At 43.2% G+C, this 144179-nt stretch overlaps 4 protein-coding genes across 14 annotated transcripts in view; 3 read left to right on the forward strand and 1 right to left on the reverse strand.

The window, feature by feature from the left end:
• Window positions 1-322: 322 nt before the first annotated feature.
• On the forward strand, window positions 323-73160 carry LOC123769484 (RNA-binding protein 25). 9 transcript variants are annotated; one of them, XM_045760617.2, is made up of 19 exons: window positions 323-418; window positions 2573-2671; window positions 10380-10421; window positions 10719-10756; window positions 25283-25607; window positions 25919-26056; window positions 27165-27439; window positions 27977-28060; window positions 37632-37948; window positions 47214-47264; window positions 50329-50449; window positions 55270-55436; window positions 56407-56557; window positions 56987-57221; window positions 57398-57526; window positions 58538-58600; window positions 58753-58886; window positions 65673-65819; window positions 71292-73160. In XM_045760617.2, exons 2-19 carry the CDS (start codon window positions 2593-2595, stop codon window positions 71385-71387), a joined length of 2592 nt encoding a protein of 863 aa, XP_045616573.1. In that variant the 5' UTR covers window positions 323-418; window positions 2573-2592; the 3' UTR covers window positions 71388-73160. The 9 variants fall into 9 exon arrangements, with proteins under 9 accessions (XP_045616573.1, XP_045616572.1, XP_069164886.1 ...); XM_045760616.2 differs by having other exon boundaries at window positions 329-418; window positions 25904-26056; XM_069308785.1 differs by having other exon boundaries at window positions 329-418; window positions 25328-25607; window positions 25904-26056.
• A 37763-nt stretch (window positions 73161-110923) lies between these two features.
• The window catches only part of LOC123769482 (tetraspanin-2A), an 80728-nt gene continuing 47472 nt past the window's right edge, over window positions 110924-144179 (forward strand). Inside the window, exons 1-3 of one of the 3 annotated variants that reach the window (XM_069308790.1) lie at window positions 110924-111077; window positions 135219-135326; window positions 135359-135480. In XM_069308790.1, the coding sequence (XP_069164891.1) occupies window positions 135379-135480 (102 nt within the window). In that variant the 5' untranslated portion in view covers window positions 110924-111077; window positions 135219-135326; window positions 135359-135378. Of the gene's footprint in view, window positions 111128-135218; window positions 135481-144179 lie in introns of all 3 variants that reach the window. The other 2 variants (XM_069308791.1, XM_069308789.1) reach the window with 2 other exon arrangements.
• On the forward strand, window positions 117464-118264 carry LOC138354516 (mucin-22-like). Its single transcript, XM_069308877.1, has one exon. It carries the CDS (start codon window positions 117464-117466, stop codon window positions 118262-118264), a length of 801 nt encoding a protein of 266 aa, XP_069164978.1.
• Window positions 118720-129277, reverse strand: LOC138354517 (probable serine/threonine-protein kinase clkA). The gene is made up of 3 exons (XM_069308878.1): window positions 129249-129277; window positions 120076-120990; window positions 118720-119149 (listed from the first exon to the last, which is right to left on the reverse strand). The coding sequence occupies exons 1-3, from the start codon at window positions 129275-129277 to the stop codon at window positions 118720-118722; spliced, it is 1374 nt and encodes a 457-aa protein (XP_069164979.1).

Consider the following 144179-nt stretch of genomic DNA (forward strand, 5'->3'; position numbering starts at 1 on the left):
GTATACCCATCAATTACACCCTCCTTGCCAAGGTATGGCAACAACAAAATATCCTTCAACAAATATATAAATGAATGATTAAATTGAGTAGTAATGTGATAAGTCAGCAAGAGGCGGGAATATTGAAGGTTTATGGTCAATATACAAGTTCATGCTGGGATGGGTCGAGGGAGGAATTTACGATTGCGTAATATTTATTAACTTTAAATTTAAAACCATTCAGAAAACAGCCTTAAATTAAATTTCTATTAGTTTTAACAAGAGTGATACACTTTTATTGAGATCTGTATAAATAAATAATGCTTTCGTGAGTTTCCTTGAAATGAATCGCACAGTAGCTGTACGCCATTTTCTCCGTGTGTTATTGAGTGGGTCGTCTCTCCTAGTTTCCAACCGGTTTTCTCACATATTTAATAGTGTGAGTATTGGTTATTGGTTACTGGGGTGTTGTTGGGAGGTTACAGGTGGAGGTGAGGCCGGTTAGGTAGTGTATAGCACATTATTACACGTGCAGAAGGCTGGCAAATGTTGGGTTGACGCGGTGGGAAGGTGGTGGGCCCTGTTGTGAAGGTATTGACGTGGAGGCTCCCTCACCAGGCTCCCCTCACCAGGCTCCCTCACCAGGCTCCCTCACCAGGCTCCTGATCACTCACTCACACCTACCCATAGTGGTGGCCACATTTTCCCGGTGGACGTCCAAAGCCCAAGGGAACTAAGTTGTTGGACACCCACCCTTCGCTCCGCCCTCATCCCAGTTGTGAGGGTCGTCATATCCCATCCAAGTGCTGTATACCTACACTGGCATTGCTCTCACTTAGGTAGTGTCTCATAGTTAGTCAAAATGGCCTTTTGCCTGGCCTGGGAGCAGGTGTTGAGGCCATGATGTGTAATATAGCGGGTCAAGGAGTGGGCCCACACCTCTGCTCTCCACATGAACACTAATTGTGACGATTGGAACCCTGGAGAGGGAGGGACGGTTGGAGCCCTGGAGAGGGAGCTACGGTTGGAGCCCTGGAGAGGGAGGGACGGTTGGAGCCCTGGAGAGGGAGGGACGGTTGGAACCCTGGAGAGGGAGGGACGGTTGGAGCCCTGGAGAGGGAGGGACGGTTGGAGCCCTGGAGAGGGAGGGACGGTTGGAACCCTGGAGAGGGAGGGACGGTTGGAGCCCTGGAGAGGGAGGGACGGTTGGAACCCTGGAGAGGGAGGGACGGTTGGAGCTCTGGAGAGGGAGGGACGGTTGGAGCCCTGGAGAGGGAGGGACGGTTGGAGCCCTGGAGAGGGAGGGACGGTTGGAGCCCTGGAGAGGGAGGGACGGTTGGAGCCCTGGAGAGGGAGGGACGGTTGGAGCCCTGGAGAGGGAGGGACGGTTGGAGCCCTGGAGAGGGAGGGACGGTTGGAGCCCTGGAGAGGGAGGGACGGTTGGAGCCCTGGAGAGGGAGGGACGGTTGGAGCCCTGGAGAGGGAGGGACGGTTGGAGCCCTGGAGAGGGAGGGACGGTTGGAGCCCTGGAGAGGGAGGGACGGTTGGAGCCCTGGAGAGGGAGGGACGGTTGGAGCCCTGGAGAGGGAGGGACGGTTGGAGCCCTGGAGAGGGAGGGACGGTTGGAGCCTGGAGAGGGAGGGATGGTTGGACACCAAACAGCTGTTCACATTGTTTACCCAGCAGCATGTTCGAAGCTGGTTGTAATGTTGATGCCAGCAGGTTGATGGAACATGTCCCCGTTACCTTGTAGAGTAAGGCTTAACACGGGCCGTGGGAAGTGAATGCTCTTAAGTCTTCACAAAGTCGGTGGTCATTTGCCTTACACTCTGTAAAAGTAGAATAAACTACTATACTAGCAAATTCTGCTTTTGGGCAGTTTTAGGCAGATGTGTCCCAAATCTGTGCCGGTGTTAAAATGGTTGTGTATGAAACTAAATGTTGTCTTGCTTTTGTTAGGCTAGGATAAGTTAGGCTGAGTTTGTGTGAAGAGCAGCAATGATGTGGCTCATGTACACTTCTCAGGTCTTAGAACCTTCTTATTTTAGTTTAGGGCTGAATGTTGTTAAATTTTATGCAAGGAACACGGTGCCCCTCGCATCTGCATCTAAGTAGCATGTCACCTTGTCTACATAAATTAGTTTCCCATTAACAGTATGCTTTAAATTTAATTAAGAAATAAAATATCCCTTACTATAATTGAAACTCATTTACTTTGCATATTTGTCATGTGGTTGTCTTGAGATGATTTCGGGGCTTAGCATCCCCGTGGCCCGGTCCTCGACCAGGCCTCCTTTTTGTTACACCCCCCTACCCCCCAGGAAGCAGCCCGTAGCAGCTCTCTACTGCCCAGGTACCTATTTACTGCTAGATAATGGGCATCAGGGTGAAAGAAACTGCCCATTTGTTTCCGCCTCCATCGGGGATCGAACCCGGAACCTCCGGACTACAAGTTCTTAGCGCTGTCCACTCGGCTGTCAGGACCCTTGTGGGCTATATGTGGTTTTAATAGTAACTGTGTTTAGCAATAATTAACATATGATTGTATAATTGCAGTACTGTATGATTAAATTTATTATTTAATTTTCTTTAGGTACTGGCAGGCTTGTTGAGATGGCGTTTCCACCTCGGCCTCCGCTAATGCCAGGTGTGCCCTTATCGACGATGATGGGGGCACCGTTCACTCTAGCAAGTATGTGGTCTCATGATCTGCTTGGTTTTCTCCGTGCACTAGTACAGTACATTGTTTGGCCTGTTAATGTTAGAGCTGTGACAGAATTTAATGCCTGCTCCTTAGTTAATATTTACAGTAATTCTTCTTTTTACCTCCTGAATTACCGTAGTACTTGCTTCAGTAATTTTCTTTTCCATTTTGTTTTTCTTGTAGTGTGTTTTGGATCATGCCATAATCTAGTCCTTGCTTTCAGATTAATATTGACAATTAGTTTAGGGATGTTTGTCATTATATATTTTACAATCGGTTGTAATTACAGTACTGTAATTTTGATTGATTTTATCATCATTCAAGATAGATACTGTATTGAGATGTTCCTTCAACCACTTTATTACTTTGTGCCACTAACTATAATTTTCACCAACTTAACATAACATTAATAACTTCATATTCTTTCTCCTGCCACTATCATTACGACTTTTGTATTAGGTTTTACTTTGTAAAGTCTTATACTATATGCAGTAGCTATACTATATGCAGTAGCTACTGTGAATAGTTGTCAGAGATCAGCTAGTTCTGTTGGACCCAGTAGTACTGTAGATGTTTTCTAGCCGCATGTCTCATAATTTTGACAAAGAAAGGAAAACTCAGTTTTGTGTGAAGGAGAGATTTTTCCATCTGGAAGTACAGTATACAGTATTTACTTACTGCAGCACAGAGTTCTTCCAAAATTAAGACACTTACTAATCCTGAGTTAGAGATGCATCATGTCTTTTTACAAAGATAATTTTCAAAATAATGCTTTTTGACTGATTTCCATGATATATTTTATGACTGGATTAATGTAAGCTACAGTATTTTAGTAAATCCATAATACCACACTTGACCAAAAATAACAAAAAAATGTAACTCCTAACCTCAAGTGTGCTGCTGTGTTTTCCTTTACACTTCATTTTTGCTAATATTGCTTGTTTAATTAGTGTTATTCTGAGCTTTGATTTATATCCAATAATGGTCAGCATATGTGAAGCATGCTCGAAAAAAGGTTTTGTTTACATTTTTGTGTTACCTTGGTTATTTAATATGAAAAAATTGACATGCCATAATCAAAATAGTTGCTTCAAGTGTGTTATTTAAATGGATACAGTACAGTACCGGGGTATCTGTTAGAATGAGTAATAAATATTAAGTACTATATGTAGTTTAGTGATATATTAGGTTCTATTTTGTCTTCAGTAAAATTCAAAGTCTACTTATTGTATTACAAAGTTCAAGGTTCTTGAAATCAGTTGGAAGCTGCTTCTAAATTTATCATTATACTTTTTGCTATTTAAATTTTATCAAAATAGTTGACATTGTTGTTTTAAAATAGTTCAGATATGCACTCACAAATCAAGTAGAATAATTAACCACTGTGCTGTGCCGGTCGAGAAAACTCATTCCCCAGAAACTGCGCCAGCCGACACATGATGTTAGTACATATATCATAATACTTAAAAAATCACATGCATACAAAGGGGCACACATTTGCTTCCTCAGACCTCCAGTAACCATCTCCCATCTTGAAAAAGCATCCTCAGTCTTTCTTTTCATGGGCTTAGTAACGTGTTCTAGGTTACTTAGGCCTATAAAATGATCTTTATGGCCATGGCTTTAAGAACGTGTAGGGCAGCAATACTATGAACCACTGAAAGTTTAACAGCAGCGAGTGAGTAAGCAATGTACTCGGTTTACTCACAGTATACTCGAAAGTTTAACAGCATTAATATATATAAAATAGGGGTACCACCTCTGGTGCAATTGTAGGGACCCACAGCCTTGAAGAAGAAAATAAAGTATTCAGAAGAGACCTTGTGGATTCTCCCTGAACACTTTGATATTTTCCTCTCCCACCACCCCTATTTTTTTTCTTAAATTTTTTTATTTTTTATTTTATTACATTGCTACAGTTTACAGAAAACACACACACAACAATCAATGTTCGAAAACCTCATCCAGCTCTGAAGGTTGGGTGCGTGCCCAAGATACAGCACACAATTCCTCTCTGGACCGCGACACTGAGGTGCTGGAACAGAAAACTGTCCGCTCTTGAGTTGTTTTCCCAATGAGTTCCTCATCCACCTCCTTTAGGAACTTAAGTGCACATTTACCCCAGACGCCCAGGGTTTCAGAGCCTATCAGCACGACCCTGTTATTCATATGCGGCAAATTTCCTAATTTTTACCAAAAATTGCAATTTCTCCAGGCAACTATGGCTAAACTACAAGATATAGTTATCTACAAGAGATACTTCTCTTGAGGTTATCTTGAGATGATTTCGGGGCTTAGCGTACCCTCTGCCCAGTCCTCAAGCAGGCGTCTGTTTTGTTACACACCCCGAGGAAGTGGCCTGTAGCAGCTGTCTAACTCCCAGCTAGGTGAACAGGGGCATCAGGATGAAGGAAACTCCGCCTCCACTGGGGGTTGAACCCGGAACCTCAGGACTATGAATCTTGAGCGCTGTCTTCCCAGCTGTCAAGCTCCAGGTCATACTTTGTACTTGGATGTAGACCAAACCACACACTAGAAAGTGAAGGGACGACGACATTTCGGTCCGTCCTGGACCATTCTCAAGTCGATTGTGCCAACCATTCACAATCAACTTGAGAATGGTCCAGGATGAACTGTAACGTCGTCGTGTTTTCACTTTCTGGTGTATGGTTTGGTCTACATATTTTAGTTACGTTATTCTGACTCCTCGTCTGCATTCGTACAGTTGTAACACAAGACATTAGTATCCCCGTGTTTATTGTAATACGGGATGTGTATCGGCTCTCTTTTCGTCCTTTACCCCGCCCGTAATTAACTTACTTAAACCGAATTCCAAAGGACCCCAGAGCTAACTCGGCTGAGTCCCACGCCACGTGGTCTTAGCCGCTCAATCGGCTAAGATTCTACAGCCACGTGACGTCGTACAGTACTAGGTTTGCTAGCCAACTCAAGGGATCTCTTTATGCTGCCACCACCAGACCAGTAACCAAAGCTGTCAGTTAATCAGGGTCTGGACCAATTAATCAATTATTTAACCCTTGGGGCTTAATCCCAAATTACTTGGAAAAGGGGGATGAATTTACGTTAAGTGTGGGAGTTACTCAAACAAAATAAAGGGGGATATTTGGGAGTTAAGATAGCAAGCTTGCCTGCAATATTAATACTGATGCATTCCAATAACCCAGACTCGTGGAACACCGATGGGCAGGACAATAAGTATATAAAATTATTCATGGAAATACTCAAAAATACGAAACGAGAAAATCTTAAGCGTTTATTATCAAAAGCTAAGAAATATAAAATAATAAGCACTCCCTAACTATCACTCCCTAAATGAACTTAGTTTCCTATAGAGGCAGACATGAGATTACTAAACCCCACTGCAACTTTTACCTTAACTATGAAACCAGCCGATGGAGTGCTGATCTCTGGACCTGGTTGACCTCTTCAGTTGCTTCCCAAAACCACACTGTCTAGTCTGTCCCCAGCTAAGGGCTGACCTAGGCTAGTAAGTATTACTCTGCCAGGTTTATCAATTTACTAAGCAGGGTTTAAATTGAACAACTAATCTCTATTGTACTGAACAACCCAGATGGTTGAATTCTTACAAAACTGATGGTACAGGTATCTTAGGGAAAGGCTATTTCCAATTACAATATTGGCTAGTGATCTGAATTTGAACTTTGTGAATTACTAATGTGGTCACTCTCTGGGCCGCGTGACCTTGACATGGTGAGTCATCCGGAACCCAAACTAGTTCCTCCACATGCTGTCATTTCTCTGCCTGTGTACAACCCTCATCTCAACCTTCATTCTACGTACATGGTACAAGCCAAATTAGTTATTACTGTGTTTTGTTGAAATATTCATTATATGTTGCTTTAAAACAAAGGAGACTGCCATCTTGTATTCTAAAGGTGTTAGTCCCTAAACCCCAGGAGAGATGACCCATGCTACCAAAGTCAGGTCGACTACCCTGTCATTACAAATTTTGTACAAGGGCGTATGCTACTACCTTTCATACAATCACCTATTTAAAACAGCTTCAGCTGTTACACAGTACTTGGATTTTCGTGCTTCCTGGGTGCTAATTAACTCTTGTGTTGCTAAGGGCTATTTGGCCATTGTCACCCACAGGTGCATAACAAAATTTTTTTTTTTCTTCTAAACCTGTTAATTTGTGTTTGATGATCACGAAAAAATAATAACAAAATTGTAAGTGGCATGTTTTGCCCGCTATATATGGCAGGGAAGTTTGGCAAAAAAGAGGAGCTGACTCAGCGTGCGTCCGAGGAGGTCTGCTCAGCCCCAGCTGTCAGGCAGGAGTGGCCACAGAGATAATTACCTAATTATTTCAATGACTGACTGATTTTTCTTTGTTTTTTGCTGTAATATTATTCAATAGTGTGTAGTGTGATATATTTATATAATAAAATGTGTGAATCATCGCTGTACTCAAAATTATGGTGTGCATATTATTGATTCAAATATTGTGTTCATAAAACAAAAAATAAATTTTTAGTCAGTAATTACATTATATACACAGGTTATATATACGTATCAGCATGTTTTGTTCACCATAACAAACCACTAAGTTGATATTGCAAGTCAAAAAGCAGCGAGGTGTGGCCACCACATCTGCCAGTCAGCCTCTCACTGCCAGTCCCTCCCTCAATGACTCCTCACTCGCTCACATCCTTCGCCCATCATACTGTTCTTGCTTTTATTCACTATATACAGACGTTATATATAAGTATCTACATGTTCTGTTCACCAAAACTGTTCATCTAAGCTGGTATAGTGCTCAAAGAGCATAGTGGCCACCCCTACCCAGCATGATATATGGGGAGCCGGTGGCTGAGCGATCAGAACACTGGACGTGTGATCCTGTAGTCCCGGGTTCGATCCCGGGGGCCGGCGAGAAACAATGGGCAGAGTTTTTCACCCTGATGCTCCTGTTACCTAGCAGTAAATAGGTACCTGGGCGTTAGTCAGCTGTCACGTGCTGCTTCCTGGGGGTGGAGGCCTGGTCGAGGACCGGGCCGCGGGGACACTAAGCCCCGAAATTATCTCAAGATAACCTCAAGATATGATAAATCATGCAGATGTCGCCACCTCCCTCACCAAAATGGCTTCTCCCCAAGAGGAGCCGGTCGGCCGAGCGGGCAGCACGCTGGACTGATCCTGTGGTCCCGGGTTCGATCCCGGGCGCCGGCGAGAAACAATGGGCAGAGTTTCTTTCACCCTGGGTGTGAGCTGACTAACACCTGGGTGTTAGTCAGCTGTCACGGGCTGCTTCCTGGGTGTGGAGGCCTGGTCGAGGACTGGGCCGCGGGGACACTAAGCCCCGAAATTATCTCAAGATAACCTCAAGATAACCTCCCAACACTCCTTTTGCTGTTATTACACTATACATACACGTTATATATAAGTATCTACATTTGTGTTCACCATAACGAACCACTAAGTTGGTATGCTGAGTGGCAGTGACAGCCCGCCACTGGCTGTCACTCCCTCCCGCCCTCACCTCACCTGACTCGCCACCATTCTCCTCCCATCATACTGTTTTTGTTTTTATTCACTATATACAGACGTTATATATAAGTATCTGCATGTTTTGTTCATCATAGCGAACAACTAAGCTGGTATAGTGAGTCCAGACAATAAAAGGTGGTTAGAGTCAGCAGACAATGCTACCCTCCTTCCCATCAAGATTACTCCTCCCACTACAGCACTAATTATCACAACAATCCTGCTATTATCAGAATCCTGGTCATTTTTATCACAGTCAGGGGTCTTCTGTAATACTATCATTGCTAAATAATAGCATGTACATACATATTATGGCATTTTTAGGCAATGCTTTGGTCACAAGCTGAATAGCAGTGCTATTCACTTGTGACACAAGTGTCACAAGTGACATTACAAGAGGCTCACAACAGTCACTATACAAGGCACTTTACATCTATAGTGAGTCACACAGTTACTAGTCTTGCTGCACACTCACCCAACTGGGCGGCAGCTTTACAGTCATGTGCATGCATTACCTACAGTAAGCAAATTTTGGATACTTCGCTAAGATTTCGGGCAGCACATCATTATGAATGAAGTACTTGCACATTTCTTGTACACTATTGATGGTGTTATCTCTAAATTCCGCAATTTTTTCACATTCCATTATATAATGACGCAAAGTATGCGAATAGTTCTGCTGACAGAGTTTACATTTAGTCAAATCTACATCAGCATACAGTATATAGTAGCAAAAGAGGTGATATGATCACTACATGCAAAATAGTAATTGGAATTGACAACATAGACAAGGAGGAATTTTTAAAATTTGCAAATTAGATTCAAAGTGTGTCAAAGATTCAAAGAAACAGTGTGTCAAAAATATACAAAAGTTCTCTTTTGCAAAGAGAGTTTTGAACAGTTGGAACAATGTGAGAAGGTGATGGATGTCATTATTAGTTGTTTTAAAGCATCATATGACATATAAGATTATATGGAAGTTTGAGCACCATGAGCATAGCTCTCATCCAGTAACTACACTTGGGTACAGTAATTAAATACATGTGTACACATGCACAAAAAATTACATGAAATTCAACATTGTCTAGGTTTTCACAAATATAAGAATTCATTTCCACTAATTTTTTTTCAGGATGGAAATTAATTTCTTGCATTCACTTAAACTGATGTTTTCTATATTTTTTAGGGAAGGTTGGGGGGGGGGTAGTTATTACACTTGTCCTCATTTTTTGTTTTATATAATTTGCCATTGGTATTGCTGGCTTTAGAGAAACTGTACTTGACTTTCTCGTTAATAAAAAAATATTTGAAAGTTAAATTGACAGTTCACTATTTTAATAGTTTTCACCATTAAAATGGAATTAAAGTTCAAAACTATTTTCAGCTAAACTTTTGCCATATAGTTATGGTGCACTTGTTTTGTATGTAGTATATCAATGGACGCTGGAAGAACCAGTAGAGTGCTGTGCTGTACTCTTAAATTAATGATTAAACTTAAGTATCCAACTTTAGCACGGGTCCGCATGTTATTCTTTCGACCGTATTCCTCATTACATAAGAAGTTTGTGATAGGGTAGTTAGTATATTTAGGAAGGGCTTTTTGTTGTAATGATCGAATAAGGATCACTATTTTTTACCGTTTTTAATAGTACTATTTTTTTCAGTTTGTCACGTGCGTGTACATTAGTTGTTAGTCACTATTATATGTGTAGTTGTTGGTCACTGTTGTGTATGTACAGTAGTTGGTGCTTGATGATCTTTTAGGTGTTCTGTGAAATTTGGGTGTCAATTCTATCATTTATTTTTTGTTATGCAGTATTTAAGTTCATGCTAAATGTTTATTTCTTTGATACAGTATAGTTAATTCAGACCTTGAAAAACGTTGAAATTTTTGTTTGCCTTTGTTTTCAAGTTTTTTCAGTTTCAAATTATTCATGGGTTTCTTGAACCATTTATCATTAACTTAAAAACAAGTATTCACCATCTTCATTGGATAATGAATTTCATTTTTAAGATATAATGTTTTGTATCAGATTGTTGGTGACAATTTCTTTTGCCGCTTACAGTCTCGCTTTTAAAATTTTGTCATAATACCTCTCTTAAGTTATGAAGAATTGATTCCAAGAAGGACCCTCGTGGCATGCCACTTTTCACTCTCTTTCAGGAGGACCAGTTACCATTGATGTGCACCATTTATCGTCTCTTGGTAAGCCAAAAGCCAAGCCAGTTTAGTGAAATATACACCTCCATCTGACTGGCTTCCATCAAACAATTTTTCTAAAAGAAGGTTTCACTTTGGTCATGACCTGGTGCAGGTAATCTTTGTGTATTTGTAGCCATATATATTAGAACAAAAAAAAAAAAGCAAAAAAAAATTAAGGGCCGTGTTTCAGGGACCCATTGGGAAAGCCGGCAGATGTAAGCTCTTTCAACGGTATTAAAGCTTGGACTAGGGCTTCTCAAAATATTTTTGATTGACTAAAGTACTTTAATTATTTTCCAGCCAATATTGTGCCAGCAGTTGGCATCCCTATATCACAGGTATGTACACAGTTGTTAATTAGTGTATTCTTAGTGTAATTAGTGTATTCTTTAGTTACTGTCCTACCATTAGTGGCCTCCCCAAATTCCTCGTTAAAATCTTCATGTGCCTTTTACTTTACCGTGGTTCCTTTCTGGCTTTCTATATTGAATACTGTTTTTAGATTATCCTTTCTCTTCTTCTATCTTCAGTTTACTTGTGTTTAGCAAAGCATTATTGTGCATATACTAGTAATAATAATTTTTCAGTTAAGGCCATTAGATTTTTCTTCCAAAGGTTACACATTTTATTTGCCAATTCAGCATGTTCACTAATTCATATTTTAATACTAAATTCTGTAAATAATATGTGCTTTTGTCTAATTGTTGACATATTTGTGTTGCACGTTTGTGCATGTTATCCTCTGTGACCATCTCTGGGATTACCTCATATTATTTAGGCTTTCTCATTTATGTTCTTGCATGAAATGTACAATGTCAATTTACCTTGTAGTGAACTGCTATAAGTGTTTGTGCATGCTTAATTTGACTCTCCTTAATATTACTGTATAGGAAAATGTTTTTTTAACCTTTCAAGTTTCAACGTTGCTTCATCGGTTGTGTGCTGGGAACGTGTGGCTCTGTTGTGCTTGGATTTCATTACAACATTCACCAGTCCTGCTTAGTGGTTCGTTATGGTGCATAATATAAACAGTTATATTTATGTGGTAAATAGTGGTCCAGGATGGACTGAAATATGGTAATTTCTTCACTTTCTGATATGTGTGGTTTGGTCATCTTATATATAACTATTTACATTATTATGCACCATAACGAACCATTAAGCACAACTGGTGGGTGTGGTATTTAACAGCCATATTTAACCCTTAGCCCGTGTAATACATACATACAGTATACGATTTGACAAAGTAATTTAACACAAGTTTTTAAAACTTACACAAACACTTTCCAATTTTTTTTTGCATAATCAACTAAGCAAATGCTCCAATTTTGTGTAAATGATCACAGGGTAACTTGAAAAACAAGAGAATCAAAATTAATTTTAAAATTGAATATTGAAAACTTCAGAATTTCAATTCAGAATAAAAAATCTGAACTATCACCAATTGTTCCATTAATGTTATTATTTTCTCAGAATAACATATTATCTTCATTTTCATCAAATTAGAATATAGGTTTTCAATATAGTTTACTGTAAAAAAAATCGTCAATAGGGCATTTGAAATATGCGGCAAATTTAGACAAAAAAAATTATAATTACAAATGTATAAAGTTTATGAAATCCATTCTGAAGGGATTGTAGAACAGACAGCTGAGCACACAATGTCAAAATAGTGAGAATCGGTCAAAAACTTGAATTTTAGACGCCACTCTTTAAGTTGAAACTCTAGTTTCAGAGATAATTGAAGTTGAAGTTATCGACAATGAATAAAGGTAGTTTTAATTCGTTAATTTAATTGGATGTTTTAACAAACATTGTTTGGCATTCGTACTCGAATATGTGAAAGTTGTAGGTCAATGTGTGATGAAATGAAGTCAAGAAAAAATAACCCCAAAAACAAAATATAGGGATAATTATAATAAATATAATGATTTAGGGGACATATTTAGGGTATACTTTATACAGTACAAGTGAAAAAATAAAACATAATAAACAAAGGAGAAAAAACTTAAATCTTAAAAAAAAAAAATTCCCCCCAAAATATATTTTAGGGACATTGATGAAAGTAACATATATAAACATTGGACAATGTATTTATATGATATATAACGAAATAGAGCATATTAAGTTAGTTATTATTATTTGTGTTATTATGTATTACTCAGCAATGATATAAAGGCACCAGCTGCATATCCACTTTGTGGACACTTCTTACTACTATTCTTCTTCTTTGAGCGTCGGACAGGTGCTTGCATCTCTTTATTACTGCATAATCCATCAGTTCCAGTTATTGGGAGCTGTTCTCCTTGTCAACAAAACATTCTTATTTTTTTAAAATTCGTCTAAAATCAATTTCTGAAAGTATTTTGATGAAAGTTCACGACACTGAAGCCAACAAGTTTGAGATTTGTTTAACATTAAGTTATTTTTACATAATTCAAATATTTTTCGCTACCAGGTCCCCAATATGCGCTGTAATGTGCGCGGTCTAAGGGTTAACCATTCAAAATAACAGTTCAACCACAATGTTTACTTACAAGCACACAACCTTCTGCAACCTTACTCTACAGTCAGCTCATTAAGGGTGCAGTCCAGAAATATGCAATAAATGAAAACTAGTTTGATTTCAATCTAACTTTTTTGACGAGTTGTATATGAAAAGGGTTTCATCTGGTCCAAGTCTCGGTATCGTAGCATAAATAGGAAGGGAGAAAAAAATATTGAATTGTCAAAATTTTTCCAAAATGGTAAAAAAATTTACATCAAACACAAGTGTTAACTGAAATCATGTCTATGACTCAGCTATCACCATAGCGTATAATAAAAATATTTAATAATTAGTTTTATCCCCCAAAAATTAGTTAAAAAAAATAGATTTTTTCTGGGGCTTATCCAGGCTGATATGCTAATGTCTGACTTTAGCATCAGTCATGCCGCTCCAAGCAACAGCCTGGTGGACCAAACTCTCACAAGTCGAGTCTGGCCTCGGGCCGGGCTTGGGGAGTAGAAGAACTCCCAGAACCCCATCAAACAGGTATGTGTATGGAGTTCTATGGGCCTACCGGGGACCATGAGCCAGAACCTGGCCCCCTCAGAGAGGCAAGGGGAGCAATGGCCTATAGAAACCCTCGTGTGGTTGAAAGCATTCTATGTCTGCCATCAACCGGGTCAGGCACCCAGAAAGGTAAGCTTCCCAAAACAAACCCCTATTCTGGTGTAAATTGCTACCACAAGCTGAACAAGTGAATAGAACTCCCCTAAAAGAAACGAGCAAACGATCATGACGTCACACGTTGCCGCGCCGCTGTCTGTGCAGCTCCCTCCTCCCCGGGAAGGGGGAGCCCCAGACCTACAGTGCGGGCTATCCACCATCAGTTCTTCGGCTGATGCTAAAGGCTGAGATCATGTGCTCTGACTCCGGTGGTTGTTTCAGCACTGTACCTAGCGTGTGGTGACTGTCTTCTAGGTGGTGCATGAGCCGGGAGTGATTCTCCAGTACTCAGGCTGCATGCGCCTAAAGTTTCCTTCCCTAGGTGCCCTGTAAGTACTGCCCTTGAGGCTTGGGGTTCCCTTCCACAAGTCCTCTGGGTTCTGACCCTGTTATGCCGTTTACTGCTTGGTTTTCAGCAGCCCTTTGTGTGCTAGGGTGTTCTGTCTCCCGTGTTCGCCTTGGGGTAAGGGGCAGTTTGCACTTGTGGGGCGCAGCATGGTGCGCAGCTTGTTTTCACCAATCATAGAGGCCAGCTCTGTTCCGCCTGGGTACGCTGTTCTCTTGCGGGGTCTTCTTTTTTTCTTTTTGTTTGTCTATCTGGTGGGGGGATTTGCCTTGGTTCTTTCCCCCTTTGTACTGCGTATACTCTTCCTTTTCCGGTGGTTCACCTTGCTAGGTCCCTGTTAGTGTACATGTCCCAGGGGTTCAGTTCTTAGAAGGTTGTTTGGTAGACTTGGGCGCCGGTTAATTGTACCCTGCCTGGGATTACTTGAGCACGAGTCCTCTTATAGTAAATGCTCAGGACCCTGGGAATCCTCTAGGGGATGCCCGGGTCTGATGGATGTGATCCCGGAGACCCCCCTCGCTTCCAACAAGTTTGCAGGTTGCTGTGTCCCCTTTTCTCAGGGGACAGAGCAACCACAGTCACGGTCTTTGCCTCCGTCTGTTGCCTGTGGGGTCGGTGGTACCTTTGGCCCGGAGTCCTGCGAGTTTTGTTGCTTGTTTGTGACTCGGTTACCCAGTCTTATGCTGACGATGCGGATGCAGGCAGCACGGGCGTTGCACGTTGAGCTTCGATGGTGGCAGTGTTCTCGGTTGTTTGCTCCTCGGGAGACCTGAGGCTGCCCCGTTTTGGTTGGTGTTGGGGCTTACCTTGTGAGTGTGTGTGACTCGGGGTAGCGACGGAGGCATTTGAGCCTGTTCCTCCAGCCGTATTGTAGGAGTCTGCCAGTGGGCTCCCTTCCTTAGTACTTTCGCGGCTGCCCCCGCTTTTTTCTTGTGAGGCCGGGGCTTTGGGGGGACGACTCTGCCCCTGGGCCTGCCGTGTGGGTTCCCGGGGCTCAAGGCAACCCCTCCCCTGGGCTAGGGAAGGGTTGCCTTGAGTTGGCCTCGGGCCCCATTGGACCCCACCTGGTTTGTTCTACCCTCTTGAGTGGGACTTGCGGTTATGCGGAGTGGGGTTCTTCCTGTCCCCCTCTCCGTACGAGTTGTTGGGCGTCAGCTCCTCACTGGGCTAGCTTCCTTGTCCCTCGAGTCTGTTGGTTCCGTCTTGTTGGATGGTGTCCTTTTCCGTTTATTTCCCCCTCTTCTTGGGACGGGACTTCCTCGTCATGTTCCCCTCTTCATGGGGTTCTATATGACTTTTGGTCTTGGGTGTGACTGTGCTTTTGTGTGCCTTCGTGATTTGTGCTTGCTTCTGTGGTTCTCGAAGGTTCGGGAAGGTTTTTCACTACTTCCTGTATTATTGGAACGTCTGTTGTCTTTCGATATGGCTACCCCTCCGGTCCTTTCTAGGGCTTGTTGGTTCTCTTCCAGGCTTATTCTTGGTTTTCAGCCCTTTCTCGATCTTTTGTTCCTGTATCTTTTTTCCATGCTCGGTCTCTGCACTGTTCGTTTTCTTTCCATACTCCTAGTCCAGAATATTGGCAATAACCTGCAATCCAATTGTAGCCCAATTGGATTGCCGGTTAGGTTAGGTTCCTTGTCTTCATTAAGTATACCGGCTATGTATGTCGTTGCTTCCTGTTTTTTTTGGCTCCTGTTCCCATGCGCTGGGCTGTTTCTGCTCCTGTGCGAATTCCTTGGGTCACAAACTATTTGGGCTACTTTACTTGTAAAGTAGTCCTAGTTGGCGCCTTCCCGCCGAGCGGGTTGTGCTTGTGCGCCATGGGAGTTTGTTTTGGTCTGGGCGGTGTCCACAAGTGCTGGTGTTTTCCGTCCTTTTCTCTCGGGTGCTTCGCCTCTAGCTTTTCTCCATTCTCCAGTTTGTGCCCTGTGACTACTGGGGTGTTCTGGCTTGCAGCTATGGGGAGGGCGCTGGAGTTTTCCCCGTGTTATGGGTGTGGGGTGCCTCCTTCACCTCTCCCCTCCCCTTCTGCATGTGGGACTCTGGCCTTCCTCCTCTGGTGGTTCTCCCGGAATCTTCTCGGCTATGTTGTGTTATGTCACGTTCATGCCTACGTTCTGCAGGTGAGTTTATGCAGTCTGGCATCTTTTTCGGCCAGGCGTTGGTTCTTGGTCTTGGGGTGCGCATGTGAGAACAGCGGAACACAAGTGCCTGCAGGGGGGCCTCTTGGCCCATGCGGGGCAGCTTCTCATTGTACCCTTCCAGTCCCACACGTATGCATGTCCAACCCATGCTTGAGTCAGTCCCGAGGCTCCACCTCCACCAGGTTACGAGGTACAATGGTGGTGGTGACTTATGAGGTACATGTTACTGTGTCAGGATATTGAGGTGACATTTTGATGCGTTTTGTTATTGAGGATGCATGTTGGGGTTGGTTGTGGCGTTTTGTTTGACCCTAGTGTGTTTTCCTCCTACGAGCCTTTCCAATATTTTTTTTTTCGCTTTTGCCCCGGGGGCGAGTTTATTGGGCAAAAATATTGTATTTTCTTACGTACTCACCTATTTGTGCTTGCGGGGGTTGAGCTCTGGCTCTTTGGTCCCACCTCTCAACTGTCAATCAACTGGTGTACAGGTTCCTGAGCTTATTGGGCTCTATCATATCTACACTTGAAACTGTGTATGGAGTCAGCCTCCACTACATCACTACCTAATGCATTCCATTTGTCAACTACTCTGACACTAAAAAAATTCTTTCTAATATCTCTGTGGCTCATTTGGGCACTCAGTTTCCACCTGTGTCCCCTAGTGCGTGTGCCCCTAGTGTTAAATAGCCCGTCTTTATCTACCCTGTCAGTTCCTCCGAGAATCTTGTACGTGGTGATCATATCCCCCCAACTCTTCTGTCTTCTACGCGTGCTGCTGCTGGTGTGTTCACTCATCCTGTGAGTGGGCATACCGCCATAGTGGCGTGTTCAACACTTCCCAATAGGAGGGGGAACCCGCTGGGTTGTTCATCCTGTCACTTGTTCCCAGATGCAGCTGGGACTTGCTTAACTGTCTCCAGTGACCAGCTCTTCAAACAAGGAGATTGACGTCTGTCACCTTGTTTGTCTGCTAATTGTTAGTGATCTTCTCTGGGTCACTCATGCCTTGCCCGGCTTAGCCCTTCTAGATGCGTTGGGCTCTCTATACTCCCCTAGTTGCCTTCAACTAGTTGTGCTTGCTGGGGTTGAGTTTTGGCTCTTTAGTCCTGCCCCCTCTGTCACTCACCTGCCATTTACAGGGCCTCTGTGCTTGTTGTGCTTGTCTCGTTGTGTTTGCGGGGGTTGCGCTCTGGGTTTTTGGTGTCTTCTGTTGTTCGGCTTGCGTCCTGCTTCCTGAGCCTACTGGGCTCTGTTGTATCTACACTTGACTGTGTGTGTGTGTGGGGTCTGCCTCCACCACATCCCTTCCTCATGCTTTCCATTTGTCTCCTACTCTGACGCTGGAAACCTTCTGTCATTTCTTTTGCTCATTGGGCATCCGTTCCGCCTGTGTCCCCTGGTACGTGTGCCCCTTGTGTTTCTTGATCTGTCTTTGTCTACCCTCTCATTTCATCTGTGGGTCTTGCTTGTGGTGTTGGGTTCCTTCTTTCGTGTCTCAGTCGGGGCCGTGGTCTTGGACCTCCTGGCGTGCTCGCTGGCATTGGGATGTTTTTTCTGTATGGCAGACGTTCCATCTCCTCCTTTGCTGGTTCGGGTTCCGGCTCTGCCTGTTCAGTGGTCGCATCCAAGATCTTCCCGCGGTTCCGCCTCTTCTAAGGCTCGTTTGGTCCGTGGCGGGGCTGGTTCAGTTTCGCCTGGAGTCCTGCCTTCTGTTGGTGGTCAGGTGGCTTTGTTGATGGTGTCCCAACTGCATGCTTCTTGGCGGCAGTGTCGGGTATTTTGGCGGTCCTTCCTTTTTCCTTCTGTCCCCCCTTAGGTAGCTGTGTTTTGTTGGTGTGGTCTTGTCCTTCTCTTATGAGGGTTTGGGGCCGTCATTTTGCTGCATACTGTCGCCTCGTTTCATGCGGCACTGGTGGAGCCACTTCTGCTTGCGTTCGGTGTTGATGTTACTTCTGCGCTGTTCTGCAAGTTGTCTAGTGCGTTGGTTCACCTCCGTCCTGCTCATGCACCGTCTGAGTCATCCTGGTAGTTGGACTGGGTGCTCTCTCTTCTTCTCGGCTTATTGTGGCCCCTTCGGTTCCGGTTTGTTTTTTGGGGCTCTTTTCCTGTTGGCTTTAGTCTCTGGGGGTCGGGTTGGTGAGTTTCATGCTCTCATCTGGCTCTGGGGTTTCTGCTCCTTTGGTTGGGGCGATCGTTTTGTTCTTCTGCGGCCTTTTCCTTCTTTTCTGGCAAAGAATGAGACTGCTGCTTTCCAGAGGAGTCCCTGGGTTGTTGATGCTTTGTTGGTTAGGCCAGGGGTGCATCTTCTTTTGTGTCGTGAATGTTTAGTGCCCGGTTGTGGCTCTCCGCCGTTATTGGCGCGCCATGGCTTGTGTGTCCATGGATGCGCTTTGGGTTGATCTGGTTTCCCTTCTTCCCAGTTTGCAGGTGCGGGTCTCCCAGGTTGTCCGCAGGCTTATTAAGGCTGGCCAGCCTGCAGTCTATCCCTGTGCCTGTGACGTTCACAAGTTCACAACTCTTGCTGCTGTTCTTTGGGACTGTGTCTTGGGCGCACATTCGGGCTTGGGGCTTTTGGCAGTCGAACAGGGTCCTGGCTGCTAGTTGACTTGTTTACGTCCCTGGGGCCCGGTCGGGCCTGTGTTGCTTGGGTCGGTGGATGCAGCCAGTTGTCTCGGCTTCGGGTTGAGGAGTGAGCAGTGACTGCCTCCCAGGTTAGTCCTTACTCTTCCTCTGTGGTGAGTTAGCTCCGGGGAGCCAAAGGGGCTCCCCCCAGAAAACCAGCGTTGAATGTAATGGAATGCCATTTTCTGGGTGAGACCCGGAGACTTCCAGGCATCCCTCCCTCCCTCCCTCCGGTCGGTGATTTTTTGCATTTTTTGACATCCAGCCTCAGAACTGATGGTGGATAGCCGGCGCGGTAGGTCTGGGGCTTCCCCTTGCTCCAGGGAGAGGGGGAGCTGCTCAGACAATGGTGCGGCGATGTGTGACGTCATGATTGTTTGCTCGTTTCTTTTAGGGGAGTTCTAATCACTTGTTCAGCTTGTGGTAGCAATTTTCACCAGAATAGGTTTTTTTTTTGGGGGGGACGCTTACCTTTCTGGGTGCCTGACCCGATCGATGGCAGACAGAATGCTTCCAACCACACGGGGGTTTCTATAGGCCATTGCTCCCCTTGCCTCTCTGAGGGGGGCCAGGTTCTGGCTCGTGGTCCCTGGTAGGCCCATAGAACTCTATACACATGACTGATGCCAAAGTCTGACATTAGCATATCAGCCTGGATAAGCTCCGGGGAGCCTCCGAGTCTCGCCCAGAAAATGACGTTTCATTACGTTCAACACTGGGCTTTTAGATCTTACATGCATATACTCCTATAGAGAATTCTTTTGTGAACACAATGATACCAAAACGAACGATGTAGCACGAGAAATAAGGTGAGAAAACTGAAACGAGTATATACAGTACTGTACATTTTACTCATTTTGTGCGCTTGCGGGTAACTTGGCCGAATTTAGGCTTTGCTGTGGGGAGTCACTCCGGGCTTTTAGACGTTAGATACATATACCCCTATAGAGAATTCTATTGCGAACACAATGATACCAAAACGAATGATGTAGCACGAGAAATAAGGTGAGAAAACTGAAACGAGTAGTGTGGCCTCGATTTACGATGGTAATCTGTTCCAGAGACGGATCGTAAGCAGAAATATCATAAGTCGAAGCGACTTTTCTCATAAGAAATAAAGGGAATTGAATTAATCCGTTCCTCCACCCCTCCAGAATATTAACTTACAAATACATTTTATACTAAATACAATTTTTCTGGGGGGAGCCCCTACGGCTTCCCGGAGCTATCCATGGCTGATATGGATACCCTAACTATTTTGCATCAGTCGATGTGGGTGGAGTTCTAGGCCTACCGGGGACCACGAGCCAGAACCTGGCCCCCTCAGAGAGGCACGGGGAGCAATGGCCCATAGAAATTCACATGTGATTTGGAGCATTCTATATCTGCCATCGACCGGGACAGGCACCCAGAAAGGTAAGCACCACAAAACAAACCCCTATTCTGGTTAACAACAAAAATTGACAAACGAGTGGACAGAACTCCCCCAGGAAAACAAACTAACCAGCATGACGTCACACGAGCCGCGCCGCATGTCTGCGCAGCATCCCCCTCCCCGGGAGGGGGAAAGGGGAGCCCCAGACCCCCGCACCGGCGATCCCCGCCCCAGTTCCTCAGCTGATGGGATAATGCACGGTCGTGTGGCTCCAGCTCCGGTCTTGTCTCAGTGCTGTGACATGTTTGCAGCTTTTACGGTGGTCGTGTGAGCTGGGAGTAGTATTCTCAGGTACTCGGGCTGCATGTGCTTAGGGTCACCTTCCCTGAGTGCCCTGTAAGTACTGCCCTTGGGGCTTGGGGTTGCCTTCCACAAGTCACCTTGGGTCTATCTCTGTTGGCTTTTCGCTGCTTGGCGTTTGGCTGCCCCGAGTGTTTGGGGGTTTTACTCCCTTGTTTACCTTGGGGTAAGTGGTAGTTATAGCACTGGTGAGGCGCACGGTTCTGAGTAGCTATTTTCACCTATGACAGTGGCCGGCTCTGTTCCCTCTGGGTACGTTGTCCACTTGTGTGGTTTTTCTTTTATATTTGTTTTTGCCTGGTAGGGGGGTCTGCCTTGTGTTCTCCCCCCCCCCCCTTATATTAGGTTCGTTTGTGTGGTGGCACCCCCTGCTTCGCCCTCACGGGTGGACACGTCCCGTGGGTTCAGCTTTAGCAGTTTGCTTGGTAGTTTGGGGTGCCGGTTAGCAGTGCCCTGCCTGGGATAACCCTTAGCAGACCCAGTCTAGGGGCCCTGGGAAACCCCCCGGGGGCTCTCGGGTGGGGGGGGGGGGGTGTTTCTCCGATAGTGGAGACCCTTGCGTTCCCTCTCGCTTTGTGCGAGTTGAGGGTTGCTCTGTCCCTTTGTCTCAGGGTGACTCTCCTTGTTTTTGCCTCCGTCATGCTGCCTGTTGGGTCGGTGACACATTCGACCCCGAGTCCTGTGAGCTTGGTTGCTTGTTGGCGACTCCATTCACCCAGTCTGTTGATGAATTCCCGTGGGTGCAGGCAGCTCGCGCGTTGCAGGGTAGGATGTTGCAATGCGCTCAGGTTTGTCGCTTTTCCGGACGCCCCGATGCTGCCCCGCTTGTGTAGGGACCCAGACTTGGGGGTTTTGGTCGCTTCGACCTTGGTTCTTCCACACCCTCCTTGTTTTTTTCCCCTCCTGCTTCCGGCCCCTACGCATCTGCAGGCTTCGGGGTTGGGGCGGGGTTAAAGGTTCTGAGACTGAGACTGAGGCAGTTTCAGGGGTTGCCCCGTCCGGGGTAGCTGCGGAGGCATTCGAGTCTGTTTCTCTGGCCGATGCTCCGGGGTCTGACTAGTGGGCCCCTTCTCTTCCAGCTCTTTCGGCTGCCCCGGCTTTTTCTTGTGGGGCCGGGGCTTTGGAGGTCGACTCGGCCCCAGGGCCTGGTGTAGAGGTTCTCAGGGTTGGGGAGGAGCGGCCTTGGGGGCCTTGGGCTCCATTGCGCCCCGCTTTGATTTCCGTTTTTCTGAGCGGGGCTTACTGTTGCGAGGAGTGGGGTTTTCTTTTCCCCCCTCTGCGTACGATTTGGGCTTGGGTTCTACTCCTCCCCGGGTTCGGTTCCGTGTCCCTGTGATTTCTTCGGTAACGTCTTCCGGAGGTTTTCGGCTTACCGCATCTCTTCGCCTGCGGTGCGGTTGGCCTTTGCGGCTTACCTGCTGCGTGTCCCGGAGTTTGCCTCCATACTGGCTCCTTCTGTTCTGGCCAGGTTGGGTTCCTTGTAGCCGTTTGGGCTCCTTTGTAGCCGTTTTGGGCTCCTTGTAGCCGTTTTGGGCTCCTTGTAGCTGTTTTGGGATCCTTCTAGCCGTTTTGGGCTCCTTGTAGGCGTTTTGGGCTCCTTGTAGGCGTTTTGGGCTCCTTGTAGGCGTTTTGGGCTCCTTGTAGGCGTTTTGGGCTCCTTGTAGCCGTTTTGGGCTCCTTGTCGCCGTTTTGGGCTCCTTGTCGCCGTTTTGGGCTCCTTGTCGCCGTTTTGGGCTCCTTGTCGCTGGTACACTGCACACGCTATTTCTACCGTCACTGTGGCTCAGTTGGGTGCTCGGGTTCCGCCTGTGTCCCCTTGTGTGCCACTCGCGTGTGATTTATCTGTCTTCTCTGTCGCTTCCTCGGGGAGTGTGGTGACGTTTTGCTGCGGTTTTGGTACTGCGGCTGCGTGTAGGGGTTGGTTGTGGCATTATGTTCGGCCCTTCCGTGCTCCCTCTGGGGCCCTCCTTCCTTGCCGGTCTTGCTGTGCTGGGCCTGGTTTTTCCATGTTCCTTGGATTCTCTGTCTTGTCCTCACCTCGTTGTGCTGGCTGGGGATGAGCTTGGGGTCTTCGTCTCGCCCCTCGCCTATCCTCCGATTTTGGTTCAAGTTCCAGAGCCTAGTGGGCTCCCTTCCTTAGTGTTTTTCACGGCTGCCCCGGGGTTTTTCTTGACGCTGGGGCTTTGAGGGGACAGCTTGGCCCCGGGGCCTGCAGGGTGGGTTCCCGGGGCTGGGGTGGGGCTAACGTGAGGGGCCTCAGGCCCCGTTGGTCCCCGCCGGGGTATTTCTACCCCTCTAGGCGGGGCTTGCGGTTTGGTGGTGTGGGGTTTTTCCGTTCCCCCTCTCCGCACGTGCCTTGTGGGCGTCGGCCCCTCCCTGGGCTTGGTTCCTTGTCCATTGTGCCCGTTGTTTTCCGTCCTGTCGGTGGGTGCTTTTCTATGGTCTTCGCCCCTTTTTTCCGGGACGGGCCTTCTCCGTCATGTCCCCCTCTTCTTGGGGTTTCTGCACGACTTTTGGTCTCAGGTGCGACGGGGTTTTTGTGCCTTCGTCCTTTGTGTTTGCTTCTTGTTCTTTTATGCATATCTCTTCTCTTCGCGCTGTCTCGGCGCTACTCGTTTTTCTGGGGGAGATTTTGCTCCTCTTAATGAGTCTTTTTGCTCCTGCCCTTCTGCGGGTTCTTGGTGCGGGGTGGCTCCTTATGCAGGTTCCTTCCCTGTCGGCTGCAGTTGTGGCGGTGGACCTGCACGCTTGTGGCATTTTGGTTTTGGTCCTGCGTTTTCTTTTCCCTCTTGGGGCTGTCATGGGATTGGCTTGCGGAGGATGTAGAGGCGCTTATGGCCGTTCCTGGGTCTGGCACCTTGGTTTCTGCTGCTAGCTTTCGTTATCGATGTTCCTTCTGTGCCGTTTCGCAGGCTGTCTCGTGCGTTGCTTCACCTCCGGCCTGCTTATGCACTGCCTGTGCCGTCCTGGTCTTTGGACAGGGTGCTCTCCTGTTTTTCTTCTCCTTGGTGGTTGTGGCTCCTTGGGGTCAGGTTTGCTTTGCCTTGGCTCTCTTTTTATGTTGGCATTGGCCTCTGGGGGTCGTGTGGCAGAGTTCATGCTCTTCTCAGGCGCAGTGGTTTTTGGCTCTTATGGTCGTGGTCATAGGTTTCTTCATCTGCGGCCGTTCTCCCTTTTTCTGGCGTATGATGTGCCTGCTGTTTTCCGGATGGGTCCTTGGGTTGTTGTCTCGACTTCGTGTTGAGGAGTGGTTCACCGACCGCCTCCCGGGTATGTCCCCTTCTTTTCTTAGGTAGTCTTTGGTGAAGTAGCTCCGGGGAGCTGTAGGGGTTTTCCCCCAGAAAACCAGCGTTGAATGTAATGAAACGCCATTTTCTAGGCGAGTCCCGGAGGCTCCCCGGCACCCTCCCGCCCTCCGGTCGGCTTTGTTTTTTCGTGGTTTTGATATCCAGCCTCAGAACTGGGGCGGGGATCGCCGGCGCGGGGGTTTGGGGCTCCCCCTTCCCCCTCCCGGGGAGGGGGGAGCTGCGCAGACATGCGGCGCTGCTCGTTTGACGTCATGCTTGTTAGTTCGTTTTCCTGGGGAGTTCTGTCCACTCGTTTGTCGATTTTTGTTGTTAACCAGAATAGGGGTTTGTTTTGTGGCACTTACCTTTCTGGGTGCCTGTCCCGGTCGATGGCAGATATAGAATGCTCAAAATCAGCAATTTCTATGGGCCATTGCTCTCCGTGCCTCTCTGAGGGGACCAGGTTCTGGCTCGTGGTCCCCGGTAGGCCTAGAACTCCACCCACATCGACTGATGCAAAATAGTTAGGGTATCCATATCAGCCATGGATAGCTCCGGGGAGCCGTAGGGGCTCACCCAGAAAATGGCGTTTCATTACATTCAACGCTGGTTTTTTTCTTATTTGTTTATCGGATGACTTGCATGAAACTTGTACACCTGACTGCACGTAAGCCTATCTGTAAGGGTGCCAAGGGGGCCAGGAAATTGGTTGATGTCAACCTCAGCCACAGATGGCAGCACCTTAGATTTATTTTTTACCTATTTATATTCAAGTAACATAAACGTTCCTGAAACTCTTTAATTTTTTCTTCAATTTACATGAAACTTACACCTTATATATAGAGTTTGTGTCTTTACAAATCTGTAAAAATATTTCTCCTAAGTTCATTTATTGATTTTATAATACTGTAGTAATAAACCATGATAAATTTGCATAATTTGTTCATGGAACTTTGACTATTTGTATTAGTAAAACTAAATAAATTTAAAAAAATCCGCTAGACAGATCCTTTTATTATATGCTATTGTGATAGAAAAGCGTCATAGAAATGATTTCATTTGTAACGTGTGGTTGTAATTTCGATTTGAAAATGTGTAAAATTCGTTAAAAAAAAATCTCCCTTTCTATTTAGGCTGCAGTACTGAAACTTGGAACAATTGCAGCCCTTTTCATATACAACTAGTGAAAAAAGATTTGTTGACATTGAACAAGTTTTATAAAACTGACTGATGCCCCCTTAAACCAGCTTATACTAATCGCATTAGCCCTATATAATCAAAGATGGCATGGGGAGGGGGGGGGGACATAAATGTCAAAGGTCACCTCTTATAGTAGTGAAGATGTAAAAATTAGGTGTTTTAACATTTTAAGAGATGGTGTTGGGAATAAGGTACTGTATTGACATTGCTGTAGCAGTTCATTTATATCTGATACTTTAACTGGTTGCTTATGTATCTAGTATTTGAAGCATACGGTGGTATGTCTTACATATAGTAACGCTGTGTGTAAAAATAATAGATATGCCGTTGGACTTCCGGACTGAAGAAGAAAATGCACTTGCAGGCAATCTCCCAAATTCCAACTCCAGTGTCAAGTCGGCCTTCCATTCGTACTTCCAACTCTGATAACTCCAGCAACAAAAATACACAAGGCCCTTCCAATAACCATGGTATGAAACCCCCAAGCTATTCCAAACGGATTGAATCTTCGGGGCCAGCAGTGACTGTGTTTGTAGGCAATATCACAGAGAAGGCGCCAGACGTGATGGTTCGGCATATTCTGAACACTTGTGGTAATGTGCACAGCTGGAAGAGGGTTCAGGGAGCCTCTGGCAAATTACAGGGTAAGGAAATATACAGTAGTTTTTATTTGAATATGTATATGTATATATGTACAGTATACATTTTTGTCTTCATATTTTGTATGCTATATGATGTAAATTCAAAGTAAATTCAAAGTTAGATGAATTGGCTTTTCTTGTGCTGTTTTAATAATGTCTTAACAGTTTTGCTTTCTCATTTTTTTCCTGTAATACCCAGTGAGATACCCCATGTAGATATTATTGAATGATTTAGGTTAGGAATTTGTGTATAGCCACAATATACGGTGGATGAGCGTGTAACATTTCAGCTTTTGGAGTGCGCAACATTTCAGCTTTTGGATTCTGCGAGTTTGGGAACCCAGATGCAGCCCTTCGAGCAATCAGACTTCTGCACGACTATGAGATTGCAGAGAAGAAATTAGTTGTCAAAGCTGATGCCAAAACTAAAGAAGTTTTAGATGATTATAAAGGTAAGCATTTATGCTTTCTCACTGATCTAACAGGTTGTAGTGGGATTTTGTGATCTTTATATCAAGATGTCTTTTCTTACTATTCATGGATTAGAAATTTCTTACAGTATAGAGAACACAGTAGTAATGAAGTTACTGTACACAGGATAGTAATGAAGTTACTATGTGCAGTATTTTCATTACTACTGTGTTCTCTGTAATACAGTCATAGAGTGTACAGGCATCAGGTCAAAGTACATAGAAGAACATCATATGAAAATTATGCTTAATATTTCAAACCATTACACCAGTTCATTTGCCATATCTTATCCCTTACACAGAATCATGGAAAGCCAAAACCTCTACCCTCTTGCACATCATCCATCATCTTAATGTGTTGTATATTTAACGCATTTGACCAATCAATTTAAAATACAACATACATTATTAGTAAAAATTAAAGCACTATAGTACTGATGTTTTCTATGTATCGGCCTCAATCGGTTGAATGGATTGCCTGGTGTTTGTTTCTTGTTAGGCCAAATGGGGAGTGGAGAGCGTGGGGTGCTCTCTGGGGTGCAGCCACAGCACCACTCCACCACTTGGTAAGGCTGGGTGCTTAGCTTTCTCCTTTAGTTGCCATGTACAACTTTTGTCACATTCACTTATGCCAGGGAGCTATTTGAGCACCATTGACCTTATCTGGCTCTCACATGCCATGTTTTCTCATAACGTAAACCATTCATCCCCTCTGACCACAGACCTCGTACTTCTTCACTCTCTCATCATTCGTGTGTGTGTGTGTGTGTGTGTGTGTGTGTGTGTGTGTGTGTGTGTGTGTGTGTGTGTGTGTGTGTGTGTGTGTGTGTGTATAAACCATCTAAATACACCTTAGTTTTACAGTTTTACTTCATCTTTCCACATGTGCTCTATGTAATCAAATATCTTAATGTTCAGAGATATTGAATGGTGACTGCTACACATGAGCTTTCTCTGCTTTGTTGAAAATATTTACCTTTATTAATATTTAAATATATATACCCCATCATAAGTATTGTATTGCTAGGCAATGTACTAACAAACAAACAAAAATTCACTTTGCATTCTGACCAATGTTTTTGTTTGACAGAGAAAAGAAAGAAAGCTAAGCAAAATGGTGATTCTTCTCCATTACAAGATGAGTTAGATGAAGGTGATGACTATCTTGATGAAGATATGAGATTAGAAGATGCTGCAGCTCTGAGGCGTATAAACGAGATTCTCTCAGACCATAAGAAAGATATCATGAACTACATCGCACCCCCAAACAAGCACGACATGAGAGAAAAGCGTATGTCCAAAGTACAAGAAAAGCTAGTGGCATTGTCTAGTGGGGCCGATATTGCAAACATCCCCACCACAACGGTAAGATATCCTCGAGATTTGCATATGCATTCTTTCCAATTTAATTGTCATGACTATCTTTGGATTGAGAGATTTTTGGATTAAGTTGAAACTTATTTGGGCTTTGAAGCCCTCTACATAACTAAACTCTTTCTATGTTTGATATAAAATTTGATATAAAGGTATAATTACTTATCCTTTATATTTTGTAGATGCTACAGTATTCAATATTAAAATGTGAATGGAAAAATTTACTACACATCCATAGTTTGAATGAAGGTTAAGAAAAGACCCAATACCTGTGTAAATGTAATATGAAACCAAATTTTTGGACAAAACCTACATCTATTATCAAGGGGATGTTTAATATTGTTTGACAGCACCTTCAAAATTAGAATGCTATAGTTTTTAAATGTTGAGATAGTACAGTGCAGGGATAAAAATTATTCGGAAAAACATAAATCCTTTAAATATTTGAGCATCTCAAAACCTGAATCATATCATTAATTTTTTGTAAACAGGTTGGTTAGTTTCTTTACATGTATATTCATTTTTCAGAATTTGGATGACATGGAAGATGTGGAGGAGGGTAAAAAAGAGCTGATCACGCGAGAGATTACACAATTCCGGGAGCAAATGAAGGTAGGGTATTAAATCTTGCATATTGATCGTCGCTTTACGACTGTTGCAGGCAGGAGACAACGGACATTTTGCAACAGATTAAGGCCCTCAAGGGATTGATTGGGGATTTGGTAACTATACTGTTTTTATATTGTGCTCAAATGCTAAAATAGGTTGTTTACATGTTCAAATATCAGCATTACAGAGATCATATAAAATGATCACTATATTTCAATGCCTGTTGTTTCCTGCTCCAAGTCTGATTTAAATAAAACCTCATACTATTTGTACATTCTCCTTTGACATTATTTAAACTGTATGTGACATGATCAACTCTTGCTATGTGTAGATTCACATGAAGCTTGAGGGGTCCTCCTTAAAGGATATCAAATTAATGTGGACACTGTTCATCCCAGTTGCTCATGTCTCGTATATGTTTCATGTAACATATAAATGCTCATTAGGCATAGGCTTACAGCATTACTGTACTCAGTTTGATATCGGTAGACTTTTACAAGCGAGTTATTCTTGCTCAACATGACAAAAGTTGCTGGCTGACGAACTTTAACTTGAGGGTAGTTGAATCTCCATTATTTTAATTAAATGGGAACAGATTGTGAAAATCAATTTAGTTGCCATAATGCAGGTACTGCTGAGGTAGACTGTATTACAATAAAAGCCAGTGGCCTAGTGTCTCCAGAGGCAGGAGACATTCTTGTGTGTGTACATTTACCATTATGAGGGTACAGTAATTTGAGATAGTTATAAAATTTATAGTTATAGATAGTTATACAAATTTGATAAAAAAAATGTAAATGTATTTTAGTTAACCCCTGCACTGCTCAACTGTTTTCGGCAAAGGTTTTGTGGTGCCGTTGTTAATGACAACATTAACTTTGAAACATGAGTAATGTCAAGTTGTTTCTAGATTCAACTATTTTAATTTCAAATTGGAATCAACAAAAATAAAAATATGGGTTAATTAAAAACCCACAACCTTCAGAATGCCTTAAGGTGCTATGCACAGTCTAGTGGTTAATTACTGACAATACTCATGAAAACACAGAGTATTGTCAGACCAAGATTTATTTATTATATATATACAATACTATTTTGTGATTTATTGACTTAACCCGAAAGTGAATTTATGACATATGTTAAATTCTTTTAGTATTAAAGGTGAAAAGATTACATAAAGCCTCAGAACTTACCCAATAAACATGTTTAATAATCCTCATAGTTGATAATGAAGTTCATCAACCTGTGGCACTGTTAGAATTGTCATATTGAGGTAGAATAGCTCATGCCATACACTTGAGAACAATTGATATTAAAATATTTATAACAAAGACACCTTAGAAAACTAAGAAATATGGTTGCACATCCAGGCATATATGGCAGAAATTCTTTGTTTCTATGGCAATGTTTTGTCTGCCCTAGACCTGCCTAGTCACACCTCCACATGATTGTTAATAGAGCTAAGACTATCCTCAGGCAATACCCTCCCCTGAATCTTTCTATTGTCATATTCTGCCAGTTTAAGCTTCCAATCTGTTAGATCTTTATTTTTTCATTGCTTTGTGATTATAAAATAACTAAATATATATATTGAGAACAGGAGTAACTTTTTCTAACTTTTATAATCACTTTGTCACTTGTATTTTTTAAGATTATATCGCTGATTATGTGAAATTGATAACCTAGTGTTTTTCGAAAAGAAGACACAAACATAATGTGTAATTCTCAAACATAGGCAGTCATAGAGTTCACACGCGGGCAGACGACAACTGTCATGTATGTTTTGTGCCAGCGACGGTGAGTACAGCATCTAATAAAGCACTTTAGTTTGTAACAGAAACAAAAGTTCATTTGGCCTGGGGCAAGGTAGTCCAGACTGTTTTTGTATTGAAAATCAGCTTTTCCTTTTCATGGGATCTCTTTTATGTAAGGATCCACATGTTGAGATTGAAGTGTTTCATTCAGTACAACATCTCTGATGTCTTGTGACTGCCAGTTTTCTCACTCATGAGATCTTATGTCTGGTTTAGATACCAAAGAGGATGAGTTCAATGAACATATGGTTGAAATTATCTTCTATTAGTATTAGACAGTTTTGACCATATTTCCACACCACCTTGGCGGTATATATATTTTTTTAAGCGGACGTGTTACCTGTAGTCAATCATCTACCCGCTTGGTCCAGCAACTTAACCTGCTATCTCCTTGACCGGCTCCTGCCAGCACACTGACCCATCTCTCTTGTCCAAACTCCTCGTTAAGCCTTCATGATTGTTAACAACGTACTCTCATAACTCTGCTAGTTTCTGGATTATGAGGGGTAGTTTGGCAATTGTTTTAGTTGTTCAGTAAATCATATGCCAGGGTAATTCTTGATTTGTTTCATAGTTTATATGTAAATCAAGAATTTTGCAATATTCTGATATTTGAAAATCAGGATGATTAAGATTATTGAAATATGCCTATGTTAACCTAAAGATATTGGCACAAAACCAGGTGCAATAAAAGCTAATGGCAGATATTTTTTGTCTGCAATAGAGAAACACTTAACTCCAGTTTTGCCATTGCCAGAACATAATTTGTGCTGGATATAGATACCTTATAACCCTTGTCAGGTAGTGACCCATTTATCTTAGGAAAGTTCCAGCTCGAATTACTTGACACAAAAATTGACCGTCATTAGCCTCTATTCCTTTTGGCTTTAAAAGTCTTTAGTAATATCACTGTCATATTTTATTCAAAGAAAGTACCCAGTAATTTAAAATTTATATACTATGCATTCATTTTATCTTTTTCATTGCAAAGTGAATTAATAATTTTATTTACTATTTGGTTATTTATTGAGCTTGGGCTAGAGAGTGTCAGTGTGACTGATGAGTGAGGCTGTTGTTTAATTACATTGGTTTTTTCTTTCCTTTCTTATTATTTTTACATAGTTGTGGAGCATAACATTAGTTATATGAGGATGTTTAGCACTTGGTAACTCCATGCCTATGTTACTCTTTGTTTGTTGTTAACCTGGGAGGGAGGGAGATGGGGTCGAAGATCGTAAGAGAGGTCCCAACACCAGGTAAGGACTGTAATGTCACACCGCTTGATAGTACCTGAATCTCAGTTACCTGTCAACTTAGATGAGGAAGGGAATACTAGGTTCATATATTATTTTATTCAGTGAGAAGCATGCTATATTGTGAGGTAACAATGACAAGTGCGTGCGCAAGATGAGTAAACTGGTAATTTTGGGCATAAGGATGAATGTTGGAAACTCGTCCTGTCAAACATTGGTTTTACAGTTTTAACCCACCAGTGCTTTATTTTAGGATATTAAAGATAAATTTATTTGATAATTGAAGAACAAAGCTCATATTCTGAACAGGCTGTTTTATACCCAGTTTTTTATGACGTTCAGATGTCAAGAAATTAAATTTAGTTAACTCACTAAACATTAAAATGATTTTTCTTGGGGTAGTATTATAGTGTTAACCCTTGATTACCTTTTAATATGCATTATTTTAGTTTTTAATTAGTGAACAGTAGATTTATTGTATCCATTGTCATCTTGACTTAGAGATTCCATTTGCCTTGGAATCAAACATTTCGGTACATTTCTATGAGGGCATTTGAATGTAATGTAACTCTTGTACAAGGTGAGACTAGCCCGAATACGGAGAATTTTATTCACTTAGTGAACTTTGTTCTTCATTTCATACTCATGCTTAAAGGATTTCTGAAGAAGGTAGACTAATTATATAAAGAAATGTTAAATTCCTGATGGCATATATTGCATTATCAACAGCTCATCCAGTGCCAGTAATGATTGATTGATGGGGGTTTCTGACACAGACGGGCTGACGTCTGATAATTGCATCGCTTCTCGTCTTGTGTCTCTGCCATACACTTGGTTGAAACCCTGTTGTGATTGATGATAAATGGGTATAGGAAGGTTCCACGGACCTGGTCAGGAGGATTTAAGCAAGCTCCCTTTTTTATAGTTTTAATGACAGATTTGATATGGCTTCATTCAGTGACATTAAAACAGTACTAAATTACTGTTGGTGAGCTGTACGTAACTCCTGGCCTGCGGTCAAAGCATTTTAGGGTGGAACTTCCCCACAGAATCTGTCAAGGATGCGCATCTGAAGGGAGAGTTCGAGGCCGGATGTTGTTATAGACTATCCCTTCGTTCTCTCCTCCCATCTCCCCTCAACCCCGGGCTAGGCTTGCCTGACAGCGACCCAGCAGTTGAGCCTTTCGCCCTAATGCACAAGGCAAGTCCTGTCTGCCAACGGTAGCATCTTGTTCCAATTAGGGAAGGAACGTGATGGGAGGGTAGGGATTTTGGAGCTGAGCTCAGATTCAAGGGATATGTAAAGAATTAGCTATGAAGAGCTTCTCACTCACACTTTTCATATTCTCTAGGGTTCAGCCCCCAAATTTTTCCTCTTTTTAACATTTTGTCCTGCGTTTGCAAATAATAAATTACTAGTGCTTTGTGATCCAATTTTAAGTTTTTCTTGGTACTACAAAATACTGGTGTCAACCCTAGAAACACCTGAATTATAAACATTTAGAAAGTGTAACGTATTTCTTAATAGGTTAAATGTATTGTGTTTAGTAAGACCACTTTGAATCAAGTCACTTTCTTTGCCTTATAAATACGGTTTGTATTACATAAAAGGTAGTGCATATGAAATCTTTATCATCTCAATAAGTAATGTTCCAACTATTCAGTAAATAAATGAAGATCTAACTGCTGTGCTTAAAAATATTTGCTGAAGTCTTTTATGTTGTAATTGCTCTTTCAAGAAATTAGTATGTATGATAAGTTTGAGCATTATATCAATTATGTTTAAGGGGAATAGAAGCAAAGTAGATCAATAAGATTGGTATAAAAAAGCTGGGGGAGGCAGTTGGAGATAATGAAATGTCAATTTAGAAGGTATATTGAGCAGTTTGAAAGAGTTCGGTCTTGAGCCAAAGAAAATAAACTGAAAAAAAAGTATATGCTTGTCCATGCTAATGCAATTAGCTGTGAACCAGTCTTAGCAGTTACCTATTCAATTATTTCAATTAATTTTAGCACAAGAAATCAGGGAGGTTTAGTGCTATATTCACCATATATTGCCTTATGCTTAGTGAGACTACAAGAAAACCAATTGGGAACTGGTTAAAATGTGAGCTTTTTTGGGGGGGGAGGGAGGAGGGGGGGAGGTTGTGCATCTATTAAGATTTTGTTTTCTCATTAGTGGAGACTTGGCCCTCAGTTGTTTGTTAGCTTTCATAAATGATAAATAATGTATTTATAATTTGTTTTTTATTGCATGTATAAGTTTTGCTTCAGGGCATACAGTTTATTTATTTATATATATAAAACATGCACACACACACACAAACATGCGCGCACACAAACATGTGCGCGCACACATACACAAACATGCGTACACACACACGCGCATGCGTACACACACACGCGCATGCGTACACACACACGCGCATGCGTACACACACACACACACACACACACACACACACACACACACACACACACACACACACACACACACACACACACACACACACACATTTATACACACAGATAGAGACTATCAAAGAAGTGTGTTCGGAAGTCAAAACCAGAAATGACCAGCAAGAAGCAGAAATTAGGCAAGCAATTAGGAAAGAACTGGTTACCAACAGTAAACTGGTACAAAACACTGCAGATAGAACTAAGTCCATAATCATTTTTGGATGTTTAGAGAAGGAAATTTCATCTAGGGTGGACCGAGCAGCAGAAGAGATGAAAATCATAGAGAAAATAGTAGGTTTAGGAGAAGGCTCAAAGGAAAATGTCAGTGATTTTAGAAGAATAGGAAAATATGAGAAAGAAAAGAACCGCCCCTTAAGGGTGACCTTTAATGGAGTGAAAAACATGATGGAAGTGCTAAGAAATGCCAGGAAACTGCAGAGTGATGAGGTTGGCAAATTTTGGTCAATAAGACAAGACCTATCCAAGGAAGACAGAGAAAAGCTGAAAATGAACTTAATTGAGGCAAAACGTCTAAATGGGGATAGAAATGAAGAAGACAGAAATTCTTTTTTTTACAAAGTGACAGGGACTGGAAAGCTTGTGAAATGGTACATAAAAACAAAGCAACAAGATCAGTAGTGGAAGGGGGAGTAAAGAGCAAAGGAAAAGGGAACATGTTTCTGAAAATTGTATATACCAACATAGATGGAGTGAGGTCAAAAACTTTGGAGTTGCAAGATATAATCCAGCTTAGGGTCCCAGATATTGTTGCATTATCAGAAACGAAACTTGAAGGAAATATAATAAATGAAGTCATATTCCCAAGAGGCTACTCAGTTTGGAGACGTGACAGGAAAACTAGGAAGGGAGGAGTGGCGGCTGTACTGGTGAAAAAACACCTGAAGGTAAAAGAGTTAATATTTGAAAACCCTCGAGATATTGACATAATGGCATTGCAGGTCTGGAATCAGGATGATAAGCTGATAATTGTAAATGCCTACAGCCCACCAGCAAGCAACACGTGGACAAAGGAAGAACTGGATGACAAACGAGAGGGCCTCATAATGGTCATGAGAGATATTATTGTACAAGCAGATAAAGATAAATCACGACTGTTGATACTGGGGGACTTCAACTTTAGAGCAATAGACTGGGAGGCCTATGAAGCAAGAACGGAGGACTTTTGGACATGCAGATTTGTGAACCTCATTCTGGAGACATTCTTGTATCAACACATAAAGCAAGCCACAAGAATGAGGGAAGGAGATATACCGTCAGTACTGGATCTAGTATTCACCAGGAAAGAAGAAGAGATTTTTGACATCCAGTACCTTCCTCCCTTGGGAAAGAGTGATCACGTCCTGTTAGACATTAAATATGCTTTAAGATATCATCTAGAAGGAAATGGGGACATTGAAACAGTTGATAAACTCGATTTAAAGAGAGGCAACTATGGGGAACTTCGAAATTTTTTTAATGAGTGTAATTGGACAGAATTGTTGCTAGGCAGGGAAGTAAATGAAATGTATGCCAAATTTTTAAAACTATACGAGGAAGGCACACAAACATTCATACCAAAACAGAGATGCAGGACCAGAAAACAGGATTGGTTCGACAGAAATTGTGAGAGGGCAAGAGACCAAAAGACACAAAAATGGAATCAGTATAGGAAGAGGCCAAACCCCCAAACATACCAGCGATACAAAGATGCGAGAAACAATTATACAGCAGTAAGGAGAGAGGCAGAAAGAAATTTTGAAAAAGGGATAGCAGATAAATGTAAAACAGAACCGGGCCTATTCTACAAATTCATTAACAACAAATTGCAGGTAAAGGATAATATCCAGAGGTTGAAAATGGGAAACAGATTCACGGAAAATGAAAAGGAAATGTGTGAAACATTAAATGAAAAGTTCCAAAGTGTGTTTGTACAAAATGAAATCTTCAGAGAACCAGACACAATAAGAATTCCAGAGAACAACATAGAGCGGATAGAGGTGTCTAGAGATGAAGTGGAAAATATGCTAAAGGAGCTCGGGAGGAACAAAGCAGCTGGCCCAGATGGCGTTTCACCATGGGTTCTGAGAGAATGTGCATCTGAGCTCAGCATTCCACTTCACCTGATCTTTCAGGCATCCCTGTGTACAGGAATCGTAGCAGACGTGTGGAAACAGGCTAACATAGTTCCAATCTACAAAAGTGGCAGCAGGGAAGACCCCCTCAATTATAGACCTGTATCATTGACAAGTGTAATAGTGAAAGTATTGGAAAAGCTAATCAAAACTAAATGGGTAGAACACCTGGAGAGAAATGATATAATATCAGACAGACAGTATGGTTTTCGATCAGGAAGATCCTGTGTATCGAATTTACTCAGTTTCTACGATCGGGCCACAGAGATATTACAGGAAAGAGATGGCTGGGTTGACTGCATCTATCTGGACCTAAAAAAGGCTTTCGACAGAGTTCCACATAAGAGGTTGTTCTGGAAACTGGAAAATATTGGAGGGGTGACAGGTAAGCTTCTATCATGGATGAAAAATTTTCTGACTGATAGGAAAATGAGGGCAGTAATCAGAGGCAATGTATCGGAATGGAGAAATGTCACAAGTGGAGTACCACAGGGTTCAGTTCTTGCACCAGTGATGTTTATTGTGTACATAAATGATCTACCAGTTGGTATACAGAATTATATGAACATGTTTGCTGATGATGCTAAGATAATAGGAAGGATAAGAAATTTAGATGACTGTCATGCCCTTCAAGAAGACCTGGACAAAATAAGTATATGGAGCACCACTTGGCAAATGGAATTTAATGTTAATAAATGTCATGTTATGGAATGTGGAATAGGAGAACATAGACCCCATACAACCTATATATTGTGAGAAATCTTTAAAGAATTCTGATAAAGAAAGAGATCTAGGAGTGGTTCTAGATAGAAAACTATCACCTGAGGACCACATAAAGAATATTGTGCAAGGAGCCTATGCTATGCTTTCTAACTTCAGAATTGCATTTAAATACATGGATGGCGATATACTAAAGAAATTGTTCATGACTTTTGTTAGGCCAAAGCTAGAATATGCAGCTGTTGTGTGGTGCCCATATCTTAAGAAGCACATCAACAAACTGGAAAAGGTGCAAAGACATGCTACTAAGTGGCTCCCAGAACTGAAGGGCAAGAGCTACGAGGAGAGGTTAGAAGCATTAAATATGCCAAAACTAGAAGACAGAAGAAAAAGAGGCGATATGATCACTACGTACAAAATAGTAACAGGAATTGATAAAATCGACAGGGAAGACTTCCTGAGACCTGGAACTTCAAGAACAAGAGGTCATAGATTTAAACTAGCTAAACACAGATGCCGAAGAAATATAAGAAAATTCACCTTCGCAAATTGAGTGGTAGACGGTTGGAACAAGTTAAGTGAGAAGGTGGTGGAGGCCAAGACCGTCAGTAGTTTCAAAGCGTTATATGACAGAGTGCTGGGAAGACGGGACACCACGAGCGTAGCTCTCATCCTGTAACTACACTTAGGTAATTACACTTAGGTAATTACACACACACACACATACACACACACACACACATACACACACACACACATACACACACACACATACACACACACACATACACACACACACATACACACACACACATACACACACACACATACACACACACACACACACACACACACACACACACACACACACACACACACACACACACACACACACACACACACACACACACACACACACACACACACAGTATCCCTTTTGTAGGCTCAGAGCTTCTCACATTTTGAGGAAATTTCAACCATTGCTTCACCATATAGTAGGGCCAACAGTTTCTTGTTTGCATATGTGTGTGTGCGCGTGTGTATGTGTGCACAACAGAAAAGCCAGCAATGTCTGTGGGCTTCTGCCTGTTGTTCTGTGGTCTTTAAGTTTTTGTTAGAATTTGATGTTATTCAATGTGCCCTGATGGTTTTTTTGTTGCTTTTGATATCTAATTTTGTTGACATGTCCTTACAGAAACAGGAAGAAGAGAAAGAAAGGGAGAGAAGGCTGAGGGAGAAGGACAGAGAGCGGGATCGAGACCGCGATAGAGAACGAGAGCGGGAGAGGGAGCGGGAAAGAGACAGGGAAAGGGAGCGAGAAAGGGAGAGAGAACGTGAGCGAGAAAGGGAAAGGGAGAGAGAACGTGAACGGGAAAGGGAAAGAAGAGAGAGAGAGGAAAAGCTAAGACGTCGTTCACGCTCTGGTTCTCGTGGAGGCAGCATGAGAAGGTCCCGATCCCAATCAATAGACACCCGAAGATTGAAAAAGGAGAAGAGGTATTCCAGAACGAGGTGAGTATTGACATCTGTCTGCTGTATTCTTAGCTCAGTAAAGACGAATGCCTACATAAATTGCACACTTTCATCAGCTTGGGTGTGGGCTACAAACAGTGTTCTTCTCAGCCCTTTGCTGCTTGTCATCTGTGAAAGGCCCTTAAAGGCACTGCTGTAAAAGTATTAAAAATGAATTGTTTTACATGGGGATATGTTCCGTGACACCTAATTGGGATAGTCATTGACAATGACAGCCACCCCACTGCAGAGAGCCAATCCTCCTGCTTAGGTAGTACTTATAGTAGTGGTGAGCACCATAATACCTGTACTTATATTGACGTGAAGGCAATTAGAGAGTAGAAAACGCTATTATTGAATTTGGACAAACCGGAAAAGTTCTTGTTATGATGTTGCAAATGAATCTTAACATAACCTTCGTAGGCCTAATACATGCTATCTGAAGCCTAATATAGTACATATCTCTTTTACTAGGCCTTGTAATAATTAAGTTTGGTTTTAGCTTTGTGTTTGGACTCTATAAAAGTGAATAGTTCCAAATTCTACTATCTAATTGTCCATTACGTCTATGTATGTACGATGGTCCACATAGTTACAAAAAGTACTGTCTATTCAGGAGGATGGGTTGAAATGATTCATAAAATGTCATAATATAAGCTAATAGTCCCAAATGAGAAGCACCATTCTTTAAACCACACAAAAAAACTCCAACAATATACCACAACCATCCATTTATTGCCACACAACACCAACCATACTAGAATAAGCAGCACAAGCATGTGGAATCCGAACGAAAACTAAATAAGGCACAGGTGTCTACAAGATGTGTCTGAATTGAGAGGTTTGAGCTCTAGGGGACAGGTTAAGGGGTCTTGATCAAATGGTTCTAAAGGGGAATAGAGAAGACATATGATGATGGCCCTTTTAAATTGAGAGAAGAGTACTCCAGGATTTCAGTGGAAATTGGAAATTCAGCAATGTTGAAAAACTTGGGAAGTACATGTAACAACCCATACATAGGTCAAGTGGAATGTATTGAAAGTCATCATCATCATCATCCACAACTTCCAGCAAATATTATATAGAACTAAAAAGTGAAGGGATTTAAAAATGCACTATGCACAAAAAATTAGATGAGCATAGGGTGCTAGACTTCATTTCCAGTAGATTCTGATAAGTAAGCACTGATAAACATTGCCACATGTGATTAGAAAATAGAGAATGAAGGAGCTGTATTGATGATTCAAATGCAATTGACTTTTGAGGCAGAAACTGGGAGCAAGGGCCAACTGACAGGGCTTTATTATAGGCATGGTAAAAATATATTACAAAGGGATAAAGGCAGCACTCATATGCAACCCCCCAACCAAAAAACTGGAGGCTAAAGGAAGTCAGCAAGACCAAAAACATTGGCTGAAGGTCAGAGAGAGAGAGGGAGAGCAGCCTATGTGGCATAACAGCTAAACTCCAAGACCTTGGTGATTATAGTTGGAACAATTTACTGGATAATGATCGAGTGCAAAATTAGTCAAAACCTAATAGAAAATTTCCTGATAGAACACGTAATGTAATATTCAGTGATATGCTAGTATCAGAGGAGTTTATGAATTGCTTCATTCAGTTTGACATGAGCAAGACTGCAGGACCAAACCAGTATTTTCTGCTGCTGAAATAAGCTGCAGGAATGCTATGTAATGCATTAATTAGTCTGATACAGCATTGGTGAAGAAAAAATTTCCACACCTGGAAAACTGCAAATGGAGTACTAATGTTCAAGAATGGAGATAGAGATCCCTAAATTATTGACAACAATAACGTTTATTCTGTAAATAATTTGCTAAGAAGTTGATAGAGGACATTTGTCCTCTATCAGACTATCAGGTTCAGACTTGTCCCATCTGAATAACAGGATTCCTTGCCCCTTCATTAGGATGACCACTTTGTCTATTTAAGTACGGCTTTTCTTGGAGCCGGGTGCCTAGATGGTGTCCTTGGACCTTCCCGGGTCACTTGACGGTTGCTCGAGAAGTTGTGCGGGAGTTTGAACTTTGCCATACTGGTTTACCCGCTGGGTTGGGTTTGGTTTTGGTGTCTGTTCTGGTTCCTTTGGGGTTCTCCCTTCTGCCTCTCACAATCGTTGGGTTCGGACTGCTGGGGCCTTGCGTCAGTTGCTGCATCGCCGGCTTCCTTCTTAGGTTTTTCGGGGTTAATTGCCTTGGCGCCTACCCGAGCCCTCGCTCGATGTGTTCACGGATGTGTAGTCTCTCGGCTGGGGTTTTGTGATCAGTGCTCACCAGGCTGATTAGGGGCAGTGGGGTCTGTCGGGCCTACCACACGGTGCAGGAGTTTGCGGGGGTTTGGCTGTCGTTTCGGAGGATTCGGGTCGCTTGGAGGTTCCACGGTTCAACTCATTTGGGCTGCTTTCTGGTGGTTCATTGTCTCAACCACCAGCGTTCTCTTTGTTCCTTGGGGCTGGTCTCTTCGAGTGACTCGTCTGCTGGATTCTCAGGGTTTGGCTCTCCGTGCAGTTCATATCCAGGGAGTGTCCGACGTCCTGGTGAATAGCCTGTCTTGGTTCATTACCTTGTCCACAGAATGGTCGGTCAACGCCGACTCCTTCATTTGGCTCTGCTGGACGTACGGGTGCCCTGGGGTATACCTCTTCGCGTCGGAGTGGTCTCGGTGTCTCCCGATACATGTGGCTGGACTTGTCGAGGTGGGGTTACCTGTATCTCTCCCCCTCGGTCCAGTTGTTGAACACCGAGGAAGTGAGGGGGGAGGGAAAGATGTGTTGTCTGCGCTCCGATAAAATCTTGAAATATACCTAGGTTTTTTAGGGTCACAACCATGGATTACTGATCACAGTCATCACAAAGTGCATAATGACCTGTAGGAAAGTTGAACATAGTAATTTATAATGGAACTTTGAGTTAAGTAAAGAATAAGAGTGGAACCACGTGGGGGAGCCAGTGCCACCAGGCTCATGTGTACAGTCGATATATATCAAGTATAGAGAATAGTGATATGTGGAACAGTGAAGTGGAACATGTAACACAACACTTAAATAAGTTGAAAGTGTAGGAGAATTGCACATGGAAAACTAGAAGTGTAAAGTTTGTGGCACGAGCAGGCATCACACTAGGCGGTGTTTACACCACAACCACGAGGCTACCCAGTGTACTGGACATCCCTCAGTCATAATATACTGGCACTATATATTGTAATACAGGAACCATTGCAAGCCGGAAAGTAAGCAGAAAATCGATTATGGTAATCCAGGCAAATAATAAGTGTTATAAATCAAGGAACTGACAACTGGTGGCATCCATCCCGTGACCTGGGACAACAGCGGTCAACTCTACATCCCACTGGGACCATTTTCTTTACCCATGCGATAATTACCTCCACATAAAGTTGAATTAATAAACATTTATAATATTATAAATTTACTGTATACATATTATATATACATACATATATTATAAATATATTCATATAATGTACATAGTAAAATGACTAAAGTCAACAAGGGATAAATCAACAATATATCACAAATAGGGGAACAGACCTCCTCTACATCATAAACCCATCATGGAGGTGTGTGGCAGCTGCTTTAAATCACTTCAGAAGAGTGTTGTAAGGGATTGTATGTAACATTTGTAACACAAGATTTCATCTGAGTTGTACAGATTTACCTACACACTATGCAAACAAACAAGGTACCTACTGGATCTGTCACAATGATTAGACAGATATGGGAAAACATCACCAAACTAATGTATGGCATTCCTGAAGCACATAGGGTTCCTTTTGTGTTCCACAAAAGCTACCAGAAATATATGCAGAGTATGTAAAAACAGCAACGAACACGGACATCATGACTTTTGTTAGACCAAAACTGGAATATGCAGCCGTTATATGGTGCCCATATCTTAGTGCCCATAGCCACTTAGTACCATGTCTTTGCACCTTTTCCAGTTTGTTGATGTGCTTCTTAAGATATGGGCACCACACAACCGCTGAGTATTCTAGCTTTGGCCTAACAAAAGTCGTGAACAATTTCTTTAGTATATCACCATCCATGTATTTAAAAGCAATTCTGAAGTTAGAAAGCGTGCCATAGGCTCCTCGCACAATATTCTTTATGTGGTCCTCAGGTGATACTTTTCTATCTAGAACCACCCCTAGATCTCTTTCTTTATCAGAATTCTTTAAAGATTTCTCACTATATATAGGTTGTGTGGGGTCTATGTTCTCCTATTCCACATTCCATAACATGGCATTTATTAACATGAAATTTCATTTGCCAAGTGGTGCTCCATATACTTATTTTGTCCAGGTCATCTTGAAGGGCATGACAATCATCTAAGTTTCTTATCCTTCCTATTATCTTAGCATCATCAGCAAACATGTTCATATAATTCTATATACCAACTGGTAGATCATTTATGTAGACAATAAACATCACTGGTGCAAGAACTGAACCCTGTGGTACTCCACTTGTGACTTTTCTCCAGTCCGATACATTGCCTCTGATCACTGCCCTCATTTTTCTATCAGTCAGGAAATTTTTCATCCATGTTAGAAGCTTACCTGTCACCCCTCCAATATTTTCCAGTTTCCAGAACAACCTTTTATGTGGAACTCTGTCGAAAGCCTTTTTTTTGGTCCAGATAGATGCAGTCAACCCAACTATCTCTTTCCTGTAATATCTCTGTTGCTCGATCATAGAAACTGAGTAAATTCGATACACAGGATCTTCCAGATCGAAAACCATACTGTCTGTCTGATATATCATTTCTCTCCAGGTGTTCTACCCATTTAGTTTTAATTATTTTTTCCAATATTTTGAAAATATATTGGAAAAATTTTTCCAATATTTTGAAAACCATACTGTCTGTCTGATATATCATTTCTCTCCAGGTGTTCTACCCATTTAGTTTTAATTATTTTTTCCAATATTTTGACTACTATTTTTTGACTATTTTACTTGTCAATGATACAGGTCTATAATTAAGGGGGTCTTCCCTGCTTCCACTTTTGTAGATTAGAACTATGTTAGCCTTTTTCCACAAGGAAAAAATGGAAACACAAGTGTGTGTGTGTGTGTGCGCACACGCTCGCTTGTAAACCAATTGTATAATCCAGTTTCATCTGCATTGTAAATTTGTTTAAAGTATTTTTGTCTGTTCATACTCTCCAGGAACATGTCTTGAGTCTAGATTGCAGCACCAGTGTGAGCATGTGCTCTGAATAGCTGACTTGATACATTTAATACATTGGCAGTTCTTGAAGCTGCTAAGCCACCTAATAGAGTAAAGGCATGCCTAGGCTAAGATTATGTGCTTGTGGAAGTATTTATTTTTCCTCCCATACGAAGCCATTAGCTTCTTGGCTTGATCTCTGGTGTTTATACCACATCCTGATTGATCATTAACAATCTTAGCTTACGCCTGACTTGTACTCTACCGTTCTTTACGACAAAGCCTTGTGATTGTTTTGTTGTAGAACTTCAGTATCTTCTCTTCATTGTGAATTTTATCAGACAGTGATCCTTGCTATTCTATACTCGGTGCAGACCAGAGCCCAAGGGATGCCATGTGTAATATTCTTTATTGTATTTACTATTTGTCCATGCAGCCTGAGTGGACAGTGCTCAGGATTTGTAGTCCTAAGGTTCTGGGTTCGATTCCCGGCGGAGGTGGAAACAAATGGGCAGTTTCTTTCACCCTGGTGCCCCTGTTCACCTAGCAGTTAATAGGTACCTGGGAGTTACAGCTGCTGCGACCTGCTTCCTGGGAATGTATAACAAAAAGGATGCCTGACCGAGGACCGGGCGACAGGGACACTAAGCCCTGAAATCATCTCAAGATAGCAGGATCGAGCTGTTAGCTCTTGGGCCCCACCTTTCCGACTGTCAGTTGTCTAACGTAATATAGCTAATATCATCTTGCATCTATTACAAGTTGAGCCTTCACTGTCACATTCTTAGTATTTAGAGGAGAAATTGTAGAACATCTTTGCAGAAATTGAACAATAAACCTCAGGAGTGCCAAGGTCTGAATGAATGGATATGCCAACAAATATTGCCCCTCTTTTTGAGAGTGGCATCTCACGCACCTCTTAGTGGCATGCCTGGAAACTGTAGGGCTGTCGTATCTCACATCTTGGTGGCATTTTATAAGCCAATTGCGGTACTGCATTTTGCAGGTCAATCCCTAGGTAATCCTAGAGTTACTTAGAGGTTTAATCTTGTATATGGATTAAATTTAGTACTAGTAATTAACCCCTGGGCAGTGCTTGGGGTTATGTCACCTGCAACACCACCAGATGCAGGAAAAAATCAAATTTTGTTTTCTTCTAAGATTGGTAAAATGCGTTTCCTGATCACGGGAACAATAATAACAAAATCATAGGTGACATATTTTGGCCGCAATAGGGCGAGGCAGTCTGGCAAAATTGAGGTGTTGGCAGAGTAAGCGTCTGAGGCGGTCAGCTTTACCTGCGCTGGCAGGTGGAGCTGTCAGCGCAACAACATTCCTCCTCCCATAAAAGTGTTTGTGGGTTTATTACACTATATACACATGTTATATATAAGTATCTACATGTTTTGTTCACCATAACTGTACAACTAAACTTGAATGGTGTCCAAACAACATAGTGGCCACAGAAACTGCATGACACAGCAGCTAGCACACGACAGCCTCACTCCCTCCATCACCAACATCTCCCACACCAAAATGTCTGCCTCCCTCCCCTCCCCTCCCCCTCCCCTCCCCTCCCCTCCCCTCCCCTCCCCCTCCCCTCCCTCACTCCCTTCCCCTCCCTCACTCCCTTCCCCTCCCTCCCCTCCCCTCCCCTCCCCTCCCTCCCCCCTCCCCTCCCTCCCCCCTCCCTCCTCCCTCCCCCCTCCCTCCCTCCTCCCTCCCTCCCTCCCTCCCCCCCCCTCCCTCCCCCCCTCCCTCCCTCCCTCCCCCCCCCTCCCTCCCTCCCTCCCCCCTCCCTCCCTCCCCCCTCCCTCCCTCCCTCCCTCCCTCCCTCCCTCCCTCCCTCTCTCCCTCTCTCCCCCCCTCCCTCCCTCCCCTCCCCTTCCTCCATCCCCTCCCTCCCCTACCTCCCCTCCCCTCCCCTCCCCTCCCCTCCCCTCCCCTCCCCTCCATCCATCAACACCTCACTTGCCAACATTGCTTTTCCCACCATACTGTTTTTTCTGTTACTACACTATATACACACAATATATATATATAAATACTGTATCTACATACATATATGTAAATACTGTATGTTTTGTTCACCATAAATATACAACTAAGCTGGTATGGTGTCCAAGATGGTGGCCACAAAAAACTGCATGACAAGTAACATAGCAGCTAGCACACGATGCCACCTCCCTCACCAAAATGGCTCCTCCCAACATGCTTCTTTTGCTCTTATATGTACCAGTTACATATATATATTTTGACATTTTTAGGCAATGCTGTGGTCACAAGCTGAACAGCAGTGCAAAAAAAAAATGCAAAAAATTCTTTCTTATTAGTGTTCATTTGTGTTCCCTTATCACGGGAAAAAGAATAAAAAAATAGTAGGTGACTTATTTTGGCCGCAATAAGGCGGGGAAGTCTGGCAAAAAAGGCAGAGACAAGGGTCCGAGGCGGTCTGCTCCGCCCCAGCTGTCAGGTGGGAGTTGCCACAAAGATATTATTACCTAATTATTTCAATGACTGATTGATTTTTCTTATTTTTTTTTTAAGTAATATTATTCAACAGTGTGTACTGTAATATATTTACAGTATATAATAAAATGTGTGAACCATTGCTATACTCAAAATTATAGTGTGCATATCAGTGATTCAATTATTATGTTCATAAAATAATAAACAAATAGTTTTGCTGTTATTACATTATATACACAGGTTATATGTAAGTATCTGCAGGTTTTGGTCACCATAACAATCTTCAAAGTTGGTATGGTGAGTCAAAAAGCCATGAATAGGGGCCGCCACACACCAGCCAGCTAGCCACTGGCTGCCACATCCTCACCTCACCTCACTCGCCAACATTCTCCTCCCCACCATACTATTTTTGCTTTTGTTCACTATATATACAGACATTATATATAAGTATCTACATGTTTTGTTCACCACAACTGTAAATCTATGCTGGTATAGTGAGTTCAGGAAATAGATGTAGCTACACACGCAGTCAGCTGGTGGCTGCCGCTCTCACTGGTTTAAGGACAGACACTAATATTTCTCCTCCAACGATACTGTTTGTGGTGTTATTACACTATATACACACACACACATTATATATAGGTATCTACATGTTTTATTTAACATAACTGTCCAAATAAGCTGGTATGGTGCCCAAAGACCATAGTGGCCACCAGTACACAACGTGACATGTCATACAGACAACGCTCCTCCTTCACCAAAATGGCGGCTCCCAACATACTCTATTGCTGTTATTATATTCTATACACACACATTATATATAAGAATCTATATCTGTGTTCACCGTAGCAAAGCACTAAGTTGGTATGGTAAGTCCAGTCAATAAAAGGTGGCCACACAGAGTCAAAAGACGACGCCATCTTCCTCCCTCCCTCCCTCAGCATTACTCCTCCCACCATAGAGCACAGCACTAAATATCACAACAATCCTGCTATTATCAGAATCCTGGTCATTTTTATCAGTCAGGAGTCTTCTCTAATACTATCATTATTTAATAATAGCAGGTTCATGTATATTGTTATATTTTCACATGATGCTGTGTTCACAAACTGAACAGCAGTGCTGTTAGCTCATGCTGTATGCCCCAGCCTTGGTTGCTCACTCAGTACTGAGGCTCTCACACCTGGATATGTTACCCACGATTTTTTTTTCAAGATCGCGTTTGTTTACTATCGGCCTTGGCTGGACTATAGCTGCCCCTATTCCTCGCCGGGCATTTAAAACCGTGCGCTATACCCTCAATCGTATACTGTATGTATGTATTGTGCAGTTTCGTGACAGTTAATCCCATCGTATATGTATGTTTTGCGTGGTTTAAGGGTTAATCCATGTTCTCACAGATTTTATCCTTTCCAGGTGCTCCAAAAATCACTGTCTATTTTCTGCTGCACTTTGCATAGGTACACGTGAATGTTTGTGGGTGTTCATACATTTTCACACGTGTTTTCCCACATTTAACACAATGTATAATTTATTAGTACCTAAACTATAAATATTGTTGAACTAAACAATTTTTTTTTCAACCTATACAGGCGGCCCTTGATTAACACGATTTTGGAGAACACGGATTCGGTGGTACACGGGTAAGCAATTTTTTTTTTTAACCAGGTTTCGAAATGCACGAGTGAACTTCGTTGATACGGGTTTATTGTAAATTAATGTGGCTAATCCGTGCCAATCCACAGTGTTGCTGCATTATTGCCAGTTTAATGGGCACCCATACATGCCATATTTCTTGTTTCATTAGCTTTTAGATTATTGTCTTGCATCATTGTACATCTGAAGCATTCTGGATGATACCTGCTTGATGGGGTTCTGGGAGTTCTTCTACTTCCCAAGCCCGGCCTGAGGCCAGGCTCGACTTGAGAGTTTGGTTTACCAGGCTGTTGCTTGGGGCGGCCCGCAGGCCCACATACCCACCACTGCCTGACTGATCCAGAACTTCTCTTAGAAAACAGTCCAATTTTCTCTTGAAGATGTCCATGGTTGTTCCGGCAATATTTCTTATAGTCGCTGGGAGGACGTTGAACAACCGCGGACCTCTGATGTTTATACAGTGTTCTCTGATTGTGCCTATGGCACCTCTGCTCTTCACTGGTTCAATCGCAAAATATAAAAAAAATATATAATATAAAAGATACTGAATTTCTGGCAAGAAAGTGGAGGAAGCATTACATATTAATGTTCAGCTGGTAATTTTATTGACCATAGTGGAAAACAGGGCTATTGGAGATCTCGAGAGCCTAACCCTATTTTTCCAAGTATATTTTAGTTTGGTTTGCACCGTCTTCTCCCAATGCTGTGTGGTGCAGTCAGTCTCACTTTCTCACTCACCCACAATTAACTTTCTCACTCACAATTTGTTTTTCCATATTTCTTCATCCTAAGGAAATATCTTTTTTCTTTTTTTTCCTCATGGGTGTTGCTTCTCCACTGGAAGGAGAAGTGGGATATGGTGATGCTAGTAAATGATTTTCAGGAATGCAACCCCCAGTGCAAATTGAGGGCCACATGTAACACCTATGCCAAAATTACTCATTTACGAGTTGATCATTCTGAGCTGAGGTTGAGGCATGATGTGCTGCAGGTTCACTATTTGAACAGCCAGTCGTCTAGTTAGTTGCTGGTTCTCAGTGGCGTTAATTCCAATGCCGTCCACATTGTTCCTCTCACTGTCTGATAATACCAAGAATAGTCAGTCACCCACTCACAGCAGCAGATGTGATACAGTAGTTACTTGTGCCATGTGTTACTTTCCCACTTAACCTTTTCCCTCACAGATACATATTCGCTCACCCCCAATCCTGCCTCTCCACATGCCCCTCCCTATTACCCACTATACTGCTTATGCTGTAACTTTTCATCCATTTACAGACCACATTTTTGAAAAGTGATTTATATCATCGCTCATCACTTTTGCACTGATATTCTCTAGTGTGTATAATATCCACGTCTTTCAAGCATTCGGAAGTTGTGGAAGGTCATCCATTGTGCATTGTCTACAGAGGCTCTACGAGCACTGAGAGTGGGATTTTTAAGCACTACTTTATTCAGCACCAGAGACCAGAGACCTCTGTTGACCTTCGAAATAACCATAAATAAGCTGACTACTGCTTCTATTCTTTCATGTGTTCAATGGCTATAAGTGTACATTAATAGGGGAAGCTTATGCACAAAAATGTTGCTAGTACCTTGTGGCATTATCCGAAGGTTAACTCCACTGGAATAAAAATGACACAAAATGAAAAATTGATCAACATGAGTGGCATTTAAAAACCTATTCAAACATAGCTTAAGTAGGACCAGCCCTAGAATAGGCTATGCAAAGCTAATATGGAATCCCAGCCTTGTAAGAACAAAAGGAGGCAGAAAATTGAGACTTGTTCTGATGTTAGTACCAGCAATAGTAGTCCAGTTATTAATACAGATTGAGAGGAGCTAATCACTAGGAGATAGCCAGACCAGAGATGATATAGTCATCGTTAAAGTTGCCAAAAGAAATAAAATAACCACTTCCATTCCTCTTGCTACCTTTAATATTGTGATTATTTAATTTTGTCTTTCTCTTCTAGTGATTAGGTTGAATTTTTTCTTTTTACACAAATCAGTCAATGGAAAGCAAAAAAAAAAAAAAAAAATCCTTCAGTTCATGTGGTAAATAAATGGAATTCACTTGAAGCTCAGTCATGGAAGGTACAGATACCAATATTCATAACATCAAGGGCAAGCATGATTGACCTTGAATCAAACTTAATTTATAAAAAATTACCAAAGAACCATGAATAATGGCTTGAATGCAGGACTCCAGAGCTAATTCTTGCTTCCTGTAGACCCAGGTAAGCTCCACAGTGCCACCACACCACAGTGCCACATTGAAACTTCACTACCACAATACTTCCTGTTCCTACTTTCTGAATGCAGGCTGTGCTCATTATTCCAGCCTAAATTCATACCACCTGTAGCCATTTTATATTCTGTTTGCTGTAGTACCTGTAACAGCTGCACCTCCCTTGCTTATTACACCACTTTATTTCCCGAGATACAACGGCAAGAGGGTACCTATCTCGATCAACTAAGGTCCGAATGTACCCAGTTTGAGCACTTGTCGACTCAGTGCAGTTTGTTCAAATCTTTGCTAAAGTCCTACAGTTTACATGTCTTTTCAATGTTGAATATCAAAATTACCTGCTCTAAGCCAAGTACAATACTGTATAAAGGTAATAAGAATTCTTTGACTAATTATATTAGCCATGACTTAATTGTAAGAAATCTTTTAGTGAAGATAGCATATGATCTGGCTATTAATGGTTGTAACCTCCAAATTTCATGACTTCTTTTATAGAAGGATCCTTTGTTACATTTTTTGCATTACTAAATGTGTGACATGCCTCTGAAAATGTTGAATGAGAAGTGAATAGAGATTGCTGTGAAGTGTCACCACGAGGAAAGCTGTGGTGACGCTGGTAGGAGTGTGAGAGAACAAGTTGTGTAGCAACAGACAATCGTATTGATTTATAATGACTTGGGCAGTAAATGTTACTTTCATTTTTATATGTAAGGTGGTAATGAGGGGCTGAAGTAGTATACTTAACTTTAAATCTAAAAAATTTTAAGTATGTAAAAACTATTGTATGAATTAATCTGCAGATCACCATCACCATTACGCAAAAGTGAAAGAGATGTGTTGCGAGAGAGGGAAGAAGAAGCAGAAGACAAGGAACGAAAAGAACAGGAGAGAAAAGTTCGCAAAAAAGAATTACAGTATCAGGTAAAAAAATTTTTGCTTTTTTATTTGTGGGGGTCTTTAGCATGCTTTTAAACAACTACCTAGTGCCACATTTTCCCCACATCCACTGGCAAGTTGATCAGTACTTTTCCTCACATTACTCCTTTACCCTCTTGCTAGGTGTCTTGAGGCGCGCACTATTCTTTTCACACTGGCAGTTTCTTAAGTGCAGGCAGTTGGCATGTATTCCACTTCTGTAGTTATTGACACAATTTGCCAGCACCTGCAAATGTCTCCTTCAGAGGTCTTTATCATTGGGAGGGTGTAAAGGGTGTAAACTTCAGGAAGGTGCCAGATGAGGTTGCCCTCTCCAAGAAGGCAAATTCCCACAGTGAAGGTGTCACATGTGGTGCACAATGTCTTTTATTTTGCTATTTGCTTAGTTTCACTTTTCATACTGGGAATGTTACAAGTTTGTAGCTAAAAACAATTAGGGTTTCATAATGAATGTTGTAGAAAGAGATTAAATAGAATTATCTATGGGGAGTCCCGTCGGCTTATTAATATTAGCTATATTAGCGTTAATAATATAATAGTGTACAGTATAACTAATGTAGTAATATTAGCTATATTAGTCTGGGGCTTGAGTCTTACGGAGTTCGAGCCTACCGAGGACCACGAGCCAGAACTTGGTCCCTCTCAGAGAGGCACAGGGAGCAATGGCCTATGAAACGCTCTTGTATGAAAAAACAGTGGAGCCTCTGGTAGCGAATGTCCAACTTTACAAATTTCTCGGGTTACAAACTCAATTTTTTCGGAAAATTCGAATCGGGTTACCTTTGCCTTGCCTTTGACTTTGTTGATACACGTATGGGTCGACAGAGCACGTGGTTCCTGGTGGCATGGGCGAGGTGTGCTTCAGTTTACCAGTGTCGCCCACCTAGTGACAATCGCGCTTGAATATTGTACGTATTTGGGAGGACAACAGGATGGATGGTGAGGGGACTGGATGGATGGATGGTGGGGGGGGGGGGAGACTGGATGGATGGATGGATGGTGGAGGGGGGACTGGATGGATGGATGGTGGGGGGGGGGGAGACTGGATGAGTGGTGGAGGGGGACTGGATGGGTGGTGGAGGGGGACTGGATGGATGGTGGGGGGGGAACTGGATGGATGGATGTTCTACCAAATATTCTACCTCTACGCCCTTACTTCACTACACACACACACAAATTACAATAGTGTGATATATCAAATGAACAAATCCACAAGGGCCATAATGAGGGTTCAAACTTATACACTGGATGTTCTCAGCTGCGCTTTTGTCAACTGTGCCACAACTTGGTTAAAAGGACTATTGTTCTTTTAACACAATGTTATTGTGATTTCTGTGTGTATTGAAGTAAGAGCGTAGAGGTAGAACATTTGGTTGACAACCCGGGTGCATGGGGGAATTGTGTGAAACCCCTAATGGGCTTCGGAGAAGCTTCGGGATTCTAGTGAGGGCATTAGCACTCCAGGTTGCAATTCTTTTAACCCTGTCGTGGTACAGTTGACTAAGGCGCGGCTGGGAACATCCCGTGCGTAGGTTCAAACCCTCATCACGGCCCTTGTGGATTTGTTCATTTGATATATCAAGCTATTGTAATTTCTGTGTGTACCCGATTCTGTTTTGGGTCCAGATTTTGAGTTAAGTTCCTTTTTCACTAATCGGTTGCGATCCTCTGCTCCGACATTTTTCTGGTTGGCAGCCTGCCTCGATGGCTGGCTGGTGTGGGCGCCCGTCTGGTTGGCAGCTCTGCTTGGCCAGGTTCTCGTTCTTTTCCGGCTTGACGAGTTCGGGTTCCTAGTACTGTAGTTGGTGAATGTCCTGGTTGGTTCTGTCTCAGGTTTGGACTTGGCTGGGCCTTGTCTGGGATTCCCCCCCGGACTGTGTCCTTGTCTATCTCTCAGGCACCGTTCTCCTGCTGCAGTCACACCGTCTGCTGTTTCTGAGAGGGATCCCTAGTCCATCGGTGGCTGCTCGAGCAGCTGTGTGGAAGTCTGAACTTCACTGTGATCGTCTGCCGCTGGGTCAGGTTTGGCTGCGGCATTTCTTTGTTGCCATCCCTTCCGCCGCTCTCGTGATAGCTGGGTTCTTTTCCTGGGGGGGGGGGAGGCCTTGTTGCATATCCAGCTTCCTCTATGGGCTTTTCAGGGTTTGATGCCTTGGCGCCCTGCCTCAATGTGTTCACGGATGCCTCCTCTCTCGGCTGGGGCTATGTGACGTGTGCTCACCAGGCCGGGCAGGGGCGGTGGGCTCCGTCCTTCTATCAGGCTCACACCACCACCATGCGGTGGTTCACGGTGGTGTGGTTTGTGCTGTGTTGGATCCCGTCTCCCTCGAGGCTTTACGATTCGGCTCCATTCGGACTGCACTCCGGTGGTTCATTGCCTACACCGCGGAGGGTCTCTGCGGCCTTGCCCTATTGGAGTTGGTCGCTTCGAGTGGCTCTTCTGCTGAGTTCTCAGGTTTTAGTTTTCTGTGCAGTTTATATCATAGGTGTGTCCAACGTCCTAGTGGATAGCTTGTTGCGATTCACTCCCCTGTCCACGGAATGGACGATCGATGCTGACTCATTCAGTTGGCTCTGCCCTGCAGGCGTTTGGGCCCCTGGACATGGACGTTTTTGCGTCAAGTGTGGTTGCAGCGTCTGGCACGCTTCTCCGACTGCGAACTGTTGCAGTAAATGCTTTTTGGCAGGACTGGTCTGGGTGGGGTTACCTGTACCTCTTTCCCCCGGTTCAGCTGTAGCTTCGGGTTCTGGCTCGGCTTGAGTCCTATCGGGGGAGGGTTCCCCTTCTGGCCCCATGGTGACCTGCCCAGCCTTGATGTCTGGTGCTGCTTACACGGTGTTCGAACCTAGGGCATTTCTCTGCGACTCCCTCTCTTTCAGCAGATCGGGCCGGTGAGGTACCTTGCTGGTTCGCTCTACTCTTCCGCTCTTCATGTCTGGAGTTTCTGATGCGGGTGTATCACCATCTGTATGGTGACCAGGTGGCTTCTCTCATGGTGTCCCACCTGAGGTCTTCTCTCGGTGACAGCATGAAGTCTCTTGTTGGTCTTTTCACCTCTTCCTTTCCCTGCGTAAATTGTCTTCTGTTTTGGATCAGCTTGTTTTGTTTTTTCTTTCTTAGCTTTTTCTGGATGGGTATCTTATGCAGAATACCGTCTCCTTCTATCTTGTGGTGCTGGTGGAGCCGCTCCAGCTTGTGTTCGGGGTGGATGTACACTCTACTTCGTTTATTGAGCTTTATCGTGTGTTTTTCCACTTCTGACCTGCTTGCACTCTGCCTGAGCCAACCAGGTCTTTGGCCCGGGTGCTCTCTTTTCTCTTTCTACGTTTGTGGTGGTCCGTTCGGTCTGTGATTGTCTTCAGAAAGCTTTATTTTTGTTGGTTTTGGCTTTTTGCTCTCCTCTGGCAGAGAGGCTTCTCTTTTGGTCCGTGTAGACGTTTTGTTCATTTGCAGCCCATCATCTTCTTTTCTGGCAAAGAATAAGATGAAGGGCTTTCGAAGGAGTCTGTGGGTTATTGATGCTTGGTTGGTTAAACCAGGGGTGCATTATGTGTTGCGTCTGGTTGAGGCTTTATGTCTTTACCTTTGTACCTCGACACCTCGACTTGTGTGTCCAGGGACGTGCTGTGGGCTGACCCGCTATCCTTCATTCCCTGTTCCTGGGCACGGGTCTCTCAGGTCATCAGCCGTGTTATTAAGGGGCATTACTTTGGTCTAGCCAGCCTGCTGTCTACCCTCGCGCCCATGATGTTCGTAAGTTGGCAGCTTTAGCTGCTGTGTTTGAGGATATGTCTTGGGATGACATTCAAGCACGGGGCGTTTTGGAGCTCGAACAGGGTCCTAGCTGTCCGATATCTTGTTAATGTGCTAGGTCCTCAGCGGTCTTGTGTTGCCCTGTATTGGTGGTTGCAGCCAGTTGTCTCGTCTTCACCACGAGTTATGCGGTGCGGCTGCCTCCCGTGTAGGTCCCTCATTTTCCTGCTTTTTGGGTAGCTAGCTCCAGGGAGCCAACAGGACTTCACACAGAAAACAAGCGTTGAATGTAATGAAACTCCACTTTCTGGGTAGAGCCCCGGAGGCTCCCTGGCACCAATCCCTCCGGTCGGCAGTTTTGTTTTCATTTCTCAGTCTCTGAACTAACGGTCCAGCGGCCGTTTCGGTGGGCTGGGACCCGACCTCCCCTCCTTTTCCTGGAGGGGAAGGGAGGTTGGCATGAAAGAGTAGCACGTGGTGTGATGACATGTTACTTAGCTTGTTTTCCTTGGGAGTTTATAGCCTTTGTTTGGTCTCAGGTTGCAATTTTCTACCAGGAGGGGTCTGTTTTGGGGCGCCGCCTTTTCTGGGTGTCTAACCCCGGTTGATGGCAGACATGAATACTTTCATACAAGAGTTTCATTGGCCATATTCTCTACGCCTCTCTGAGGGGCACCAGATTCTGGCTCGTGATCCTCGGTAGGCTCGAATTCCGTAAGACTGAAGCCCCAGACTAATATAGCTAGTATGAGCTCCAGGGAGCCTCCGGGGGGTTACCCACAAGATGGCATTTCATTACATTCAACGCTGCTTTTTTTATTCTATTAATTTTTATTCTATTAATTTTCTGCTAATGTAAAATGTTTCTTTGCTTGAGCCCCGAGAACCCCTCTCTTATGTGAGTTGTGCAAGTATTATTGATTTAACTGTACTAATTCTTAGCAAATTATTACCAGCTTACTTCATTTTAAAATGGTGACTTTGGTAAATGTCAATGAATATATTTTTCCTGAAGGCCTTAGATTAGTTCAAACGTATTTGATGTTCACAGGAAAGGTTAAAAAATTGGGAGACTCGCGAGCACAAGAAACAGAAGGAATTGGACCGGGAGAAGGAAAAAGATAGACTAAAAGAGCTAGAAAGAGAAAAGGAAGCCAAAAGATTAAAGGAGTTTTTGGAAGATTATGACGATGAAAGAGACGACCCTAAGTACTATAAGTAAGTATGTTGTCACCTGCAAGGTGGAGTGAAATTTTTGTAAATATTTAATATTTAATGAGCACTAGATTTAGGTATTGTTTACTTTGCCATATTTAATTGTTTATGTAAGAATATATGTTTTGTTTTTTTGTGCAAACTGCCAGAAGAATGTAATCCATAGTACTACAACTACAATAAAGAAACACTAAACCAATTTCATAAACGGGAAAAGGTGATCCATTTTTTAGTCTTTCCTCTTCTGTATTCACCTAGTTGTGTTTATGGGGGTTAAGCTCAGCTCTTTCGGCCCGCCTCTCGACTGTCAATCAATCAACTGTTACTAACTACTACTAACTAATTTTTTTTGTCCCCTGGCTCCAGGAAGCAGCTCATAACAGCTGTCTAACTTCCAGGTACCTATTTACTGCTAGGTAACAGGGGCATTAGGGTGAAAGAAACTGTCCATTTGTTCTGTCATCACCGGGGATTGAACCTGGACCCTAGAATTAAGAGTCCAGAGCGCTGTCTACTCAGCTTTCAGGCCCCTGTAGATGTGGATATGCAGGATGTCGCATCCTGCTGCTGCTGCTTCTCTCATACTCCACTCTATATCCCTCACTATACTGTATATATATATATATTGTGTAATTTAATCAGCTTCCGTACCCAAAAATTTTAATAGAGATATATAAAAAATTTAAGGTAGTGATAATGGGATATGGGCTTCTGATGATGACCAGACCACACACTAGAAGGTGAAGGGACGACGATGTTTCGGTCCGTCCTGGACCATTCTCGAAACGTCGTCGTCCCTTCACCGTCTAGTGTGTGGTCTGGTCAACATACTTCAGCCACATTATTGTGACTCATCGCCTGCAAATGGGCTTCTGATTTCGCAGAGATAAGATAGGTTTCGAAGACTATCCAAATTACCTTTTAGCAAAACTATTATTTGCTCTTTTAACTGGTTTGTTTTTTGCAAAACTAGGGGACATGCATTCCAAAGAAGGTTGGTGGAACGTGAGCAGGAGAAGGAGATGGATACACGAGATCGTGTCAAAGAAAAAGAGGAACTAGAAGAACTAAGAACCAAAATCTTAGCTGAAGGTCATGACAATCCTGATGCAGCTTTTCAGAAGGTTGGTGGCAGATTTTTATGATATTTGTATTTTGCTCAATTCATTTATAAGTTTGTTTTGGTATTTTATCAATTTTGCTGAATGCCTTTATATTTTTATGTAGTTTGCTTTGTTTTAAATTTGAATAAAACTTGTTACCTTAAAAATTTTACTCCAGTGTCAGTAGTTAACTGTATGGGTTTAAAGTGAACTTTCGTGCTAAAATATGTTTGAAGATGAGTTACCTAGATGTAATGATGTTAGGTTGTAACCAATTTGTAACATGTATGAATGGTAACCGCTAGTTAAAGAACACTACGGCTACAATTTGGAACATGGACAAATATTTTGTTGATGTTAGGCATTATTTCAGCCCATGCTAACTAAGTAAGTAAAAGTGGGAAATGGGATAAAAGTAATGTATCATTGAAATGTGTGTTGTATTTTCAGGCATGTGCAGAGAGAGAGGAGCAGTACAAACCCAAGTTGCTGGTTAAGCCTGCAGAGCGAAAACCCCCACCACCTGCTCCTGTTCCAGCAGAGCCTCCGCCAGAACTGCCAGAGATCCCAGAGCAGCCTCCACTTCCCATCACTGAAGCAGAATCAGAATCTGACTCTGATGGACACATGTCTGATGCCCCTCCTGAGCCTATGCCAGATATGGAGGAAAACTCTCAATCCAGAGGTATGTTGGGAGGGCAGTAGTTACATGTACTTGTGAAATGCCTTGAGGTTACTTTTAAATTGTAAGAAAAGCCTACAGAGAAGCTGATGTCAGTTCTACATTGTTTGTACATTTTAATGTTTTGTCATTTACATAGTCATGCTAGTTTCAGGAATAATCTGTTTGGATTTTTTCAGATGCATTTATGTTGTCATCTGAGGACACTACACCTCAACCACCAAAGAGAAAGAAATATGACGTGAAAGATGTTTTTAACCAAGATGACGATGACATCCCATCAAAAAAGAAGAAACTCCCTTTGCCAGGTAAATATCAGTTTTTATGATGTACTTTTTCTTCTATCTGTATTGCTTATTAAACCTTAAGGGGAGGGTGGAAGTTTTCTCTTGTGGAATTATTTGTTCTATCATTCGCATAAATAAACGCCCACAAATTTAACAAATAACAATGGTTTAAAAAATAATTTATATTTTTCTCAAATAGAATAATATATGATTTAAATATTATTTTTCATGCTGAACTCAAATATACTGTACAGTATTATCATATTAGTGTTTTTTGTATCTTGCAAAGCTTTTTAGTGATTCAAGGGGTTAATTTTGAAAAATCATATATTTACATATATATTACCAACATTTTACATTAAAACAAAATTACTAAATGGTAATTTTGATAACTTCCTGTATTTTGCTTGGGAAATTGAGTGAGCAGACATTGTGGTTCATGTCATGATGCACTCACAACGATGCTATCATAACTGTGGCTGAGTCCCTTATTTCTATAGATGCAAAATACACTATGTAGTGATTAGAAGGAAAACTCTATAGTATATACTATTATTGATAAAATTCCAATGAATTTAATAACAGAATGTTGTAATTACAAAAAGATTGTCACCAAAAAACTGTGGGTGATAGAAAAATTTTGATTGCAGATTTGAATTCAGCATAAAATCATTACACCAGAATCACTGTAAATGTTTCATGTATAAAAAAAATGTGATAGTCAGTGTATTTGTATACACAGCAAATATGTAGATACATTGAGAGGTCCAGAACCAGCCATCCTGTAATATATAGTGTACATTAATGTATATATTGGACATAACCGGTATTAATACTGGTGTGGAAATAAGATAACGGATTTATGGAATAAATTAGCAGGTAACACAAAAGACATAAGATTGCTGGGTTGTCTCAGGTGCATGTTAAGCATATATGTGAACGAGTTTGAGTGGATATAAATAGGAGCTGCCTCATATGAGGCCCTCTACAGTATATATCATTCTTATGTTCAAAATCTAATTTCCTTTATAGAACGAACTTTGAGTGCAAAGGAAGATCCCTTGCAGAAGTTGCTAAGAAATTCTATAGAACCAGGTAATAAAATATTTATCAGTGTGTTTTTCCCTAAGTTGAAAATTACTTGTGAATGACATAAATAGGAACTTGAAAAGATTTGAAACATGACACATATGATATAAAAAAAATTATTTTTGTTAAATAACATACTTCTTTTTTTGTTACTAAAGGCAAGGATAAGGGAAGCAAAGAGAAGGGTGGCGGAGAAGAGAAGCGTAAACATATCAAGAGTATGATTGATAAGATCCCGACCAGTAAGGAAGAACTCTTTGCATACCCCATCGACTCGACCCTTGTTGATAATGTGAGTACCGAGTACTGTAAGATCAAGGCACATTCAAGGGGAATTAGGTGTTACCAGTAGGGGATATCTTGGGGTTTTGGCACATTTGTTCTTTCGTTTTTCTCTCAATGTGTCTAACTTTTCATTGAATTGACACGAGACTTAAACACGTTTAAGCAAAAATGTATAGTATGGCTGAAATATCTTGATAAAGACTTATTGTGCAATATTGGCGTGAAACTGAAACACTGATCAACCAGGCTGCGAGTCGTACGTCAGGCTGTGGGCAGCCACAGCCTGATGTAGAACATCGTGGTTGACCAACACTTGTAACATGATGTAGATCTTGAAAGCTACTGACATAGCTCCACTTCAAAAGTGATGTAAAGTAATGGCAAAACATTACTGACTGGTCACACTAACATTGCAGAGAGTTGAGACGCAAACATATTTTACTGGTATTGTGGAAAAGAATGAACTATATAACCAAGGTCTAAACAGCTTTAGAGCAGAAAGATTCTCTTTCAACTTTTGTACTGGATCATGGTACCACCATGGATAAAACATCTGAGGATGGTATGCATATTTAAAAAGAGATGAAAAACCATTTATGGCCTACACACACCATCTTGAGGTTATCTTGAGATGATTTCGGGGCTTTTTAGTGTCCCCGCGGCCCGGTCCTCGACCAGGCCTCCACCCCCAGGAAGCAGCCCATGACAGCTGACTAACACCCAGGCACCTATTTTACTGCTAGGTAACAGGGGCATAGGGTGAAAGAAACTCTGCCCATTGTTTCTCACCGGCGCCTGGGATCGAACCCTGCACCACAGGATCACAAGTCCAGCGTGCTGTCCGCTCGGACGACAGGCTCCTGTAACCACATTTATAAAATGATTTTGCAAAATTTATTTACCTTACCTTGAAATGGTTTCTGGGCTTAGCGTCCCTATGGCCTGGTCCTCGACCAGGCCTCCTTGATACTGGACTGGTCAGCCAGGCTGTTGGATGTAGCATGTATACTGCATCTGCAATCTGGTGTACTTTCAGTACCTCCTGATGAGGTACTGAAAGGGTGCCTCATAGGTACATAAGGGTAAGGTACTTTCAGTAATCTACCCTTTCAGTGCCTTTGTGACATAATCACAAAGGCACTTAAAGTAAACCCCAAATGTAGTTGTAAACATACATTTTGCAAAATTATTGTGTAAATATGGGCGCCTGACAGCTGGGTGGACAGCGCTTCGGATTCGTAGTCCGGAGGTTCCGGGTTCGATCCCCGGTGAAGGCGGAGACGAATGGGCAAAATGTTTTTCACCCTGATGTCCCTGTTACATAGCAGTAAATAGATACCTGAGAGTTTACAGCTAATACGGGCTGCTTCCTGGGGGGTGTGTAACAAAAAAGAGGCCAGGTCAAGAACCGGGCTGCGGGGATAAGCCCAGAAATCATCTCAAGGTAACCTAAAGATAAGATGGTATGATAGCCCACATTTTAACAGGTTTTTTGCTCATCGCCACATTTTTTATCACCCCCAAACACACTCATTTATTAAGCGTGATTCAGATTTTGCTATTAATTATTGCTCCAGTATTTAGAAAATCTATTTGTTTGTCTATTTTTATTTAAGATAAAATAGTTTAGAAAGGTTGATTTTCTGAATGCAGTAATGTATAGAGGCATATATTTTCACTTCACTCAACATACCTGAGGTGTTTTCGGGGCTTAGCATCCCCGCTGCACGGTCGTCAACCAGGCTATTGGATGTGGCTGCTCGCAGCCTGATGAACGAGTCACAGCCTGGTTGATCAGGTATCCTTTGGAGGTGCGTGTCGAGTTCTCTCTTGAACACTGTGAGGGGGGGGGGGGTTGAGGCCAGTTATGCCACTTATGTGTAGTGGAAGGGTACTCTCAGAGTACCTATTGCACCTCTGCTTTTTTGCTTTTCAACGGGGGTATTCTGCACATCCTGCCATGCCTTCTTGTCTCAAGTGGTGTTATCTGTGTGCAAGTTTGGGACCAGCCTCTCTACCATTTTCACACATGTAAATTATTATGTATCTCTCCCGTCTGTGCTGAAGAGAATACAGATTTAGGCATTTCAGTCAGTCCCAATAGTTTAGATGTTTTACTGAGTAGATTCTAGCAGTAAAGGATCTCTGCATGCTCTCCAGATCAGCAATTTCTCCAGTTTTGAAAGAGGCTGTCATTGTGCAGCAGTATTCCACTCTAGAGAGCACTAGCATCTTGAAGAGTATCATCATTGGAATAGTATTTCTAGTTTGAAAAGTTATTATCCAACCTGTCATTTTTCTTGCCATTGTGACGGATACTTTATTGTGTTCTTCAAAGGTAAGGTCTTCCGACATGAGTACTCCCAAATCCTTTACATTGCTTTTTCGTTCTATGTTATGATTTGGCTGCATTTTGTATGTGGTTTCTGCTTTTATATTTTAATTTTTCCGTAGCACAAAAGCTGGAACTTACCTTCATTAAATACCATATAATTTTCTGTAGCCCATTGCAAGACCTGATTTACATCTGATTGGAGGTTCGCTGTGTTGCTCTATATTGTCTACTCTCATAAAAATCCTAGTGTCATCTGCAAAGGATGATACAGTACTATTGATTCTGTCCTTTATTATGTCTAATACAAGGTTGAGAAAAAGTACTGGAGCAAGCACAGTACCCTGGGGGACTGAGCTCTTCACGGTTGTTGGTTCGGATTTTATTTTGTTGACTATTATACATTTAGTTATATTAGTCAGAAAATTGTAGATCCATCTTCCTATTTTTCTGGTAATTCCTTTTGCACGCATTTTGTGTGCAATAACACCATGGTCACATTTGTCGATGCCTTTTGCGAAATCTGTGTAAATTACACAAGCGTCTGCGTCTGTTAGGTGTTCGAGTGTTGGCCTACCTCGATGACTGGCTGGTTTGGGCTCCCAGCCAGTCTGCTGGCCAGGGATCTGGTTCTTTCTCTGCTCGCCGGGGTTCCGGTTCTTGGTGAACTGGAAGAAGTCCCATCTGGTTCCCTTCCAGGTTCGGATCTGGCTGGGCCTTGTGTGCGACTCTCGGACCGCTTCCTTGTCTCTTCCTCCGGAGTCTCTTCTGCGGCTGCGGTCCCGCATGTGCCTGTTTCTGGGGGGGGGGGGGGGGGCTCCCGGGTCACTCGGCGGTTGCTCGAGGGTCTGTGCGGGAGCCTGAACTTCGCGATGTTGGTCTACCCGCTGGGTCGGGTTTGGCTTCGTTGGCTGTTCTGGTTCCTTCGGGGACGTCCCTTCCGCCTCTCTTATGATCACTGGGTTCAGACCCCGGGGGTTTTGCGTCTGTTACTGCGTTGCCGGCTTCCTCTTTGGGTTTTTTGGGGTGTGGTGCCTTGGTGCCTACCAGAGCCCTCGCTCGATGTGTTCATGGATGCGTCATCTCTCGGCTGGGGCTTTGTGACCAGTGCTCACTAGGCCGGCCAGGGACGGTGGGGTCCTTCCATCCATCGAGCCCACAGCACTGTAATTACCTAAGTGTAGTTACAGGATGAGAGCTACGCTCGTGGTGTCCTGTCTCCCCAGTGGGAGTTCGCAGTGGTGTGGTTGGCTCTTTGGAGGATTCGAGTCGCCTGCGGGTCGACGATCTGGCTCCCTGCGGACTGCTCCCTGGTGGTTCATTGTCTGAACCGGGGGGGGGGGGGGGTCCTTGGCTCTTCCGGTGACTTGTCTGCTGAGTTCTCGGGGTTTGGCTCTCTTGGCAGTTCACGTGCGGGGAGTGTCCAACGTATTGGCCGACACCCTGTCACATTTTGTTCCTCTCTCCACGGAATGAACGGACGACGCCGACTCCTTCCGTTGGCTTTTCTAGACGTTCGGACGCCCCGAGGTGGACCTCTTCGTGTCGGCGTGGTCGGGGTGCCTTCCCCTGTATGTGGCGCCCTTTCCCGACTGCGAGGCAGTTGGGGTCAACGCCTTTTGGCAGAACTGGTCGAGGTGGGGGTTCCTGTACCTCTTTCCCCCGGTTCAGCTGTTGCTCCAGGTCCTGACTCGCTTGGAGACTTACCAAGGGAGAGTTGTTCTCTTGGCCCCTTGGTGGCCATCCCAACCGTGGTTTCATGCGCTGCTTGCTTGGTGTCCAAACCCAGAGGTTTTTCCGCGGCTTGGCCTCTTCTAGCAGACCGGACCGGTACGTCACGTGGATGGTTCGATCTTCTCGAGTCGTCGCATATAGGATTTTTGACTCAAGTTTATCATCATCTCTATCGTGATCAGGTGGCTTCCTTATTAATGTCCCATCTGCGGGGTTCATCTCGGCGGCAGTATGAAGTTTCCTGGTGGTCCTTCCGGTTCTTACATCTTCGTCGTTGTACTTCGCTTTCTGTTAGGGTGGTGTTGTCCTCTCTCTCTTGGTTGTTCCAGGACAGTCTCCTTATGCCCAACACTGTCGCCTCGTATCGTGCGGCGCTGGCGGAGCCACTTCGGCTTGCTTTCGATATTGATGTCACGTCTGCGCCGTTTCGCAAGCTGTCTCAGACGTTGTTTCACCTCCAGCCTGCTCATGCGTCGCCTGAGCCATCCTGGTCATTGGATAGTGCTCTCTTTTCTTTCTTCAACTCGATTTGTTGTGGCCCCTTCGGTTCCGGATTGTTTTTCGAAAGCTCTTTTCCTGTTGGCATTGGCCTCTGGGAGTCGGATAGATGAGCTTCATGCTCTCCTCTGGCACAGAGGTTTGTGCTCCTTCGGTCCAGGTGATCGGTTTGTTCGTCTGCAGCCTTCTTCTTTTCTGGCAAAGAATGAGACTGCTGCTTTCCGGAGGGGTCTCTGGGTTGTTGATGCTTGGTTGGTTAGGCAGGGTGTGCTTCATGTTTTGTGTCCGGTTGCTGCTCTGCTGTTATTTGCGCGCCACGACTTCTGTGTCCTTGGACGCACGGACTTATTTCTGTGAGGTCTTGGTTTATTTGCTCCCAATTAATTCGTTTATTAATGAAATTGAATTTGCTGAATTCTCCTACCCTGGGGCTCGGGACTGGTTGTGATCTAACATGCTCTCTTCTGGTTGGTTCAACTAATTTGCTAGTTTAAGGCAAATCTGTCACATATCCATAGCAAGTCATTTGCATTTGCCTGTTTATTTAGACTACTTCTTGGTATTCTTTCTGATATAACTGTATTAGCTAGGCTGAGCGGATTGAACACTGGACGCGTGATCCTGTGGTCCCGGGTTTGATCCCGGGCGCCGGCGAGAAACAATGAACAGTTTCTTTCACCCTGATGCCCCTGTTACCTAGCAGTAAATAGGTACTTGGGAGATAGTCAGCTGTCACGGGCTGCTTCCTAGAAGTGGAGGCCTGGCCGAGAACCGGGCCGCGGGAACACTAAGCCCCGAAATCATCTCGATTTAACCGCAAAATCTCAAGATAGGTACTTTCATTTCAGGTGCCGTAGGTTGAAGTCCCCAAGCAGGATGAAGTTTGTGGCTGGATTTGTGAGGTTTTCTAAGCAGTGTTCTATTTTCATTAGTTGCTCTTTAAACTGCTGATGATTTGCCACCAGTGACATGTATACAAGGACAATAACTACATTTAGGATCTCTAATTTGATTATCAGCACTTCAACCATATTGTTTGTGGTGTTTAGCAGCTCAGTGCAGATGAATGTGTCTTTGATGTACATTTTGATCCCACCCTATAGTCTGTTTCCTGTCACATCTGAAAAGATTGTACTCCGAGATACATATTTCACCATTATGGTAGTCTTTTGCGTGGGTTTCCGTTAGGGTTGCAAACACTGCATTTGCTTATGTAGGAGGCCATCTATAAAAGGAACTTTGTTAGATTTGTGTGTTTTTATACCCTGGATGTTGGCAAATATAAATGATGTTATAGTGTTTGTGGAAGTGCTGGATGCATTACTTGGTGGTAATATCTGAGGCTCTGGTAGGGAGGCCACTGTGTTTGCGTCCTCTCTAGCATTTGACTGAGATGGTGGTAGGGTCTGGACATTTTTAGCCATTCTTCTCCTCTTTCCCTTGCTAAAAAATTATCCTGGTCGATTTGTGGCTGATTTCATAGTGGCGGTCTCGGTTTTATTCGCCTGGTAACTCTTGTATGAAAAGCTGGACATTCCATATTGAAGCATTCTTTCCTGTCTAAAGAGTTCTTGCAAATTACTGGGTGAAAGAATTTACAGCTTTTGGTACATTTACCCGTACTAAGGAGGTTTCTGCACTTTCTTGGTTGATTGTACTTACATGTTAAATTTGTTTATCCTGATATCCCATCTTTACAGGTGCCCCATTTGTAATACAGGTTTTGGGTCCTTGTTTTGTTTGTTTCCCTTTGCCAGAGACCGCGCTTTGCTCTGGCACCCCTGACACTGCGCTCTGCTCCAGCGCCCCTGACACTGCGCTCTGCTCCAGTGCCCCCGACACCGCGCTCTGCTCCAGTGCCCCCGACACCACGCTCTGCTCCAGCGCCCCCAACACCGCGCTCTTGCACCAACTTCACTTTCCGTTTGCCTGTTCCACTGCCATATAAAGACACAGTCACACACCCATTATTCCCACATTATCTAGAATCTGTACATACCTAGTTTTGCAATAAATTTCTTGACCTGAAGTGCGTCATACTTCATACTGAAGGCCCTTGAACAAAAAACAGTACACTGCAGGTTTCTTTTGAAAGTCTTTTTTAAGGAACACATCTTTGAAGAAGCGCGTGTGTGTGTGTAATGTATTGTATATTATTATTTTCACTTTCAGTATTGTAGCTTAACTAGTGCTATTCTGTTGTGCATAATGCTAGAATTAATATTGCAGGTACTGATGGAGAAGAGAATCCGGCCTTGGATAAACAAGAAGATCATTGAATATATCGGAGAGCCGGAGCCAACCTTGGTAGATTTCATTTGTTCTAAGGTCCTTGTTGGCTCTGAACCTCAGTCTCTACTAAATGACGTTCAAATGGTAAGCCACTCAATTCATTAACACTTTTCACTATTCAGTGAATGGGGTTTGCATGGGAGTCTGTTGATGCCTTTATTGTGTCTTCTTGAAAGGTTTAGTATCCTTTCTTTCCTCTTGATCAGTCTACATCAGTAGACTGATGGCAGAAAAGCTATTCTATTATTTTCCAGGTCCACTTTGTTATTTTTGTGATCTCATGCTTTTGATGTGTCTTCTGATATTGCATTTAACTATTTTTATACTTCATTCCTTAGTTCTCATATACACCATGTCCTTTGAAACAAATGTTTTACTGATACCGTAATTGTTATTGCAACCCATCCTCTTACAAATTGTTGCTTTTCGCTCGTATGCGTACTCAGGCTAAAAAAAAAAAGTGTTGAATGTAATGAAATGCCATTTTCTGGGTGAGACCCGAAGACTCCCCGGAGCTGTACCAGATTGATGTGTATATATGTACCTTGGCAACAGTCAATCAATGGAGTTCTTAGCTTACCGGGGACCACGAGCCAGAACCTGGCCTCCCCAGAGAGGCACGAGGAGCAATGGCCTATAGATGCCTCCCATGTAGTTGGAAGCAGTCTGTCTGCCATCTACCAGGTCTAGGACCCAGAAAGGTAGGAATCTCAAAACAAACTACAGCTGGTTAAAAATGGCAAACCAAAAGCTGAATGAGCAGGCAGAAAACTCTTATCAGAAAACAAACAAGCAAGCATAATGTCATCACAGCCACCGTGCTGCTGTCTGCACAGCTCCCCCCCTCCCTGGGAGGGGGAATGGGGAGCCCCATATTTCCCACCCCAGCTACCCAATCCCAGTTCAGAGGCTGAATATATTTAAAAAAAAAAAAAAAATGGGAAGGAAGGATGCTGGGGAGCCTCCAAATCTCGTCAGAAAATGGCGTTTCATTACATTCAACACTGGTTTTCTTTGGCGAGTCCCTTCGGCTCCCCGGAGCTACCTAACGAAAAATAAAGGTAAAAGAAGGACTCGCCCAAGAGGTGGCCGCCACTAGCTCCTCAACACGAAGGCGAGACAACTGGCTGCAACCTGTGACTCAAGGCTACACATGCTCTAGAAGGGCCAGGAACATTAACGAGGTAACCATGAGGCATCTGGAAAAGCAACCAACCTAGTGCATTGCAGCACCCTGAACCTCACATGCAATGCTAAAGCTGCCTGCACCTGAATATCAATAGCAGTGGACTGGGTGAACTGGAGTACAAGCAAAGAGCACCACTTGCAGGACTCCGGGTCAAAGGTGTCATTGACCCAACTGGCAGCATGGCAGAGGCAAAAACAGTGAGTGTCACCCTGAGACAAGGGGACAGAGCAACCTTCAAACTCGCATGAAGCGAAATGGGACTCAGAAGATGCATCCATTGGACCAGTGAGCCCCAATGGGGAAGTGGTCCTACAGCCACATCAGGCAATCCCCCAAGCAAAAGAAAAGAAAAGAAAATAAACACCCCCACTAAAGCACGTCTCCAGGAGGAACAGAACCGGCTGTTATGCATATTATAAGGTAGCTGCACAGTACCTTGCGCCCGTGCATTATCTTCTACCCAAGGCCAAACAGTGGTAGGAAAAACCCCAGCTGACCCCAAGGGCAGTCAATCACCAAGCAGTAAAAGAACCCTGTGGAGGCAGTCCTTGAACAGTTTGTTGAAGGTAACCCCCAAACTGCAAGTTCAGTACTTACAGGGAAACTGCACAGGGGCACCTAGGGAAGGTGACTCTAGGCGCATGCAGCCCCATTACTTTTGGAATTTCACCTGGCTCGCACACCACCACAAGGCACAACACTGCTCAAGGATTGGAGCCAGAGTCGATGGACTGCCAGCCGGCACAACAGCCTCAGAAATGGGGTTTGGTAGCCAGCGTGGGAAGTCTGCTGGCTTGCTTTCCCCTTTATTTTCCCGGGGAGAGGGGGAGCTGCGCAGACAGCAGCACGGCAGTACAACTTTGCTTGTTTTCTGATTGGGAAGTTCTGCTTGCTTGTTTGGCTTTTGGTTTGCAATTTTTAATTGTAAACCCATGTCTACATAACTACACCAGCTGTAGTTTGTTTTGTGATCTCTTCCTTTCTGGGTGCCTGACCTGTTAGGTGTAAGACAGACTGCTTCTAACTACATGAGGGTGTCTATAGGCCATTGCTCCTCGTGCCTCTGAAGGGGTCAGGTTCTGGCACGTGGTCCCCAGTAGGCCAACAACTCCATCAATTGACTGTTGCCACGGTCTAATATATACACACACATCAGTCCAGTATAGCTCCGGGTAGCCGAAGGAACTCTCCACAGAAAGGACGTACAGTAAATGAAAATGGAATCTGCTCACAAAGTGGCGTGCTGTCCTGTTTTCTGTAGTGGGTCCTCTTGCTTAGACTGTTAGGTTAGGAGAAGAAACTTTCAATTAACGGTTTTATAATGTTTTGAAAACTTAAAAGAACTTCCTGCCCTCCTATCCTACAAGAGATAGGAGGGCATCGATAGGATAAGCTTTATCATCTCAAGATAACCTCAAGAGAACAGGAAGCTCTGGAGACTGATTTCTGAACTGAACTCCTATCCTTCCAGGGGCCGGGAGACTGATTTCAGAACCTTCCTCAAACACACTCAAACTTTATTTGCATAATCTACATGGTAAATTCTCCAATTTTTAATAATGGTTCAGTATCATAACATGAACAGGGAAAAAAATTATTTAAAAAAATTAAAAATTTTACCATTTCAAATTCAGCTGACGAATTTAATATTTCGTCTATTTTTATTTTATTCGTTATGGACTCAGAATGGCATATAATGTTCATTTTCCTCAATTTAGACATAGCCTTCCCGGTTTGGTGCCTTCTTTTGATAATTACTTACTTCCTCAATTTAGAATTGAGTTTGAGAGTATTGAAAGTATAGGTACTGTAAAAAAATTGTTTATCAAAATAGTCACTTTGTCCTTCAAAATATGCGCAAAATTTAGATGCAAAAAATGTATAACTCCCAAAGATATAGGTTTATGAATAAACACAATTGAAAAAACCTTAGAACTAAGAACTTTGCACATAATATGTAAAAATGGTGAGAATTATGCTCAGAAACTGAATTTAACAGCTTGTCTCAAAGTTGAAAATCCTGTTCACGGAGAAAAATGAAGGTAAACTTCTCGGCAATAAATATAGTAGTTCGATGAACAAATCCACAAGGGCCGCGATGAAGGTTCAAACCTACGTCCGAGAGGATCCCAGTTGCTACCTGAATTGACTGAGCTATGACATGGTTAAAAGAATTGCAACCGAGAAATCATCCTGACATATGATTTCCCGGTTGCAATTCTTTTAACCATGTCGTAGCTCTGTTGATTTAGGCAGCCTCTGGGATCCTCTCGGACATAGGTTCAAACCCTCGTCACGACTTGTGGATTTGTTCATTTGATGCATCACACTATTGTGATTTCTGTGTGTTGTAGTAGTTTGAATTTGTCATACCTTGTAAGTTTTAATAAATATTGTTTGGCATTCGTATTTGAATATGTGAAAGTTGTAGGTCAAAATATGTGTTGGAAATAAAGTCAAGAAAAATAATAAAAAAAAGTACACCTGTACTGTATAGAGATAAGGATAATGGGCTAATAAGGATAATAAGTATACTTTAAACAAGTGATAAGGCCCGCATCTGGTCCCCATTCTTCAACTCAACCTAAAGTGACGGAGTGTTTGAAATCTAAGTTTTTTGTCAAAAAAAAAAGGTCAATTTCTGCCACCTGCAACTTGTTGTCCAATTTCGTTCACCCTTCACTTACGTAGTGACAGGTATGCATTACCCAAGATGTAGAAGCTACACCAAAATCCAATTATAAACAAAGGAAAAAAAAATTTGGGTGGGTGGACAGCACTTTGGATTCGTAGTCCTCAGGTTCCGGGTTCCAACCCCGGTGGAGGTGGTGACAAATGGGCAAAATGCTTCTTTCACTCTAATGGTCCTGTTACCTAGCAGTAAATAGGTACCTGGGAGTTAGACAGCTGCTATGGGCTGCTTCCTGGGGAAGGGGGGGGGTGTAACAAAAAGGAGGCCTGGTTGAGGACCAGGCCATGGGGACGCTAAGCCCCGAAATCATCTCAAGATAACCACCACCACCTTCCCAACAAATTGTTGGGAAGGTGAATCTAACTGATATTGGCATTGGACAATGTATTTATATGATAAAAAACACAGCATAATAACATACTCATTATTATTTGTTGTTATGCACAGGTATTATTCAGTAATGCCAGAAAGGCACTAGCTGCATATCCAATTTGTGGACCCTCCTTAGTACTAATCTTCTTTGTGTGTATTGGACAGGTGCTTGCATCCCTTTATCATTGCATTATCCTTCAGTTCCAGATAACAGGAGCTGTTCACATTATAATCAGAGCTTTTTTTTATTATTATAAATATTCACATAAAATCCATTTCTTAACATATTGGGATGAAATTTTCATGATGCTGTTGCCAAATAATTTGAGATTTGTATAATATTTATAAGTAATTTTCATTAAATTCGAATATTTTTGGGTCTCCCAGCTATTTAGAATCAACTTGCTGTTTCTGAAAAAAATTCCAAAGTATATTTTCATTTTCAAATTACGGCCTTTCATTTGACCTTTCATCGAGCGAAAAGCGACGTAATTTGTAAGAGGACAGGTTGGTTATTGAGAGAATCCACATTTTCAGTGTTCTTAACTCGATTGGAGAGGCTTGTATCAAATCATTTTGCAGCAAATGAAGTTCCATTGTATTGAAGTCTGTTATATTTGCCATTTATCACCAAATTGTTTTGAGCATTTTACTGTAAATTCTAGAACATATCCTTTTGCATCTTCACACATACATAAGTAACATTAAACAATGCAGTTTGAATATACAAATAATCTAATTTTGTTATTGTTGCACATAGAGCTGCATAGATCAAGTCTTAAATTTAAACCTTTGACATGCTGAATGTTGACAGTTTTTCATCGTGCCCAAGTATTCCTACAGCCCAGCCCCTATACCTTGTTCTCATAGCTTTGTAGCAGGTACATGAAAACCACATCAAGCTCAAAATGAAGACCAAAAATCTAATTTTTTTTCTAAACAGTCCAAATGATTAGTCACAATGCAAAACTTTGTGTTTTATTTCTGGAGAATTGGAGATATGCTCCTATTTTTTTTTTTTTTTAGAATAAGACACAAGGGTAATCTGTAATTGTAATATGCATTTTTAGCATATTTTGATATATTTTTCATATGTTTATTACAAAGTTTGTCCCCCAAACAGTGGATTGGAGCTTTTGTGATATTTACTGGTGGAATCCAAGTCAACAAACCAGTGAAAGTATTTAATTGCATTTGGCTTGCTGGAGAAACCGGTTCCATTCAAGCAAGAGTGTACTGTGTTCATATTTTCTTTAAAATACTTGTACAGAAGAAAGATTAAAATATGATTATACTTTTTCAGGTGCTTGACGATGAAGCAGAAGTTTTTGTAGTGAAGATGTGGCGGTTACTAATATACGAGATAGAAGCTAAGAAATTGGGTGCGGTCAAGTCATAATATAACGTGGCTGGCTATTGTTATGAAGAAAAGGCCCACGTAAATATCATTCTGGGTTCTGATAATAGTGAGAATTATTTTTTGTCATTCAGGGTACTCTGTTCTTATAATGTAAATATTTGTTATATAGTTATGAAATCTTTCAAGACCATGTTTGCTTCTGTTGAAAGTTTCTTGGTAAGAGAAGCACAAAACTGTTGACTAAAGTTATCAAGGTATAATCAATATGGAGTAAAATTTGGTGAAGTTACGACCATGAAGTGAGACATTAAGCTCCTGCAAAGCTCCTCTTTTGATAAGATATTTAAAACTGGAATTCGGCTTCCAATTTACCTTAAGACTTCAATATAATTTGAATGTTGATTTAGGATTTTTTCAACATTATTTATTTATGGGAGAGATTTTCTGTGGCTTTAAAAGTATATACTTTAATACTTCAATGGTTTTTGTTAATGATGAGTTGACTTGCTAGATGCACTAGCAAAGATTGGTATTATATCACAGTGATCTAATACTCGTGTACAGTGTATTCAAACTTTCACATTCAGATCTTTACCCATTCCATTTTGGGTGGTAAAATGTAGCAGTGTTAAGGCAGATGGAAAAAATACTAGCACATGCTGCTCAACATCAAGACAAGAAAGACATTGAGACTTGTGTAAGTATGCATTCCTACATCATGTGTGAGTGGGAACCTCAAATTATTTTATCTTGGATTAGAGGAAATCTTGCATTTTTGCACAGGGCTATTGGGAACCTAAAAGGCCTACATATATATGTGGAAACTAGTAAAATGCTTACAGCATTGTCTAGTGGGAACATAAATTTATTATTTTGTGAAGGAAAATAAAATACAGCTTTCTAGACTATAATTTGTATTGGTTAGTCCTGATCTTGTACACACACACACGCACACGCACGCACACAGGCAGGCAGGCATGCTCGCTTGCTCGCTTGCTCGCTCGCTCGCTTTCTCGTATGCGAACACACACGTAAACAAGTGCATATACACCCACATGTTAGCACACCAGAACTTTGGGGATTGAACTGTGAGTGTATATGAGGGAACTGAGTCAAGGAGACTTAAGAACCAAAAATTCTCAAGGGAACTGATAATGAGATGTTTTTACAGGAATATGGATGGAAATGAGACCCAGTTGAGCCACATGGATGCTAGAAGGAACTCTTTTTTTTTATTTTTAACATATGAATAGAAGAAATGTATTGGACGCGAGAAAATAATCTAATTCAATAAGTTGTTTCAAAACAATAGTTACTGAACATTGCAAGTACACACACCACCACACGTATTCATAAGCTCACTCAAACACAGAACACACGCACACACAGAACACGCACACAAAACAGGACCTATAAAATGTAACCATGTTAAGGGTTTTGATTATTCCCAAGAGATAGGGCATGTGCCAACAGTACCTGTTTTCCACTATTGTATTTATTCCTATTTTTTTTAACCCTAAGTTAGAGAATATTTTCTAATTAAATATTTTTTATTATAACTTGCTATGATCCATTTATTTTTTCTTAATATTTCATGATTCTCTGACGTCTGGCTAATTACTCAAAATATGTTTGAGTTGAATAGTATGTGTGTCAACATGCTAAACAGCTCATCAGGTGGTTGTAATTACATGTGATGTCAGCTATGTAAACAGATCATCAAGGTGCAAAACTTAAAAAAAAAATCAGGTCTGCATGTTTAATGTGTGAGAGTGGATCACCCCTGTGATTGTAAATAAATCCAGATTTTCACATTAGTTTTTTGTTAACCTTAATTTTGGAAAAGTTGGAATGGTTCACGTCCATATGGCTGTCTTTTGTTACAGTTTTTCATAAATTCTTGAAAATGATGAATAACCAAGAAAGTTGTGCATTAAATATTTACCAGATTGGACAATGCACTGTGTATCTAAAGCTGCTAAATATGAAAATGCTCAACAGGACTGAGTAAGACAGCAGTTGAAAGGGTACAGGAAATAACGTGAGAACTTTGGCATTGATGGACACTTGGAAAAAAATAGTCACTGACCTAGGTGGGCCTCAATAAGCCTAATGAACTTCCTATCCTCTACAACGAGGAAAGCAGATCACACTACATGTTTTTTGGAGGCATTAGGTAATATGGTTTCATGTTTTATTCTTAATTGTTATGGTGAATGTTAAAATATTGATCAAGAGGTTGCAAATGCAAGAATGGGAAGTTTTTTGTTAAACCAACAGATAACAGCCAAACTAGGAACAAAAATATGAGTACTTAACAAGCGAGAAGTTTTTTTTTTTAACATTAAGTGTGAATGCAAAAAAATTGCATGGAACATCCAATGGGAGACTGTTTGAAGTACCAGGGCCTAGATTCACGAAGCTCCATGTATTTCTTCGTAAGTATGTTAAGTAGTTCACTTAGGTCTCTCTAGATGTCACTATACTTTGTTTGGCCAATCAGAGAGAAGGTAACATTTTTCATCTTACAGCTGTAGCCAATCATGATGCTGGCATATTGGAGCTTATCCGTGACCACTTGCTACTTATTTAAGTAGAATTTTCTTATAAAATGAGTACATTTCGAAGTAAAACATTTCAACTTGTACAGTCAGCACCGACATTGCAGTATACAAATGTTATATTTTTTGTTTACCTACGTAATTCTAAGAGATAGTGTATAGCTTTCCTTGTCGCTCCCAAGATTTGAGAAGTGATGGTATTTATTTATGTATATATTTACCTAATTTTACCCAAGGGCCACTTAACTATCTAGTGGCCTTGACGAGGACAAAAAACTGGGGGCTTGTTAACAAGTCCTGCCAATTGTCCTAATGATGTTTCCTAGCTGGATTTTGGCATTTACGGCTTCAGCGGGTAGGCGGTACCATGGGTTTATTTATTTATTTATTTATTTATGTATTTATGTATTTATTTATACACAAGAAGGTACATTGGGTTTGTGAGGATACATAGCATGGTATTTACATTCTTGTAAAGCCACTAGTATGCGCAGCGTTTCGGGCAGGTCCTTAATCTAACAGTTAATTTTAAGTAGGTAAATTCTAGCAGAATTTATAAAATAACAGGTACATAGCAAGAAAAAATGAGATGAGAGAGATTAGTAGGTATATTAAAGGACATCGGTAGCTTTGATTGGTTGCACTGAACAGCTTGATTGGTAATTTAACAAAGATTAATAGGCACAATACAGCATATTGATAGCACATATAAGAAGACAGCAATGATCACAATGGTAAAGTTGTTTGGATTAGGTACATAAAGATTGGGAGATTAGGTAGCCCTAGATACAGTGCAATTTTAAAGCACAAGGTAGGAAACATGAAGATGAAATTGGATACAGTACTTTTTAGTTTTGTTTTTGAATGACGCAAAAGTTGGACAGCTTTTCAATTCATTAGGGAGTGAGTTCCATAGACTAGGTCCCTTTATTTGCATAGAGTGTTTACACCGATTAAGTTTGACTCTGGGAATATCAAAGAGAGATTTATTTCTGGTGTGGTGATAATGGGTCCTATTACATCTGTCCAGGGAGAGTTTCGGAGCAGGGTTTGCATTTAAGAACGGCATTGTAAATGTAATTGACACAAGATATGTGGAGTGAGTTTATGTTCAGCATGTTTAAGGATTTAAACAAGGGGGCTGAGTGTTGTCTGAAAGCAGAGTTTGTTATTACTGTATTCTGATGGCAGATTTTTGCCGAGTGGTGATGGACTTGAGGTGGTTTGCAGTGGTTGAACCCTATGCACAGATACCATAATTAAGATAGGGATACATTAGTGCATAATATAGTGAGATGAGAGCAGAGTTAGGTACATAATATCTGTTTTTAAAGAGTATACCAACTGTTTTAAAGTCTTTCTTGTGTGTTGCATGTGGGTGGCTGAAGTTGAGTCTCTCTTTCTAGGAATAGGCCAAGAAATTTTCCATCATCTTTATTACTAATAACATTGTCTATGTGAAACTGAATTGCATTTGTTGATTTGCTTCCAAATAAGATGTAGTAGGTCTTTTCTATGTTTAATGTTTGTTGGTTGGCATCCATAAGTGGACTTTTTTTTTAAATTCATTATTCACAACATTATTTAGTATGTGTGGGTTGGGTTTTTATAGCCCCTCTGGGTAAAAAAAGTTCTGTTTTCAGTCCTACTTAAGAGGACATATTCTCCAACACTATATCTGTGATTGCCATGTTATCAGTGACTTCAGACCAAATGGCATGAGGTACTTTGAGCTCTGTAATTGCTTCATACACTCAGGAATATTGGAAGGTATTCTTGTGCTGTACCCAAATTTTGCTAGTGGGGGCTAATAGATCAGTCTTACATTTCTTATTCTCTCCTGATTCCATGTATGACTGGCTGTCCTGTGTGGTGTGGATGTTGGATGAGCTTGTAGCTAGTTTATGATCTACGCTGTAATGTTTCGTATAGAATAGGGTAGCAGCACATTTCTGTGTACACCTAAGCTTGTTTCTGTGTACACCTAAGAAATCGGTAATAATAAAGGTTTATTATTATTCGGTAATATAGGTTTTAAATTATAGCTTGTATTATTATTATTACTAGTATTATCCTTATTAAGTTATAAATGTTAACCATGGATCATTAAGATCTCATATTGATATGTTAGTACTGTAGTTCATGGTCATAATTATAGGTTTAAGTATTCAATGAGAGAATTGAAATTGAAATAAGTTTATTGAGGTAAAATACACACAAACGGATGAGGTAGCTCAAGCTATTCTCACCCCGTTCAGTACATCCTGTTAATACATACATACACACATCACAAGCAATAAACGTATTACTGAACATTCTGAGAGATAAACATATACATTTCCTCCTTTACACAAGTTGTATGGTATCAGACGTACATACAAATACTTTTATGACCTAGGTATACTGTATAGACAGTTTGCAAGAGACATGCAAATAATTCAACAAAAGATTAGTCTTGGTGCAAAATTCTTATATCTCAAGAATATCATCAACCTTTCCGTTGTGACACATCCAGGCTATTTGTTCAGGAACAGTCCTTATCTCAGTGTTTCTATATACATTAATTAACGGACAATCAAGAACATAATGGGCCAGGGTGTGAGACCTTAACATACCACATAGTTTACACTTCGTGTCATTATCATGAACATCTATCCCATATTCCCAGTAATATTTGTACCCAAGCTTGAGCCGCGTGTGGACAGTCACTCCAAGCATTTCTCCTTTTATCATAAGTGAAATGGGTGTTTTGACTCGCATACATGTAGTGTTGCATGGTTTGACTTCCCTCATACATTATACTTCTCTCCACTTCTGCCTGTGCCTGAATATTTCTGATTTTGCTTCTTATTTGTCTCATTGTGAATTCACATTCAATGTCAACTTGTGATTTTGATGTGGCACGTTTGGCCAAGTCATCCGCCACCTCGTTGAGCACTATTCCAACATGAGATGGAATCCACATGAATTTCACACTACTGTATGACCTTTCAGCTGTATCTCAGTTATCCTTTTCTTACAATCCTCAACTATGGACATGAAGACTGGGTTTCGACTGTTTAAGGACTCAAGTGCTCCTAGGCTATCGACAAATACAAAAACATTTTTGTCGTCATGACGCACTTCCTCCAAACACGCTAGAATGGCCTGCAGTTCAGCTTGTGTGGATGATATATAATTACTAAGTCGGAGTTAAATTATCCTGTCCATAGTCCCAAACTCAGTATATTCCCTTATTAGGACACCACACCCTGCCCTGCCATCCTCCGCCACCGACCCGTCACAATATACATGACTTTACCAGTCTCCGTGGTGTAGTGGTTAGGTTATCTTGAGATGATTTCGGGGCTTTAGTGTCCTCCACCCCCAGGAAGCAGCCCGTAACAGCTGACTAACTCCCAGGTACCTATTTACTGCTAGGTAACAGGGGCATTCAGGGAGAAAGAAACTTTGCCCATTTGTTTCTGCCTCGTGCAGGAATCGAACCCGCGCCACAGAATTACGAGTCCTGCGCACTATCCACCAGGCTACGAGGCCCCCTTGTAAGGCCCCTGGTAAGACACTCGCCTGGGGTTCCGCGAGCGCTTAGTCATGGGTTCGTATCTTGGCCGGGGAGGATTTACTAGGCGCAAATCCTTAACTGTAGCCTCTGTTTAACTCAACAGTAAAATGGGTACTTGGTTGTAAAAACGATTCTTCGCGGCGGGGATCGTATTCCAGGGACCTGCCCGAAACGCTACGCGTACTAGTGGCTGTACAAGAATGTAACAACAATTGTATATATCTAAAAAAAAAAAAAATACATGTAAAGTGTTGCCTCTTGGTAACCGAGATATCATTTATAGCATTGTGATTCGAACAAAATTCGTCAGTGAAGTACTTGTTCCGGATATGTTCGAACGTCAGCAGTTGTGAGTCGTGTGTAAATCGCTTTTCATTCATAAACAGGGGGTTTGGCGGGTGCATGGAATCACTTTTGGTTCTTTGTTTGGAGGACGGGCTGCATACTTCCATACAAACACCGTAATTGTCCCGGTTCATGATGAATCTTTTTCACCTTGAGGGGTACAATTTCGACGTCTATTTTCTGTACTTTCCAGGGAGCAGACCTTTTACACTGGTGAGAGGGTTTACAGCAGTCAAGTACATCGTATTCCCTGAGGTCATGAGCTAATCCCCTTGTGTAGCGTGTCTCCCTCAGTTTCCTGGAAGTTTGTACGTCACTCAGGCAGGTCTGAACGCTCTGAAACAGCTTATCCCCTCCTTTTCTCCGCATGAAACGAAGTTACTCTAGTGTTAATGTCACGAACTCTGTCATACACACTCTGTAAATTTAATTCCATTCCCATTATTTCAATCATTGCATTTCTTTGACATCCAAGAATAATCCTCATAGCCTCGTTCTGTATCAGCTCTATTTTTTTAATTCTGCCTTGGCCTGTGTAAGACAATACGGGTGCTGCGTAGTCTATCAGGGACCGAACAGTGCTTATGTATAACATCCGCAAGATAGGTACCCCAACACCTTTACCAGAAAAAAACAGTGCTTTTAGAGGATGCAGACGGGCTTTACATAAGGTGCTGATATGATTTATTTCAGTATTTTTACTTTCACATGTGTATCCAACATACATGCCCAGATACTTGTACTTCTGAACACGGCTCAGTTCCACACCATTTAGAGTAAGTGTTATATTTCTTCGTTTCCTATACTTATATTTGGTTTTGTCTGCATTTATAACTAAGCCTAACTTGTGACAGGTTGTACCAAGTATGTTAAGAGCAGTTTGAATTTTGTTCCCAGAAGTACCTTGTATAAGAATGTCATCAGCATATATGATCGTCTAGAATTAATAGAATTAATTCTAGAAAATCTTCTGCTTCTCTATTCCCTGTTTTGTTCAACCAGTTTATTCCACTAAAATTAAAGTCACCCATGACGTAAATACTGTTAGATCTAGATGCCCTAGATATTTCATCCCATAGATGCTTTGCTTCCATTCTGTCTAAATTTGGTGGCCTATATATAACTCCTATTATAATATTATTTGCTTTTTCGTTTAATTCTATCCAAATAGTTTGTGTGTGTGGCTCAGTTTTGATTCCTCTTTGAGACTACATTTCAAATTGTCCCTAACATATATGGCTACTCCACCTCCTCGTCTAATATATCTATCTGTGTGAAATAGTTTAAATCCATTTATTTGATATTCAGCTAATAGTTCTCTATTTTCTACATTCATCGACGTTTCGGTAAGTGCAATAATATCTATTTTTTCTGTGCAGACAAGAGCATTTAATTCGTTAATTTTATTTCTTAGACTTCTACTGTTAGTGTAATATACCCTAAGTGAATTGTTATTTTGAGGCCCTTCTCTTTCCCTGCTCATTTTGCCAATTCCTTTCTCCCACAAACACATACTTTTATTACCTCCTTCCTCCAAATCAATTCCCATACCTCTATCTACTAACAGTTTAAACCCAAACAAACACCTCTAACCACTTCTTCCAACGAGTTCGCAACAGCAACAACCCCAGCTCTCGATAGATGTACCCTATCACGAGCATACATTTCATTTCTTCCATAGAAGTGTTCCCAGTTGTCTATGAAAGATATTGCATTTGATTTGCAATATGTTTCCAGCCGGCAATTGACACCAATTGCCGCCGACATCCATTCATTTCCCACTCCCTTTCTTGGAAGAATGCCACATATGATCGGGATTCCTCCCTTGCTCCTAACTAATTCAATGGCTGTCCTGAATCTCTCTATTAGTTCCTCACTCCTAACTCGTCCAACATCATTACCCCCTGCACTAATACAAATAATGGGTTTGTTTCCATTTCCCGTCATAATATCATTCATGTTTCCAACAATATCACCAATTCCAGCTCCCGGATAGCAAACCCTTAATCTGTTCCCCCTATCTCTGGCACAAAACGTTCTGTCTAAATACCTCACCTGGGAATCTCCCACAACCAAAATTCGCTTCGATTCTCCCTTTTCCTTTCGAGCAGTTTGAGGGACCTGCGCTTCAATGCTCCTCGTTGCTTTGTCTTTGCCTCCTAAAGTATCAACACAAGACAGAACACGAAACAATGGGTATAAATTGGATAAGTTTAGATTTAGGAAAGACTTGGGTAAATACTGGTTCAGTAACAGGGTTGTTGATTTGTGGAACCAATTGCCGCGTAACATTGTGGAGGTGGGGTCCCTCGATTGTTTCAAGCGTGGGTTGGACATGTATTTGAGTGGGATTGGGTGGTTATAAATAGGAGCTGCCTCGTATGGGCCAATAGACCTTCTGCAGTTGCCTTTGTTCTTATCGTCGTGACCCCTGGAGGATACATCTCTGATGCTAATCTGTTCATTAATACACTGAATAAGGTGGGACTTAAAACTCCCCCTTGGGGGGGGGGGTACCTAACTGAAACATCCGTTCCTCAGACCTGGTAATACACCTGACCTTTTCTGCCTTGTAGATAATCCCTTATCCAGTGTAGCAATCTCCCTGTTATTCCCAGATTGGCTAATTCGTATAAGATGACTTCCCCATTGACTTTTATCAAATGCTCCTTGCAGATCAACAAAAACTCTACAATTGTCATCCACATTAGACAAACACTTTAAGAGACAGTCCGCAGTACTTTTGCCTTTGATAAAACCAAAGAGATTATTGGACATGTTATCACCTACAAGGTAGAGTAGCCTATTTAACAAAATCCTTTCCATCATTTTACAAAAGCAGGATGTTAAGGAGACAGGCCTGTAGCTTCCGTTTGACTTAGGGATAGGAATGATGACAGCCTCCTTCCATTTTCTTGGTAACTTTCCCTCTCTGTAACTCATGTTAAACAAATGAAGTAAGGGACTAGGTTTCATACCGGCTAAATAATTAATAATGTCATACGTTACTCCATCTTTCCCCGGAACAGTAGAGCTGCCACTTTTTATAGCATCCAGTAGCTCATCGTGAATTATCTCAGTGCATGTTACAGAACTTGTATTTAAAGCACAAAGTTACTCCATTTCTAATATTTTCTCATGACTCAATGGTGACTCTCGTGTCTTCAAGTAAGGACTCCATACCAGCAGCACTTGCTCATTTATCTACTAACTCATTAGCAACTTTCCCTGGATCTGAGTGAGCAATGAATTTGGTCTTACAACCCCTGATTATATTTACTGCACTCCATATGTCTTTAAGGTTCTTAGTATTACCAATGGACTGAGCAAAGTCTTGCCAGTATCTGTCCCGCGCCTCCTTCCTCACCTGACTGCATTCCCTAGCCACTTCCAACATTGTATTTTTCTCTTCATTCCTCATTCCATTTTTTAACCATTCTTTATGTGCACTCCGTAGCATTCTCTCCCACTCCTAACTTGCTGATCATTGGAATATTTAAATTTCTTAGGTCCATGCGTCTTGCTACCCCTGCCCCCGTTATTTTCCCTCTGTACTAATTTCTCTATGTTCTCGACCATGTCCTCGTAAAAACTATCAACGTAGAGCGGCGTGTATCGTTGATACCAATCTCCCATATTTTGAATAAAATAATTTTTCATATCTTTATTAATATTTAGCCTTTTTCCTTTGAAAGTGGATTTGTTTTTCCCCAGTGGTAATTCAATGTTCAAGGCAAAGTTTTTTATTTTTATAAAAGAAATACACAATATACAAAAACAATAGAAAACAACAAATCATACATACAAAACAGGACAAATATAACAAAGTACAGAAATACGGATGCAAACTAAACATACCCAACAAAAACTAAGAAAGAAAATACATGATACAAGGCACAAAATGAAAAAATCCCGAAACGGGCACCGGAGGTTACACACCCACACACACACACACACAAAAAAAAAAGTTACAAATAAATAACACAAGACATAAATAACATAAAACACAGTCACATCCACAAAAAACGTAAGTACAGAAATACAGAAAGAAAACACACAAAACAAGCCCATCCCAACAACCCAAACACAGGTGCAGATTAGTACATAACAACAATAGGCCTCCTAAACCACCGACACAGAGGCAAAAGTACAAAGCTACAAGAAACAACAAAAAATAAATACAGAAAAACAGTTAAATACAAACAGAGATAACAAACACAGAAATGCCGCACACATAATAAAGCAATGTCACAAGGACAAGAAAATAAGCACACGCACACAAGCGACATACGCAACCACACCGCCCGCCACCCCAACATAATACACAGGGCGAGCGCAACGACACGAAAGAAATAACACCAAACACCCACAACCTCACACAACTACAACACAAACACACACACCAAAGGCAAAGCACAAAAACATACAACAAAACAGGCCACGCAGGGACAAGAACAACACCCACACCACCCACACGCACAGACAAGGACACCCACCTGTGCACGCAGGCACCGGGGAAACATCACGAACAACACAGACAGAAACCAAACACACCAATCACTCATACTTCTCCGGGTACTCCAGAGCTGGAAACCGTAAGCAATAAGCTTCCCAAACAAGATGGTCACTTTCAGGAATCGGACACCCAGGAGTCGCAGTAGGCCGAGGCATCGAATTCGGCACTCCCGAGACAAAACACTGCGCTCGTGGAACCCAGATGGTAGATGGCAACCCGTTCTCGCAAATTCGTAAAGTCAATATTGACTTATTAACTACGTGCATAAGTGATATACTAAACATAATAGATACCCTTAAAAAGATTCGTAGAAAACACCGACCTTACCTAACCTTGTTAGTATCTTAAGATAAGCATCTTATTGCTTCGTAATTATAATTATTACTTAACCTACACCTATTATAGGTTAGGTAATAATTGTAGTTATGAAGCAATAAGATGCTTATCTTAACATACTAAGTAGGTTAGGTAAAGTCGGTGTTTTCTATGAATCTTTTTAAGGGTATCTATTATGTTAAGTATGTCACCTATGCACATATTTAATAAGTCAATATTGACTTATTAAATTTGCGAGAACGGGTTGAGATGGGCACCAGGGAACAGGACGCACCAGGTCATCACACTCAAAAGTCGCAGTTGCCGTAGATCTGTCGATCACCTCGCCGTTCGGGAGGACGAAAGGGATGGGTTTCCCCCTAGGGAGCCGGTCGGCCGAGCGGACAGCACGCTGGACTTGTGATCCTGTGGTCCTGGGTTCGATCCCAGGTGCCGGCGAGAAACAATGGGCAGAGTTTCTTTCACCCTATGCCCCTGTTACCTAGCAGTAAAATAAGTACCTGGGTGTTAGTCAGCTGTCACGGGCTGCTTCCTATAACTATCATAATTTAAGCAATTCCAATGTTCACGTTTAATATGCAAGGTGAGTCATCATCCAAGAATTTGAGAACCCTACAACTTGACTGCCCCTGATCATCACACAACATATGGAAACACGACCAAGTCACCTTAATGTTCAACTCACCAAGTGTCTGCCTATAGCTGGATAGAGGGGGGGGGTCCGTAGTTGACAGAGACTGTCTCGCCCTGCCGGCCGACAGCCTCCCTGCTAGGCCGTCTTGTCTCCTCTGCTGGCTGCTGTTCTTCTGTCTCGTTAATGCTCTCGAATCGATCGCTCTCCGAGTATATATTGGGGAACCTAGCAACTAACTCCGCCCACAAGTAGATAGCCTCAGGCACTCTACCAAGCCACTCCTTAAACGTCGGCATGTTTGAAGGCTACCAGGCTCCAATTATAAGATTAGCAGAAGCAAGGTGAAATTCGCATGAACTGACCTCAGGTCACTTGAGGTCATTAACGGTTAGAGGTGTGAGTATTCAGGCCGACAACCTGGCGCCTTCTCAAATCCCTGTCTGTGACTCATGTATCTCTATGTATTTTAAGTACAACTAAACCAAACACCTTACAGTGTTACAGTATGTGTGTCTCCACCCATGTCCTCTACCTCGTCGCCTCTGGCAGTTTCCTCGTTGCCGAGTACCTCTTCTCTTCTGCAGCTTCCGTCGCCCTCACTGGATACTTCACGTGTGCTGGAGTCTACCCTTCCGCCTGCTGTGTCTCTTCCTTCTCCGACTCTGGTCTCCGTTCCCGGTGGTGGCTTTTTGCCCCACGTTGTTGAGGCTGCTGTTCTGCGTGATCGTGCTGCCCCGGCTTTGGGGCCGCCTGCCGATGGTTCTTCTGGGACACCGCTTGCTGGGGGTGACAGTTCCGACGATCAGCGGCCTCTTTTTAAGCGCCGTCGCTCGGCTTGGGGTGCGTCACCTCGCCGGTCGTGGGCTGAGGGGCGTGATGCGATGGATGATGATGCTGTGGCCGACGCTGTGTTGCCTCCTGTGGTGCCTTCTGAGTTGGACGCTGTGCCTCTTGCTGGTGGCTCCCCCTCAGTGGGCAGTTGCCCCTGGTGATCGCGACCTTGTGTGGAGTTTTCGAAGGATGTGCGGCGGGGGGCCTCTGCTCCTGTTACGGTTGGTGAGGGCACTGGGGCCACTCTGCGGGTCTCGGCGCGGTTCCCGGCACCGAACGGAGTGCACGCCTTAGTGGGCAAGCCGGTGTGCGGCCTGCCGTGCAGTCAGGTGTGCTTCCAAGTGTGCGGCCCTGTGACCAGCTTCCTATCTTGAGGTTATCTTGAGTTGATTTCGGGGCGTTTTTTTAGTGTCCCCGCGGCCCGGTCCTCGACCAGGCCTCCACCGCAGCATGTCATAGAGCAAATACACAAGAAATCAGAGCACATACTTGCCCGGGAACTTGGCCCGCGGGAATCTTACATTGAACGCCTCCCAGAGCACCCATTGCCAAGGGTCTCGTCCATCCACCGGGGACGCCATAACATCCGGAACCGGGGCAACAAACACCTGCAAACTGGGGACCCAGATCGTAGAACTCATGAGGCGAGAAGTCGCCACTCGCCCCCACAGGAAGGGAACTTGCCCCCCACGAAAGCACTCCGGCCCGTCAGACAGCAGTAACTCAGCAATCTTCGACCAGTGACCCGGTGGCATCACAGATGCCGGCAACACGTCCTCCAGGGCCCCAACGTGCACCCGCACCACAGGGGTACCCGCGGCCCCGGGCACACCACCAGACGACAGCAGGGAACCCGGACGGCGCGCATCCTTCCATAACGTCACCACCAGGCCACACCCAGCACCAGAGTCCACACCATCCCTGGCAGCGGAAGCCACCACCCCCCACTGTGGAGAGTCCCCCGGCGGAGAAAGAACCGAAGGCACGTCCGAGACACAGGCACCAGCACCAACAGGCACATGGACCTCCGCCACCACGAACCGCGGAGACATCGACGCATCCGCATCCACACTGTCAACACCCGAAACCCCACAGTCACTGAAGTCACCAACGTCGGTCCAGGAAGAAGACGAACGCCGGGAACGTTTGGGCTCCGGCCGGATATCGTCCGAGCCGGTAAGTGACCCAGAAACACGGGTACCACGAGCCGAAGGAACCGACGCCAGGACGGCAGCAGCCTCTATCACAGGGGGAACCGGGCCACACACAGCAGGAGGCTCCGCAGCCACCCCAGCACCCAGCACATCTGGGACCCGAGTCACGGACACAGGGCCAGGCGCAGCATCAGAAGACGAGGAAGAAGACAGCGACGTCACACAGGGGGCTCCAGGAAGGCCCACGGGAGCAGCTGGAACAGCAACAGGATCAGGCAGACCAACCGACGGCCCCTCAAGAACCGGAGGAGGGACGGCAACAACCAGAGGAACGGCAGGCGCCGCCGGGGAAGCTGCAGCAGCAGACGGGACGCGCACCACCTCATCAACATCACCGGAGACTGCCTCCAGAGGGAGCGGCGGGAAATCCTCGTCGCGGAACAAGTTGACAGGAGCAGCAGGGGCCTCAGAGCACCTGGCAGGCCCCAACAGGCCACACCGGAAACAGGGACGAGGCTGCCGGGCATAATACACCCGGACGTAGTACCCCATAAGCCGGACAGAAGAAGGTATATCCGACCGCAGGCGCATCCCCAACGTGCGAATGTTTGTACGCCTCCCAGCATACCGCCCCGAGGAGAGCGTGTTCACCCGCACGCTGACAACAGTACTAAAACCCCCGAAGTAACGCCGGAGGAGGTCATCAGGGAATTAAAGGGGCACACCATGGATACTGACATAAGTCAGGGCACCACTGCGGTCCGAAATCGCCACAGAGCCGGCATCGTCTGGCAATGGCAACGAACGCCCCCCGTACCGACGGAGGAAGTCCCGGTACTCGTCCTCCCCCACGAACTTAATAACAACCCGATGGGTCGTAACTAGCTCCACACCGTAAACAGCTTCCACCGGGACACGAAGCATGTCACACATCACCATCTCGATGGTCGAATAACCAGCCTTACAAGTGAACTCCAGGCCCACGGAGTTCACACGCTGAACAGGAGGAAGATGGCCCCCCATGTCAGAACTGCCACGTCAACGCAGCCAGGCAGGCAACAAAACTGGTAGGGCAGGGACGCCCACACCACCTGGCGACCAAAACAGCAAACAACTCCAACAGCCACGGAGGGTCGAGAAACGTCCTCACTCCACGGCTGCTAGCAGTCGACTCCGAGAGCTGGGGTGGTTGTTGTTGCGAACTCGTTGGAACCAGTGGTTAGAGGCGTTTATTTGGGTTTAAACTGTTAGTAGATAGTGCTATGGGAATCGATTTGGAGGAAGGAGGTAATAAAAGTATGTGTTTGTGGGAGAAAAGAATTGGCAAAATGATCACTTGCCCCTCATACTTGGCAAAATGATCACTTGCCCCTCATACTTGGCCCTCTCCTCTTTCTCATCTACATTAATGACCTTTCAAATGCCTCCCAACACCTCAAACCAATTCTATTTGCTGACGACACAACCTTCATTTACTCCAGTCCTGACTCCCTTGCTCTAAATGTCACAGTAAATACTGAGCTAAATAAAGTCCATCTGTGGCTAACTGCCAACAAACTCACCCTTAACATTGACAAAACTTTCTATATTCTGTTTGGCAATAAATCCTCTAATCAAATAAATCTCAAAATAAACAATACCCAAATTTGTAACAAATTAGATGGCAAATTCCTTGGCATTCTCATTGACTACAAGCTGAATTTCCAGGGACACATACTAAACATATAAAAAAAAAGTTTCAAAAACTGTGGGCATTCTTTCTAAGATCAGATATTATGTACCACGCCCTGCCCTGGTGACTCTCTATTGCTCCCTTATCTATCCATATCTCAACTATGGTATTTGTGCTTGGGGCTCTACTACCCAAAATCACTTACGTCCTCTAATTACTCAACACAAAGCTGCTATTAGGGCAATATTCAATTCTGGCCCCAGACATCACTCGGTACCCCTACTCAAATCTCTGAATATGTTAGACATTAAGTCACTGCACATTCTCTCATGTGTATTATACATATATAAAACGCTAAACTATAATGCCAATCCTGATCTCAAAAAGCTTCATAGAAGGTTGTAACAGAACCCATGAGCACCACACCAGAAATAAATACAGTTTTGATATTCCTAGAGTACGACTTAATCAAACCAGAAATGCTCTACAAATCAAGGGGCCCAGAATGTGGAATGACCTTCCCAACCATGTTAAAGACTGTACCTCTCGCAACCAGTTTAAGTTAAAAACGAAGCTATACCTAATAAATTCCCTGTAACCTACCTTACCCTTCTATTGTCAACCAATGTCTGTTTTTCTTTAAAGAGCGCTGTTTGTCAACATAATTGTATTTGTGCTGCTTTTTCATCTATGTTTTCATTTCTTGTTTTCATTCTACTCATTATGCTCAATTAGTATTAAGCTTGTCATTTAAGTTTATCATGCCCGAAACGCTTTGCGTAATAGTGGCTTTAGGCATTGTATGTACTAGCTCTACCTATAAGTCAACCAATCTTTGTAAAAATTTATTTTATGTATGTACTTTACCTAAATAAAAATTATTATTATTATTATTATTATCAGGAAAAGAGAAGAGCCTCAAAATAACAATTCACTTAGGGTATATTACACTAACACTAGAAGTCTAAGAAATAAAATAAACGATTTAAATGCTCTTGTCTGCACAGAAAAAATAGATATTATTGCACTTACCGAAGCGTGGATGAATGTAGAAAATAGAGAGCTATTAGCTGAATATCAAATAAATGGATTTAAACTATTTCACACAGATAGATATATTAGACGAGGAGGGAGAGTAGCCATATATGTTAGGGACAATTTGAAATGTAGTCTCAAAGAGGGAATCAAAACTGAGCCACATACAGAAACTATTTGGATAGAATTAAACGAAAAAGCAAATAACATTATAATAGGAGTTATATATAGGCCACCAAATTTAGACAGAATGGAAGCAAAGCATCTATAGGATGAAATATCTAGAGCATCTAGATCTAACAGTATTTATGTCATGGGTGACTTTAACGTTAGTGGAATAAACTGGTTGAACAAAACAGGGAATAATGAAGCAGAAGATTTTCTAGAATTAATTGACGATTGCTTTCTTACGCAACACATTAAGGAACCAACGCAGGGAAATAATATATTAGATTTAGTGTTAACTAACAGGGAAACACAAATTAAGGACATCGAAATAGGGAGTGAGCTAGGGAACAGTGATCATAAAGAAATCAGATTTAGCATTCAATGGAATAGATCGGTAGGAGAAAATTCTGTTAAAGTGCCTGATTTTCGAAAAGCTGATTTCAAAGATCGGTAGGAGAAAATTTTGTTAAAGTGCCTGATTTTCGAAAAGCTGATTTCAATAGCCTAAGAAATTTTTTGGGTCAAATAGATTGGAAAGTCTTGGGTATGGGGTGTGGACCGGTCTTGGAGCGAGACATGAACCCAGCGATAGATGACGTAAAAGGGGTTTTCGATGTGGATTCAAAATATAACCTATTTAAAAATATTCTAACCAAAGCCCAGGAACGTAGTATACCGTATAAATTGAAAAGATCGAATACTAATGATCCAAAGTGGATAACAAACGATCTGAAGAACCTTATAGGTAAAAAGAGAGCGTGGTACAAAAGGATTAAGAATGGGGAAGTCTATTTAGAACAGGGATTCGTACAACTGGTTAGAAATACTAAAAAAGAGATAAGGAAAGCAAAAAGAAACTATGAAGTTCGCATAGCAGAGCAAGCAAAAACAAATCCTAAAGGGGTTTTCCAATTATTCCGGACAAAGATTAGGGAAAGGATAGGTCCATTAAAAACTGAGACAGGTCAAATAACAGATAGTGACGAAGAGATGAGTAGTATTTTTAACAAATATTTTATATCTGTATTTACTAAAGAGGAACTTAACAATATGCCTTCAGCCGAACAAGTCTATGTGGTTGGGGACGAGGACAGGTTGACTAGTTTAGCAGTTACCAGGGAGGATGTTCTTAAACAAATAGTAAAGCTCAAACCAAACAAATCCCCAGGGCCGGATGAAGTGTTTGGCAGGGTGCTTAAAGAATGCAAAGAGGAGCTTTGCGACCCACTGTCTACCATATTTAATAAATCAATAGTCAGGCAGAGTGCCAGAGTTTTGGAAAGTTGCTAATGTGATACCAGTTTTTATGAAAGGTAAAAGATACCAGTTTTAAAGGCCTATTGGCCCATACGAGGCAGCTCCTGTCTATAACCACCCAATCCCACTCATAAACATGTCCAACCCACGCTTGAAACAATCGAGGGACCCCACCTCCACCACGTTATGCGGTAATTGGTTCCACAAATCAACAACCCTGTTACCGAACCAAGTCTTTCCTAAATCTAAACTTATCCAATTTATACCCATTGTTTCGCATTCTGTCTTGTGTTGATACTTTTAATACCTGTTACGTCCCTACTGGGATGCAACCGGGTTCTTCTCTGGTGTTATTAGAGTTTGGGAATCCGGCCCCAAGTTAGTAGAGGCTTTCAAGGGATGTGTTCCGTAACGCAAGTTAAATTAAAGGAGGAGGGATACAAATGTTCTGATTGATATATATAATTTCACCACCACCATAAATAAATATATAACAGTCACATGGGGGGTTATAAATACACTATAATGTACAGAGTTGTCTTCCTCCGAAGACACTGGATGTTCCACGGTGCACACTTTGGGTAGCCCTGGTTCCTTCCTCCGTGGCCCACGATGAATCCTCCATGATTCTCTTGGCGAATCTACCCTGGCCACAGGCCAGCCAAATCACAGTCCCACTGGGTGCTCCGTCGTGGAGGCCTTCAACCACAATCCAGCCTGTAGTTGGCAGGTTCCGATCAGCTCCGCTGTGTAGGCCACTCCACGACCAATACTAGGGTTGGTCGTGTGATCCCGCTGTGATCACTCTCCTCACTAAGCACCACAGTGGCTAGTCTCTTCCACCAGCCAGCCCCGGATACGGCGATTCCTGATACTGCCACGTCACAGGCAGGCTAATACGCTCAACAGAGTTCGTCTGGGGGTGACTCACAGCTTCTTCAGAGCAAACTCGTGAAGAGACCTTGGCTGCCTTGGGTAGACTGATCCATCGTCCAATACAGCAGTCCCAGGTCGACTCTGCAATCAGACACGTCATTAATACTGGGACTAGGGAACCTCACAGGCTTAGACACAAACGTCCACCTCTCTGCTCCATAGAAGGCGTTGCTGTCTAAGCGCCACCTCACCAGAGGTCAGCAGCGGCTATGTTGTGAGCTGATTAAGACGGGAATCCAGCACCTGTTGCCGGTATATCCTGTCCTCACTAGATGGCGCTGTCCATTTGGAGGGGGTTTCGGGAGCGGACTCACAGATGGCGTTGTCGTCACTGCTCCGTGCTCCGACGTTGGACTCGGGTCCGTAACAATACCCTATTAATATCCCCTTTGTTATGTCCATTCATCCATTTGTAAACCTCTATCATGTCACCCCTAACTCTTCGCCTTTCCAGTGAATGCAAGTTAAGCTTTGTTAATCTTTCTTCATATGAAAGATTTCTAATTTGGGGAATTAACTTAGTCATCCTACGCTGGACACGGTCAAGTTAATTTATATCCATTCTATAGTACGGCGACCAAAACTGAACTGCATAATCTAAATGGGGCCTAACCAGAGCAAGATATAGCTGAAGATCCACACCAGGTGTCTTGTTACTAATGCTTCGATTAAAAGTCCCAGTGTCCTATTTGCCTTATTACGAACATTCATGCATTGATTCTTTTGTTTTAAATTCTTACTAATCATAACTCCCAGATCCCTTTCGCAATCTGACTTCGCAATCTCAACACCATCAAGCTCGTATCTTGTAACTCTATCATCATTACCTAGCCTCAGAACTTTACATTTATCAGCATTAAACTGCATCTGCCAATCTTTTGACCATTTCAAAATCCTATTTAGATCAACTTGAAGTGATAGTGAGTCTTCTTCCGTGTTAATTTCCCTACCGATTTTGGTATCATCTGCAAATGTTGCTAATCAAACCTGAATCTAAATCATTTATATATATTATAAACAACAGAGGTCCCAGAACATAAGAACATAAGCACAAAGGCAACTGCAGAAGGCCTATTGGCCCATACGAGGCAGCTCCTATTTATAACCACCCAATCCCACTCATATATTTGTCCAACCCGCGCTTGAAACAATCGAGGGACCCCACCTTCAGCACGTTACGCGGTAATTGGTTCCACAAATCAACAACCCTGTTACTGAACCAGTATTTACCCAAGTCAACCTAAATCTAAACTTATCCAATTTATACCCATTGTTTCGTGTTCTGTCTTGTGTTGATACTTTTAATACCCTATTAATATCCCCTTTGTTATGTCCATTCACCCACTTGTAAACCTCTATCATGTCACCCCTAACTCTTCGCCTTTCCAGTGAATGCAACTTAACCTTTGTTAATCTTTCTTTATATGAAAGATTTCTAATTTGGGGAATTAACTTAGTCATCCTACGCTGGACACGTTCAAGTTAATTTATATCCATTCTATAATATGGCGACCAAAACTGAACTGCATAATCTAAATGGGGCCTAACTAGAGCAAGATATAGCTTGAGAACCACACCAGGTGTCTTGTTACTAACGCTACGATTAATAAATCCAAGTGTCCGATTTGCCTTATTACGAACATTTATGCATTGATCCTTTTGTTTTAAATTCTTACTAATCATAACTCCCAGATGCCTTTCGCAATCCGACTTCGCAATCTCAGCACCATCTAGCTCGTATCTTGTAACTCTATCATCATTACCTAACCTCAGAACTTAACATTTATCAGCATTAAACTGCATCTGCCAATCCTTTGACCATTTCAAAACCAGATCAACTTTTCTAGATCAACTTGAAGTGATAGTGAGTCCTCCGAATTAATTTCCCTACCGATTTTCGTATCATCGGCAAATTTGCAAATGTTGCTACTCAAACCTGAATCTAAATCATTTATATATATATTATAAACAACAGAGGTCCCAGGACAGAGCCCTGAGGCACTCCACTTACAACATTTTCCCACTCTGACTTGATTCCATTTATACTAACTCCCTGTTTCCTTTGGTATAGCCATGCCCTAATCCAGCTTAATATAGCACCCCCAATACCATGAGACTGTCTTTTTAATCAGTCTTTCATGTGGCACTGTATCAAAAGCTTTGCTAAAGTCAAGGTACACAACATCACAATCCTTACCACTATCAACTGCCTCAACTATGCTAGAATAAAAAGATAACAAATTTGTTAAACATGAACGGCCATTTATAAAACCATGTTGCGACTCAATTATTAATTTATGTTTTTCAAGATGAAGACGAATTTTATTTGCTATTATAGATTCGAGTAACTTTCCCACAATAGACGTTAAGCTAATTGGTCGATAGTTAGACGCAAGTGATCTATCTCCTTTCTTAAAAACTGGTATCACATTAGCAACTTTCCAAAACTCTGGCACTCTGCCTGACTCTATTGATTTATTAAATATGGTTGACAGTGGGTCACAAAGCTCCTCTTTGCATTCTTTAAGCACCCTGGCAAACACTTCATCCGGCCCTGGGGATTTGTTTGGTTTGAGTTTTACTATTTGTTTAAGAACATCCTCCTTGGTAACTGCTAAACTCGTCAACCTGTCCTCGTCCCCACCCACATAGACTTGTTCGGCTGAAGGCATATTGTTAAGTTCCTCTTTAGTAAATACAGATACAAAATATTTATTAAAAATACTACTCATCTCTTCATCACTATCTGTTATTTGACCTGTCTCAGTTTTTAATGGACCTATCCTTTCCCTAGTCTTAGTACGATATAACTGAAAAAACCCTTTAGGATTTGTCTTTGCTTGCCCTGCTATGCGAACTTCATAGTTTCTTTTTGCTTTCCTTATCACTTTCTTAACATTTCTAACCAGTTGTACGAATTCCTGTTCTAAAGTGACCTCCCCATTTTTAATCCTTTTGTACCAAGCTCTCTTTTTACCTATAAGGTTCTTCAAATTCTTTATTATCCACTTTGGGTCATTAGTATTCGATCTATTCAATTTGTATGGTATACTACGTTCCTGTGCTTTGTTTAGAATATTCTTACAGAGGTACTCCACTAACAACATTTTCCCACTCTGACTGTCGGAAAATCCGACACCATTTAATAATATCATACAGGCAGATAATATTGCTGTGTTGTATAAACAAGTTAACCCATAGAAAATGTAACTTGTAGTGGAATTTCCGTCTATAGAAAACGGGATATCATTACCACATACTATTATAAATTCACCACCTATTATGGTGGGAATTATTCTTAAATACATTAGTCTTTGGACTTTACCATCATAAAAACATCTCATATAAATTAACTTAATTATCAATATTAAAATAGAGTAAATGTGACCCTTCTATCACTTACTGTCATCTGGACAATGTAGGCCAGTAGCGTCAGTGAGGAGGGAGTGGTCAGCCATTGCTATTGTTTAAGACCACAGAGTCCTGGAGCGAATTACGGCTCCTATAAATTCTCTTGGACGAAGTGTTATGGAAGATCAGAGTAGTGATCTGCCATCATCAACACGCTGTCATCAATCACAAGGGAAGTGTCTTTCCGAAACCCGTTTATCTTTCATTCATGGCCATTAATGTCAGTAGATATTGGGTGAGCCGGTTAGATCACAAATGATCGACTCAAACAAGGTAATTAAGCCTAGGTCTTTATGGTTCCTTGTACAGTGTTTTCTCTGATATAGCTGTCATATATTAGGATTCTGGCTTTACAGCTAGCACCCTTTTGACAGGTCAAGACAAGGAAGCAAGACTTTGTGCATCAGTTACTGGATGTTGGAAGCTAGCTCAAAGAGGATAATTTGGTGTCTACATCCTGGTTATACCTGGTGGACTAAGGCCTGCTGTACAATAAGATAAGGAACCTCTGCAATGTTTAACAATATGTGTAGTTAATACTGTAGTTTGATTGGCTGCATATATATAAATTTAATATAAACCCCCCTAATGTGCAGTGGATCGATTTGTGAGATTATTGCAGAAATACAGTCCACTTAACATCATACAAATTGCTATCGAAGTATACAAATTAACGTAAATATAAATTCAATATAAATTCATATAAATTAAATATATATAAATCTCACAGGTCGGTTCCCACACTTACTTAACCCCATTTATACTAACTCTCTGTTTCCTTTGGAATAGCCATGCCCTAATCCAACTTAATATAGCCCTCCAATACCATGAGCCTCTATTTTTTTAATCAGTCTTTCATGTGGCACTGTATCAAAAGCTTTGCTAAAGTCAAGGTACACAACATCACAATCCTTACCATTATCAACTGCCTCAACTATGCTGGAATAAAAAGATAGCAAATTTGTTAAACATGAACGGCCATTTGTAAAACCATGTTGCGACTCATTTATTAATTTATGTTTTTCAAGATGAAGACGAATTGTATTTGCAATTATTGATTCGAGTAACTTTCCCACAATAGACGTTAGGCTAATTGGCCGATAGTTTGACGCAAGTGATCTATCTCCTTTCTTAAAAATTGGTACCACATTAGCTACCTTCCATGACTCTGACACTCTACCTAACTCTATTGATTTATTAAATATGGTAGACAGTGGCTCGGAAAGCTCCTCTTTGCATTCTTTAAGCACCCTGGCAAACACTTCATCCGGCCCTGGGGATTTGTTTGGTTTGAGTTTTACTATTTGTTTAATTACATCCTCCCTGGTAACTGCTAAACTAGTCAACCTGTTCTTGTCTCCACCCACATATATTTGTTCGGCTGAAGGCATGTTGTTAAGTTCCTCTTTAGTAAATAAAGATATAAAATATTTATTAAAAATACTACTCATCTGGTTGATACCTGGTTGATGGGGTTCTGGGAGTTCTTCTACTCCCCAAGCCCGGCCCGAGGCCAGGCTCGACTTGTGAGAGTCTGGTCCACCAGGCTGTTGCTTGGAGTGGCCCGCAGGGCCACGTACCCACCACAGCCCGGCTGATCCGGAACTTCTCTTAGAAAACCCTCCAGTTTTCTCTTGAAGATGCCCACGGTTGTTCCGGCAATATTTCTTATAGTCGCTGGGAGGACATTGAACAACCGCGGACCTGTGATGTTTATACAGTGCTCTCTGATTGTGCCCATGGCACCTCTGCTCTTCACTGGTTCAATCTTGCATTTTCTTCCATATCGTTCACTCCAGTACGTTGTTATTTTACTGTGTAGATTTGGAACCTGACCCTCCAGTATTTTCCATGTGTATATTATTTGGTATCTCTCTCGTCTCCTTTCTAGAGAGTACATTTGGAGAGCTTTGAGACGATCCCAATAATTTAGGTGCTTTATCTCGTCTATGTGTGCCGTATATGTTCTCTGTATTCCCTCTATTTCAGCAATCTCTCCTGCTCTGAAGGGGGAAGTGAATACTGAGCAGTACTCGAGACGGGACAGCACAAGTGACTTGAAGAGTACAACTATTGTAATGGGATCCCTGGATTTGAAAGTTCTCGTAATCCATCCGATCATTTTTCTGGCTGACGCGATATTTGCTTGGTTATGCTCCCTAAATGTTAGATCGTCGGACATCATTATTCCCAAATCCTTGACATGCTGTTTTTCTACTATGGGAAGATTCGATTGTGTTTTGTACCCTGTATTATGTTTCAGATCCTCATTTTTGCCGTACCTGAAATTTATCACTGTTAAACATCATGTTATTTTCTGCTGCCCAATCGAAAACTTTGTTGACATCTGCTTGTAGTTTTTCAGTGTCTTCAGCAGAGGTAATTTCATGCTGATTTTTGTGTCATCTGCAAAGGACGACACGAAGCTGTGACGTGTATTTTTGTCTATATCAGATATGAGAATAAGGAACAGTAGCGGTGCAAGGACTGTACCTTGAGGTACAGAGCTTTTAACGTCGCTTGGACTCGATTTTATCTGATTGACTGTTACTCTTTGTGTTCTGTTCGACAGAAAATTGAGTATCCAGCGTCCTATTTTTCCAGTTATTCCCATTGACCTCATTTTGTGAGCTATCACCCCATGGTCACATTTGTCGAACGCCTTTGCAAAGTCTGTGTATACAACATCTGCATTTTGCTTTTCTTCTAGGGCTTCTGTGATTTTGTCATAGTGGTTGAGTAACTGTGACAGACAGGATCTTCCCGCTCTAAATCCATGTTGTCCTGGATTGTGCAATTCATTGTTTTCCATAAAACTAGAAATTTGATTCCTAATCACTCTTTCAAACACTTTTATTATGTGTGATGTTAGTGCAACTGGCCTATAATTTTTTGCTAAGGCTTTACTCCCCCCCTTGTGCAACGGAGCTATATCTGCAGATTTAAGTGCTGCTGGTATCTCCCCTGTATCCAGGCTCTTTCTCCATATTACGCTGAGTGCTCTCGCTACTGGTACTTTACATTTCTTTATGAATATTGAATTCCATGAGTCTGGCCCAGGAGCTGAGTGCATAGGCATATTGTCAATTTCTCTTTCAAAGTCTTCCGAGTTTGTGGTAATATCCGTTATATTATCTGCAGCTTGAATGTCATTCATAAAGAAGCTGTCTGGGTCATCAACTTTCATGTTGTTTATTGGAGTGCTAAACATAGCCTCATACTGGCTTCTTAGAATTTCACTAATCTCTTTGTTGTCCTCTGTGTACGTACCTTCATTTGTAATTAACGGTCCAATACTGGTCGAGGTTTTGGATTTTGATTTGGCGTATGTGAAAAAATATTTCGGATTTTTCCTTATCTCTTGTATAGCTTTCTGTTCCAATTCCATTTCCTCAGACTCATATGATCGCTTCAACGTTTGTTCTATTTCTTCGATCTCCCTGCTTAGGCTTGTTTTCCTTGCTTGTGATAGTTGTGTCTGCCGAAGCATTTCCGTTATTTTTTTCCTTCTCCTGTACAGTCGTCTGCGTTCTCTTTCTAGAGTGGTCCTCTTTCTGCCCCTCCTCACAGGTACGTGCTTCAAGCAGACCTTGTAAGCTTCAGCTGTCAGTTGAGCTCTTCCCTGTGTGGGAGTTTTGTCGCTTAAGACCGTCTCCCATTGAATGGTTGCAAGGTCTACATTTATTTTTTCCCAGTCAATCCTCTTATTATTGAAATTGAATTGATTGAATATTCCTTCTCGCTTGTTGGGTCTCTTAGACCTACTACCGTTATTTATGCTAGTTCGCACTTCAATGAGCTTATGGTTTGAGTATGAAGTATCTGAGATTGTGATGTCTCTGATTAGTTCATCATTGTTTGTGAATAACAAGTCTAGTGTGTTTTCGTTCCTAGTTGGTTCTGTAATCTGTTGATTGAGCGAGAATTTGTCACAGAATCTCAAAAGTTCTCTGACCTGTGGTTGGTTACTACCCGGGTCATTCCCTGCTATGATATTTGTGTTTGCAATTCTCCATCTTAGACTTGGTAAATTGAAATCTCCAAGGAAGATAATATCTGGAGCTGGGTTTGCTAGGTTGTCAAGTATGTTCTCTATTTTGTGCATCTGCTCTGTGAATTCCTCAACCGTTGTATCTGACGGTTTATATATTAGAATAATAATTAGGTTTAGTTTCTCTACCTTAATTCCAAGTACCTCTACCACCTCATTAGTTGAGTTTAGTAGTTCTGTGCATACCAGGTCTTCTTTAATATACAGACCTACTCCTTCTGTGCATACCAGGTCTTCTTTAATATACAGACCTACTCCTTCTGTGCATGCCAGGTCCTCTTTAATATACAGACCTACTCCTTCTGTGCATACCAGGTCTTCTTTAATATACAGACCTACTCCTCCATTTGACCTAGTTTTTCTATCACATCTATATAAATTATAATTTGGAATCCAGATTTCACCATCCATGTAATTTTTTGTATGAGTTTCCGTGAATGCCCTAAATATTGAGTTTGACTCTAATAGGAGGCCAAACTTAACTTTATTTCTTGACTTTGGCTTTAAACCTTGAATGTTTGCAAATATGAATGATTGTCCATATTGTGTGTCACTTCTGGAAGGTTTTGGTAGTTCTCCCTCCTCTCTACCCTGACTCAGGGTGCGTTTATGGAAAAAAAATAAAATAGAAAATAAAAAAAAATAAAAAAAAATAAAAAAAACCCTTTAGGATTTGTCTTCGCTTGCTCTGCTATCCGAACTTCGTAGTTTCTTTTTGCTTTCCTTATCTCTTTTTTAACATTTCTAACCAGTTGTACGAATTCCTGTTCTAAACTAACTTCCCCATTCTTAATCCTTTTGTACCACACTCTCTTTTTACCTATAAGGTTCTTCAGATCCTTTGTTATCCACTTTGGATCATTAGTATTCGATCTATTCAATTTATATGGTATACTACATTCCTGGGCTTTGCTTAGAATATTTTTAAATAGGTTATATTTTGAATCCACATCGAAATCCCCTTTTCCGTCACCTGTCGCAGGGTTCACGTTTAGCCCACACCCCATCCCCAAGACATTCCAATCTATTTGACCCAAAAAATTTCTTAGGCTACTGAAATCAGCTTTTCGAAAATCAGGCACTTTAACAGAATTTTCTCCTACAGATCTATTCCATTCTATGCTAAATCTGATTTCTTTATGATCACTGTTCCCTAGCTCACTCCCTATTTCCATGTCCTTAATCTGTGTTTCCCTGTTAGTTAACACTAAATCTAAAATATTATTTCCCTGCGTTGGTTCCTTAATGTGTTTCGTAAGAAAACAATCGTCAATTAATTCTAGAAAATCTTCTGCTTCATTATTCCCTGTTTTGTTCACCCAGTTTATTCCACTAAAATTAAAGTCACCCATGACATAAACACTGTTAGATCTAGATGCTCTAGATACTTCATCCTATAGATGCTTTGCTTCCATTCTGTCTAAATTTGGTGGCCTATATATAACTCCTATTATAATATTTGCTTTTTCGTTTAATTCTATCCAAATAGTTTCTCTGTGTGGCTCAGTTTTGATTCCCTCTTTGAGACTACATTTCAAATTATCCCTAACATATATGGCTACTCCACCTCCTCGTCTAATATATCTATCTGTGTGAAATAGTTTAAATCTATTTATTTGATATTCAGCTAATAGTTCTCTATTTTCTACGTTCATCCACGTTTCGGTAAGTGCAATAATATCTATTTCTTCTGTACAGACAAGAGCATTTAATTCGTTAATTTTGTTTCTTAGACTTCTACTGTTAGTGTAATATACCCTAAGTGAATTGTTATTTTGAGGCCCTTTTCTTTCCCTGATCATTTTGCCAATTTGTTTCTCCAACAAGCACATATTTTTATTACCTCCTTCCTCCCTATCAATTACCATACCACTATCTACTAACACCATACCACTATCTACTAACACCATACCACTATCTACTAACACCATACCACTATCTACTAACACCATACCACTATCTACTAACATCATTCCAATGCACTCAGCCCTGCTCGATCCCAACTCCTGGAATTTTATATTAGTAAAGAAATGTAAGGTACCATTTAAGGTCAGGTAGTGAGGTAAGGCATGAGCGCACACACTAGCTTTAGGAAGAAGCTTGGATGCAGCCAATATACCAGAAGTACTTGAATAAACATGAACATGGCAAATCAACATCACTACACAAGGAAGGTAGCCAATTATTGGCTAAAAACTATAGATCAGTTACATTATTATTATTTTATATATCCAGGCCAAAGCGCTCGCGTAACGCCGGGCGAGTGTTACCACTTCGCCACAAGGACTGTGTCGCCCACATAATCACTGCAGAACATCACACAATTATAGTTTTGAATGAGTAAGTAGTAGTCAAATCTTTAGTTATATAGAGGTTCACAACTCTGGTCACCATGAATTTACAGCTGGAAGATTCTTTCTCTCGCAATTACTTGCCCACAATGACAATCACAGAAGCATAAGAAGAAAAAACAATGCAAATGTTGTATACACAGAGGAGAGTAGAAATAGCCTAAGCTACCCTATCCTTGTGAGATGAATCTTAATGTTTTAATAAACGTACTTGAACTTGTATACACAGAGTATTAGGAAGTGATGTGGTGGAGGCTGACTCCATACACAGTTTCAAGTGTAGATTTGATAGAGCCCAATAGGCTCAGGAACCTGTACACCTGTTGATTGACAGTTGAGAGGCGGGACCAAAGAGCCAGAGCTCAACCCCCGCAAGCACAATTAGGTGAGTACAGACTTGGTATAGGCATTAGATAAATGTGACCATGGCAACCTGTCCTCGTGGAGGAGATCCCGTCAAGGGTATGGATTTGGAACTACTACATAATTTGTGCTATTATCTACTCTCCATGGTTAAGTTCGGCTAGGGTTCATCAGGTTTGGTTACGTTAATATGTGTTATTGAAGAAAATGGGAAATATGGAATTAGAAAACTGTTCCAGTGCACCTGTGAATTCTGTTTGCCGAAAACCAAATTCTTCAAACAAAACGTTTTCAGCATACTATTTTTTATATTTTAAACCAACGATTTCTATTACATTAAAGTTATAACATGAAAATATTCTGTGTTTACGACAAAGGTTCATTTACGAATTTACATGTAGACTTTCTGGAACCGTAATATACTTTCAGACCATCACAAATATCTAGATGACTATCGAGGTGGTTTGAGGGTTGGTGTGGTTTCTCATGATAATGGATTTGGTCTGAGGATGGGCTGGCTGACAACGGACAGATGTTGTACTAAAGCACCCGCACCTAACCTAACCGAGGATCCACGCAAAGAAAACGTGAATGTTTGTGAGCCACTGTGAATTATAGTACATGTTATTTTGTCCGTTGGGGAGTGTGACATCAAAATGCGATGTATTATTGTAGAGGAGAGGTTGCGCACGGCGGATTACCTCACCACACACGCAGCATGGCGCCTCTTATCGCTTTTATCACTTTCCCACATACTCGGCGCTCGAGGGGCCTCGTTATCCTGGCTGATCACCCTCGCTTATCATTTATCAGTACTACACGTTAAAGCTGGCTTTGTCTTGTTTGATTATTACGTAGTGAGTCAGCTTGGTCCCGGACTCTAGGTCAGCGCGCGACTTTCGTCACGTTTCCTTACACCTGATACTTCTGTTCACCTAGCAGTAAATAGGTACCTGCGTGTCAGGCAACTGTTGTGGGTTGCATCCTGGGGAAGGTCAGTCACCATTGAGGGACCTCGATAAACAATGAGAAACAGTTCGTGAACTGGAGGTTTACTTTATTGTTCACCAGTATTAATAATTGGCTCTCTTGCACCGGAAGTAGTTAAGTGCTTGTTAATAACAAATAATAATATTACGTGATTTTATTTTTTTTAAATTTACCTACAATAAAAATATGTAAATACAGTAGGCCTACATAATTTTTTTTTAGACAATCTCCATTAATTCAATTGGATAATATACATTAGCTTATCAGAATGCAGGGAATGAATACAAATATAATCTAACATTTACCCTTACATCCAGTTTTATGCAGTCTTAAGCAATTATTTTTGTTAAAGGAAAGCTGGTGACAATGTATGGTTGCTTAAGGTGTTGACCAACATTGTTCACAACACAGCAGGTAAATTTAGTCCTAATAGCCCAGTGGGTTATTGGCGTTGTTCGACGGTGGCTCAACGTTATCAGTGTTGATTCACGTTGTTGAATTGGCGTTGGTCTTCACATTGTGCTCACTGGTAGTGTTCATTTCGACGGTGATCTGCCGCGTCATTTGGCGATTCAGAACCAGTCGAATATAAGTTTATATGACATCGAAATGCGACGTTATTTCGAAACCCGCACAATGATATCGACATTGCAAGGAATGGATTTTGACCTCTGTTTATGAGTCGTGTTTACCCGCAACCCGTCCTTACACCAGGCTGTTTAAAGCAGCGGCCGCCCTTCCCAGACGCATTCATCAATTTTAACATACTGTGTATTAAAAATTGGTTTGTTTTCATATATAAGTTAATATTATTATACATACAAATTCTATGTATAGTTAGGGGTAGGTTAGGTTAGGTATTTAAGTACTGTTGGCGATTATTTGTATTTGAAGTACGTGGGTGAAGCGCACTATGTGAGCATAGGTCGTGATTGAAGCACTGTTCGAGAAATGTTCGGACGTCATCAGTTTTGAGCAGCCCGTCCTCCAAAAACCTAAAAGGGATTCCATGCACCCGCTAAACCCCCTGTTTATGAATGAAAACGGTTTATACCAACCCGTCCTCGACTCAAGTCCATTACATCCAGCGGTCGACCCCACAGACGCATTCATAATTTTTTACATACTGTTCATTCAAAACGGGAATTTTCTCAAATATAAACTAATATCATAGTATATTAACATATTGTGCATATATAGGCATAGGTTAGGTTAGGTGTTTAGGTTCTGATGGCGATTATTTGTATTTGTAGTACGTGTGGGAACCGACCTGTGAGATTTATATTTATTTAATTTATATGAATATATATAGAATTTATATTTACGTTAATTTATATACTTCGATAGCAATTTGTATAATGATAAGTGGACTGTATTTCTGCAATAATCTCTTAATCTCACAAATCGATCCTCTACACATTAGGGGGGGTTATTAAATTAATATATCTGCAGCCAATCTAACTACAGTAACTACATACATTGAAAAGGTTCCTTATCTTAGAGTACAGCAGGTTAGTCCACCAGGTATAACTAGGGTGTAGACACCAAATTATCCTCTTTGAGTTAGCTTCCATCACCCAGTAACTGGTGCACATAATCTTGCATCCTCGTCTTGACCTGTCAAAAGTGCGCTAGCTGTGAAGCCAGAATCCTATATATGACAAGCTATATCAGAGAAAACACTATACAGTACATGGAACATGAAGACCTGGCTTAATTACCTTTAGTTTGAGGCTTCCATGTGATCTAACCGGATCACCCTATATAATGACATTAATGGCCATAAATGAATGATAAACGGGTTTCGGATAGACTTAACTTGAATTTGTAGACAGCGTGTTGACAATGGTACACCTTTGGCTTCCATAACACTACGTCCAAGTAAATTTAACAGGAGCCGAATTTGCTCCCGTGTGAGCCTCTGGTCTCAATATACAATGGCTGTTTAACACTCCATACTATTGACGTTATTGGCCGACATTGTCCAGAATGATAGGAGCCGAATTTGCTCCACACGTCTCGGAGGTGACACAACAATGGCTGCCCTCCTTCCTCACAGACGCCTGGCCTACTTTGTCCAGATTTCAGAAAGTGATAGAAGGGTCACATTTACTCTACTTTAATATTGATAATTAAGTTAATTTATATAAGATGTTTTTATGATGGTAAAGTCCAAAGACTAATGTATTTAAGAATAATTCCCAGCAAAATAGCTGGTGAATTATAATAGTATGTGGTGATGATATCCCGTTTTCTATAGACGGTAATTCCACTACAAGTTACGTTTTCTATGGGTAACTTGTTTATACAACACAGCTCTTATCTGTCTGTATGATATTATTATTAAATGGTGTCGGATTTTCCGACATAATTCCCCAGGGGGCTGCTCACGGGTCGAAGTCCTCTTTAGAACAGACGAACACCGATACTCCTCCTTCGAATTATTAGATTAATTTGATGTTAGTAGTTAGTAATCACACATTTGTGCGTCTGTTCGTACAGGACGGATGTCCCGTACTAGAGTTGCAGGGTTTAGAAGTCTAATGCGATTTCATTTCCCTGTCAACTCTTGAAAGGCTAATATTCAAGCCTAATCACATATTATTTAACCCAGAAGACTGAATGTGATCAAATACTACAGTCAAGTATGATTCAGGGACTGCAGTGAGATCAGTGACATTAGATATAACTTGAAGTTTCTTCAGGTAACTGGTCACTGATATATAAACACTGAGGCCCATGGAATACATCTTGATTAAATAATAAATGTATCAAATCAGTCATCAGATTTATTGGGGTTTAATTTAGTTAATTGATTCAGAAGATTGAATAGCTCATCATTAAAGTAAAGTATGGTTCTGAGATTGCAGTGGGTTCAGTGACATTGGTCGCAGTGACTTGTAGCTGTTTTAGGCTACTGTTCACTGATTTGCCACTGAGGCCTCATGAACTCATCTTCAGCTTTAAATGATGATACTAACATCAACCTCTGTTACTATAGTCAGCTGTAATCTCCTTAGTATAATGCTACTGGAGAAATATAATCAGCTGACAAATTTAGATTTCTACTGGTATTGTTTATCTGCAGGCATAGGTCTCCTCAGGCTTGATACTGGGCCTGAGAGTAATTTACCTCCTGCAGAGTTTAACATGGTTATACCCTGATATTTAGTAGGGCTACCGATGAATCGATGACAATAGTCTGTCCCAACAAGGAGACCGAAGTCAGTGAGGTGATCAGACTTAATATTATCTGCCAATTTTATTCCTCTATTTCTCAGGAATTTGGCTGTTGCTCTCAGACCTTGAACTTGTAGGTCTACTGGTATTTTGTCCACCACAATGGCTTATACTCGACAGACGTACCTGCCTAAACGCACTGATGGTTGTACCACCTGGTAGACTTGAGGTCCTGCATCTGTTACAAACCCTGAGATGTTGAATGACATCTGGGCTACAGGCCTTAATTGTAATTCATCTGCCAACTTTTTAGTGATGTATGTTCTCTGGGATCCTTGGTCAAACAACCCTCGGGTATGGACCTTGGCCCTCTTATTCAGGATGGTAATTTGGGCAGTAGGCAAAGTCGTATTACCTTTAGACTTTGCCGTATGGACACTCTTTGTTTGTTGCACCTTGCAGTACTGTACTGTGGTGGGAATGCTATCTTCCACCTTGGGGTTTGGAGACGTTGTTTTGGTGTCTCTGCACAATGCTGCATGGTGCTGACCTTTGTTACACCTATTACAGGTGTGTAATTGGGTATCACAGTCGTTGATGTTATGTTTCCTGAGGCACCTCGTGCAATGTTGCAAATCTTTGAGTCGCTCAACACGGGCGTCACTATCAGGAAAATTAGAGCAGTGGTATATTGAATGTTTCTCATTGCAGAACAAACATGTTCCATAGCTTCCAGTACCCTTTGGTGTCACGTTCTTGGGTGACACAGTAACTATAGGCTTGGAGGGTCCCACTGCATATACGCCCACACTGCCACTGTTCCACTTTGGTGTTGAATTATATTGTCTAGATTGATTTGGAGTACCTTTGGTACTCTGTGGTTTACTATTATTGGTTTCTGAGGGTTTACTTGGTGGTTTTAATTTGTCATGTGTTCGTAATTGATGAACTACTGACTTTAAACCTTCAGATATTTCATTCATGGATAAGATACTTTTATTGTAATGAGCACTCATTTGTCTCAATATGTCCCTAGGTATTTTCTCCTGGACAATTATTTTCAAGACCCACTCAGCCCCGTTTGTATCTGCTGTCAGGCTGAGGGCATTGATCAATGATTCTACCTCCAGCTTGAAGACTTGGAGTGAATCAGCTGAAGCCTCCGGTGGGGGTAAATGCAACAGCTCATGAACTAAATGTGATGTTCTTACTTCTAGATCAGCATAATTATCCTTGAGGAGTTTTACTGCCAGATCATAGCCGTCATTAGTTAATCTCAGATGGGATACTACTGTTTTAGCCTCACCTGATAATTGGCCTTGCAAATAAGAGAATTTACTACTCTTTGGTAAAGATTGTTTTGAGTCTACAAGGTCAACGAATTTGTTCCAAAATTCGTCCCAATCTTCCTCATCTTTTCCTGAGAAAGTGGGTAAATTAATTGGAGGGAGTCGAGCTTCTGCTTGACTCGTATTAGATGCAACTGTTGTTGTTGTTGCTGTTGCCTTGTTCTGGGCAATTAATTTGACATAAGGCTGTAACGTGGCCTGAGTGTGATCTTCATAATTCGCAAGATCAACCATAATGTCGTCTATTTCTGTTTCTGATAAATTGGTGTTGGCAAGTTCAGCCACATATGTTGCTATTTGACATTTGATTTGATCAAATTTACCTGCAGCTGCTTGATAATAGCTTTCCAGGTCAGCATAATCAACTGTTGATTGTTGTGACAAATCTTCACATTTCTTGATCTGTCTTGTTAAGTGGCCTTTAAGACCTGCAAGGGTTCTTTTCATTCTCCCTGCATTATCCATACTGGCTAGTTGGTGAAGCCTTGTGGGGCTTGTACTTGGGCTGCTCATATTACTGAACAAGCTCTAATGGTAGCCTAGGGTTAATTCTGCACTCACTAGGCAATAATCCTACCTCTACTAGAGGTTAGCACTTAAAATTAATACACATTATATATATACAATCATCCACACTAATGATTTGAGTGATAAACCAGTGTCACTGGAAGTACCTTTAGGTTAGCTCTTCTATATCACCCTAGGATGGTAGAGACACTAATTAATCACTCAAAGGTGTAATGATCATAAGTAAATTATTATATACACAACTCAACTCGAGTTGATAAAAATTACACCCAAAATAGGGTCTGGACCATTCATTAATGGTGTTAGTGGGACTAGGATGAACGATAATAGTTCAACTAGTCAATGGTTAATATCCTACCCTGTTGTGGGTTGGCAATTAGTAAATATTATACTGTGATCACTAGTGCAATATATATTAAATAATTCTCTATTTTGGAGAAATAATATACACAATTATTGATAATAGCCTCTTAATTAGCCTCTATGAAACTTCTAATATTATCTAGAAGTATTAAATATTATTAGTGACCTCGCGAAATAAAGTCCACAAAATTCGTGGATAATCTCTCGCGAAATGTAACACCACGAAATCCGTGAACAATATCGCGAAGACACAGTCACTAATTAGGCTGGCTTCTATATTAGCGCTGTCATTTCACGAAATAACACGCCACCAAATATCTGTGGGTGTGCATGAAACCGCTGACGAAGCTGAACTGGGCTGAGGGAGGCTCCTGAGCTCCCACGAGGCAACGCCGCTGTCTATGACTGGCTGGCTTTGTTTAAATAACACTGCACTAGTATATTTAATGAATCCACTGGTTAACTGGTTCATCCGGTACTAAGATGACCAAATGTGGGTTCAAAGGACCGAATATTCCGGTTCCGAAGGTCCAAATATTGTGGGAACCGACCTGTGAGATTTATATTTATTTAATTTATATGAATATATATAGAATTTATATTTACGTTAATTTATATACTTCGATAGCAATTTGTATAATGATAAGTGGACTGTATTTCTGCAATAATCTCTTAATCTCACAAATCGATCCTCTACACATTAGGGGGGGTTATTAAATTAATATATCTGCAGCCAATCTAACTACAGTAACTACATACATTGAAAAGGTTCCTTATCTTAGAGTACAGCAGGTTAGTCCACCAGGTATAACTAGGGTGTAGACACCAAATTATCCTCTTTGAGTTAGCTTCCATCACCCAGTAACTGGTGCACATAATCTTGCATCCTCGTCTTGACCTGTCAAAAGTGCGCTAGCTGTGAAGCCAGAATCCTATATATGACAAGCTATATCAGAGAAAACACTATACAGTACATGGAACATGAAGACCTGGCTTAATTACCTTTAGTTTGAGGCTTCCATGTGATCTAACCGGATCACCCTATATAATGACATTAATGGCCATAAATGAATGATAAACGGGTTTCGGATAGACTTAACTTGAATTTGTAGACAGCGTGTTGACAATGGTACACCTTTGGCTTCCATAACACTACGTCCAAGTAAATTTAACAGGAGCCGAATTTGCTCCCGTGTGAGCCTCTGGTCTCAATATACAATGGCTGTTTAACACTCCATACTATTGACGTTATTGGCCGACATTGTCCAGAATGATAGGAGCCGAATTTGCTCCACACGTCTCGGAGGTGACACAACAATGGCTGCCCTCCTTCCTCACAGACGCCTGGCCTACTTTGTCCAGATTTCAGAAAGTGATAGAAGGGTCACATTTACTCTACTTTAATATTGATAATTAAGTTAATTTATATAAGATGTTTTTATGATGGTAAAGTCCAAAGACTAATGTATTTAAGAATAATTCCCAGCAAAATAGCTGGTGAATTATAATAGTATGTGGTGATGATATCCCGTTTTCTATAGACGGTAATTCCACTACAAGTTACGTTTTCTATGGGTAACTTGTTTATACAACACAGCTCTTATCTGTCTGTATGATATTATTATTAAATGGTGTCGGATTTTCCGACAGTACGTGGGTGAAGCATTTACAGCGTTGTGGTTCAAACAAAATTCGTCAGTGAAGCACTTGTTCCGGATATGTTCGAACGTCAGCAGTTGTGAGTCGTGTGTAAACCAACTCGTCCTCCAAACAAAGATCCAAAAGTGATTCCATGCCCCCGCCAAACCCCGTTTATGCAACCCGTCCTCGATTCAAGACCATTACATCCAGCGGTCGACCCCACAGACGCATTCATAAATTTTAATATGCTCCTCATTCAAAACGGGAATTTTCTCAAGTATAAATTAATATTATAATATATTAGCATATTGTGTATATATAGGCATAGGATAGGTTAGGTTAGGTGTTTAGGTTCTGTTGGCGATTATTTGTATTTGTAGTACGTGGGTGAAGCATTTATAGCGTTGTGGTTCGAACAAAATTCGTCAGTGAAGCACTTGTTCCGGATATGTTCGAACGTCAGCAGTTGTGAGTTGTGTGTAAACCGCTTTTCATTCATAAACAGGGGGTTTGGCGGGTGCATGGAATCACTTTTGGATCTTTGTTTGGAGGACGGGCTGTTTATAGCGTTGTGATTCGAACAAAATTCGTCAGTGAAGCACTTGTTCCGGATATGTTCGAATGTCAGCAGTTGTGAGTCGTGTGTAAACCGCTTTTCATTCATAAACAGGGTGTTTGGCGGGTGCATGGAATCACTTTTGGATCTTTGTTTGGAGGACGGGCTGGCATTTACACCATTGTAGTTCAAACAAAATTCGTTAGTGAAGCACTTGTTCCGGAAGTTTTCGAACGAAATCAGTTGTAAGTCGTGTGTAAACCGTTTTTCATTCATAAACCAGCCCGTCCTCCAAACAAAGATCTAAAAGTGATTCCATGCACCCGCCAAACCCCCTGTTTATGAATGAAAAGCTATTTACACACGACTCACAACTGCTGACGTTCGAACATATCCGGAACAAGTACTTCACTTTCGAATTTTGTTCGAATCACAACGCTATAAATGCTTCACCCACGTACTACAAATACAAATAATCGCCAACAGAACCTAAACACCTAACCTAACCTATGCCTATATATGCACAATATGCTAATATATTATAATATTAATTTATACTTGAGAAAATTCCCGTTTTGAATGAGCAGCATATTAAAATTTATGAATGCGTCTGTGGGGTCGACCGCTGGATGTAATGGACTTGAATCGAGGACGGGTTGTCGAATCACAACGCTATAAATGCTTCACCCACGTACTACAAATACAAATAATCGCCAACAGAACTTAAACACCTAAACTATGCCTATATATGCACAATATGCTAATATTTCAAAATATTAATTTATATTTGAGAAAATTCCCGTTTTGAATGAACAGCATGGAAAAATTTATGAATGCGTCTGTGGGGTCGACCGCTGGATGTAATGGATTTGAGTCGAGGACGGGTTGGTATAAACCGTTTTCATTCATAAACAGGGGGTTTAGCGGGTGTATGGAATCCCTTTTAGGTTTTTGGAGGACGGGCTGCTCACAACTGATGACGTCCGAACATTTCTCGAACAGTGCTTCAATCACGACCTATGCTCGCATCGCAACGCTGTAAATGTTGCACTTCAGATAAAAATGATCGTCAACAGACCCAAAACATTCAACCTAATCTACGCCTATTTATACATAGAACTTTAATACATAATAAATGAGAACAAACCTATTTTTATGCACAATTTGTTAAACTTAATCAATGCGTCTTGGGGAACTATAGCAGCTTTAACGAGCCTGGCCTGAGGAAGTATTGTGTGTCCGGGTACACGTGTCCCATGGTACATGTGTCCGGGTACACGTGTCCGGGTACATGTTTCCGGATACACGTGTCCCATGGTACATGTGTCCGGGTACACGTGTCCCATGGTACATGTGTCCGGGTACACGTGTCCCATGGTACATGTGTCCGGGTACATGTTTCCGGATATACGTGTCCGGATACATGTTTCCGGGTACACATGTCCGGGTACATACGTATAGGAACCGCGTACATTGCCAGAAAGTGTAAGTGCTATCAACTGTTATCACAGTGTAAGGTTTACCCGCGTCACTCACGACCCCCTCCGCCCCCCCCCCCCTCTGTCTTGACACAACCCGCCACGCTTCCGTCTCTCTTACACCCTCCCCATCTATCATGCCTTCGCCCCCCCCCCCACCCCTCCCTTCTTTTTCTGGTCCAACTTTCCCTATTAATGCCCCCTTAGCTTGCCGCAGCCATAAATGCTACCTTCTTCCCGCTACCATACAAACCTCACCTCCACCATTCACTAGAGCAAGGCCTCCTCCCCCCTGCCCCACACCTACGAGCCCCACCACCCTCCAGGGCGGGGAGCCCCCCAACCACTCACCACTACCTCCCACAACAACCGCCCCACCAACACTGCCAGCGCCCGACCATCAGTCCCTCACGCCCTCTTACTACTCACGCTTCACCTGCTCACCTCACCTTCCTCACCTGGTGAATATAACCCAAATATTTTGTGAAAAACAGCACATCTCCTCTGCCGGGTAAGTCCACAACGGGCTCACCATAGCCCGTGCTGCTTGAACCTTTCAGTTCCGATTAGGTGAATCTAAAACAAAAATAACGTGAAAAACATACCAAATGTGGATTCCTTTCCACACTGGTCTCCGAATGCATAATGGATCTGATGAGTTAGCCATTTGCTAGTAAAGATGGAAGTGATTGCCATCTTGGACTGTCTTTAAGAAGCGTGAGGGCACCAATATTCCGGGAACAGCAACAATATTTTGTGGACTTAAGGCATAGTGAAATTCACACCAGTTATATTGTTTATCATCATTCTATTATGCAGGAAGAACCACACATCTAGTGATCACCCTCTAAAGTTAGCAGACTTCTAAATGTTAGCACTGCTAGCTAGGCTTAGGCTCGGCTACAAGCACCAGCTGCCCACGTAAATTTGAGTGCTTTGTGAACACAATTATCACATTACTATTTTTGCTGAAGAAAACAATTTGAAAAGTTTCAGGTTAAAAATTGGTGAATACAATGAAAGGTTAAAGGTTGTGACTCGTCAGGAGCTCATCATCTTCCAGATAGTAACCGAAAAAACAGCAGGAGTTTCTCCTCTGGATCACCCCACAGAGGCGCTGAAATATAATTGTCAGCTCTGGGGTCTCTGCAGTGGTGGTGTCACGGAACCAGGTCGTGGAGACCACTCATGGCATCCTTGCCCAGGGGCCAAGTCTCTCACATAAGCCTTAGGCTCGGCTACAAGTTCCTCTGGGAATTTGTAACATCTGCTGATGTAGATTTGTCTAAATGTAAACTCTGTCAGCAGAACTATTCGCAGACTTTGCGTCATTATATAATGGAATGTGAAAAAATCGCGGAATTTAGAGATAGCTCCATCAATAGTGTCAATGTGTAAGTACTTCATTCATAATGATGTGCTGCCCGAAATCTTAGAGAAGTATCCAAAATTTGCTTACTGTAGGTAATGCATGCACATGACTATAAAGCTGCCGCCCAGTTGGGTGGGTGTGGAGCACATGACTGTAAAGCTGCCGCCCAGTTGGGTGGGTGTGGAGCACATGACTGTAAAGCTGCCGCCCAGTTGGGTGGGTGTGGAGCAAGACTAGTAACTGTGTGACTCACCATAGATGTAAAGTGCCTTGTATAGTGACTGTTGTGAGCCTCTTGTTGATCACTTGTGACACAAAAGATTATTGATGTGTGTACTTGTGTGGGTTATTAAATATGTATGTGTATGTATATATGTATACGTATGTGTATGTATATATGTATACATATGTATATGTACATGTATGCATGAGTATGTATACGTATGTATATGTACATGTATGCATGAGTATGTGTACATGTATATATAACATTAATAATTTTGTAACTAGTGTGAAAAGATTATTTGCTTAGCTAAACGAACTAGAGGGTTCAGTTCCTGAACCGATTATGTGCCTCTGTAATCCTTTACACCACCGCCCACGGGATGGGTATGGGGTGCATAATAAAGAAAGAAATTGAGTTCTCACATATCCGGGAACAAATGTGTGCAGATGTTCCAGGTACCTTTGTACTATGATTTTACTGCTCCTGTTTTCGAAAACAAAATACAAGCGAGGAAAAGTGAACATGTTATAGGGCTTTCAAAGTAAAAAATTATTTGTTTCAATTTTTATTGAAATACTGTACTAATAAAAGTATGTGAGTATCTCAAGTGTTGTTTTTATTTTAGTTTTCAATACTTTTTCAAGTTCTGTAATTTTTACGAGTGTGCGCGCGCATGTTTTGTCAAGGGTTGTGTGGACGCGCACACGCTCATGTTTGGTGCGTGTGTGCGCATATTTGTCCGTACAGGCGCCTGAATATACGTTTATTGGTGTATGTTTCCTCTCATAAATGTATTTGCAGGGTCGAGCGTAAGCTCTTGAGCCCCGCCTTACTAATCTGTCTAATGCAGACTCACAACCCTCCTGATGCGTCTACCCTTTAGGACAGGTTATTGTACTAACCTGTACTATCCCTCCCTCCGCTCCACTACCTGCGTGCCTGTTGTGGTTCGGGGTAAATGATCACACCTATGTCACACCTCTTCTCAGAGTCCAGGAAGATACAAGCTGCCCACCCTCCGCTGCCTCACCGCTCGTACCTGCCTCACCGCTCGTACCTGCCTCACCGCTCGTACCTGCCTCACCGCTCGCACCTGCGTCACCGCTCGCACCTGCCTCACTGCTCGTACCTGCCTCACCGCTCGTACCTGTCTCACTGCTCGTACCTGCCTCACTGCTCGTACCTGCCTCACCGCTCGTACCTGCCTCACTGCTCGTACCTGCCTCACCGCTCGTACCTGCGTCACCGCTCGTACCTGCCTCACCTCTCGTACTTGCCTCACCGCTCGTACCTGCCTCACCGCTCGTACCTGCGTCACCGCTCGTACCTGCCTCACCGCTCGTACCTGCGTCACCGCTCGTACCTGCCTCACCGCTCGTACCTGCGTCACCGCTCGTACCTGCGTCACCGCTCGTACCTGCGTCACCGCTCGTACCTGCCTCACTGCTCGTACCTGCCTCACCGCTCGTACCTGCCTCACCGCTCGTACCTGCGTCACCGCTCGTACCTGCGTCACCGCTCGTACCTGCGTCACCGCTCGTACCTGCCTCACTGCTCGTACCTGCGTCACCGCTCGTACCTGCGTCACCACTCGTACCTGCGTCACCACTCGTACCCAGCCTCTCAACTAATACGTCACATTTTGCACGTTGTGGTCCCCAATGTACAAATTACAGAGAACTAAGAAAAACAGCGGATCACATATAACGCCGTTTTCTATGCGTCGGCAGGGCAGGTTAGGTTAAGTAGGTTATTCGGGTTCGTACGTTTCGGTTAGGTTAGCACTTTATATTTTGTACGTTGTGGTAAATTCTAATAGTTGTGTTCTATTTATTTATGTATATTGCCTGTTACCTCCTCATATCTTCATCACCTGATACTAACTGCGGTTGAACTCTAACAGCCACTTGTGTGGGCACTTGTGGAGTTGGTCAAGATCATCCCACACCACGATACAACCCTCCTTGCTTTTCCTTTCCTCATCAGCAACGTGTCGATTGCGGCAGTCATATTTATCAGCTCAATCTCTCGAGGTCATTACCAAAGATTAGGAACAGCAACATGACGAGCTGTGAGGGCACGTCTCGATTCATCCTTCCAGCATGACATGTGTCTGAGTGTGACTGTTTTCCTTCTGGCAGGTACTCATTTGACGGCATCCCAGCTGGTCTCTAGTTACACATAGTAGTGTAGGTAGTATTTCTGGTAGTCTAGGTAAACGCTGTCTCTCATTCTCCCCCCTCCCCGCCTTGCTGTATCGTAGTGTGAGGGTGTGTGGAGAGAGATACGGACAAGAGATAAGCATATAGATAGTTAATGGAATAGTGTTAATCCCAGGTGTTCTGATAAGGGTTCTAGAGATACAGACAAACTTGGGTCGAGCAGTACAAGCCACTCATGACAGGCATGACTAATGTAACACGATAAGCCTCATAGCTTGATGTAGTGTTATACGTTAATTAACCGTCGCCAGTGTCGCCCTGCATGCCACACCCACCTTCACGGCCCGGACACTCTTGTGGTTGACACTGTTGTGGCTGACACTCTTGTGGCTGACACTGTTGTTGTTGTTGACACTGTTGTGGTTGACACTGTTGTGGTTGACACTGTTGTTGACACTATTGTGGTTGACACTGTTGTTGTTGACACTCTTGTGGTTGACACTTGTGGTTGACACTCTTGTGGCTGACACTTGTGGTTGTTGTTGACACTGTTGTGGTTGACACTGTTGTTGACACTGTTGTGGTTGACACTTGTGGTTGACACTCTTGTGGCTGACACTTGTGGTTGACACTCTTGTGGCTGACACTCTTGTGGTTGACACTGTTGTGGTTGACACTCTTGTGGTTGACACTTGTGGTTGACACTCTTATGGTTGACACTTGTGGTTGACACTCTTGTGGTTGACACTTGTGGTTGACACTCTTGTGGTTGACACTTGTGGTTGACACTCTTGTGGTTGACACTTGTGGTTGACACTCTTGTGGTTGACACTTGTGGTTGACACTCTTGTGGTTGACACTTGTGGTTGACATTTGTGGTTGACACTCTTGTGGTTGACACTCTTGTGGTTGACACTGTTGTTGTTGACACTCTTGTGGTTGACACACTTGTGGTTGACACTCTTGTGGTTGACACTCTTGTGGTTGACACTCTTGTGGTTGACACTCTTGTGGTTGACACTTGTGGTTGACACTCTTGTGGTTGACACTCTTGTGGTTGACACTTGTGGTTGACACTCTTGTGGTTGACACTCTTGTGGTTGACACTCTTGTGGTTGACACTCTTGTGGTTGACACTTGTGGTTGACACTCTTGTGGTTGACACTTGTGGTTGACACTCTTGTGGTTGACACTCTTGTGGCTGACACTCTTGTGGTTGACACTTGTGGTTGACACTCTTGTGGTTGACACTATTGTGGTTGACACTGTTGTTGTTGACACTCTTGTGGTTGACACTGTTGTGGTTGACACTCTTGTTGTTGACACTTGTGGTTGACACTCTTGTGGTTGACACTCTTGTGGCTGACACTCTTGTGGTTGACACTCTTGTGGTTGACACTCTTGTGGTTGACACTGTTGTTGTTGACACTCTTGTGGTTGACACACTTGTGGTTGACACTCTTGTGGTTGACACTCTTGTGGTTGACACTCTTGTGGTTGACACTCTTGTGGTTGACACTTGTGGTTGACACTCTTGTGGTTGACACTCTTGTTGTTGACACTGTTGTGGTTGACACTCTTGTGGTTGACACTCTTGTGGTTGACACTCTTGCTGTTGACACTGTTGTTGTTGACACTCTTGTGGTTGACACTTGTGGTTGACACTCTTGTGGTTGACACTCTTGTGGTTGACACTCTTGTGGTTGACACTTGTGGTTGACACTCTTGTGGCTGACACTCTTGTGGTTGACACTTGTGGTTGACACTCTTGTGGTTGACACTCTTGCGGTTGACATTGTTGTTGTGGTTGACACTGTTGTGGTTGACACTGTTGTTGTTGACACTGTTGTTATTGACACAGTTGTGGTTGACAATGTTGTGATTTACATTGCAGTGGTTGACATTGTTGTGGTTGTGGTCGAACAGGACACAAAGGGTAACAGTCAATCAAATAAAATCGAGTCAAAGCGCAGTTAAAAGCTCTGTACCTCAAGGTACAGTCCTTGCACCGCTGCTTTTCCTTATTCTCATATTAGATATAGACAAAAATACAAGTCACAGCTTCGTTTCATCCTTTGCAGATGGCCCAAAAATCAGCATTAAAATTATCTCTGCTGAAGACATTGAAAAACTTCAAGCAGATATAAATAAAGTTTTCGATTAGACAGCAGAAAATAACATAATGTTTAACAGTGATAAATTCCATGTACTCAGGTACGGTAAAAATGAGGACCTTAAACATAATACAGGGAGCAAAACACAATCAAATGTGCCCATAGTAGGAAAGCAGTATGTAATGGATTTAGGAATAATGATGTCTGACGACCTAACGTTTAGGGAGCATAACCAAGCAAATATTGCGGCAGCCAGAAAAATTATAGGATGGATTACGAGAACCTTCAAACACATGGATCCCATCACAATGGTTGTACTATACCAATCACTTGTGTTGTCCCGTCATGAGTACTGCTCAGTACTCACTTCCCCCTTCAGAGCAGGAGAGATTGCTGAAATAGAGGGAATACAGAGAACATATACGGCATACAAAGACGCAATAAAGCACCTAAATTATTGGGATCGTCTCAATGCTCTCCAAATCTACTCACAAGAAAGAAGACGAGAGAGATATCAAATAATATACACATGGAAAATACTGGAGGGCCTGGTCACTATTCTACACAGTAAAACATCAACATACTGGAGTGAACGATATGGAAGAAAATGCAGAATAGAACCAGTGAAGAGCAGAGGCGCCATAGGCACAATCAGAGAACACTGTATAAACATCAGAGGTCCACGGTTGTTTAACATCCTTCCAACGAGTACAAGAAATATTGCCGGAACAACAGTGGACATCTTCAAAAGAAAACTAGATCATTTTCTCCAAGGAGCACCGAACCAACCGGGCTGTGGTGGGTATGTGCGCCTGCGGGCCGCTCCAAGCAACAGCCTGGTGGACCAAATTCTCACACGTCAAGCCTGGCCTCGGGCCGGGCTTGAGGAGTGGAACAACTCCCAGAACCCCATCAACCAGGTATCAAGCAGGTTGACGCTGTTATTTTTGACATTGTTGTGGTTGATGCTGTTATGGTTGACACTGTTGTGGTTGACACTGTTATGGTTGACACTGTTATTTTTGACATTGTTGTGGTTGATGCTGTTATGGTTGACACTGTTGTGGTTGACACTGTTGGGGTTGACACTGTTATGGTTGACATTTTTGTGGTTGACAGTGTTGTGGTTAACACTGTTGTGGTTAACACTGTTGGGGTTGACACTGTTATGGTTGACATTGTTGTGGTTGATGCTGTTATGGTTGACACTGTTGTGGTTGACACTGTTGGGGTTGACACTGTTATGGTTGACATTTTTGTGGTTGACAGTGTTGTGGTTAACACTGTTGTGGTTGACACTGTTGGGGTTGACACTGTTATGGTTGACATTGTTGTGGTTGATGCTGTTATGGTTGACACTGTTGTGGTTGACACTGTTGGGGTTGACACTGTTATGGTTGACATTGTTGTGGTTGACACTGTTGTGGTTGACACTGTTATGGTTGACATTGTTGTGGTTGACACTGTTATGGTTGACACTGTTGTGGTTGACATTGTTGTGGTTGACACTGTTGTGGTTGACTCTGTTGTTGTTGACACTGATGTGGTTGACACTGTTGTGAATGACACTGTTGTGGTTGATATTGTTATGGTTGACACTGTTGTGGTTGACACTGTTGTGGTTGACACTCTTATGGTTGACATTGTTGTGGTTGACAGTGTTGTAGTTAACACTGTTATGGTTAACACTGTTATGGTTGACACTGTTGTGGTTGACACTGTTGTGGTTAACACTGCTATGGTTGACACTGTTATGGTTGACTGTTGTGGTTGACACTGTTGTGGTTGACATTGTTGTGGTTGATGCTGTTACGGTTGACATTGTTGTGGTTGACACTTTTGTGGTTGACACTTTTGTGGTTGACATTGTTGTGGTTGACACTGTTATGGTTGACACTGTTACGGTTGACACTTTTGTGGTTGACATTGTTGTGGTTGACACTGTTATGGTTGACACTGTTGTGGTTGACATTGTTGTGGTTGACACTGTTGTGGTTGACTCTGTTGTTGTTGACACTGATGTGGTTGACACTGTTGTGAATGACACTGTTGTGGTTGATATTGTTATGGTTGACACTGTTGTGGTTGACACTGTTGTGGTTGACACTCTTATGGTTGACATTGTTGTGGTTGACAGTGTTGTAGTTAACACTGTTATGGTTAACACTGTTATGGTTGACACTGTTGTGGTTGACACTGTTGTGGTTAACACTGCTATGGTTGACACTGTTATGGTTGACTGTTGTGGTTGACACTGTTGTGGTTGACATTGTTGTGGTTGATGCTGTTACGGTTGACATTGTTGTGGTTGACACTTTTGTGGTTGACACTGTTGTGGTTGACATTGTTGTGGTTGACATTGTTGTGGTTGACGCTGTTACGGTTGACACTTTTGTGGTTGACATTGTTGTAGTTGACATTGTTGTGGTTGACGCTATTGTGGTTGACGATGTTGAGGTTGACACTGTTGTGGTTGACACTGTTACGATTGACATTGTTGTGGTTGACACTGTTGTGGTTGACACTGTTGTGGTTGATGCTGTTATGGTTGACATTGTTGTCGTTGACGCTGTTGTGGTTGACATTGTTGTGGTTGACACTGTTGTGGTTGACACTGTTCTGGTTGACACTGTTGTGGTTGGCGCTGTTGTGGTTGACACTGTTGTGATTGATGCTAAATTTTTAAATTTTTTAAATTTTGCCCCGAGGGGGGAGTTTATTGGGCAGCGCCACTCATCTAGTGAGTGGACATGCCGCCATAGCAGCATGTACAACACTCCCCAAAAGGAAGAAAACCCGCTGGGTTGTTCATCCTGTCACTTGTACCCAGACACAGCTGGGACTTGCTTAACTGTCTCAAGTGAACAGCTCCTCAGACAAGAAGATTAACATCTGTCAACCCTTAAAATCTTACGTTATCTTGCGGGTGCAAAATGGGGAAACTTTTTAAGAAGAGCATCACTATTTAACAAATAGTGTTTTCCTAATTCAAACAATGTGGGGTTTATTATTCTTCACATACTTCTAACGTCTCTCAGGTGTTCACATTCACGTAGATAGTGGTCTAGGCGGTGTCCGTCACTCTCATCACAGATTCTGCAACTTCGCAGATCAACAGTTGTTTCCATTCCGTATCTCCATGGATATTTGTATCCAAGACGGATTCTCGCTATTACTGATTGTCTCCCTCGTCCTCCTCCTCTTCGTCCACAAGGATTGGGATTGCCAGCTGCAACCATGTTGTACCATCGTATAGATTCACTGGTTTGTGCTTCTATCCTCCTTTCCTCAGTTACCTTGTCACGGTGATGTTGCCTGACAATACCTCTAACTGTTGTGGTTGATATTGTTGTGGTTGATGCTGTTGTGGTTGACACTGTTGTGGTTGGCATTGTTGTGGTTGTCGCTGTTGTGGTTGACACTGTTGTGGTTGACACTGTTGTGGTTGACACTGTTGTGGTTGACATTGTCATGGTTTACACTGTTGTAGTTGACGCTGTTGTTTTTGACACTGTTGTGGTTGTCGCTGTTACGATTGACATTGTTGTGGTTGACACTTTTGTGGTTGACATTGTTGTGGTTTACATTGTTGTGGTTGTCACTGTTGTGGTTGACGCTGTGTTGGTTGGTACTGCTATGGTTGACATTGTTGTGGATGACATTGTTGTGGTTGACGCTGTTGTGGTTGACACTGCTGTGGTTGACGCTGTTTGGTTGACACTTTTGTGGTTGACACTTTTGTGGTTGACATTGCTGCGGTTGACATTGTTGTGGTTGACGCTATTGTGGTTGACACTTTTGTGGTTGACATTGTTGTGGTTGACACTGTTATGGTTGACACTGTTGTGGTGGACATTGTTGTGGTTGACGCTGTTGTGGTTGACACTGTTGTGGTTAACGCTGTTGTGGTTGACACTGTTGTGGTTGACGCTGTTGTGGTTGACGCTGTTGTGGTTGACATTGTTGTGGTTGACATTGTTATGGTTGACATTGTTGTGGTTGACATTGTTGTGGTTGACACTGTTGTGGTTGACGCTGTTGTGGTTGACACTGATGTGGTTGTCGTTGTTACGGTTGACATTGTTGTGGTTGACACTTTTGTGGTTGACATTGTTGCAGTTGACATTTTTGTGGTTGACACTGTTGTGGTTGACGTTGTTGTGGTTGACACTGTTATGGTTGACATTGTTGTGGTTTACATTGTTGTGGTTGTCACTGTTGTGGTTGACGTTGTGTTGGTTGACACTGTTATGGTTGACACTGTTGTGGTTGACACGGTTGTGGTTAACACTGTTGTTGTTGACATTGTTGTGGTTGACATTGTTGCAGTTGACATTTTTGTGGTTGACACTGTTGTGGTTGACGCTGTTGTGGTTGACACTGTTATGGTTGACATTGTTGTGGTTTACATTGTTGTGGTTGTCACTGTTGTGGTTGACGCTGTGTTGGTTGGTACTGTTATGGTTGACATTGTTGTGGTTGACATTGACATTGCAGCAGCTGAAGGAGGCATTCGAGCAAAATTCGGTGTTAAGTTTCACTTACGAGATGGAGAATGATGGGAGGCTGCCCATTCTAGATGTAACAGTCACGGAGAGGAATGGTGGCTTCCACACTACAGTCTACACTAAGGAAACGAACATAGGAATGTGCCTTAATGCCAACAGTGACTGTCCAGACAGGTACAAGAGGAGTGTCGACAATGTTTACGTCGACCGAGCTCTCACTCACAGCTCTGGCTGGAAGCAGGTCGACGAAGAACTCTGTAGGGTAAGGCAGGTCCTAGTCAACAACGGCTTCTCTAACGGTTATGTTGAAGACGTCATTACAAGAAAGGTGAAACGCCATGCAACCTCTGAAGAGTCGACTAACATAACACATGTGTCCCCTATTAGACTGTTTTACAGGAAGTTCTTTTCAACGGCTCACTAAACGCAGGAAAGTGTCCTGAAAGATATTATTAACAGGAACGTTATCCCCACAGGCTCAAATCAGAAGATACAATTAACAATTTCTACAAAAACAAGAAAACGGCCAACCTACTCATGAAGAACTCTCCAGACACCAAACAGAACGCCTTGAAAGAAACCAACGTCGTCTATGCCTTCACATGCCTACTTGGGGACTGTAGGGACTGTCAGCCCTAAAAATCTCAGCATATAGGCAAGACAACAACGTCTTTTTCTAGGCGATTAACAATGCACAAACAACAGGTCTCCATCAAGAACATAAATCTCACACAACCAGACCATCACCAGAGAAATCTTAACAAGCAACAGAGAAATTATCGATAGACACAGCGACAGCAGGAGGATCGACATCAGCGAGGCACTACACATCAAAAGGTCAACACCAGCAATCAATAGCCAATTAACACATAATTACATTCTAGTCACTTCAAGACCCCGAACCAGCACAGAAGCAAGAAAACAAATGTATTCCCATTTCATATACCCATTGTTTCGTGTTCTGTCTTTTCCCATTTATTTGTGTCCTGTCACCTCGCCCAAAAACGAATATAAGCACGATCTGGATATGTAAAAAAATTGTCTTTGAAAATGTAAGAAGTGTTTCTTGCAAAACGCTTCTAAGCGTAAGACCATAAATAAAGAGTGAAGGTGAACTTTGGAGAGTTAATTTTTCAACCACCCCTCGACAGTGAAGAAAAACATAAGAAATATTGAAAAGCTTCGTGTTAGAATCATTAATCTTTCTCTTTCTGTCATATTCAACAACATATGTTTACAAGAAAGACTGCTACATATATATATATATATATATATATATATATATATATATATATATATATATATATATATATATATATATATATATATATGGATATATATATGGTGTGGATATATATAACTTTGTTATTGGGAGAGAATGCAAAATAATGTCGAAAAAGAATAATTTAATTTTTCATTTTTTCTTGTCTGTTCTTGGGTGTGGTTGAAATGGGAGTTGACAGGCGCGTGTGAGGGGGGAGGGGGGAGGGGGTTGACAGGTCACGTAGGATGACGGGACTGACAGTCACTTATGACCTCTACCACCACTGTACCGTCTAGGGGGAAGGCTTAGCATTTGGTCACTGTACTTGTATTATATAATTTTGAGTTGTACGTTAGTTATGAAACCAGCTGGAGGTCACACCTGGCTGTAATCCCCTGGTCGTGCTTGCTGGGGTAGAGCTATAGCTCCTGGGCCACACCACTGCCTCACGGGACCGCCGCTTCATAATGTGTTTCAGAGTTGTGAATTGTTTTACGTCATCTACCTCTTATAGTATCATTCTCTTCCTGAAGTTCAACACATTCATCTTTGACCTGTAGCGTGCGGGATCGTCTGAATAACCCATGGGCTCTAGCTCTTGGCTCCCAGACTTAACTGCACAAACCATCCTCCTGTTTAGATAGCACTTTTTGTAGCCCTGTGGACCATCGTACATATATTGACGTAATGGACAATTAGCGGGAAGAATTTAGTACTATTCACTTTATAGAGTCCGGCCATTTACAGTCAAAACCAAACTTAAATATTTTTAGGCCTAGTATAGCATATATATGTATTGTATTATATATCGTGTATTGTATTGTACCATGTGTGTCCATGGTGGGGTCTGGTCCCTGTTGTGTGTCCATGGTGGGGTCTGGTCCCTGTTGTGTGTCTATGGTGGGGTCTGGTCCCTGTTGTGTGTCCATGGTGGGGTCTGGTCCCTGTTGTGTGTCTATGGTGGGGTCTGGTCCCTGTTGTGTGTCCATGGTGGGGTCTGGTCCCTGTTGTGTGTCCATGGTGGGGTCTGGTCCCTGTTGTGTGTCCATGGTGGGGTCTGGTCCCTGTTGTGTGTCCATGGTGGGGTCTGGTCCCTGTTGTGTGTCCATGGTGGGGTCTGGTCCCTGTTGTGTCACCATGGTGGGGTCTGGTCCTTGTTGTGTCTCCATGGTGGGGTCTGGTCCCTGTACTCACCTAATTGTACTCATCTAATTGTGCTTGCGGGGGTTGAGCTCTGGCTCTTTGGTCCCGCCTCTCAACCGTCAATCAACAGGTGTACAGGTTCCTGAGCCTATCGGGCTCTATCATATCTACACATTGAACTGTGTATGGACTCAGCCTCCACCACATCACTTCCTAATGCATTTCATTTGTCAACCACTCTGACACTAAAAAAGTCAGTTTCCACCTGTGTCCCCTTGTGCGTGTGCCCCTTGTGTTAAATAGCCTGTCTTTATCTACCCTATCAATTCTCTTGAGAATCTTGAATTTGGTGATCATGTCCCCCTAACTCTTCTGTTTTCCAGCGAAGTGAGGTTTAATTCCCGTAGTCTCTCCTCGTAGCTCATACCTCTCAGCTCGGGTACTAGTCTGGTGGCAAACCTTTGAACCTTTTCCAGTTTGGTCTTATCCTTGACTAGATATGGACTCCATGCTGGGGCTGCATACTCCAGGATTGGCCTGACATATGTGGTATACAAAGTTCTGAATGAATTCTTACACAAGTTTCTGAATGCCGTTCTTATGTTGGCCAGCCTGGCATATGCCGCTGATGTTATCCTCTTGATATGGACTGCAGGGGACAGGTCTGGCGTGATGTCAACCCCCAAGTCTTTTTCTCTCTCTGACTCTTGAAGAATTTCATCTCCCAGATGATACCTAGTATCTAGCCTCCTGCTCCATACGCCTATCTTCATTACATTACATTTGCTTGGATTAAACTCTAACAACCATTTGTTCGACCATTCCTTCAGCTTGTCTAGGTCTTCTTGAAGCCTCAAGCAGTCCTCCTCAGTCTTAATCCTTCTCATAATTTCGGCATCGTCAGCAAACATTGAGAGAAATGAATCTATACCCTCCGGGAGATCATTTACATATATCAGAAACAAGATAGGACCGAGTACAGATCCCTGTGGGGCTCCACTGGTGACTTCACGCCAATCTGAGGTCTCACCCCTCACCGTAACTCTCTGCTTCCTATTGCCCAGGTACTCCCTTATCCACTGGAGCGCCTTACCAGCTACACCTGCCTGTCTCTCCAGCTTATGTACCAGCCTCTTATGCGGTACTGTGTCAAAGGCTTTCCGACAATCCAAGAAAATGCAGTCCGCCCAGCCTTTTTTTTCTTGCTTAATCTTTGTCACCTGGTCGTAGAATTCTATCAAGCCTGTAAGGCAAGATTTACCCTCCCTGAATCCATGTTAGCGATTTGTCACGAAGTCCCTTCTCTCCAGATGTGTTACTAGTTTTTTTTCTCACGATCTTCTCCATCACCTTGCATGATATACAAGTCAAGGACACTGGCCTGTAGTTCAGTGCCTCTTGTCTGTCGTCCTTTTTGTATATTGGGACCACATTTGCCGTCTTCCATATTTCTGGTAGGTCTCCCGTCTCCAGTGACCTACTATACACTATGGAGAGTGGCAAGCAAAGTGCCCCTGCACACTCTTTCAGTACCCATGGTGAGATCCCATATGGACCAACAGCTTTTCTAACATCCAGATCCAGCAGGTGTCTCTTGACATCCTCACTCGTAATTTCAAACCCTTCCAAGGCCGCCTGGTTTACTTCCCTTTCTCCTAGCACAGTGACCTCACCTTGTTCTATTGTGAAGACCTCCTGGAACCTCTTGTTGAGTTCTTTACACACCTCTTTGTCATTCTCTGTATACCTGTCCTCGCCTGTTCTAAGTTTCATTACCTGTTCTTTCACTGTTGTTTTCCTCCTGATGTGACTGTGGAGCAGCTTTGGTTTGGTCTTGGCTTTGTTTGCTATATCATCCCACCGTTTGGTTGGATGGTGTAACAGGTGTTTGGGGCTTGGTGGGAATGTGTAACAGGTGTTGGTAGCTTGGTGGGATGGTGTAACAGGTGTTGAGGTTTTGCTGGGGCGGTGTAACAGGTGTTAAGGTTTTGGTGGGATGATGTAACAGGTGTTATATGCCTGGTGGGATTGTGTAACAGGTGTTGGGGGTTTGGTGGGATGGTGTAATAGGTGTTGGGGCTTATTGGGATAGTTTAACAGGTGTTGGGGGATTTGGGGGACGGTGTAGCAGGTGTTGGAGGCTTGATGGGATGGTGTAACATGTGTTGGGAGCTCTGTGGGATGGGGTAACAGGTGTTGGGATTTTGAAGGGATGGTGTAAAATGAGTTAGAGGCCTGGTAAGATGGTGTAACAGGTGTTTGGGATTGGTGGGATGGTGTAACAGGTGCTAGGGCTGGGGTGGGGTTGTGTAACAGGTGTTGGGGCTTAGAGTATGGTGTAACAGGTGTTGGGGCTTAGAGTATGGTGTAACAGGTGTTGGGGCTTAGAGTATGGTGTAACAGGTGTTGGGGTCGAGATGGGATGGTGTAAAACGTATTGGGGGCATAGTGGGATGGTGTAACAGGTGTTGGGGGCATAGTTGGATGATGTAACTGGTGTTGGGGGCATAGTGGGATGATGTAACTGGTGTTGGGGGCATAGTGGGATGGTGTAACAGGTGTTGGGGGCATAGTGGGATGGTGTAACAAGTGTTGGGGGTTTGATGGAATTTTGTAACAGGTGTTGGGGGCTTAGTGATATGGTGAAACAAGTGTTGAGGGCTTAGTGGATGGCGTAATAGATGTTGGGGGCTTGGTAGGATGGTGTAACAGGTGTTAGAAGCTTGGTAGAATGGTGTAACAGGTGTTGGGGGCTTAGTGGGATGGTGTAACAGGTGTTGGGGGCTTAATGGATGGCGTAATAGATGTTGGGGGCTTGGTAGGATGGTGTAACAGGTGTTAGAAGCTTGGTAGAATGGTGTAACAGGTGTTGGGGGCTTAGTGGGATGGTGTAACAGGTGTTGGGGGCCTAGTGGATGATGTAACAGGTGTTGGGGGGTGCTAAAATGGTGCAACAGGTGGTGAAGGCTTTGTGGGGAAGGTGTAACAGGTGTTGTGGGATTGTGGGGTGGTGTAACAGGTGTTACGGGCTTGACGGGATGGTGTAACAGGTGTTACGGGCTTGACGGGATGGTGTAACAGGTGTTGGAGGCTTAGTGAGATGGTGTAACAGGTGTTGTGGGATTGTGGGGTGGTGTAACAGGTGTTTGGGGTTTTGTGGGATGGTGTAAAAGGTGTTGGGGATTGGTGGGATGGTGTAACAGGTGTTGGGGATTGGTGGGATGGTGTAACAGGTGTTGGGAGCTTGGTGGGATGGTGTAACAGGTGTTGGGAGCTTGGTGGGATGGTGTAACAGGCGTTGGCGACTTGGTGGGATGGTGTAACAGGTGTTAGAGGCTTGGTGGGATGCTGTAACGTTTGTTGATGCTTTATGGGATGATATAACAGGTGTTTGGGTTTAGGTGGGATGATGTAATAGGTGTTGGGGGCTTGGTGGGATGGTGTAGCAGGTGTTGGGGCTTTTGGTGGGATGGTGTAACAGGTGTTGTATGTAACGGCTGATTCCCTCCTTCCCTCCCCTCCCTCCCTTCGCCTATTTGTCAAGGGCCAAGAGGTTGACCTGAGGTTGGTCTTACTAGCTTGGTCCTCTCGGTGCCTATGCTTCCCCACTCCATTCCCTCTCCATCCACCTCTCAATTCCCTCTCTTCCCCTCTCACCGGTTCCTCCCCATACCAGGTGAGTCAAATGTCCCTACCTTTTATCTTGGAGGAGACGGGGTTGAATATAATTTATCAGTGTCTGTAAACATTGCTTGGATGTGCCCCAGGCTCGGGTGGTCCACTACCGAGGCGCCTTGTTCCCTTCGAATAGCTCGGGAGAGCTGACTCAATCTTCGAGAATTTCAGGTACCTTCAGGCAGGTCACGGAAGGTGATTGGCAGTAGATAAGTGCCAAGTCCTTATTGGCCCTGGAGAGCCAGACCTCAGGCCTAGTTTTAAATGGTTGGCCGTAGCCAAATTGAGAGGTGGATGGAGAGGGAATGGAGTGGGGGAGCATAGGCACCAAGAGGACCAAGCTAGCAAGACCACCCTCAGGTCAACCTCTTGGCCCTTGACAAATGGGCGAAGGGAGGGGGGGGGGAAGGGGGAGGGAAGGAGGGAATCAGCCGTTACATGGAGGTTGTGTGAGATTGCGTAACAGGTGTTGGGGGCTAGGTGGGATGGTGTAACAGGTGATAGGGGCTTAGTGGGATGGTGAAGCAGGTGTTGGGGCTTCAACAATCCCATAAACCTTCCACTCTCCTCTCCTGTAGATATCAGTCTCATTAATTCATACTAGCTGTACCCGGCTACACGTTGCTGTGGCTCGTGCTGTGGCTCAGCAACCTTCCCCTGTCTCCCAGTCCTCCCCGCCATCCCTCACTTCCTCGTCCCCTCGTTCTCCAAACCATTACCCACTCCTCCGTCCTCTCGTCCTCCTAACCAATCCATACTCCACTGTCCCCTCATCCTCCCCACCATCTCCCACTCCCCCGTCCCCTCGTCCGCCCTTCCATTCCCCCTACCCCCTGTCCCCTTGTCCTCCCCACCATCCCCCACTGCCCCTGTCCTCCCCACCATTCTCCTGTCTCCTCGTCCCCCATATTCCCAACTCTCCCCGTCCCCTCCTCCTCCCCACCATTACCCCTGCAGTCCCCTGTCTCCTCGTCCTTCCCACCATCCCCTACTCCCTTCCCTTCGTTCTCCCCACCATTCCCCCTTTCTCTCGTCTGATGCCTTCCCAAATGATTTGATGTTCCCATCAGAAAATTGGGAACATCAAATGATCTAATGTTCCCATCACTGAAATATAAGAAAAACAGTAAAAGAAACGAAATGAAAAAATGAAAAAAAAAATATACACACGAAATGAACGGTATGGTTAACAACACAGCTCAATTCCAACACAATGTCAAACAAAATAATTAAATCAAAATTAAAATAAATTAAAATCTATGAAAATTAAATTTAGCAATGAAATTGGAAACATTGAAATGGAATCGTAACATATTTAGTATACTGTGTTGCTATTACATGCAACAGATGGCGCTGTTTTAAAAAAAAAGCATGTTTTTACTTGTCACAGGTGTGGCATCTATATAGTAGGTATCTAAAAACATGCTCGTATTTGAATAGGAATACGAGCGTTGTATCATTCCATTGTGTCAAAATTTCAAAGCAATTGGTGAAGACCTTTCGGAGATTACAGCATGTGCTGCTTTTACATGCAAAAGATGGCGCTGTTAAAAAAAAAAAATGCTTTTACCTGTCACAGGTGTGGCACGTATATAGTCGGTATAAAAGCACGCGTGTATTCAAATGCAATGTTGTGTCAAAATGCCAAAGCAATCGGTAAAGAGGTTTTGGAGATTACCCTCACATGAAAACTCACTTGGAAAAACTCAGTTTTTTTAAAAAGCACGTTCTTATCTGTCACAGACGTGACAACTATATAGTAGGTATATAAAAACACGTTCGTATGCGAATGGAACGTTGGGTCAAAATTGTTATAGCAATCGGTGAAGAACTTTCGGAGATTAGCGATTTTGAACAATCGAACATTTACATTATTATTTATATAGATACTTGTATCGAGGTCTACCCCCTAAGGTGGAACTACTGACCCATTCCAGGAGGCAACCCCACAACACCTGCCTAACTCCCGGGTACCTATTTACTGAGAGGTGAACAGGTGTATTAGGTAGAAGGAAACGTGATCAACCATGTCAGTTCAGTCCGGGAATCGAACCTGGAATCCCCGAATGTGAGGCGAGAATGAAGCGAGAAGTTGTATAATTAAGGCGCCATATGAGGTGGGTAACAGTATACTCGCCTGGGCGAGTGGTGGAGCCCCGGGCAGCTACCCTGTGCTGCCCTCCTGGCCCGTTGTCATGGCAACCGGGCTCAGTACCAACCCACCTTCTGTTGTGCTTATTAACCCAAGTGATCTCCAAGCAATGGAACCTGAGCCCGTCGGCGAGGAATGTGTTGATGCTGGAAGTGGGTTGCAGTCACACGATGACAAGGAACACGATGCTTATTTGGATAAAGACAATGAGTGGCAGGTGCAACAATCACTGAATGATTGAATAGAAGAAATTCTAAACGTGCAGATTCTGTTGATGGCGAGATCATTGGCAATGATGACTGGAACACCGGAACCCGTGTGAAGACAGTGGAGGTGGGCGGTGGTGGGCCCACACAGCCAGGGGCACGCCCACCCACAACCCGTTCTCGCAAATTTAATAAGTCAATATTGACTTATTAAATATGTGCATAGGTGACATACTTAACATAATAGTTTCCCTTGAAAAGCTTCATAGAAAACACCGACCTTACCTAACCTACTTAGTATGTTAAGATAAGCATCTTATTGCTTCGTAATTACAATTATTACCTAACCTATACCTATAATAGGTTAAGTAACAATTGTAATTACGAAGCTATAAGATGCTTATTTTAACATACTAAGTAGGTTAGGTAAGGTCGGTGTTTTCTATGAAGCTTTTCAAGGGAAACTATTATGTTTAGTATGTCACCTATGCACGCAACTAATAAGTCAATATTGACTTATTAAATTTGCGAGAACGGGTTGCCACCCAAGCCTCCCATTGCTCCCCGCGCTCACTATGTGCGCCTGGCATTCCCACCTGGAACATCCACCCATGATAAACTGACATGGTTCGAACAACTTTATAATAACTTTTCCAAAACATTCCTCGATATAGTCCGACCTAGAACAACATCTCCTTACATCTTTGTGTCACGTATGCAAGAAGCTATCATCACTCAACTGGTCGAAGGTAAGATTGGTAATATTGTTTTCACCAGAGAAGACATCATCAATCGCCCTAAAAAATTTAAGGAATATCTTGTTACCAGTAGTTTCCCCAAAGAGTATCCTCTTGAGAGACCTTATAACCTTGAAGGAGTCTACGAGGCAAGACGGATACATAAGGGCGGTCAACCTCTAAACAGGATCATCATTGTTTGGAATGGCAGTGACCCTCCCCCTGAACATTACACCTTCTTTGGACATTTCATCCCATCAAGTCCTATCAGATCTTGGGTATCCCCCCCCTGTTGTTTGTTATAAGTGCCACGGTACTCATCATATCTCTACGTACTGTCGACATGACCCTGTGTGTGGGCTCTGTGCTGAACAAAACGATAGGCGGCAGTGTCCTCACAGGGACCCCCCTACCCTTGAGGATGGGGAGGTAGCCTCTCCTCCGGTGTCCCAGGTGATTGTGTCAAGGCGAAGATGTATGGCATCGTGGCTTCCCTCGACGCCCCGCCCTCTCTAACACGAGCAGGAAGCCAGTGGCGTCTGGTCCAGCTGCAGGAGACACCCAGCAGGAAGCTTCTGATGTCACCTCTAGTAAGCAGTTTCCAATCATCGTCGGACTAAAGCAAACAAGCAAAGATACAGAAGAAATTGACTAGTTAAAAAATAAAATTTGTGAATTGGAAATTAAAATAAAAACATTAGAGACAAATCTGCCCGGTGATAGTGGTGAAGTGAATCATGCTAATAATAGTGATCAAGTAAATTCTCCCAGCACCAGTAGTGAAGTGAGTGGTAATCTTGCAGCTGCCGAGGCTACTCCATCTAACCCTACGGAACACGAGTGTCAAATCTCCATGGGAAATGGTGTTAGAGTAGTCATTGATCCCTCACTGACACCCCACTAGATCATAATGAAACCCTTGAGGTGGTTACAGATAAAGAGTTTAAGAGAACACCAACTGCTACACAGGCAAAACGCATCCTACGCAAAAGTGACATTACTCAGGACACATGGGACAAAGTTGCTTATGTTGTCCAAGTGTTTAATGAGCTTAAATGTTACCTTCATTCCCTTGACGCTTAACCATGGCTCATCAAACACAAACAATTAAGTTTATTTCTTGGAACATTCGAAGTGTTTATCTTCGGATAAATGACGTAATCTTGTATGCTAAAATGAGAGACGTGGATGTGATGTGTTTACAGGAACCATATACGTCCACAAGTATCAAGTAGGTCCCACCCAGGATACCTGGGTATATAGCATACAACAACGATATCGGAACTGGTCTACTCACGTATATTAAGAGTGGATTAATCTGTAAACTAATTAAAAATCACAGGAGTGATAGTATACATTATCAAAAATTCAAACTACAAACCGCAAATAGCAATTTCCTACTGTATAACATATATGGACGATGTAGTGTACTTAATGCAGACCTGCTACCGAAACCTACAGGTAACACAGCTATGTTATATATGGGTGACTTTAATGCTCGTCACACTGCTCTTGGTGATGTTCAGTGTAACACTAATGGAAGGGTCTTCTTGAAATACCTTACTGATCATAATATTACTGTGTATGATACTGATAAACAGACCCATTTATTGGGGGGTAGACTGGATTATGTGATTGGCTACAGCCTAGCAGATAGCAACGTCAACGTTAAGCTCATCCCAGAACTAGTAAGTGATCATTTTGCAATATATTGTGAATACAATGTAGCGGATATTAGGTCTAATCCTCATCCTATAGTTAAAATTAGCATTCTAGACAATCTTAAACAGCACTTTAAGGCTTATGTACATAAGTGGTACACTGGGTGTACACCTGTATCAGTGGACCACTTTTACAATGATCTTGTCAGTATCATTACCAGTTATTATGATACCTGGGTTAAATCAAGGAAAAAAAGAACACTCGTTCTTCCTCATGGACAGAGGATCCTATTATTATTGCAGAGCTAAAGTGCTTCAGCTTGCTGACTCTTATAAACGAGACAAAACAGCTGACAATTTACTTTCATTCCTTAATGCCAACAGAGATTTTCGCGAGCTTAAGGGTCAAGTTAAGAACACATATTGGGAACAATTCCTACAAGGTATCAATAGAACTACAACATTATCAGAAATGTGGAACAAAATTAAAACCATTACCAAACCTTCAGCCCCAGTTCAGCTTCATCATACTCCTGCAGAATATGCTGACATGCTCCTAGCTCAATGGTCTAGTGTCTCACAAATTTCTTCCTTACCCCCAGATATACAGCAGCATTTAAGACATACCAACATTAACAGAAACTTTAATATTGAAATAGCACGTTTCTCACCAGATTTAACAGATCAGTTTTCTATAACCCTCTTTGAATTAACATCAGCATTAGGGAAACCTAAACAAACTGCCCCTGGTGAGGATGGTATAACTTATAACATCTTGAGCTTACTGAATGATGTCCCTAGCCACCCTCTACTTGACCTCTATCAAATGAGCCTCTCACAAGGTATCTTGCCAAAAAATGGACACAAAGTCTCATAATACCAATTCCTAAACCTAACTCTCAAAAATTCAGACCCATTTTCCTTACATTTTGCATGTGTAAAGTCTTGGAGATAATTGTTCTCAATCATGTTTCAGGTCAAAGAAAAACTGGCTTCTAACTATATGGGTTCATGCCCAAGTGTAGCATACAAACATGCTTTGCTGAATATTTTGTAAACTCCCAGGATGGGACACAGGCAGCCTTTATTGACCTAAAGTCAGCTTTCGATGTAGCGAATGACGAAATAATATTAGAGCAACTTGCTGAATTAGGAATCAAAGGTAATCTTCTGAGTTGGATAAAGAGCTACCTATCCAACAGGCATACTAGTGTCCTATTTAAAGAGTTAAAAGTACAAGAACAGATGCATTCGAACTAGGCACACCTCAAGGTGGTGTTCTAAGCCCTATGCTCTTCAATATACTTATGCACAAACTTATCCATGACATACCTGTACAACCTACGGAAACTGTTATATGTTATGCTGATATTTGTATTATGGCACACAGTAAACCAAGGCTACAAGTGTTACTTGATCCATTCTCCAAGAAAGTAGTAGAATGTGGCCTCATAATCTCTGTTGATTAAACAAGGGTTCTTATTCCCCATTCTCTTCATGTTAACTGTACTATTAATGGAGTGCCCGTGGAAACGTGTGAGTCTTATAAATATCTTGGAGTCGAGGTTAATGATACAAATCTCATCAGCAACCTGCGCAAAAAACTTGTTGAGCGTCTTAAACCTCTCAAAACTCTTGTTGGCAAAGGATTTGGTATTAACATAAAATATGCTCGTAGTTTTTATATTGCCTTTATACGGTCTGTTGTTGATTATTATGCCTTGCATCTTCTTAATTTTTCTCCTAAACAATTACAAGGCCTAGATGTAGTACAGAATGATGCCATGCGCATCATCCTGGGTTGTCCTAGAACTGTCAGAATTGTTAATATGAGAAAGGAACTAAACTTACCTTAAATTTACGAAAGAATAGTTCTACTTAGTACTATATTTTGTGCCAAAACTTTGAAAAATAATGGTCCCCCAGCTCTATCCAAATTAAATTGAGATCCATTCTAAACAATTCTGAATGTTCCCTCAATCCGCCGCAAAAAGCTCCTTACAGTGTGTGGCTCAGTTGTTGTGCCTATAATCTTCTGAAACTGAATGTGTCTCTTAATCCTGATAAAACTGTTCACTATATTCCCCCTTGGAAAGATGTGGAGGTCTCTCTGCATTATACCTCCATCAGTGTAAAACAAATGTATAACACTGAAATTTTGAGATGTATAACATTAGAAGCTATTGACAGTCATCTTCAAATTCTCAAACCGACTGAATCCTATGCCTTTACTGATGGCTCTGTGCAGTTAGGCACTGGTAGAACAGGTTGTGTATGTACAGTATATAAAGAGAATGAAATGATCATGTCTGGTACACAGAGATTGAACAACTGTGCAAGCACGACACAGACCGAGTTATTGGGCATTTATCTAGCCACTGAATACCTTAAGCTCAATGGTGGTGTAGTTATTTTCTGTGACTCTAAAAGTGCTCTGCAGGCCTTAAATAACCCATCACAATGGATGTCTGAAGTAGCTTGTAATATTAATCGGAATGTAATTTTTGCCAATGATAATAACTCTTGTATAAAACTTATGTGGATCCCATCCCATGTTGGAGTTGGAAAACATGACTTTGTCACCGATTGGCCAATGAGGCTTGCAGGAAAGAAAACATTGATTATGACTTTGGACTATCTAATGCAATTATTAGAAACATACAAATTAAAGAAATTAATTCAGATTTAGAAGAACTAAGAAATGCCCAGAGACCTGAAAGCTGCAGTATTAAAAGTTATGACAAGTTTTGTAATAATAGGTATTTGTATGGTCAGCACAGTAACCGAACCAGGCAATGTGATGTAGTCATTGCGCGAATTCGCCTTGGCTATAGACACATCTGGCAGGTTAGTGAGGCTGAGCCACTACCAGAATATTCAGATTGTAAACTCTGTGATAAACCTTTAATGCATTCACTAGAACACTATATTGTTGAATATGAAACCGTAAAAGACTTTAGACCTCCTGGCCTCTTGTACCACCAACTGTGTAACTATTTCATTGACTCAGGTGTTCTGGACGACATCCTAACAATTTATCCAAAATTTGCTTGTCCATTTTAAAGAATGAAGAACAATTTTTTTTTATATTACTTCTAAGCTGCATCACTTATGAACCCATCCCTCCCCTTGTGTGGCAGTTCATAATAGGAAGTTTTCACATATTCATACATTAAAACATTGATTGTAACCATGATATATATGTGTTTCCGCCTACAGTTTAGACCTATTGTCTTGTGTATGACCCTCTGTCCTGCGTGACAGTGAATACCAGCATTATCCTCACTTTAATAAGGCTTAATCGAAATCCTCAGATTAGGCAAAATTGTAATTGATTTTGTCAATAAAGATGTTAATAATAATAAACCATTTTATTCCACAGGTCGCAAGGTTCCGGGTCGTGCGTGGCCACAAAATTCTGTCGTCAAGGCTCCCGAGTCGTCGTGGTCGCTGCAGCGAGTGGCGTCGAGAGAGCTGGTCGCTGGTAGAGGTGGTCACTGGTAGAGGTGGTCGCTGGTAGAGGACACGGTGTGCAGAGTGGGATGGACCGTCGACCAGAGTACCGGTACACCGGGGTGAACAGCGGCCCGGGGACGGTCCACTGCCTCACCTTCACCATCATCACCTTCAATGTCATCTCCGCCGTGAGTACTTACCTGACACTGACTCCTGGGGGCGAGGCCGAGCTCTGGGGCCCCAGCCACTGTCATGTGTGCACCAAGCTCTGGGGCCCCAGCCACTGTCATATGTGCACCAAGCTCTGGGGCCCCAGCCACTGTCATGTGTGCACCAAGCTCTGGGGCCCCAGCCACTGTCATGTGTGCACCAAGCTCTGGGGCCCCAGCCACAGTCATGTGTGCACCAAGCTCTGGGGCCCCAGCCACTGTCATGTGTGCACCAAGCTCTGGGGCCCCAGCCACAGTCATGTGTGCACCAAGCTCTGGGGCCCCAGCCACTGTCATGTGTGCACCAAGCTCTGGGGCCCCAGCCACAGTCATGTGTGCACCAAGCTCTGGGGCCCCAGCCACTGTCATATGTGCACCAAGCTCTGGGGCCCCAGCCACTGTCATGTGTGCACCAAGCTCTGGGGCCCCAGCCACTGTCATGTGTGCACCAAGCTCTGGGGCCCCAGCCACAGTCATGTGTGCACCAAGCTCTGGGGCCCCAGCCACAGTCATGTGTGCACCAAGCTCTGGGGCCCCAGCCACAGTCATGTGTGCACCAAGCTCTGGGGCCCCAGCCACAGTCATGTGTGCACCAAGCTCTGGGGCCCCAGCCACTGTCATGTGTGCACCAAGCTCTGGGGCCCCAGCCACTGTCATGTGTGCACCAAGCTCTGGGGCCCCAGCCACTGTCATGTGTGCACCAAGCTCTGGGGCCCCAGCCACTGTCATGTGTGCACCAAGTTCTGGGGCCCCAGCCACTGTCATGTGTGCACCAAGCTCTGGGGCCCCAGCCACTGTCATGTGTGCACCAAGTTCTGGGGCCCCAGCCACTGTCATGTGTGCACCAAGTTCTGGGGCCCCAGCCACTGTCATGGGTGCACCAAGTTCACTGACCTTGTACCTGGGGTCCTGAGTGTTCTTGTAGTGCTCTACCATCAGTGCCAGTCACGGCTGTCTAGTCAACCTCAGAATACGGTTAAGAATATATTCAATAATATTATTACAAATTTTCATTAGATATTAACCTTACTTAGTGTTAAAATTATATTAGTAATAGGATGAATCTGGATCCAGCTGTGTACGAGAGCCTTCAGGTGGTCGGTTGACGGGGGTATGAGGCATAGCTACGTGTTGAGAGACTATGGTTCACACGGTAGCCGCCTGGGCGTGAGTGTGCTCCCTGAGAGGGTGACGTCCTTGAGTAAGGCGTGACCAGCACGAGGCTGGTAATGGCTGAGAGGCTTGAGTTATGGTTACCAGTTTCTGGTTGACCTTCTCCCCCACAGCAGTGTGGCCACCATCCAGGCGTGCTGTGGCTGCCCTTGCCATAGACACCCACAGAGTGCTCCAGACCTAGACTGTGTGGAGCTGGTCCTTAGCAACAGCAGCGGCCGCTTCCTACCCCGTACAGAGCAACAGTGGCATATTATTGTTATAACTTGTGAGGGGAAAGGTCCAGCGTCCACCCCCCCATAACTACGGGGTCACCATAGCCCGTGCTACTTGGAGCTTTTTGTTCCAGGTAGCGAATCTTTAACAACAACATTAACGTCCAGCACACATGTTTATGTTAACATAAACACACATGTCTGGTCCACAGAAGCACGCCCCGTTACACACCTGCTCTCACAGACATGGACAACACCTGCTCTCACAGGCATGGACAACACCTGCTCTCACAGGCATGGACAACACCTGCTCTCACAGGCATGGACAACACCTGCTCTCACAGACAAGGACAACACCTGCTCTCACAGACAAGGACAACACCTGCTCTCACAGACAAGGACAACACCTGCTCTCACAGACAAGGACAACACCTGCTCTCACAGACAAGGACAACACCTGCTCTCACAGACAAGGACAACACCTGCTCTCACAGACATGGACAACACCTGCTCTCACAGACAAGGACAACACCTGCTCTCACAGACAAGGACAACACCTGCTCTCACAGATAAGGACAACACCTGCTCTCACAGATAAGGACAACACCTGCTCTCACAGATAAGGACAACACCTGCTCTCACAGATAAGGACAACACCTGCTCTCACAGATAAGGACAACACCTGCTCTCACAGATAAGGACAACACCTGCTCTCACAGATAAGGACAACACCTGCTCTCACAGATAACAAACGTTAATATTAAATTAACGAATAATCTGAATGTTAATGAATAATTGTATTGAGCATTTATTACAATTATCAGCACTTGGAGGTGATCTATGGTTACCCTCCCCCAGGTGACGGTTACCCTCCCCCAGGTGACGGTTACCCTCCCCCAGGTGATGGTTACCCTCCCCCAGGTGACGGTTACCCTCCCCCAGGTGACGGTTACCCTCCCCCAGGTGATAGTTACCCTCCCCCAGGTGACAGTTACCCTCCCCCAGGTGACAGTTACCCTCCCCCAGGTGACAGTTACCCTCCCCCAGGTGACAGTTACCCTCCCCCAGGTGACGGTTACCCTCCCCCAGGTGACAGTTACCCTCCCCCAGGTGACGGTTACCCTCCCCCAGGTGACAGTTACCCTCCCCCAGGTGACAGTTACCCTCCCCCAGGTGACAGTTACCCTCCCCCAGGTGACAGTTACCCTCCCCCAGGTGACAGTTACCCTCCCCCAGGTGACAGTTACCCTCCCCCAGGTGACAGTTACCCTCCCCCAGGTGACAGTTACCCTCCCCCAGGTGACAGTTACCCTCCCCCAGGTGACAGTTACCCTCCCCCAGGTGACAGTTACCCTCCCCCAGGTGACAGTTACCCTCCCCCAGGTGACAGTTACCCTCCCCCAGGTGACAGGGGTAACACCTAAACGAGCCTAACTAATCTGTCAAGAAAGTTTGACAAGTGTGAGAGACGTCCGACCAACCACTCAACGCTCCCACCTCTTCTCGTGTTCTGATTGGTTGATTAGCTGGATCACCTCCACCACTCATTGTCTGTGATATCCTTACCTTACCCCCTTCCCCCCCAGTCCCCCTTCCGTGTTGTGGCTGGAACAGAGGCCATTATGTATGGCTTTCCCAGATGACCGCTCCTGTTCCTTCTTGGAGGGGGGGACTCATGTAAGAGGACGGGGCTTCACCGTCTGCTGGAGGGGGGGGGGGGGACTCATGTAAGAGGACGGGGCTTCACCGTCTCCTGGAGGGGGGGGGGGACTCATGTAAGAGGACGGGGCTTCACCGTCTCCTGGAGGGGGGGGGGACTCATGTAAGAGGACGGGGCTACACCGTCTGCTGGAGGGGGGGGGACTCATGTAAGAGGACGGGGCTTCACCGTCTCCTGGAGGGGGGGGGGACTCATGTAAGAGAACGGGGCTTCACCGTCTCCTGGAGGGGGGGGGGGGACTCATGTAAGAGGACGGGGCTTCACCGTCTCCTGGAGGGGGGGGGACTCATGTAAGAGGACGGGGCTTCACCGTCTCCTGGAGGGGGGGGGACTCATGTAAGAGGACGGGGCTTCACCGTCTCCTGGAGAGGGGGACTCATGTAAGAGGACGGGGCCACAGCGTCTCCTGGAGGGGGGGGGACTCATGTAAGAGGACGGGGCTTCACCGTCTCCTGGAGGGGGGGGGGGGAACCATGTAAGAGGACGGGGCTTCACCGTCTCCTGGAGGGGAGGGGGACTCGTGTAAGAGGACGGGGCTTCACCGTCTCCTGGAGGGGGGGGACTCATGTAAGAGGACGGGGCTTCACCGTCTCCTGGAGGGGGGGGGACTCATGTAAGAGGACGGGGCTTCACCGTCTTCTGGAGGGGGGGGGACTCATGTCAGAGGACGGGGCTTCACCGTCTCCTGGAGGAAGGGGGACTCATGTAAGAGGACGGGGCTTCACCGTCTCCTGGAGGGGGGGGGGACTCATGTAAGAGGACGGGGCTTCACCGTCTCCTGGAGAGGGGGGGGACTCATGTAAGAGGACGGGGCCACAGCGTCTCCTGGAGGGGGGGGGGGAACCATGTAAGAGGACGGGGCTTCACCGTCTGCTGGAGGGGGGGGGGACTCATGTAAGAGGACGGGGCCACAGCGTCTCCTGGAGGGGGGGGGACTCATGTAAGAGGACGGGGCTTCACCGTCTGCTGGAGGGGAGGGGGGACTCGTGTAAGAGGACGGGGCTTCACCGTCTCCTGGAGGGGGGGGGGGACCATGTAAGAGGACGGGGCTTCACCGTCTGCTGGAGGGGAGGGGGGACTCGTGTAAGAGGACGGGGCTTCACCGTCTCCTGGAGGGGGGGGGGGGACCATGTAAGAGGACGGGGCTTCACCGTCTGCTGGAGGGGGGGACTCATGTAAGAGGACGGGGCCACAGCGTCTCCTGGAGGGGGGACTCATGTAAGAGGACGGGGCCACAGCGTCTCATGGAGGGGGACTCATGTAAGAGGACGGGGCCACACTTTCGCCTGGAGGGGGGGGGGGGGAAGACTCATGTAAGAGAACAGGGCCACAGCGTCTCCTGGAGGGAGGACTCGTGTAAGAGGACGGGACCACACCATCACCTGGAGGGAGGACTCATGTAAGAGGACGGGGCCACACCGTCTCCTGGAGGAGGGGGGGGGAGACTCATGTAAGAGGATGGGGCCACATCGTCTCCTGGAGGGGGAGGGGAGACTCATGTAAGAGGATGGGGCCACATCGTCTCCTGGAGGGGGGGGGGGGGGGAGACTCATGTAAGAGGATGGGACCACATCGTCTCCTGGAGGGGGGGAACTCATGTAAGAGGACGGGACCTATTACGGCCCTACCGGGACGCAACCGGGTTCTTCTCTGATGGTAGTAGAGTTTGGGAATCCGGCCCCAAGTTAGTAGAGGCTTTCAAGCGGTGTGTTCCATAATGCAAGTTAAATTAAAGGGGGAGGACACAAGTATTCCGATAAATATTTCCACCACCATATATAAATAAATAACAGTCGCACGCGGGGATTATTACTACACAAAAATATATACAGTTGCATCTTCCTCCGAAGACACTGGATGCTCAATGATGCCCACTCTGGGTAGCCCAGGTTCCTTCTTCCGTGGCCCACGATGAATCCACGCCGACTACCCTGGCCACAGGCCAGCCAAATCACAGTCCCACTGGGCGCTTTGTCGTGATGGCTTTCAACCACAATCCAGCCTGTGGCTGGCAGGTACCGATCAGTCTCGCTGTTTAGGCCACTCCACGACCGATACTAGGGTTGTGAGCCCTAGGCAGGAGTCTCGTGTGACTCACTAGTCACTCTCCTCATACAGCACTCCAGTGGGTGGTCTCCTCCACCAGCCAATCCCGGATAAGGCAATTCCCAACGCTGCCACTGCTCAGGAAGGCTATTACTCTCAACAGAGTTCGTCCAGGGATGGCTCACAGCTTCTTCAAAGCAGACTAATGAGGAGACCTTGGCTGCCTTGGGTAGACTGATCCGCCGTCCAACACTGCAGTCCCAGGTCGACTCTGAAACCAGACACGTCATCAGTACTGGGGATACTACCTGGGGCCACTAGGAAACATCACTTACTAGCTTAGACAGAAACGTCCACCTATTTGCTCCATAGATGGCGTTCACTGTCTAAGCGCCATCTCACCAGAAGTCAGCAGCGGCTACGTCACGAGCCGACTAGGACAGGCATCCAGCACTTATTGCTGGCCTATCCTGTCACCACTAGATGGCGTCGTCCATTTGGAGTGGGTTTCGGGAGCGGACTCACAGATGGCGTTGTCGTCACTGCTCCGGGCTCCGACGCTGGACTCGGTCCGTAACAGGACCACATCGTCTCCAGTATGTGGTGATGGCCGCCTGAAGCAACCGGTGTCGCCTTCACCTAGCAGGGATTCGATGCCAAATCGGTTTCGTTTTGACGGCTAAATATTTGCTCTTCTGTTTTGTGTGTGTGTGTCTGTCTGTTGAACAGCTGCTGTGTCACCTCGTGTCGCTATCTTTGCCTCACCGTTGAATCTGTGCCAGCGTTATAGGTGTGCTTCCTATCTAGTAATAAACGAGTCTGTCCCTCGTGTGGGGAAAAACTCAAGGCAGCTATTCTCCCTTTTAAATTGAATTTAATATGATAAAGTTTTATCTTATTTATTTTCTTAGTGAGTAAGAAATTAATTGAGTGAACTATATGTACTTGTTAAAACTGCCTGAAATTATCTCACATAATTGGGGGGACAATTTGTAGCTTAAACCACTTTAAGATGGCTCCTTCTTAAACCACAAATTGTTTACCTTTCAATATAATTATATCATACCACATATAGTGGTCTAATTTATTATTATTATAGTAATAATTACTAATTATGAATACTACTTCTACAATAACTAAAGAGGGCTTAGCTGTTCCTGTAGAAGGGGCCTGCTACAGCTGTGAAATTGTAGCATCAAAGATGGGTGTGGCCCTGTGCCTCTGAGTGCCACGTAATGGCGGCTGTGGAGGCTACAAGGCTGTGTACAGCTAGGTAAATTATGTGTAAGGCTCAACTGGCTGCTCAGCTTCTTGCTACTCCAAATCACAATTACCTGTATGGGATGTAAGGAATTAATAAAGTTCCCTAAACATATCTTGAGATCTTGAGGTTATCTTGAGATGATTTCGGGGCTTTTTAGTGTCCCCGCGGCCCGGTCCTTGACCAGGCCTCCACCCCCAGGAAGCAGCCCGTGACAGCTGACTAACACCCAGGTACCTATTTTACTGCTAGGTAACAGGGGCATAGGGTGAAAGAAACTCTGCCCAATGTTTCTCGCCGGCGCCTGGGATCGAACCCAGGACCACAGGATCACAAGTCCAGCGTGCTGTCCGCTCGGCCGACCGGCTCATATAATTACAGGTATGACATGGAATATGAGGGTCCTAAATGGTGTACACGTACGTCTTGTTGGGGGTTTTCCTACGACTTAACCATCTACCTATTGTGACAATATTGTGCACAGATTTAATCTACAAATACTTGGTAAGACGGATACGGTCGTTGCTGTGGCTGTGAGAGGCTGTGTTGCTGGTTGCTCGCTTGTTGACTCGTAATGTGGGTGTCTAGGGGGTTAAACCAGCCTCTGGAGCTCTGTACAGCGTGTTTGTTGTTGTTCTTGTTGTATTTTGGTGTAAGGTGACGCTCCCGCCTTGTATGTTGTGGTTCTACTTCTGAACTTAATTTTACATTAACAAGGGAGTCAAGCTATATTTTGGTGTTAGTAATTATATTCAGTCTTATTGAATACTTTTTTATTCCGTGTCGTCGATGACGTCACGGGATCACCCATTCTCAATTCTTAAGGGAATACTCTAAGGGGATATTATGTTATTATGTGTGTCAGATTTCCGACACCTCGTGATGACAGACCCGCCCATCCCACGTGACGACAGACCCGCCCATCCCACGTGACGACAGACCCGCCCATCCCACGTGACGACAGACCCGCCCATCCCACGTGACGACAGACCCGCCCATCCCACGTGACGACAGACCCGCCCATCCCACATGACAACACAACCCACCCATCCCACATGACAACACAACCCACCCATCCTACATGACAACACAACCCACCCATCCCACATGACAACACAACCCCGCCATAAATTAACACAATGACACGTTTGAGGAGACTAAAGGCGCCAAAACCCCAGAAATAGCGCCTGACGCCAAGCAAACATTACACAGCGAACAAATGAGCGCTTGAGTACGGGGCGCTCACTGACGCGGTCCCCACACGCGATCCAACCTTAACACCGCCGTAGACGACTCATAGGTTGACCATTGGTGAGCAGGATTGGCGTCCTCGGGCGAGGGTGTCCACGGCAGGTTTACATGTGGTGGTTGGTGATGTCATGCCTCACTCTCTTACATTTATATTTAGATCTGGCGGAGGTATTCTGGGGCGGCTGATCGGGGCATAAACACATGCCGGCAGGTGTTTGGTTTGTTGCACTTGTAAGTGTTGATCACTGCTAGAGACGTGGGCATTCTTAGTGTAACTGATATCTTCATTATGATATCAATATATATATATATATATATATATATATATATATATATATATATATATATATATATATATATATATATAACTATATTTCCAAAATTAATGTTTAAAACCACGTCAAATGCAAACATCCTCATTCCTCACACTGGAAACATTCAGACATTTTACTCACTGGAACCATTCAGACATTTTACTCACTGGAACCATTCAGACATTTTACTCACTGGAACCATTCAGACATTTTACTCACTGGAACCATTCAGACATTTTACTCACTGGAACCATTCAGACATTTTACTCACTGGAACCATTCAGACATTTTACTCATTAGAACCATTCAGACATTTTACTCACTGGAACCATCCAGACTTTTACTCACTGGAACCATCCAGACATTTTACTCACTGGAACCATTCAGACATTTTACTCACTGGAACCATTCAGACATTTTACTCACTGGAACCATCCAGACTTTTACTCACTGGAACCATCCAGACATTTTACTCACTGGAACCATTCAGACATTTTACTCACTGGAACCATTCAGACATTTTACTCACTGGAACCATCCAGAAACTTTACTCATTTCTCGGGCCCAGAGGGCGCCAATAGGCCTAGCAGGCAGGTGGGTGTTGACCCACTCATCAAACTCGTCGGGCCTAATACTGATAACAAAGATAGCTGACTTCATATTAGTTTAGGTTTAAAGCTTTAAGGCCTATCGTCTCC

The sequence above is a fragment of the Procambarus clarkii genome, chromosome 63 (assembly GCF_040958095.1).
Source record: "Procambarus clarkii isolate CNS0578487 chromosome 63, FALCON_Pclarkii_2.0, whole genome shotgun sequence".
In the NCBI taxonomy this organism is placed as follows: domain Eukaryota; kingdom Metazoa; phylum Arthropoda; class Malacostraca; order Decapoda; family Cambaridae; genus Procambarus; species Procambarus clarkii.

Coding starts and splice junctions, on each gene's coding strand:
- LOC123769484 (XM_045760616.2), top strand. CDS start 2,593: ATGGCGTTTCCACCTCGGCCTCCGCTAATGCCAGGTGTGCCCTTATCG. Junction 10,757..25,282: donor TTGGCATCCCTATATCACAG/GTATGTACACAG, acceptor TAAAAATAATAG/ATATGCCGTTGGACTTCCGG. Junction 37,949..47,213: donor AAGAGGTATTCCAGAACGAG/GTGAGTATTGAC, acceptor CAACCTATACAG/GCGGCCCTTGATTAACACGA.
- LOC138354516 (XM_069308877.1), top strand. CDS start 117,464: ATGGTTGACACTGTTGTGGTTGACACTGTTATGGTTGACACTGTTATT.
- LOC138354517 (XM_069308878.1), bottom strand. CDS start 129,277: ATGACAACGGGCCAGGAGGGCAGCACAGG. Junction 120,991..129,248: donor GGCCAGGAGGGCAGCACAGG/GTAGCTGCCCGG, acceptor TGCCTCCTTCAG/CTGCTGCAATGTCAATGTCA. Junction 119,150..120,075: donor ACAGTGACAACCACAACAAT/GTAAACCACAAC, acceptor CAATCACAACAG/TGTCAACCACAACAGCGCCA.